We start from the raw sequence: 144,179 nt of genomic DNA, 5'->3' as shown, positions 1-144,179 counted from the left end.
ATACCCGAACTCCATCAAGGGATTTGTTTATTTTAAAATGACCATCACCTTCAACTTTCCCTACTTCGCATGTCTTTACACAGTTATTAAAGTTTACCATTGCGCGTTGTTCCTTAGCTTAATTAACAATTTTCATGGTAAATACTTTAGTTATTATTTTCACTGTCACACATGTACTGTCAGTTTGTTAATACGTACAACACTCCTTATACCGGTACCGTTCCTTTGTTCCTATCAGTTAGCTTTTACTTTTCCAAGCATGACTGATTCAGTCATTTATTTCGTATTCACGTTTACTCATCTCTTAGCATCTCCCTCCTCAAAAGAAATGATTTTGTTAAATACATTCCCCTATTCACGAATGACTACGGTAAGATCTTTCATTGTGCTCGTATGCGTATTCTAAATTGGTGCCTCGTTAAATAAAACATATCAAGGCTTGTCAATATGAAAACATCAACTGTTAACATGACAACATCAACATAACGGTTTCTACTTATCTAAACAAACATAAATGAATACAAATTAATTATTGTTGAGAACGTGCTGCTCATAACATTTCTTAATGAATTAATTATATCCAACTACTCTCCTGTTCCTTATTACTGTCCTTGGGCTTAACTCTTAATACAGTTCTCTTCTTTTTATTATGGATCTCCCAAAGTGAACTTATACTAACGTATCGATATTCCATCGTATAAAATCGTAACATCAATAACTCTTTTAGTAAGAACTACTTAAAAGTAATTCACTGTCCACAAATTCTATGTATAAAATAATTAAAAAATTCACAAACATTATTATAACATATTTCTGCATCATGCCTTCTCCTTTGCGGAATTAATGGCTAAATCTTCAGTTAGCTAAAGTATCTTTTTAACTCAATGTGGGGATACCCTTTGATCTTCTTGTTCTTGATTTCTTCATCCTCTAATAAGTAGCTTCCTTCATGTGGGATATTAATGTTTTTGTATGGCCCCTTATAAAAGTTGTTCCACTTTCGAAAGACTTGGAATGATTCTTCAATAGAATACTATCACCAACCTTATAAGTGACTACTAAGCCTAGTTTTTTATGAAATTGATGTTTACGAATACTTGTTTTATCTTGCAAGTTCAGGTATAACTTCTTTATAATTGCATAACGATCCTTTGGGTCATTTTGAATACATGGTAAATTACAAAGCAAATTATTACTATTCCACCTATTAAATAGAGCCTCATTGGGCGAATACCTAGTTGAAATATGTGGTAAGTCGTTATACATCTTTTCAAAATCTTCAATTAATTCGATCCACCTATGGTGTTGATTCGGTACATAAGCTCGTACAAATCTATGTACTTCTCGAAACACCCTTGCGATCGGGTTTCCTGCCGGATTAAAGCGTGCAATCAATACATGAGGAGTTCCATGTTCTTTCATTGCATCTTTCCACGCTTTACTCCGAAAATATGATGCATTGTCTGAGATTAGCATTCCCAGTTTTGCTATATTAACCAAATAGTCGTCGGTAATCTTTCTCAACATGGGCGTCACGTTGGTCGTTCGCAAAGCGTAAAGTTTCACATACTTTGAGAATAGGTAGTACATCGCGAATATATACTTAAAATTACCTTTGGTTGCGGGAAACGGTCCACACGTATCACACGAGACTATACTCAGTGGTTTTCCCAGTATAATGGAATGCAATACACCCTTGTTACAACAATTAAAAGGCTTTGCTTTTCGAAAAAAATTACACTTTCAGAGTGTCTCCTGAGCTCCTCTTAATAAATCCATATAAAAACATTGTTGTTGTAACATCATCTCGAATTTGTGAGCTCCAAAATGTCCCCACCTAGCATGCGTCAACCTTAGCAATGTCTCAAGGCATTGTGATGTAATGCGTACCTTCCGATCATCTTCCTCGGTCTTTCGATAAAATAGAACACCTGACTGTAACCGGTAATGGTCACTAACGTTACTCTAATTTCCTTCTTTTAATTTGCTTCTAATTTTTCTCCATTTAGCATCCAATTTTTGCATCTGTCCTATTCGTGAACTCATTTCCTCAAATTCTTTTCTATACGGAAGTGTTTCGAGTATCATTATTTTGAAGTCCGTTACTCTTTCTCCTTCCATCTCATCTAACTTTCCAGTCGGTGGCACTGACAAGGCGTCTGTGACGGCGTTATCCCTTTTCCTTGTATGCCTAACGGTTATATTATACTCCTGGGGCAACAATGCCCAACGTGTTAGTCGACCATGCAGATAATTCGTTTCCCATACACGAAATATCGAAACTTTTTAAGCGCCCAAATAATTGCAAGCACTTCCAGCTCAGTCGTGCTGTACGATCTCTCGCAGCCGCATAAGTTTCTGCTAGCAAATGCGATAAGTTTTATCATTTACACATCACTCTCAGCTTCAATTTGGAACAGTCTACCACCTAAGCCTGTTTCAGCTGCATCCGTCGCTACATAGAAGTCTTCATCGATTTGGGGATGATGTAATAACGAAGCATTTATCAAGGCATTTCGAATATCATCGAAAGCTTTACTACAAGCTTCCGTCCATTGCCACGGAACGTATTTCCGTAATAATTGTAACAGATAATTTTTATTTAACAGTTGCTGAGACAAAAACTTTCTAAAGAAAGAGGGAGGTCCAAAAATGACTTTAATTTTCTTTTATTTTGTTTATAATGACAATTTTTAACGCTATCCAACTTTTTAGGGCTCGGTATAATTCCTCCTGGCGTCACGATATGTCCGAAGAATTTTATCTGATTCCTACCAAATTTAGATTTTGTTAAATTGATCGTGACTCCATACTAAAGAAATTTACTAAACACTCCATCATTTCGCTCGACATGTTCGTTAAAGTTCTCAGTGGCGCTCAGTAGATCGTCTACATAATTATACAGTGACACGCTCTAGCAAATCGGGTCCGAGCACTGTATCCAAAGCGGTTATGAACACTCCTCTGCTGATATTGAGACCAGACGGCATTACCTTGAAGTGGTAACTCCGTCCCAGGAAAATAAATACCGTATATTTTCCCGATTCTTTTAGATTTTCGTTTGCCAGTAGGAACTTCGGAGGTCCAGGGAGCTTAAAAATTTGACCCCGTGAAATTTTTGCATCATTTTGCGACATTTTGTTAATGTTGCGAGCGTCAACCAGTAAGCCGAATATCGCCGTTCGGTTTAGTTACTGCTGACAATGGACTCGAATATTCAGAAGGCGAAGTTTCAATTATTCCGCAGTCTCTCAGCTACTTAATTTTTGTTTGGCCGACTTCCCTTTCGGTTCCTCGACTGCTCGTAGACCTCAAAACTACATGAATTTCGTTCCACCGTTTTGGATACGATTTATTTGTAACTCTATCTTTCTTCTGAAAAAGGTATAGGTCTATTGGACCCGGAAGGTGCACTTGGGTGGTTTGAATTTCCCCAGCTTAAAATAGCCATCGGACAATTTCCCCAAATCGATTGATTCTGTTGATTCATAGGAACGTAATTGTTACTACAACTATTATCATAGTATTGAGGGTTCAATGGTTTCTGCCCCCCCCCCCCAACCCCACACACACACACACTTACTTTCTCTTCCTCTTAGTGGTTACAGAATTAACCGGCTGGAAATTTCCTGTTCCTGGCACTTGATTGTTGGTTCCCACAACATTCGCTTTCGAATAACGATAATTTGAGTTCCTATTCTGATCGTTATTTTGGGAGTGACCAAACTGATCATTACCATTCTTCGAATTATAGCCAAATTCCCCAGAATGAATGTTAGACTGGTTGCCAATATTCCGCAGGTTGTTACCACCATTGTTCTTAACATGACATTGGTTGTTGTTACTATTCTGCCACTGTTTTGCATCATCCATTAGCATATCGATTGAATCGATCACTGAAAGGAACTGCTCGACGTCTGAGTCAGGAATATGAATTAATTTCTCTCGAATATTTAATGGCAGCCAACCTTTAAGTATTCGGATAACTTCTCTATTCGGAATTGGTTCTGTCCAGTAGCCCGTTTTATTCAAGTAGCATTCGAAATAATGCCTGAGAGCCCCCTTTTTCGAATTGTAAAATTCTGGCTGATACACCTCCTTACGCAGTTTTTCCTGTCTGCTCAGAGACCAATATTTATCCAGAAATAATTTCTCAGACTCAGAACACGAGCTACAGGTTTCGCTAGCTTCAGCGCCCAAAAACGGTGCCTCTCCTACGATCTTCTGACACTAAATTAGATTAGATTAGATTAGATTAATACTAGTTCCATGGATCTTGAATACGATATTTCGTAATGATGTGGAACGAGTCAAATTTTCCAATACATGACATAATTAAGTTAATTTAACAACATACTTAAGTTAATATAACAACTTTTTCATTTTTTGTGTATTTTTTAAATTTATATCTAAAAATTCCTCTATAGAGTAGAAGGAGTTGTCATTCAGAAGTTCTTTTAATTTCTTCTTAAATAGTTGTTGGTCATCTGTCAGACTTTTGATACTATTTGGTAAGTGACCAAAGACTTTAGTGCCAGTATAATTCACCCCTTTCTGTGCCAAAGTTAGATTTAATCTTGAATACTGTAGTTATGCGCACTGCTATTACTTTGGAATTGGGTTTGGTTGTTAATAACAAATTTCATAAGAGAGTATATATACTGAGAAGCTGCTGTGAATATCCCTAGATCCTTAAATAAATGTCTGCAGGATGATCTTGGGTGGACTCCAGCTATTATTCTGATTACACACTTTTGTGCAATAAATACTTTATTCCTCAGTGATGAATTACCCCAAAATATGACGCCATATGAAAGCAACGAGTGAAAAGAGGCGTAGTAAGCTAATTTAGTAAGATGTTTATCACCAAAATTTGCAATGACCCTTATTGCATAAGTAGCTGAACTCAAACGTTTCAGCAGATCATCAATGTGTTTCTTCCAATTTAATCTCTCGTCAATGGCCACACCTAAAAATTTGGAATAATCTACCTTAGCTATATGCTTCTGATTAAGGTCTATATTTATTAATGGCGTCATACCATTCACTGTACGGAACTGTATGTACTGTGTCTTATCAAAATTCAGTGAGAGTCGGTTTACAAGGAACCACTTAGTAATTTTCTGAAAGACAGTATTGACAATTTCATCAGTTATTTCTTGTTTGTCAGGTGTGATTACTATACTTGTATCATCAGCAAAGAGAACTAACTTTGCCTCTTCATGAATATAGAATGGCAACAAAGGACCCAAGACTGACCCTTGTGGAACCCCATTCTTGATAGTTCCCCAGTTTGAGGAATGTGCTGATCTTTGAATATTATGAGAACTACTGATTTCAACTTTCTGCACTCTTCCAGTTAGGTATGAATTAAACCATTTGGGCACTGTCCTACTCATGCCACAATACTTGAGCTTGTCTAGCAGAATTTCATGATTTACACAATCAAAAGCCTTTGAGAGATCACAAAAAATCCCAATGGGTGGTTTTCGGTTATTCAGATCATTCAAAATTTGATTGGTGAAAGCATATATGGCATTTTCTGTTGAAAAACCTTTCTGGAAACCAAACTGACATTTTGTTAGTACTTCATTGTTACAGATATGTGAAGCTACTCTTGAATACATTACTTTCTCAAAAATTTTGGATAATGCTGTTAGAAGGGAGATTGGACGGTAATTGTTGACATCAGATCCATCCCCCTTTTAATGCAAAGGTATAACAATAGCATATTTCAGTCTATCAGGGAAAATGCCCTGTTCCAAAGAGCTATTACACAGGTGGCTGAGAATCTTACTTATCTGTTGAGAACAAGCTTTTAGTATTTTGCTGGAAATGCCATCAATTCCATGTGAGTTTTTGCTTTTAAGCAAGTTTATTATTTTCCTAATTTCAGAGGGAGAAGTAGGTGAGATTTCAATTGTATCAAATTGCATAGGTATGGCCTCTTCCATTAACAGCCTAGCATCTTCTAATGAACACCTGGATCCTACTATATCCACAACATTTAGAAAATGATTATTAAAAATATTTTCAACTTCCGACTTTTTGTTCGTAAAGTTTTCATTTAATCTGATGGTAATACTGTCTTCCTGTGCTCTTGGTTGACCTGTTTCTAATTTAATAATATTCCAAATTGTTTTAATTTTATTATCAGAGTTGCTGATTTCAGACATGATACACATACTTCTGGATTTTTTTAATAACTTTTCTTAATATAACACAATAGTTTTTATAATGTTTGATAGTTTCTGGGTCACTACTCTTTCTTGCTGTCAGATACATTTCCCTTTTCCGCTAACAAGATATTTTTATACCATTTGTAAGCCATGGTTTGTTACAAGGTTTCTTACGAGTATATTTAACTATTTTCTTGGGGAAGCAGTTTTCAAATGCATTTACAAAAATGTCATGAAATAAATTATATTTTAAATTGGCATCAGATTCACGGTACACCTCATCCCAGTCTAACTGCTGTAGGCTTTCCCTGAAATTTGCACTTGTTAAATCGTTGACTGAACGTACTACTTTGGAGGACTGTTTAGTATTGCTGAATGGAGCTATGTCATATATTGTAACTAGCTGTGCACCATGATCAGTAAGACCATTTTCAACAGGCTGAGCATTTATCTGGTTAAACTTATCTTGGTCTATAAAGAAGTTATTTATCAGTGAGCTGCTATCCTTTACCACCCGAGTAGGAAAATAAGTAACGGGTGTCAAATTGAAAGAACCGAGTAATACTTCAAGGTCATTTTCCCTATTACACTCTTTCAGAGAATCTACATTGAAGTCCCCACAAATAATAATTTGCTTCCCCCTGTCTGACTATAAACTGTAACTTGTCGTATTCCGTCCAGCCACAAGGGAATACTCTTTTAAATGAATTGAGGGACACCCTTGGGTGGATATTATTCTTTTAATTTGAAAACGTGGGTAACTGTCGACTTTTAAAAATGCTATGTTCGACTTTCAATGATGAGATGCATACTTTCTTTATCCTTTCGTCATCTGATTGACTGTTAGCCTCCCACAGTTCATCTACACATGTATTATGCTGCATTTGCGGGCGTTTTATCTCGCAGTTAGATTTTACAGTATTGCACATTCGTTCACTTTCCTCTCTGAAATCGCCCACTGATTGTTGCTCGGAATACTGGGAGTTATTAGCTTAGTGCGTTCATCAACTATCTGGTCTTTAATTTGACGGAATTTGTCAATAAAAGTCTCTGTCAGGGAATTATTATTTATTGCCCGACCCTTAATTTAACTTTGCACACTTGCAATGGCCGAACGTAATTGTCCATTAATTTCTACTGTTTTCGTCTCTATCAAATGGTTCAAATGGCTCTGAGCACTGTGGGACTTAACAGCAGAGGTCTCCACTTCCCTAGAACTTAGAACTACTTAAACCTAAGTAGCCTTAAGGACATCACACACATCCATGCCCCAGGCAGGATTCGAACCTGCGGCCATAGCAGTCGTGCGGTTCCGGACTGAAGTGCCAGAACCGTTCGGCCACCACGGCCGGCTTGTCTCTATCCATTCGGATAAATCTTCCTCCAGTTTCTTAGCTTCATTGAACATATATGCGTCCACTTTGAAACGTGACTGTGTTTAAACTGACACACAATATTTTTAGCGCAACGCAATCCGACTTTCAAAAATCCCTACAAAAGAATGGCCCTGACTAACATTAACCTATACCTTTCACAAATCACTTACCTCACCAAAAATCTTCGTTACTCGAACTACTGCAATACAGCGAGCGAAACTACTGCCAGCTAAATAAGAGATTCAAAGTACTGAAGGCACTAACTACTAATAGGCACAGTTAGCAAATGAAAGATTTTGATAGAGAACAAACAATGTATTTACCTTACTAGTGTTCAAAAGTCATAATATATACAGCAGTTCGTGACATCCAGTCTTACAAATTTCAAAACTCCGCTATTTCTCTCAGCACATCCACCACTGCTGGCGACTCACCTCCAACTGCGCCACGCTACACGCTGTTACCATCCAGCTGCCCAACGCTACAATGGCAGACAACAATGCAAACTAGTCACAGGCTGCACACAGCACAGCCAGTGATTTTCATACAGAGCGCTAAGTGGCGTTACCAATATAAAAACCTAAACAGCCTACTTACATAGCCCCCATGCTCCCTACAAAAAATTACAAATTGTTTTGGGCAGTGGCCAATAATGGTTTGATAAAATTTTCCATAAGTAGAATAACAAAGATATCAAATGCACACACTTATTGATACAATGTTGGTCCAAAGCTAAAATTTTCTCACAGTCCATAAAGACAGTCCTGATCATTCATCACAGTAAAATTGCAGTGTTTTTCTCAATGATTGAGCAGTAAAAGAAAATGTACAAGGAAGTAGTGGATTTCCATGCTGTCTTGAAGAAGTAGTTCTTCCAACGGAGAGACAGTGCTGGCTCTCGACATGCAGACAGGTAATGGGCCACAACAGAGCAAACTCACAACAGAGTCATTCGAAGTTTTGAAGAATATTGGTAGGTAGGTCATCACAGAGTAGAACCACTGTAGTCCTGGTAGAGATTACGGTATTGGTGGGCCACCAGAGGTGCAGCCCCACTGTAGTCCTGGTAGAGATTGTGGTATTGGGGGGCCACCAGAAGTGCAGACCCACTGCAGTCCTTGTAGAAATAATGGTACTGGTGAGTCAGCAAAGGTGTAGACCCACTGTAGTCCTTGTAGAAATAATGGTATTGGTGGGTCATCAAAGATGCAGACCCACTGTAGTCCTTGTAGAGATGGCCAGCAGCTATCTGTTGTGACTGTACAGGTGCACAATTGCACATTGAAGAGTCTTGCGGATAATATAGCAAGTCCATAACCACCACTTGTGCACTCACAAAATTTTTGGAATTATCCTTAGAACATGCAGTGCTGTTATCCAGTCCCTTGCTGAATTATTAGCACACGTGCAAACACAAACAGTCCCTACTTCTTACATATTGTCCATATACTATGACCAACAGAAATGTGTGCAGTGAAATGTAACTCACAAGTTACTTAATTTGATGAACTGGTGTCAATTACAATTTTATAACATAAGAATACAATAACAAAGGTACATAATACATCATTAAAAACATAACAATATAGATAACATTTGTAGTACAGGTTTTACAAAAGAATCGAAGTAACATATACATCAGTGTTACAGGAATTATGACATAAGTAAATACATAAAAGACCAGATTAACTTTTGAAACATCACTTTACACATGAGCATTAAAACAAAATGGAATAAATAATGTCTAATCATATTTACAAGGTAAATAACATATTATTAATGCCAATTATATTTCAGGATAATAGTGAATGTAGCTTAGTATTAAAACAAGAAATAATTCTTGAAACTACATAGACACAGGAAGAAAACCAATACACAAGGGTACACAAACACATGGTGGGATAACACAAAAGGAAAGGAAGGGTTTGTTTTCAGTGTAACATTTGGTACTGCAGTCCAACCCAAAACTTCATTCCATAGATCGTTCCTCTTATTTCGACATTTGCTCCAGCCAAAAAAAAATACTTATCCAAGCATTCTTTCTGTATTCTGTTCACATCCTTTTTCAAAAATTGTTTTTCTCCACTGTACACTACTTTTTTTGGCCAAACCATTTTCTTATAGCTTCTCAATGCATTTCTTTCAATTCATCATAGTTAGTTTCTTATGTAGTCTATCCCCTCTTAAGCTAACTTAAATCTACTGAGCTCAGATATATATACCAAGGGACGAGGCAATGCAGCAGCACATAACAAATTAACACAAACAGTAATGACAAAAAAATGCAGATTTCCAAAGCAATTGCAATATTACAACTAATATAAGGCACTGTGCAGCAAACAAGAAAAATAGATCCGTAGTCAAACTGGCTTAACAGCGTAATACAAAGTCAAATTCTGTAACATTATGCCTGGCTAACAGCAGCAGCAAATGCAATAACTTATATCAAAACATGACAAAGCTCAAGCAGAAAGAATATTACAGTAAAAGCAACAATGCAGATAAGGGAAATGTCTATTCACATCGTAATGTCTATGTAATGAAAGTGGTGCACCACAACAACTTATTGTAAAAAAAATATTGCCATGTACTTGAAAAGAAAATTATGTATGCAGTTACTGTTACTAGTCCCTTCTTATTGTTCTTTCCTATCCAAGTGCTCCTATTTTGAAGAATTTTGGATCATAAAATTATTATTTAACAGATTTGTTGACAGAAAGTTTTCACATTAGCAAATTCATTTTATTTTATTTTATAAAACCAATATTGTAACACAGCTGGAAACCAAATAACAAATGAAATAAGCAACTATCTAAAGCAAAGCATAAAAATATCATTCAATAGTCATGTGGCATTTCATAAGTTAGTAGAAATTCTCTAAACTCTCGTAGAAAGACACTTGTCATAATCAGGTGTGCAGATGTTAGAATATTACCCATCAGTACATAAGCATTTCAATAAGTAGCACAAAGTACAATATTTTTCCAAGTACTGAGCGTGTCGTATTTGCAATGCCTTCTACAAAGGAATGTCAATAGCGAGGATAATGGCATCTTTTTTTTTCACCTTTGACTCTGAAAGGCACACACTAATGGCTTTTTCCCAGGCGACTATCGCACAGCTGGGTGTCCACCACGCATTACGTGAAGATCACTTAACTTTCCTACCGAAATATTTACGACAGCAGTTTGCACTACAGTGACAGTCTCATATAAAAAATTTCACAGGTCGAGAATTTGCGTTACAAACGTGTAGAAACAAATTCCTATAAATACAACAGTGTCCAAAAAATTTTCAGTGGCATTGTGATACATTCACACATGTACACACATTTCATTATTCTAAAGTACGATTCTTGGTTTCCAACATCCTTCTCCACAAATCAGAGTCCCTTACCACTACTCATTATTCCTTACCTTCTTATACATATACATATTCGTCGACACTTCTTCAATATTTCATCATAAGAAATACGTAGCATAATCAAATTCCTCATATACGGTAGCATCATATTATTGATCGTAAACATACCTCAACAGCATGATACATATCGTCATCGTAATAATATCATAACATCTCAGTCAATTCTCAAAATTGTCGTACCTCCCTCCAATAATTTCAAAACCTTAAAAGTCATAATATATATAGCAGTTCATGACATCCAGTCTTACAAATTTCTCAACTCCGCCATTTCTCTCCCCACATCCACCACTGCTGGCGGCTCACCTCCAACTGCGCCACGCTACACGCTGTTAACATCCAGCTGCCCAACACTACAATGGTAGACAACAACGCAAACTAGCCACAGACTGCACACAGCACAGCCAGTGATATTCATACTGAGCGCTATGTGGCGTTACCAATATAAAACCCTAAACAGCCTACCTACAACTTTACCTAACGAATTTTTCTGGAAATCAGACAAACGATCCGACAGTCCTTCTACCATTTCCGTGACATAAATATTACTATACGAAAGGGCCTTTACCTTTTCAGATACACTTCCGAATTGTTCTGAAAACGTATTGATCTTTTGGTAGATTTTATTGACATGATCAGTAACTTTAAAGCGTTCCTTTTCTCGTTTTGCTTATCTTCACTCTAGGTTGTAAAACTTATAATCAACCTTAGCCTGTCGTTCGGCTAGCTTGGCCTCCCAAGTTGCAGTGAAATTGGCGTATGGTTCAGCAAACTTAATTTCTAAAGCCTTTTGCTGATCAGCGAATTTAGCAGCTAAAAATTCTTTGCTGTTCGGTTAACTTTGCATCCATGCCAGCGAATCTATCCTCCAACGTCGCCTGTTGTTCAGCGAACTTAATGTCCATGTCAGAGAACTTAACATTTAAAGCCGCTTGCTGTTCAGCGAACTTAGTATTCAAGGTTTTCCGCTGTTCAACGAACTTGGTATCCAAAGTTGTTTGGTGTTCCGCGAACTTAACCTTTAAATCATCCAACATATTCAATTTTTCCAGTATGGCACAAAGGACATATACAGTTCCTGACCCCGTTGTTTTAACATTCGTCATGTGTTCATTGTCGACTTTATCCTTATTATGGAAAGTCTTATCATTAGCTGTCTTTCATTACTTTCGGGCCTGGACACAAATACGTTAGAAACATTAGTTTCATCTGACTCGGCAAATGATTCTGTGTTCAAAATGTTCAACAGATGGACAATCAGCTCGTAGACCATGGTTGCTGTTAATCTTGATGCTGCATCACAGACAGGAGAGCCTGCGACGGTGTACTCAACGACGAACTTGGGTGCATCAATGGTAAAACATCATTTTTTCGGGTGAATCCAAGTTCTGTTTACAGCATCATGATGGTCGCATCCGTGTTTTGCAACATCGCCGTGAAAGCACATTGGAAGCGTGTATTTGTCATCGCCATACTAGCGTATCACCCGGCGTGATAGTATGGGGTGCCATTGGTTGCACGTCTCGGTCACCTCTTGTTCGCACTGACGGCACTGTGAACAGTGGACGTTACATTTCACATGTGTTACGACCCGTGCCTCTACACTTCATTCGATCCCTGCGAAACCCTACATTTCAGCAGAATAATGCACGACCTCATGTTGCAGGTGCTGTACAGGACTTTCTGGATACTGAAAACTTTCGACTGCTGCCCTGGCCAACACAGTCTATAGATCTCTCACCAACTGAAAACATCTGGTCAATGGTGGCCGAGCAACGCCAGTTACTTCTCTTGGTGAACTGTGGTATCGTGTTGAAGCTGCATGGGCAGCTGTACCTGTACACGTCTTCCAAGCTCTGTTTGACTCAATGCCCAGGCGTATCAAGGCCGTTATTATGGCCAGTGGTAGTTGTTCTAGGTACTGATTTCTCAGGATCTATGCACCCCAAATTGCATGAAATTGTAATCACATGTCAGTTCTAGTATAATATATCTGTCCAATCAGTACCCATTCATCATCTGCATTTCTTCTTGGTGTAGCAATTTTAATGGCCAGTAGTGTAAAAGTCAGTAGGCTTAGATGAAATAATAATATGTGTACTGGAACAATGCATAAGGATTATACAAGGCCCCTTAAATATAGTAAATGAATCTTTCACATCAGGGACATTTGCAGAGCAGTTACAACAGGCAAGAGTTGTACCTTTGCTTAAGAAAGGTAATGCAGAAGACAGAAGATTACCAGCCCATTTCCCTGCTGACAGTATTCTCAAAAATAATAGAAGCAGTTATGAAAGACAGATTAATGAAATACATGAATAAATACAGTCTCATAAGTGAAACACAGTTCAGTTTCTGACGTGGCAAACTACGTAGTGAGCAATAGTAAAATTCACAAAAGCTGTACTTGATGCTCTCGATAAAGATGAGAGTGTCACAGGCAATTTTTTTTTCTATGGCTTTTGATACAGTCGACCACAAGAGTCTATTAAATAAATTAGAAGCATTAGGAATAAGAGGGGCAGTTCATGACTGATTTCGATAACATGGAGCAGATATGTTACAAAGAGTAGAGATAACACATACTTCAAATAGATCCAAACATTTAGTAAAACACATATCAGAAACAAAATACATTATTACCGGGGTTCCGCGAGGTGCCGGCCGGTGTGGCCAAGCGGTTAAAGGCGCTACAATCTGGAACCGCGTGACCGCTACGGTCGCAGGTTCGAATCCTGCCTCGGGCATGGATGTGTGTGGTGTCCTTAGGTTAGTTAGGTTTAACTAGTTCTAAGTTCTCGGGGACTGATGACCTTAGAAGTTAAGTCCCATAGTGCTCAGAGCCATCCGCGAGGTCACATAATAGGACCATTACTATTCCTGATATACGTCAATGACTTTCCCAATAGTGTTACTCATGAGACCGGTTTGCTAATCACTGTGCCACCTCGATCGGTTAGTGAAAGTGACTGTCGGGTTTAGATGCCCGACTGTACTGTATAGATAAAGTGAGAAAATTCACTTACCAAGCTTGCAAAGTCTAATCGAATGCAAAGTTACGAGGAGAAAACTGTCATTCGTCTTTTGTAACCAGTCCGAAACTTAACCAATGCAATTCCAAGACTTATAACAGGGTAGTAAATTACAATTATGGCTCCTGACGAACAGTTTCATACAAGTAAGCGATTAGCCTGCCAATTGCTTCTGGTAATGGTCTTGTAGTGAAGCAGAATAGTCACGTTAGCATTATCCCACCGACCGACCGAACTGCATTTACTTCACATTACTATGAGTTATTCGATATTTTTCATTTGAAGTTCTACAAAATGTTGCAAAATGTTAGTCCATCCACTCCTCTAGGCGAGTTGTGTCAGACTGGGGGCTGTCCTATTTAAAGATGGTAGCCAATAGTGCTACAGATAATGCATTAAAGTGATCGCCTTCAAATGTTATATCTTAATTAACAAAATTAGCAGCAAAATACTGGAAATATATTTCTGTAAGTACTCCACCTGCCATTGCTTAAAAAAAATATTAAAATGTGTGTGAAATCTTATGGGACTTAACTGCTAAGGTCATCAGTCCCTAAGCTTACACACTACTTAACCTAAATTATCCTAAGGATAAACACACACACCCATGCCCGAGGGAGGACTCGAACCTCCGCAGGGATCAGCCGCACAGTCCGTGACTGCAGCGCCTGAGACCACTCGGCTAATCCCGCACGGCCATTGCTTTTAAGTACGAGATTGCGCAGCAAGTGGAACTATTACTATGAGCAACACGACCCCATAATTTCTCGCGGTTGCTTCGAATTGCCTCCGCCAATCCATCTTCGTCCATTATCGTGGTAAGGGAAGCCTGGGGGGAAACACCCAAGCACTTTCCTTTTTTTTCCTTTTTTTTCGTTTTTTCCCACGGACTTATCTAGGACCATCTGCAGTTCGCACTGTGCCTTGAACTCAGGCATGCACAGTTCGTTTGAGAGCACCAAAGCTGCGCAACACAATCCTTATGAATGAATAACTACCTCAACTTGGCATCTGCAATGACGATGTGACCCCGTTCATCTTCGATACTGTAGAATACAACCTTTCTACTGTAAGCTTTATTGTTTACATAATTTGAGAGTAAGTGGTAAGGACAAAAACAAGAAAAATATCGCATGTGTGCTCTAAAACGCCTACCTTGTGACGCAGACTTAGTACCTTTAACGAAACAGAAATACTTCAGAGAATGTTGCTGATCTATCTTGTAATAATTGCAAAAAGCAAATTTGCTCACGAGGAGTAAGAAAGGAGAAATGAACAGAAACTAAAAGACGACAAGATCCGAAACGAAAAGAGAAGAGCAGAGAAGGAAACAGAAGAAAAAGAGGTATATAATTAATATAAAACTCACGTTCATAGGGCAGGAAGTTGTAATGTATAGTGGCTCAATTAGAGATAAACGACAAGCTAAAATGGTTTAAATTTCTACTTCTTATTTGTTCAGTAATGTTACCAGGAACGTAAAGCCAGTGCCCATTACTTGCACCACAGAAGTTCTTGGGTGAAGCGTCAGGAGAATACGAAAGTAATTTAGAATTTAAGTAAAAATATCAAATGCCATCGTGAGTGATGATGTAGGAATGGTAAATATGAGGATGGATAGATATTCAGAATTTTGAATACGTAGCAGATCAGGGACGAAAAAGACTATAACGATACCGGATGTACTGTCCACTACAGACTGTAAGATGTGTTGCAGAATACAGATATTGATGCAGATATAGTTCTAGATAACCAGGGTAGTACTGTGCTGGTGTATCTGTTATGTATTTCGTACAAGAATTTAAGGAAGATGTTACTTTTTCATGTCTTACAAATTCGCAAAAATTGTTATGTAACTAAATTCTGACAACAAAGCAGGCTGTTCTCACGATCACTTTCTCTTTATCCATCACTATTTACATTTTTTCAATGACGGTTATTAATTCTCCACGTGCACTGTCCATTGTCTCTAGTTACAGCAGTTGTTTGACAGGAATTTCCAACCTATTACTAATGGACCGTTAATTCATATATGAATCGGAAGATGAACAACGGATGTTATCCATAACAGCCACAAATAAGCTAAATATATAGAGATTATGCATCAAGTGCTCAGGCCCATGGCAAAATACTAAAAAATGAAATAAATAAATGAAGAATTAAATTCATCAATTATATTTCATAAGGCAGCAGAAGGTCAAGTAGGTAAAAAGACGAGGGCTAATAGAAATCCTTGGGTAACAGAAGAAATATTGAATTTAATTGATGAAAGGAGAAAATATAAAAATGCAGTAAATGAAGCAGGCAAAAAGGAATACAAACGTCTCAAAAATGAGATGGACAGGAAGTGCAAAATGGCTAAGCAGGGATGGCTAGAGGACAAATGTAAGGATGTAGAGGCTTGTCTCACTAGGGGTAAGATAGATACTGCCTACAGGAAAATTAAAGAGACCTTTGGAGAGAAGAGAACCACTTGTATGAACATCAAGAGCTCAGATGGCAACCCAGTTCTAAGCAAAGAAGGGAAGGCAGAAAGGTGGAAGGAGTATATAGAGGGTTTATACAAGGGCGATGTACTTGAGGACAATATTATGGAAATGGAAGAGGATGTAGATGAAGATGAAATGGGAGATAAGATACTGCGTGAAGAGTTTGACAGAGCACTGAAAGACCTGAGTCGAAACAAGGCCCCGGGAGTGGACAACATTCCATTAGAACTACTGATGGCCTTGGGAGAGCCAGTCATGACAAAACTCTACCATCTGGTGAGGAAGATGTATGAGACAGGCGAAATACCCTCAGACTTCAAGAAGAATATAATAATTCCAATCCCAAAGAAAGCAGGTGTTGACAGATGTGAAAATTACCGAACTATCAGTTTAATAAGTCACAGCTGCAAAATACTAACGCGAATTCTTTACAGACGAATGGAAAAACTGGTAGAAGCGGACCTCGGGGAAGATCAGTTTGGATTCCGTAGAAATATTGGAACACGTGAGGCAATACTAACCTTAAGACTTATCTTAGAAGAAAGATTAAGAAAAGGCAAACCTACGTTTCTAGCATTTGTAGACTTAGAGAAAGCTTTTTACAACGTTAACTGGAATACTCTCTTTCAAGTTCTGAAGGTGGCAGGGGTAAAATACAGGGAGCGAAAGGCTATTTACAATTTGTATAGAAACCAGATGGCAGTTATAAGAGTCGAGGGGCATGAAAGAGAAGCAGTGGTTGGGAAGGGAGTAAGACATGGTTGTAGGGTAAAAATCGTAGAGGGAGACCAAGAGATCAATACACTAAGCAGATTCAGAAGGATGTAGGTTGCGATAGGTACTGGGAGATGAAGACTTTATAAGCAACACCAAGCTTATTGTTGTGTCTGACCGTTATTCAGTTGGTTTCTAGCAATAGTATGAACCAGAAGGGCCAACACAATGCGCTTCCACTTTGCGAATGCACTGAAATCTTGTCTGTGTTCATCGGTTCTACGAAATAAACTTCAGCCCACAACACTAAGGACTCCTGCTGTTGGCAATCACTTCATTTACAGTATACTCCAAATTAACTTTTCTCCACTCTGATGTGTTACTGCGTGTATTACACGGTCGAACTACGTTTGGTTGTGTTGAAGTGACGTAAATTCACAATTCTGTTTTTTAATGACGCTTTAAGTAAGGCTAAGGTGCTGTTGCTATTTATGTAAGAAAATTCACTGCAAGGAAGTGGATTCAGTGACTTGAGAACTACGATAATGAGTCTTATCATCAAATCGGGAACTCTACTGCTTGTTATCAACTAGCAATAGTAATTCAGTAACAACAGGTTGCCTTTCCGGAAAATGTGTAGTCACTTGCTTCATAATTACAGAAAAATAATTTTAAGGTGAACGCCAACTATAATTCTGTGACTATAACTTTTCTCCCCATTTTTCATGTACAGAAAGAAACGAGTACATTTCACAGTGATGGAAAAGTGGCTAAATGGCAAGGAGACGGAGATATGGCCATCCCTATCTGTAAATGAGCTCAAAGCGGTGCATTTCGTTGACCTACTTTCATTTGAAACTAGTAAACCTACATATTGTTCTACAAAATACGTAACTGCTTTCCCTCCTACCTCAACGGGCAAGTTTTATTATTTATATTAATTCTCCGTGGCCATTATTGTGCCTGTGTGACTTCGCTTCATCTTACCTTCCGTCTTCAGTAGTATATCAGTGCAGGAAACCGTCACTTGCTCATGCTCTTACTGCTACAAGACTTTCGGTGACAAAGTAGTTTTCAGTTAATAAATATCTTCACTTCGCCTCTCGTTTGGAAACTTTCGTACGACACAGAACTGTGTGCTCCTATCACACATGTATTCTCCTAAATTATATGTAGAAAACTTTTCGTTAAGCTATAGACTGCATAAAAAGAAAAGTGTGAGAGATCTTTTTAAACACATCGCTGAGATTGACAATTTGTTCTCTGGTCACCAGTCACGTGGACAATACGATGATTGCAATATGGATAATGTCCTACCAAGACAGACGATGCACGAGTAAGTAGCAAACCTGTCGGAAATAGAAACGACCGAATCCCGTGTATTTAAATTGACAAACAAATATGAAACCGAACAAACCGTATGAGACTATGTCCAATAAGCACACTATTCTCACACAAAGACGGGTCAGTGCAGCAAAGTGGATTGTCAAAACACAGTTCGTTGTAAAAATGTGTATCTTGTAACGCATGACTCAGATGAAAGGTGTAAGAGGTCAACAGCCCCTTACGTGTTGAGAACAATATATCTTTGCCTGATGCAGGTCGCAGCAGGTACTATCGACAGTCGAGCGCCAGGTGCTCCAAAGTAGAAAGTGTTCACACTCCGAGCAAGTAAGTTGTTCACTACTAAACGATCAGGGCAGATTTCAGCAGGACGACCGACCGCATTTACAAGTGTTTAACGGCTGTGCGTTGTCACCCAACACCGTGGGCCTGACCTCCATCAAAAATGTAAATTGCATTAATTGTGTGATTTGTTGATGTGTTCAAGTGCTCATTTGTGTACCGTCATTACGCTACCACCGCGCCCGGCACGCACGATTTGGAGTGCACTGAGGACTGTGCCTTCAGTGCCACGTGAAGTATATTCGCGTGTGATGTCATTAATAGGCGACCTGTGATGAGTTAACCACTATTACTTTGTCAGACTAAGAGATTAACTGCCTCATTCGTGCTGTTTAAGCAAAAGATAAAGAACATTAACAACAAGTATGTACCGATTATTACTAACCTGACATCCTAATTGGCTTTGTGGGATTTGATACAAAACAACTCCCATGGAAATATTAATCGATCAGCCTTTATCAGTTGCTCACGGTCAAACTATTCTAAGCCTTTAGGCTATAATCCACTAGTTAATAACGGTGGGTTTAAGTAAGGCAGTTTTTCAAAGGAAATATAATGAGTTGGTTTTCAGTCCAGGAAGCCTTATTAGAAAAAGGTAATCTTACATTGGACAAACGTGATTCACGTAGGGCAACAAAACGTACAGTATTTTCCCTACTGCAAGAGAAGTAGTATAAAAGATGATGTTTTTGGTATATCAAGCTCACGTACAGTGTCAATTCTGAAGCAGTTACCACAGATCCTATTAATATTTAGAGGCAGTGAACTTTTATTTTTTTTAAATCATCGGTGTTCTGATTGGTTTGAGGTGGCCCGCCACGACCTATTCTCTTATGCCAAACACTTCACCTCAGAGTTGCACTTGTAATATATGCCCTTAGCTATTTTCTGGATGTATCCCAATCTCTGCCTTCCTATGCAGATTTTAGCATCTGAAACTCTCTCTAGAACCACTTAAGCTACTCCGTTATGTCTTAACAGACGTCCAATCATCCTGTCTCCTTTCCGTATCAGTGTTTCCAATATATTCAATTCCTCTCTGATTCTCTGGATAACCTTCTCATTCCTTACATCAGTCCACCTAATCTTCAACATTCTTCTGCAGCACACACCACATTACAGATGCTAGGATTCTCTTCTATTCTGGTTTTCCCACAGTCCATGTTTGCTTGCCATATAATGCTGTGCTCCAGTCGTACATTCTCTGAAATTTCTTTTTCAAATAATGGTCTATGATTGATACTAGTAGACTTCTCTTGGTCAGGAATGCCATCTCTGACAGTGCTAGTCATCTTAGTTCTGAAAGATAGCCTCATACAACTCTTCGAAAATCTATAATAATTCACATTCAAGTGTAAAAGCAAATCCGAATACTCTCGTAGGCTCAGAAAAATGAGGCCCACCCACGTCTTTAGAACTACAGAAGTTTTTTAGATATCCTTGCCTGACTGTGACCGATTGTTTGTGCTATTTCTTTGTTGAAATAGGGTTCTGATATATAAATCTGGGAAGTGATCAACTAGAGTCACATCATGTCTGTAGAAACCAAGAACAATTGGTTTTTGGCTGGGGCAGCCTTCAGCTAAAGGAAAAGCAGACAACAGCGTAACACTACTGTAGTGACGTGGAGACTGGAGCTTTTCGAGAGAAGATCCCAAGGGAATGGATTCAGGACACTTTTACATTCGTTCTTGTAGAAGGCAGATCTGCCTGTGGTACACTGCTTTATTCAGTCATGTGGCTGACAGATTCTGGGTGGTGAACAGTCGCTAACACGCTTTATTTCCTCAAGGGACTTCATATTTAGAGAGGTCTGAATGTGCTCCAGAATAGAAATCCAACGTTTCTGCTTGCATTATGGAACTGAGGATAGACAGAGAATGAGTTATTACTGTTTGTATTGTGTTTCATTAGTAAATCATGATGTTGAACACTGAACTGTTATGAACTTGGGAATATTTCGTGTACTGCGAGTACAAAACGGACCTAGTTTTCGCTTATCTGTAATAATTATTTGGTTTGATAGACGTACTACCATTCACACAACGCTCTCAACGTAATTTTACTTCATTTGACGAGGGTACTGAATACCACAGGACCACATCCCATTTATTTGAAATGTCCTTTCTTGAATAAATATTGTTCTACATAAATCTCTGTAGTCAACATATATTATAGACATTAGATAAGAACCCTTAAAACTAAATTATCTATTTAGCTTTTAATTCGTATATCTGTGTTCCTTGACAAGTCGCAATTAAAGCCAATGCACGAACTGTTCGCCTGCAGGATAATACATGGTGTTTCAAAAATGACCGGTATATTTGAAACGGCAATAAAACCTAAACGAGCAGCGATAGAAATACACCGTTTGTTGCAATATGCTTGGGACAACAGTACATTTTCAGGCAGACAAACTTTCGAAATTACAGTAGTTACAATTTTCAACAACAGATGGCGCTGCGGTCTGGGAAACTCTATAGTACGATATTTTCCACATATCCACCATGCGTAGCAATAATATGGCGTAGTCTCTGAATGAAATTACCCGAAACCTTTGACAACGTGTCTGGCGGAATGGCTTCACATGCAGATGAGATGTACTGCTTCAGCTGTTCAATTGTTTCTGGATTCTGGCGGTACACCTGGTCTTTCAAGTGTCCCCACAGAAAGAAGTCACAGGGGTTCATGTCTGGCGAATAGGGAGGCCAATCCACGCCGCCTCCTGTATGTTTCGGATAGCCCAAAGCATTCACACGATCATCGAAATATTCATTCAGGAAATTAAAGACGTCGGCCGTGCGATGTGGCCGGGCACCATCTTGCATAAACCACGAGGAGTTCGCAGTGTCGTGTAAGGCAGTTTGTACCGCCACAAATTCACGAAGAATGTCCAGATAGCGTGATGCAGTAATTGTTTCGGATCTGAAACATGGGCCAATGATTCCTTTGGAAGAAATGGCGGCCCAGACCAGTACTTTTTGAGGATGCAGGGACGATGGGACTGCAACATGGGGCTTTTCGGTTCCCCATATGCGCCAGTTCTGTTTATTGCCGAAGCCGTCCAGGTAAAAATAAGCTTAGTCAGTAAACCAAATGCTGCCCACATGCATATCGCCGTCATCAATCCTGTGCACTATATCGTTAGCGAATGTCTCTCGTGCAGCAATGGTAGCGGCTCTGAGGGGTTGCCGCGTTTCAATTTTGTATGGATAGAGGTGTAAACTCTGGCGCATGAGACGATATTTGGACGTTGGCGTCATTTGGACCGCAGCTGCAACACGGCGAATGGAAACCCGAGGCCGCTGTTGGATCACCTGCTGCACTAGCTGCGCATTGCCCTCTGTGGTTGCCGTACGCGGTCGCCCTACCTTTCCAGCACGTTCATCCGTCACGTTCCCAGTCCGTTGAAATTTTTCAAACAGATCCTTTATTGTATCGCTTTTCGGTCCTTTGGTTACATTAAACCTCCGTTGAAAACTTCGTCTTGTTGCAACAACACTGTGTTCTAGGCGGTGGAATTCCAACACCAGAAAAATCCTCTGTTCTAAGGAATAACCCATGTTGTCTACAGCACACTTGCACATTGTGAACAGCACACGCTTACAGCAGAAAGACGACGTACAGAATGGCGCACCCACAGACTGCGTTGTCTTCTATATCTTTCACATCACTTGCAGCGCCATCTGTTGTTGAAAATTGTAACTACTGTAATTTCGAAAGTTTGTCCGCCTGAAAATGTACTGTTGTCCCAAGCATTATTGCAACAAACGGTGTATTTCTATCGCTGCTCGTTTAGTTTTTATTGCCGTTTCAAATATACCGGTCATTTTTGAAACACCCTGTAGTTACAGGTTAATATCTGCAGTGAATTAGCTACAAGACCTGTAAGGAGGTACGCGTGGCTCGACTGTAAGATTATATGGAGCTATTCTTTGTGAACAGAGCTGTGTGTAGTCGTAGTACCTAAATTATGAAGAACTACAGTTAAAGACGCAACTGTTTTACTCATATGCGATGATGTGGAGAAGGTTAACTACTCGGCAATTACCGTTAGATACAGTCGCAGAGTCACCTCGACAAATTTCATTTGAGGCTGTACACCATTCAGTATAGAATCATGTTCAGCACTCTCTCTACAATTAAAAACCGTCATTTACTTATGAAATATAATTGAACAATTACCATTACATTGCTGTTAAACATAAGTTTACTTTAAATACTAATGTGCAAAAGCTGAAAGCTCTCGTAATTCTCGCTACAGTTTTCATAGTCTTGCCGCAACATGCGATACGCCTCTCGCAACACACGCGAACAGCAAGATGGCGTAATGTTCTTTACCGTACAGAAAGTGCGAAAGTTTTGTTTTTCTGTGTACAGAATCAGCTACATACCGTCCAAAGAACGTTAGTACACGAATAACGAACTAACAGCCCATTATACACCAAAACTGGATTCCACAACACTACCACAATCCCAAGTGTATACTGCTTATATACTAAGTTCACTTTTTAGTATTTCTTTAATGACAGCCGCTCACACAGTTGCAGATGACATGATGTACGCTGAAAAAAAACGGCAACAGCAAAAAACAGAAAATATGCCGCAAACAGTGAGAATAATACTTCAAAACATGCCATAACATACAACAAATAAGGTAGTATGAAAGTATCCATACAAAACTATATTTCAGAAACGAACAGTAAAAAAATACGTAACTATGCTATTTTCTGTATGCTTTAGATTTAAAAAACCCACTGATGATGGTGATATTTGTCGCCAAAACTATTTACAGAATTTAATAAGTAAACAGATAAGAAGGTGTTTTGCATCAAGGCGGACACAATTTTTGGTATTGTAGTTTTTGTTTGCAAACACAGTGCAAATGGAAGTGTTCCAAAATAAAATTATCGTAACATTTGACAGTTTAGAAGGGAAACCTAAGGAGTTAATGTCGTGTAACTAACTTGGCCAGGATTATAAGTACAGAAATATACGTGTTAGCTAAAATACTACGTAAGCACTCAAGAACACTAGCAAATTGACAATGTGAATTTAACTAATTCTGCCTACTCTTGCTGGAAGTGATAATGCATACTCAGATTAAATAGTCCGTGTTTTAAAATGTTCTCAAGCAGGAAATATGAAGATAATCCTTCATGTTGTACACTAGAAAAATATAATCGGTGATACTGTTTGACAATTTCTGTTTTTATTCCTGAATTACACTGGCCCACAGAAGGTTATGTACAATAAAAGCTTTTGACATACTTTGTAATCATATCTATAGTACCAATGCTCCCTAGGACCATCATAAACTGTACAACCTATATCAACATTTAAATAACAGTATTACCTCGTAAAAATGCACGGCACACACAACGGAAAAAATGTAATAATGTTGTGGCATTAATGGCTGGGAGGCCTCCACATTGGGAGACTTGAGTGTCAGTGATGATGAGGACAACACAACAGCCAATCCATTAGTGGAGAAAATCTCGACCGGGAATCGAACCCTGGCCTGATGTACGGTTGGTGAGCACGTTACCACTCAGCTAATTAGGCGGAAACACAGTATCATGAAGGAACGAAGTAAGAAGCAGTTCAAATTTAGGAAAGATGAAGGTGTTCAATTTTACGAAGGAAGAAGTTCTAGACTACAATGAGTCACTTAAACAGCAGGATGACATGCTATATTTATACACACTCAAGACACGACCAAAGACAGTGGTTGAGAGAGATGTGACGTTTGTGTGACGTTTGCAAAGATAATGGCAGATTTTATATCTCGAAAATAAATAAATTTAATTACCATTTATTAGATTACATATTACGTAAGGTACCATAACTGCGAGCTCTATGGTGATCAAAACAAAATACTTCCACTTCAAATACACACAGCTTACGTGCTCGTTGTAAAATGGAAGATCTCTATAAAAATTTTACAGTAAATAAGGTTTTCTTTTGCGCACGATTTTGCGCACGTTGCAAGCATGAAGAGGCTTTTCTGAAGTAAATACATAATAGGGCGTCAGATGACGACTATTCTAAAATGAGTTACACGTGGGCACATAGCCTCACTACCAACCCATCTTGTCATTTAATGTGGGTTAACTGTGTCTCACTGGGTAAGTTTACTGAGTCATAAACACAGGCTAAAGCATGCATGAAGTGGAGGAGTCCTATTACCATTATCCCACCGAAGGCCTGAACTGTGCTGACTGCCCTTCTTTATAAGAAACAAACATGTATATTATAAAAATTTGTTTCTTGTGAGTTATGAGATGTTTTGCATTTAAAATTCTAGAAACGTCGCATACTATTAGTCTATCCGCTCATCTAGACGAATTGTGTATGGGGCTATCGTACATAGAAATGGTAACCAATATTACCATAATTAATGCTGAAAAATGGCTGCCTTCATATTTTGCCTCTTAATTAACACGCAGAGTTAGCAAAAACGTATCCGACATTCTTCTGTAAGTTGTGCATTTCCCACATCTTGTAAGTATGAGATAGTCCAGCAAATTAAACTATTGTTATGAGACCATGTCCACAGAATTTCTGGCGTTGTTTAGCACTGTCTCCACCAATCCTTTAGTTTTCACCACTTTAATAAAGTAAGCCTGGTGGACAGTCCAAAGCGGTCTCCTAGTTTCTTTTATTTTTTTTCCTACGTACTGGTCTACGGCTAGATGTGGTTCACATTATGCCTTGAACTCGAGTACGTAATATTTTCGTGTGACCACAAAAGCCGTAGGGTAAAATTTGCGTGCATAAGCAGCACCTCCAGCTCGGCATCTGCAATAAGAAAGTGACTGGATTCATCTTTGATACTGAGGAACACATCTGTTTACTGCAAGGTCTTTTGTTTCTAGATTTTGGGAGAAGGTAACATGGACCAAAAGAAAATAAAAGTCCACTAAATATCAGTTGTAAAGTGCATGATTGACGAACTATGGGCACTTCACGGTAGCGTAGATGAACAAGTGTTTATACTTCTTAACTTATGTGTGTTTAGTACATACTTTTTCTTAATCATCTTGAAGGTGAAGCTCATTTGTCTGTGTTCGCTTTCACAACACGTATGTCTTTGGATTGGTTCCGCCTTTAGCAAAACACAGTTTTGTTCTTTAACCCAAACATGTTTCACTAAAGTTGCAGCATCATCAGTGGGCTATTGTTTTATGGCTGTTAAACATAAAGTATTTTCTTTATTGTTTGTATACATGTAAATATTTGTTTTTAAAATCGTAATTACAGATTTTTGAAGAAGCACATAAAACTATGTATGCATACGTTTTTAACACATGGTGTGGTTTTCCTGATGTATAATGTTTTAAATGGTGCCTGTTTCCTTTCACAGTTTGTCATCTGCAACCATATACAGCTTAATGTGTGTGTATGTGTGTGTGTGTGTGTGTGTGTGTGTGTGTGTGTGTGTGTGTGTGTGTGAGTGTGTTTATTTACATTATGTATTACTTATGGTTTCATTTTTCCTCATCTTCTTCAGTGTGAAGTTCTTTATATTGAGCTGTCACTGTTTAACTGTTTACTAGCTGTAAAAAGAAGATGATCGACAGTGGAACAGTTCAAGGTATAAAAACAAACAAGCGGACAGAACACAGAAATCTGGAATATTTGGGTGGAGGCAATTCGATGCAATCCAGTACAGTGCTATACTGTGCCTCCCGATCAGAAAAATAGTGAATCTCCGCTAGGTGTTGGCAGCTGTACTACATTTACAAGCAATTTTAGAACATTGAAGGAGAGGTTATGTCACGATTACATGGGTCAAGGTGATATAAAAAAAAATCGATTAGAATTACGAAGAATGACGGATAATACGTATAAATTGTGGATACATACACTTAAATGTGGGGAAATTGAGGAAGTACTTGCATGTCCTCTGGATGGCGCAGAACAATTCTTGTAAATGGGAACAAGTATGTGACAGCAAGAGGACTCTAGGAAAACGTCGTCATGGAAGCGAAGGGGTACAGGGAAACAGTCACTTTTTTCCGGCGAGGCAGCATTGTACTTTACGTCTATTGAGGTAACAGTGATACACGCGAGTTGACTACTGTATTTGACGCCTTTCAGGAAAATAGAGAACCATCTGCCTCTAAACTTACATGCAACTGCGTTAAAGGATAACAGAAAGTGGACGGGGTCATTGACTGAGAGAGGGCTGTAAAGAGGCACGATTTAAAGGCAGACTGATGATGCATTCTACAGAAAGAGATGGTGCTGCAGGTCGTTTGACCATTTTTTCCGCTGTTCTGTCAGGATGCATAAGTCGCGTTGTACAGTCTGCGTTCGACTCGTATACAACCATGTATACTGTATGTGACTTAGAGCACTGTCTACTTGAGACCGTTAACAGCAAACCTCTCGGTCATCAGAGGACTTCCATCTCATGTGTAATGAAAGTTGACCATCCTGTTTCGATACATTCCTCTAACCTAACGAAGATTTATGCGATTTACTCCATTCCCCTGTCGCATCTTGGGTATAGAGTCAAGACTTCAGTTTCGTAACTAAGATCGTTCTAAGTTAGCGGTAAATCTTTGTGTGACACTGCAATCTTCGTGTAAACATGTGCTCGACGGATATGCTGTTCACAGAGTTAGTGGCGGCATGACTTGTAATTTCACATGTCGGACGCCGCTGCTATACGTTTATCTGTTTCCTTGTAAGAGGTATTCTCTGTTACCAACGATCATTTTATATAAGACTGATGTGGGCATTGTATAACTTCTGAACCGCGATCGGATGTGAACAGTGGACGCTTTATATCTCTGGGAAGTTATATTGTCCATGTATCACACAGAGCCGATGTTTTAAGGAAGTAGTTTTTCGTTTTACAGTTTGTTACCTTAGTTTAGGGTAGAGAAACCTGCAAGAATGGTGTATGTCATGCGCTGGAAATATATTTCTTATATTCGAATATTAACAGCGCTGCATTCCACATGACTTATAGGTTGGAAACTCATGCTATCTGACGCTATAGCCTGTTTTAAGTGAAGAACTGTGTAGCGTTAGGAGTGTGTGTGTTTATGTTCTCTCTTACCAGTACCCTCCTGGTACTGATTCCAAACACTACAACAATACTTTAAAATTAATAGCGTAGTTGATTTACATAAATACTTCGAACTCCATCTGTCTGGAGCACCATCATGCTTAAGAAATCACTCGTTCCTTTTTCTTCTTAACCATCTGTATCACCTCAAAACACTTCCAAATCTGTTACTACACACATATAAGGAGTATTAACCTCCTCGACCTGGGTGCATCTGGAGGTATCTTGTGCACTTGGATGGGTGAAGACTCGGCAAGCTCCATTCATTTACGAGATGTGGAATATACGTTCTACTTCTTGTCAGCTGCAGAGTAAATCGGTAGTGTTGCTGCAGGACGGGTTGGTCAGACGCATTGCGAGGGGGTCTTTCAGTCTCTAATTTTATCCTAAGACTGAGAGAATGCTCTGTGACTCCCATCTGCACAGAGATAGATCTTAAATGTAGCACCATGCTTGAGGTGCTAGAAATAAGCAGAGTGCTCTCTGGTATACTTTGATGATGTATATCTTCGAGAATTCACAATGAATGGACATACCGCTCAGTCATCTATCTACATTCCAAATGATTCTCGCAAAGTAGATAAGGCATGGATTAGTGATGCTAGTGAAATTCGGAAACATGCTTTCACATCATTGGTCAGTGTAGAAATTACAATAAAATTGCTAAAACTGTTCGCACAATTAACCGTGATACTTATTATTACAGTACCTCGACGGTGTCTTTTCCATCCCATCTGCCCATTGGTACACTGTTCTTTACCATATAATGATTGACGAACATCGCTTGTTTGAGATGGGATAGAGTTTTGGTGGAGGGGCGACGCCTTTTGGGGATGGCTAGCACTGAAACAGTGATCACATGCCTGAGTGTAATATGAGGAATTAGTCGAAACAGAACGCAGAGCCATCAGCTATTCCGTCACTGTGACAGATGAGTTGAAATGTGTGAAAGGCTAAACAAAACTTGCAGGTCGCGTTAGGATCGCTAGGAGCAATGCATGCTGTGCTATTCTGGGAAGCATTGGAACCGATTTCTGAAGCGCTACCTGTGACTTCTGAATGAAATTGAGAACATTTTAGTAGCATCTGTGAGGGTGAGCCGCTATGCAAACATCTCTCTTGGCTCTGGACCGGCAGATACGCCTCAGTCATGCTGATTAGGTGAACACTTGGGGACTTGGCTTTCTTTACATAGACACGTGGCATCAGTACAACACTCTAAGAATTCCAACTGTAAACCCCAGAAATAGACGAGACTTTCACCTGCTGGCTGCAGGCGGCAACAGCCTGGGAGCAATGGTTCGTGCCTCTGTATTGGTCTCCCCGGCGGAGGCCCGTGTCCGGAGTCAGTGGCACTGGAACCTTTGTAGGGGGCAGTTCACTGATACATTGCAGTAGATGATAGTTCGAAAGCATTTTTAGGTGTACTGGGTGTTTGTGCAGTGCATTATTTTCGGCTATTTATGCGTTGTGAACATGTTTGCAGAGCTTTTTACATGCATTTTTCTGAAAATATATGAATTGTTTGTGTGTCTGTACATCATTGTACTGCATTGTTTCGGTAAATTACGAGTAGTTTTCAGGTCTGTGTGTAGTGTACTGCATTATTTGGACAGTTAGAATTAGTGAGTGTGTTGGCAGAGAGTTTTACATGCGTTATTTTGGTAATTTACGAGTGTTTTCGTGTGTGCACATTAGTGTACTGCATTATTCCGGTGATTTGCGAGTAGTTTGCAGGTCTGTAGGTCACGTATTGTGACCCCAAGCACATCAGAGCGACTGTTTTCTATCAGTGTAATAAATGAACTACGTGAAATCCGTCCCGAAATAAAAAGTTCCAAAATAAATATAGTACACTCCGTCCTCTCTTCAGCAGCCTAGAACACCAGACCTCATGGTGAGCATATTGGATGGAGACACTGCCTCAAATTGTTTCAATAAAGACTGCCTGAAAAATACTTGTGCCCATCCTATGCAGCAGCCCAGCAGTCGGAGTCCTTTCCCCACCAGTTCCTAGGAAGAGGTGGTGGTCAGATGACTTAGGTTGGTGGAGGTAGCCCAGGTGACCTCCTTTTCCTGCCATTTTCATAGGTTAATTGAGACAGCCCAAGTGACCTTTTTTCTCCACCAAAATTTGAGCTCCCAATCATTGTCTTGGGGGTGCAGGGTGGGGAGGAGAGGGGGTTAGGTTAGTGGAGGTAGCCCAATTGACCTACTTTCCCACCAAAATTTGAACTTCCAGCCATGACATTATTGCAACGGTGCCACATCTAACACCACAACATTGAATCCGCCATCTTGATTAAACTTTACAACAATGCTGAGTGGGGTAATGTCCTTGTGGTCCTACTACCGACATAAGACAGTGGTGCGTCAAGTGCAGGTGTAAACTTGAATGGAAGTGAGCGCTGACTGGGATGAGTCACACCCGATGTGTAATGGCAAAATATTAACACTTGGTGCGAGAGTGCACTGGCCGATGGGTCAAGGTTAGGAAAACAAAACATCAGCCATGTGAGGAGACAACTCAAATCAAGCCCTGTAGTCACCACAGCAGTGACAAAGACTTCGAAAATATTATTGTAATGTATTCAATTCAACATTGTGTATATTGTAAAACTATATAACATTTACGTACGAATTTTATATAAGGACACTTATATGCTGACATAATTTAGAGTATTTCTGAGCTATATGATAGTAAACAACATATATGGATGGTCTAGTGCTGGCTTAAGGAAAACGATGTGAGTGTTATTAGTTAAAAATGTACAGCACTGTGCTGATGTTAGATTAACAAAATGTATTGTTATGTGAAAGTGGACAACATTAAGCTGATATTAGATGAAAAATGTGTGTTGAGTACAGATGGATGGCACTGCACTGAACACTCATATGTAAAAATCAATAAGCATAGTGAATGTTTGAGAAGATTTATGGTCCTGGTACCGATGTTTATTGTTGAATAACAAGACTACAGAAAACTGAAAGGACAGCTATGAGCTGAAAATTATAAATCGTATTTTGTTACAAGACGAGGTTCATAATGTAATGTGTGCTTAGTTAAGGATTTTTTATGGAATTAAGATGCGAAAATGCATGTTAGGCATTAGGAAGCCCGTGGATTTGGGTAATTTGGATGCTATTTTAGGAACAGCAATTTCCCAGTCTTTTAAAAGGATTTCCATGAATGAAAGAGTAGGGTAACTGCTGAGAGACCGGAAACTTCAATTTTTTTCCAAATTTTGGTGAAAATGTTCTTATATCCAAAGTTGATAGTTGTCTTCGAGAACAGCCCAATTTTGGATATCAAAGCAGTTTTGCTAGTTGCTCGCCTTGATGCAGTTTGATATACATGAAGCAGCATATGGTACAAAAGTGGAATGAGGTACAGGGGACAGATGGTACAAGTATCTACCATTCCGGTGGGAGAGTCCGCAAATTGTACTCAACTTGCCTCTGATTGGTCGGCACGTTCGGGTGTTAGGCGCCAAAACACCTAACTTCTCTTATAATTATTCATATAATTGTTAATGTATTTAATCCAGTTTTTAGTATGACAAACATTCATGAATACCCTAGGAGTCTATCGTTTTTATTTATTACATTTCATTAGTTTTGAGAAAAATAAGAATAACAATATTGCAACCGAAGTACTTCGAACACTTTCGGGACGCACTGGCGCGCCTGGGAGACGAAGTACTTCACCTCTGATAGTCACTCTTTTTATGGCGGTCTGAAGAGTCGAGGTATCTTTGTTTCCGGCGTTCTAGATTGTCGGACACGTATCACATTATGTGTGTAACTTAAATGTGAATATGTAATAATCACTCTGATTCGGGTGTGCTTCAGAATCGCACATGCTGTCCTCCATACTTACTCTGTATAGTGCGTACAGGAGAGCCGGACATGTGTATCATAGTTCAGAGTTTGGATCGGAAAGTTACCATGCAATTAAGAAAGTTATGTCAAGTGTTGTAAAGGACGGTGTAAATGTGTGAGTATTTTAATACTAATCAAATAGGATACATTAATGAGAAGTGTCTCCTACCATCATTGTCAGTACTACAGATCTTAACATCTGTAGATACAGAGACGAAGCTGGGCAAATGACAACCTGGAAAAAGCACAATCACAGGTTCAAATTGACAGCGTAGCAGCGTCCGCCGAAGAAGATCCGATGACCGACGAGATGTCTTCTGCGCTGCGGATACAACTTTAGAAGACGACAGGTCGGTGGAAAGAATGGTCAGAGACTCTTATTCAATCCCTACAGATCTCTTCAGCTTCCAGATCTGACTACCAAAGGGACATATAATTTATAAAAGTCCGGAGATCGTGTGGCGAGGGAAGTTGCTGGACACCTTTCTGAGCACATTGAGTTAAACGGGCAGTGTGTGGGTAAGCATTACCCTGTTCGATCAACGCATCGCCTTCTTTTTACAAGAATCACAAAAGAACGGGTCTAACAACATTCTTCATATTCCGAGCGCTGGTTGGCGTCCTGTCCCGAGACACTGAAGGTGAACAAGAGTTGCAGCTTACTGGACCCCCTGGTGTGGAGCCCGTGTGTGTTGGACGAATGCATTCTGCGAGACAGTGCTCACCAGCTCTACGTCGCACGCACAAACGTCCACCACTTCCCTGCAGGCAGAATCTGCTTTCATGCCTGAAGACCACGGAGATCCATTCTAGCGTCGAAGTCATCCTATGACTGAACCAGTCGATCCGAGCACGTCGATGCTGTGGCGTGAATAGAAGACGGGCTAGAGATGTCTGTGTCAGGAGTCACATGCCAACTGACCGGTTCGCAACAGTTCCTGATGACACGGCTGAGCTCACAATCAATCTTGTCTGTGATGTGGTAGCTGTACGAGCTGACACTGCTGCCCTTACAACACATTGATCGGGACAGGCTTCTGTGCTACGTGGATGTCAAGAACCTGGTCTACAGGTGCGAGAATGTTCACACGAATTGTGATAACAGGATCGTTGCACAGCTGACACAGCACTTCCAACTGGTGAAAGGACCATTCCGTCACTCAGAAGGCCATAGTCGAAATGCATAGGAAGCACGAGTGAGCTCCATGGCATGGCTGCCTCCTTGGGTGGACACGTTTGTACCACACGGCCTGTCTTTGAGCGTTTCTTGTTAAAGGGTAGACACAGATGACGCTCTGGCAGACTCTTGCTAACGAACTCACTTCAGTCTATCAACTGCCAGATGTGGAATGTTAACAGAGGTAGAAGTAATCAATACTTTCCAATTAATGTTTATCTAATGCATTCTGGAGGAGGCAGACAACGTAACATATATTCCAAAGGGTTTTTCCGGGACAGTGTAACTGATACTAAAGGTTGGCATTACGTTATTTCAGGTTTGATATTCATTACACTAGTCTCTCTTCTTCATATGCTTAAACTTTTAGACGTATCAAATTAAAAAAATTCAGAAAACCTATATCAGAACATGAAATGAAATAATTTAATTTTAAACTCCTTCAAGAAATCAGATAATCAGTTGTCCCCAAGAAGGTCGCAAATGCAAAAAGAAATGGTACCAGCTTATAACACCTCATAGAATTTCGGTCGTATTAAATAATGTAAAAATATAATTACACATCAGTGTTTACATTACTTAGCTTTCGATGACAAACTGAAGTACTAAACAAATCTCAAAGCTTGATGCTATTTATCCCTGCAGACTGTATTTATTTACCTTCAAAATATAACCCTTATATTACGTATAGGTTTTAATAAAACTGTACTATTTAGATTTGGAAAGAAGCATTAGAAATATCCTGTTTTGCACTGAAGAGTTTTGCAATAATTAAGTTGCGTTCTTCCCTGTGGACCTATTAAGTTTGTCATATGCAATGGACTAGAAGAAGCGTAAATGAAATACAGGGTGAGTCAAAATGGATTTTATAGCTTTTGAATGATATTGAAATTTACTAACATAGCTTACAGGATCGGTAGACACGTTATTTTGTAGTAACCGACCTCAACTTTGATTCAGGTAGTGCATCGTAACCCATTTCGCTACCAGGAACAACAGCGAAGTACACGGTTAAAATGAATACTTCCACTTGTGTGGAGCGTGCTTGCTGTGTGTTTTGGTTCCATGAAACGAACTGTGCAACAACTGGTAGTGAAACTTCTTTATATAATTCTGAAACTGCTGAGTGAATTTTAACGTACGGTCACTTTGCTTGTCTTTATCATTTCAACACTGACCTACAGAATTTACCCTGACAAATACAGCTCAAACTTATTCTATTCATTTATGACCCACAATATACAAGAATAACGCAGTCTGACTATTTATTAACAAAGAGAATAGCCCTGAATTAGAAGAAATCCTAATAATAATCCATACATTTCATGGGTCACTTACGTCACAGAGAATCTTCATGACACGAACTACATCAGATACAGCTAGCATACAGCCACCTAAATAAAAATATTCTAACTACTGTAGGTTCTAACTACTAATAGGTATGTGGTTAGCAAAGGAAAGATTTTGTTACAGAGTAAACAATGTATTTAGCTGATTTTCAACCCTAATCTTTGGTCATATCACATGACCATCATCAGACCCATGGCAACCTTCGAAGATTGTCATGTGATATGACCAAAACCGGTCAGCTATGTTCTTGTAACATACGTGGTGTGATTAAGACCGAATTTTAAAAACAAAAATTTTTAAAAAATTTTAATCACTGCTCCAAAATTGTTATAAAAAGTTGATAAGAAAATTCTTCGTAAATCTGTGGCTTTGACAAAGTAATTCTAAGTTACCACAACGAGATTTTCCCTCTGCAGAGGAGTGTGCGCTGATATGAAACTTCGTGGCAGATTAAAACTGTGTGCCGGACCGAGACTCGAACTCGGGACCTTTGCCTTTCGCGGGTAAGTGCTCCACCAACTGACCTACCCAAGCACGACTCACGCCCCGTACCGAGTTCGAGTCTTGGTCCGGCACACAGTTTTAATCTGCCAGGAAGTTTCATATCAGCGCACACTCCGCTGCAGAGTGAAAATCTCATTCTGGAAACATCCCCCAGGCTGTGGCTAAGCCATGCCTCCACAATATCCTTTCTTCCAGGAGTGCTAGTTCTGCAAGATTCGCAGGAGAGCTTCTGCAAAGTTTGGAAGGTAGGAGACGAGGTACTGGCAGAAGTAAAGCTGTGAGGACGGGACATGAGTTGTGCTTGGGTAGCTCAGTTAGTCCACCGGCACGGTAGCTCAGCGTGTTCGCTCAGAGGGCTAGCTGCTGTCTGTAAAAAAAAAGAGTTAATGGATCAACAACGAACTGAAACGGGTGTCTTTCGACGTACGCCCAGACCAGATGCAACGAACGAAAACGAACAAAATGAGATAAAATAAAGAAATAATGGTTGATAGAGCACTTGTCCGCCAAAGGCAAGGTTCCGTGTTCAAGTCTCGGTCAGGCACACAGTTTTAATCTGCCAGGAAGTTTCAATTCTAGATTGTTTTCGTACATCTACACTTTTTACAAAAAAGTCACCTTGTACTTTAATCTTGCGTAAAGGAAGTGTGTGGCAAACGTTCATTTTATTGCATTTACTAAAAGCTGTTTCACTAATTACTGAAACAGGACGCCAGAGATAAGTACTGCCGTAAATTTTATGTTATTCCCTGTGATGTGAATTACAGGATACGCAATTTTGTTCTGTTTCATGTCATTTCCCTGGAGTAAGGTGTCTGTAAAATCTTCTAGTTTCACTTGTTTGATAGTCACAGCAGCTACGTCGTCATCTTCATACGTACGTTTTGTGGCTGCCTGCGGTATGAGTCAGTGTCTATTATCTCTTTCCTGTCACGTGTCATTACTGGGATCTGGAGGTGTAACTTGTACAATTGCGACTTGACGAGAGGGACCTGCCCTATTAGAATCATGCCAGTTCTGATTAAATTCAAGTCTGTCGTCATGACTATAGCGTCTGTCGTCTTGTCGGTAATTTCTGTAATTTCTTACTTGTCGGTTAAGTGGTGGAGAATTTCTACCGAAATTGTAATTGCGAGGTGGACCGTTGCGTCTGAAGTTATTTTGTCTCCCTTGATAATAGTTTTTCTGGTTCCCTTATTGTCTGTTTCTATGGTCGTCTCTGTCATACTCATTACTACGGAAAAATGATATTCCTCTGTAAATAATATTATTCTGCCGATGGTTGTCATACGGATGGTGTCTGTTTTGATCACGATTTACCGTTAAACAATAGCCTTGTCGTGTCTAGTTATTATCTCTGTCGTCACGGAATTGTGAGAAATAGGACCTGTAATCGTTGTTTTCCTGTTTTCGCATCATGCGATTGTCTGTATCAATCTCCAGCTCTTGCAACAGTCACTGAAAAGCTTAAATATCATCTTTACAACGTCCTGCTAAAATCGTATGTCTTAAATGTTCATGCAACTTAATTAGGCAAATGCTGATAAGTTCCGAGGGGCTGTACGGGTTTGACAAATACTGATTCTTCTCCAACATATCTTCAAAATACTTAACCAGGCCGGAAAATTCAGATTGTTCGAAGTGTTTCATCAATATGATGCTGTGTTTTACACGATCTTGAGAAGTCTGAGACCAATATACAGAAACGAAGGCGTGATAAAAATATCCTTCAGTATGACAGTCGCGAATTACAGTTCGTATCCTTACAGCTGGTTCATTTTCTAAGTAGCCACATATAAATTCTAATCAACGCTCTAATGACCAATTGTGTGAAAAACAATGAGCAAATTGATGAATCCAAGCTTGTGGATGTATGTCATTACCAGAATTCTTATATGTTTTAAATTTACGCTTAGTGATGAAGAGCTTATAGTCAAAATCACAATAATGGCGAGTTGCAGATCGGTCACTATTACGTCGTGTCAGCGGTTAAATCTCAAGGCACGCTGTACCTAGCCAACTCCCTTCAAAATCTCCGAAATATCCTGTGTTATTACTTGGTGACATTTCTGTATTTCTAAATCCTTCTTTCCGTGTCGGAACGCGAGTATCCTCTGAAATATGTAGTTCTTGCATCACGAGTGCCTACTGATATTGTACTTTCCGCATTTCTCTTTCGTGTTGCTTATTGTTTCCGACTCAGTTTGAATTTTCTAATTTCCTCGTACTCTTCTGTGTCAGTTAAGGCTACCGGTCACGTATCACTCAGATCATCATCTACCTTCGTAGATAAATTTGTTAACCGATCCGAAAGTTCGGCTACTTTTTCCGATAATGTGCTGATTTCCTCAGTGGGTTTTTCTGAACCAAATTCTAGAGTGTCCATTTGTGTCGAGATCGTACCGACAGTGTCCTTTAAGTTTTCCTGATTTTTTACAAGTTGCGTAACCGTATCAGTAGATGCAATTGAGTCGATTTTCGCCTGCAATGTGTCGTGATTTTCGTGAACTATAATCTGCAGTTCTTTTACGGCTGCTACACGAATCTGAAATGCGTTTTCGTGTTGCGAGAAAGTAGGCTGTAAAAGCTCACAAATTTTAGTTTTTACATCTTTACAAATTCGTTGACTATTCGATTCGATTTTAAGTGACTCAGCGATTAAACCTTCACGATTTTGTTCAAGAGTTTGTTCAATTACATCTAACTTTTGGAGTTGTTGCTGTGTTTGTTTTTCATTTTGTTCCACTGTGTCTAACTTTTGATCAAATTCTTTCATGAATTGCAATATCTATGCATTAGTGACTCAAACATGTTCCTTTGTGGTTTTAGCCAGTGCGTTTGCATCGGCAATATTCGTATTTATGAAAGCAGAGTGTGTGTATTGACTTAAGTGAGAAAAGTGCAATGACGCAAAACCTGAATCTACGGTATTTGCAGGATTTTGTTCTGTCATTTCGCTTACCTGAGGCGAACTGTTGCCGACCTATCGATCGACAATACTTCCCTGTTCACTGATTGTTTCAATGTCTGCACCTTTATTTACTGCCTGGTCCATGTCCCTATGCACTATTATCACATTTTTGTCTTGAACATTTGTCAACTCATTACCAGGTAGTGCTAACAAGCTACACTCGTCGTCGCTGTCACTTCTCACTTTACTTTGGAGCCTAATATTTCGTTTTTCACACGCAATGATTATCACAGTATTTCACACAATAACACAGAAAGAACATAATTTGAGAAGGAAAAATAGAATAGCACCTAAAACAGTAAATATCTAATTAGTTGCAAAAGCGACTGCGGGATACTTGGTGCAAATTCACATGCATGCACAACTGCTTTGTTCATTAAAATACAGTACAAGAGTAAGAAACTACAGATACAATGGAAATTCCATATACAATTACGCGCCAGCACTAAACAGTAACTAATTTATAATTATGCACTATGCAAACTACAAGGAAATCAGAAGATTCCAGTGGGGTATCTTTGGCTAGGGGTCGACAATTGAAACTTCTTTATATGGTTTTTTGACTTGAACTGAAATAACTGAGATGGTGAAACTTCTGTTTCTACATAAACTGCTGAGTGAAACTGATGTACTCTCACTTTGCTTGTCCATACCGTTTCAACACTGACCTACAGATTATCCCCTGACAAATACAACTCAAACTTATTCTATTCATTTATGGCCCACAATATACAAGGATAACGCAATCTGACTATTAATTAGCACAATAGAAGGGCTCTGAATAAAAAGAAATTCTAACAGTAACTCGTACATTTCATTAGCCACTTACCTCAAAGAATATCTTCATGACACGAACTACAGCAAATACTGCAAGCATACAGCCACCTAAATAAAAAGATTCTAACTACTGTAGGCTCTAACTACTAATAGGTGTGTGGTTAGCAAAGGAAAGCTTTTGTTGCAAAGCTAAAAATGTATTTAGCAGATTTTCACCTTAATCATGTGACAATCAGGTCTATAAATTATATAATCGTCTGTGGAATCCAGTTCCAAAAATTATATAATTGTCAACAATTCCATTACCCACGTTTTACAATCCATGTCCAACCAATATTAAATCTCCAAGACGGACTCGCTTCCAGACCGTCCGCTCGCGCTAACACTGCTTCTAAACTCCATCACTGCTATTAACTTCTAACTGCGAGTCTGACCAGCCACAGAGTCTCTTACAGAGGGCGCACAGAGCTGTCAGTGATATTAATGAAGTGTACAGCGCTGCAAACATACAAACGTATAAACGGGCTACTTATAGTCGGAGTAAATTTCACACCCGATACGCTAGAGAACCACCAAGCGGGCCTAAAATTTACTCTTGGCACGAGAGACGCACTGTTAGCGGGTTAGCTGTGGTGAAGAGCCAATCACATGGCCAACTCGCTCCCAAGACTTTCTTCGGGTTTTCATTAAAGAGCGTGTGTATGTTCCTCCTCCACCAAACAATTTAGCCGACGTGAAAAATCGAATCTACGCTGCCACTGTACAAGTTACGCCCGATTTTCTGCAGCGAGTTGATTACTGGTGGGACGTTTGTCGCATTACAAATGGGAGTCATCTCGAACCAAATTGACAATTAGAAACCTACAATTTCACATATCTACAAAATGAAAGATCTAGCAATTCTGTAAGTTATCTAAATAAATTGAATTATCATTTTAAAGTTTTAATGTTGTTTCTGAGTGAACCAGTCCAGAAACATAAGAAAAAATACAGCTGCTGAAGTTGACTCGAATGATAACTGGAATACAAGTGTGTATTTGATATTCGTCGGATTATTAGTACGTCACATGGAAGGCAATAAACTCTCCCAGTAACGAACGCAATATACTCTAAATACAAATACTTCGTAACAAGTTAGCACAGTGCAATTTACGAGTTGCCGTTGGTTGATACTCTTTCGCCCCGAAGGGCTTAATCCTGACCTTTGATCTCGTCTGAGCTAATTTTCCTCATCCTGCACCGTATTCAGTCCTCGACAAGCCGTTTAGTCTGTCCGCTCCTAAGCAGAGTCCCAGAGGATTTTCGCTTCAGTAGCAACACAACAGTACCAGCGTGTCAACGGGAGAAGCTTCACACGCTACTTGATGAAGTAGGTTCTGCGGCTTGACAGCACTAGCTAAAGCATTACCTCTAATGGAAGTCAAATACCATATCCGGTACAAGGGATTTTCATTTCGTAATGATGTGGTCGTTCAAAAATAAGTAAGCTGTAGGGTCATATGTCACCAGAAAAACGGAATAAAATCGTGCCACAATTGAGACAGAAGCCAGAAAGAGATCTCCCATTATATCCAAAAGTGCACAACGCAGACTGCAGGTCGCTTTTAAAGAACGTCATTTGGGACGTCATTCCTTCTAAAAAACACAGTTAAATAATGTCCGCTACATAAATTCTTCACATTTCTATGAGTTCAAGATGCGATGAGAACTACATGAAACGTTTGTTCTCGTTCCGAGAACATTGAAGTAATTTGCGAGAATGACGTACGGATGTATATGCTTTTGGTAATGTTTACCACTTTCTGTATTCTTCCTTTTACTGCATTTGTTCAATCAATAATGAGGAGGAAGAGATAAACAACATTAAAATCATACAGACGCCACCTTGTTATATATTAAAGGTAGCAATCTCGTCATATATTAGCGGTAGCTGGAAATGTATTTCATAGCTGTAAATGTACTTCTTATAGACCTTCTTACGTTAAAAAAAGATAGTCTATGAATGAAATACAAGAAGCAGAAACTGTGAAATTTTTTGAAATACAGATAAACCGTACTTTTGATTCGAGAACCAAAATGTATAAATTTATTAATTAAGGGGCTACTTTTTGCTGCAGTTGCTGTTCGCTCGAATACTTTCAAGTTGAACTGAGGATGATGAAACTGTTTAATTCAGTATATATCCATTCAGTAAAGAGTTTCGGAATAACTTTTTGAGAAAATAAGAATCATACCAGGAAGTAGTTCTAAACTGTTATGCAGAGGCATCTGTAAGAGTACTTATCATTGTTACAACTACTACAAAATACACCGAGGTGACAAAAATTATCGAATAACGATATGCTAATGTGCAGATGGTGGCAGTACGCGTACACAAGGTAAAAAGGACAGCACATTGACAGAGCTGTCATTAGTACACAGGTGATTCATGTGGAAAGGTTTCCGAAGTGATTGCGGCCGCAGGACGGGGATTAACACATTTTGAACGCGGAATGATAGTTGAAACTCGACACATGGGACACTCCATTTCGGAAATCGTTAGGGAATATTACCCTTCACCACGGACAACACAGTGGCTGACTGCCTTCGCTTAACGAGCGAGAGCAATGGTATTTGAATAGAGATGTCAGTGTTAACAAACAACACTGCGGGAATTACCGTAGAAATCAATATTGGACATACAACAAACGTATCCGTTAGGAAAGTGCGACGGAATCTGGCGTTAAAGGTTATGACAGCAGACGACCTATGCGAGTGCCTTTGCTAACAGAGCGACATAGCCTGCAATGCCTCCCCTGGGCTTGCGACCGTATTGGTTGAACCCTGGACGACTGCAACACCGTGACGTAATCATATGACTACCGATTTCCGCTGGTAAGGTTCGAATGTGGCGCAGATCCGACGAAGAGATGTACGTAAGTAGTCAACAAGGCGTTGTGCAAGCTGGTGATGACTCTATAATTATGTGGGCTGTGTTTACATGGAACGAAGTGGAGCCTTCTGTCTAAACTAATCTATCATTGATAGGAAATAGTAGCTTTCGGCTACTAGGAGAACTTTTTAAAGTCACTGGTGGACACTATGTTTACTTGTATGAATATCAAGAGCTCAGATGGCAACCCAGTTCTAAGCAAAGAAGGGAAGGCAGAAAGGTGGAAGGAGTATATAGAGGGTTTATACAAGGGCGATGTACTTGAGGACAATATTATGGAAATGGAAGAGGATGTAGATGAAGACGAAATGGGAGATAAGATACTGCGTGAAGAGTTTGACAGAGCACTGAAAGACCTGAGTCGAAACAAGGCCCCGGGAGTAGACAACATTCCATTTGAACTACTGATGGCCTCGGGAGAGCCAGTCATGACAAAACTCTACCATCTGGTGAGCACGATGTATGAGACAGGAGAAATACCCTCAGACTTCAAGAAGAATATAGTAATTCCAATCCCAAAGAAAGCAGGTGTTGACAGATGTGAAAATTACCGAACTATCAGTTTAATAAGTCACAACTGCAAAATACTAACGCGAATTCTTTACAGACGAATGGAAAAACTGGTAGAAGCCGACCTCGGGGAAGATCAGTTTGGATTCCGTAGAAATGTTGGAACACGTGAGGCAATACTGACCTTACGACTTATCTTAGAAGAAAGATTAAGAAAAGGCAAACCTACGTTTCTAGCTTTTGTAGACTTAGAGAAAGCTTTTGACAATGTTAACTGGAATACTCTCTTTCAAATTCTGAAGGTGGCAGGGGTAAAATACAGGGAGCGAAAGGCTATTTACAGTTTGTACAGAAACCAGATGGCAGTTATAAGAGTCGAGGGGCATGAAAGGGAAGCAGTGGTTGGGAAAGGAGTAAGACAGGGTTGTAGCCTCTCCCCGATGTTATTCAATCTGTATATTGAGCAAGCAGTAAAGGAAACAAAAGAAAAATTCGGAGTAGGTATTAAAATTCATGGAGAAGAAGTAAAAACTTTGAGGTTCGCCGATGACATTGTAATTCTGTCAGAGACAGCAAAGGACTTGGAAGAGCAGTTGAACGGAATGGACAGTGTCTTGAAAGGAGGATATAAGATGAACATCAACAAAAGCAAAACGAGGATAATGGAATGTAGTCAAATTAAGTCGGGTGATGCTGAGGGAATTAGATTAGGAAATGAGACACTTAAAGTAGTAAAGGAGTTTTGCTATTTAGGGAGTAAAATAACCGATGATGGTCGAAGTAGAGAGGATATAAAATGTAGACTGGCAATGGCAAAGAAAGCGTTTCTCAAGAAGAGGAATTTGTTAACATCGAGTATAGATTTAAGTGTCAGTAAGTCATTTCTGAAAGTATTTGTATGGAGTGTAGCCATGTATGGAAGTGAAACATGGACGATAACTAGTTTGGACAAGAAGAGAATAGAAGCTTTCGAAATGTGGTGCTACAGAAGAATGCTGAAGATAAAGTGGGTAGATCACGTAACTAATGAGGAGGTATTGAATAGGATTGGGGAGAAGAGAAGTTTGTGGCACAACTTGACTAGAAGAAGGGATCGGTTGGTAGGACATGTTTTGAGGCATCAAGGGATCACAAATTTAGCATTGGAGGGCAGTGTGGAGGGTAAAAATCGTAGAGGGAGACCAAGAGATGAATACACTAAGCAGATTCAGAAGGATGTAAGTTTCAGTAGATACTGGGAGATGAAGAAGCTTGCACAGGATAGAGTAGCATGGAGAGCTGCATCAAACCAGTCTCAGGACTGAAGACCACAACAACAACAACATGTTCTTCAAGGACTTTCTGGACCAGTCGAGTGAATGATTCGGCCACACAGCTCACCCGACATGGGTCCCATGGTAAATTTAAGGGCATTATTGAAAGATTAGTTGGTGCACAGAGTCTTGCACCACCAACACATCCGCAGTTATGTGCAGGCAGCATGGTCCTATATTCCGGCAAGAGACTTACAACGACTTTTTGTGTCCATAGCATGACGAATTGTTGTACTACATGCCAGGCAAGAGCAGGTCTGGCACGTTATTAGGAGGTATCCCATGACGTTTGTCACCTCACTGTACGTATACACGCTGAGGGCATTTTCTGGCTGCATTGTGTCACTTTTCCTCATGTATTTTATTTTACACGTCTAGGTCCGTAGGCCAGAACTGAGGTGCCAATCCCCTTGGTAGTGTCAGTGCATGAAACTACAACTTAAAAGTAATAACAGATATAATAAAATGTTTCTGAATCCTAGAAGTACATCAAGCCACAAGTTTATGTAAACGCAATCAACAGTATAAACATAGCAACCAGCTTAATTTTTGAAGGAACTCCTCAACATAAGAGAAGGAATGACCCATAAGAAAACTCTTCAATTTAGATGTGAAAGCGCGTGGATTACTGTTAAGATTTTAGAATTCTTGTGCTAGCTTCTTGAAAATGGATGCAGCAGAATACCTTAGGCCTTTGTGTATAAGAGTCAAGGAAGATAGTGAACCAAATGCATATTGGATTTCTGCCTAGTATTAACTGAATGAAAGCTACTAATTCTTGGTCAGCAGTGCACGAGCTTCAAGGAATGCGGACTTGTAATAAAGAGGACGATTTCTGATGAAAGGTGGCTACACTGAGTCACCGCGCCAGAGATTGAGCCAAAGATTATTATTCCGCCGCCTCCACTGGCAGTAGTAGTTCAGAGGATGTCAAGAGCATTCGTTGTTCTGTTGGGCGAGAGAAAAGACGATCTGAGTGTTGACTTAAATGTTGTACTGTTCGGTTGGTGTAATGTATAGATGAAAGAAGATGCAATTGTCAGAATATATTTGAGAAAGGAGATGAGCTTTTGATTTATGATGCTGGTGTAATGGAATACTTTCGTCAATATATAATGAGGTAAATAGTTATTAAAGTTTTCTTTCATAACAATCGCTCTTGCCCACAGGTACAGTCAACAAAGCATCTGGCTCGTGTTCATTTATTAGACTTGTAATTCTGGTTTCTATGTGCAATTATAGTATTTCTGGTTTTTCAGTTAGTTCATTGTAAATTGTGTTTAAAATATTTTGTCGTATTGAGAAAGAAACGAGCGAGATACATGTACGTTGAGTCACACTACCACACATAGAACAGTTACACTTGTGCTTTGTTGTTTCGTAGCTTTTATAGTTGCAGAGGGTTGCAGGGTTGTGTTAATGGAAATTCCTTGTCATCCTTTATTTTTATTTTATGCAGTGAGATTGCGTGCTAATAATAGTCAGGGCCAACCAGTTACGAGACTTCGTAACCGGTCACACAACTAGTAAAATTATTGCATATATTCATTAATATTAGTCTTTTCTTTTTAATTAAGCCCCCATGCACTGGGCGTGTGAGCACGTGTGATATAGGTAAGTGACGAGTGCATCAGGCAATTATCCAAAACCAAATGAAATTAATCCGCCAAGCGTCTTGACAGTCGCAGCTACCACACACCACAGTGCACTGGGTGCTACACAAGGGACTGAACCTTCGTGTCTAAAAAGTGCAGCTGCTGCATGCTCTTCAACCTGTTTACAGGCCAAAGTGCAAAGCATCTGCAAATGACATTGACATGGACAGTCGTCGATCACCCACTCCATGTGAGAAATATGATGATCACAGACGAACCTTGCTATCATATGCTAGTGAAGGCCAACCGATGTAATTCCTGGCGTTGGGATTCTGAGAAGCCCCACGTTAACATGGAAAGTATGCGCGAACATCCGACGGTAAACACATGATGTGGCCTGTTTCATAACAGTATGTTGTGAGTTTTTCTTCGCAGAGGCGTCAGTAATACTGGCTATCTGGACATGTTGGAAGGCAGCAGTTGCAGAGGTCGAAAAATTGCAACTTCGCATCATGCTGCAGCATGATGGTACTCCTCCTCGCAGGCATCGATCATTAGGAACGCCTTAAACGTCACGATTCCAGGTTGCTGGATTGACAGAAGAGGACCCATTCCGAGCCTCTAAGGTCTCCACACATAATCCCATCACATGTTTGTTTGTTTGGGCTTTGCGAGGTATGCAGTCTATCTGATACCGATGCGGAAGCTGCAGGAACTGAGAGCCCGCGTTGAAACAGCAATTGCACATATAAATGATGACATTCTATATCGGACATGGAAGGAACTAGAGTAATGCTTAGGCATACTGCGTGCTAGAGACCGTGCACACAATGAACTCTGTTAAACGGATGCTAAGATTTTAGATGAGTGTGAACATTATGTGGCAAATCGAAGCTTTCTACCGATTTCAGTTTCTGAAATACGTTTGATCAAAGTGGTAAAAATCGTTTGTGAGCTCGATGTGTAACGTTAGGGGCCTGACGACTGTGCCATCTTCTCAGTTTGTTTGCGTACCGCGAAGCGAGAGATTTGAAACATTAACAGTATGACTGCGTGTTCTGCAACTTTCCCCTTACGAACAAATGAACAGAGCTACTTCATTTTTAAATAGTTCCCTGCAATTTTTGTTCCGTAATACACGTACCCTGGTAAAGAAATGTTCAAAAACGTATCACAGAGCACTTATCAAGTAAACATAACTTTACTAAAATGGTAACATAAAACAGACTACTCTCCTGTGTTAGTGCACAATGCAGATGTTCGAGGCAACGTTACTCGTCCACTTACCGAAGTTAAGAGTAAACCGACTGAAGCAAAAGAAAGATGTACACCGTTGATTCAGTCAACAGCCTTCAGTCGATAATTGGTGTAAGTACAGTGTACATAAACACAGATAATGGCAGAAATTCTCCATGTAGTCGTTCGCCTATAGTGTGCTACGTGTACCTATATTATAAAAAAGAAAACATTATTTCTAATACTGTTCTGCTGTCTGTTCTGTCCTCCATGGACGGATAGCATTTCTACCTTCTCTTCGTCGGTGTACGTTATAATCTAAGAAAATTGTTGCGTTTTCAATTCTATAGTGTCAACTTCAGAAGTGTGTTCTCAGAACAAAAGAGCAAATCTATTTAATGTGTTATGTTTCTCGCAACGTCATGTTTACTGAGATGCTCTATAAGAAAAGGTGAATTGCTGTTCATATTCTCATAAAGAAGAATCTAACAATAAATTTATTGCTTAATTTCACCCTGATGGATAAACAATATTATCTTAATAATTTTTTTGTTTTTGAGGTTTAGGGAAAACTTTACCTGTGGAGGTTGTGCGTGCGTGTACGTATGCATTGTACGTGGACTGTGTGTGTGTGTGTGTGTGTGTGTGTGTGTGTATGTGTATGTATTATTTATTTCCTAATCTCTCCTCTCTAAGAGCTATTTACAATAACCATCCTTCGAGATAGAATTGCGAGCAAGGCGAGAGGTTTAACAGAAAAAACAATATTTTTCCGGTTTAAAGAAACGTGAGGAAATGTCTTTTTTCTCAAGATTCCTAAAAATATTTGCCATCGTACGTGTAGAATTGAACAAAGTATAATTTACTGTGAGTCTCTCATGAAAACAATGTGAACTAAAGCTAAAGAAAGTTATAGCAACTGTACCGACAGTTAAAGTTGAAACGTTCCCGACTTCTCTATGTCTCTTTTGTTAACGATAACCTTTCCTTCTACAATTAGCTATGAAAACTTCCCTTAGGATTTCTATCTCTTGCTTAATAATAACAAATGAATTCTTCCCTTTCAAGTTAATTCTCTTTCTCAAGCTTCGCATACAAATTTAAATGCTGCTTATTAAAAGTTATTTTCTGATTATTTCGACGAAACATAGAATGTGTCGTCGTCGTGGCCATCAGTCGTTACCTGCAATAACCGAAAACGATTCCTTACCTTTTTTACTGTTACTAGATTGCCATCTGACTGCTACACCGAACTGCGACATGAATATACTTACTCTGTTTTACTATACTCTGTTAGCTGCTGGTGGGCTGGCATAATAAGTGGCTGTATTTATAACGGAAGCTGACGTTATTCTTTAATAGCAAAGCTGACGTTATTCTTTAATAGCAAGGCTGTCGTTATTCTTTAATTAATTTGACTGAAGTTACGTAATTCATAGTTAAACATTTTCTTAACAACAATAAAATTTTGCGAAGTTTTACGTTGATGGTTTTTGAGATGGATTATAATTAGCAATGCAATATTGCTGGCAAAAATTAATTATATTCTGAATGAGATATAATTTTACAAACGTTCAAATGGGACTTACTTTTTACAATAATCTTACAACTACCAATGCGCAAACATACCTTCAGTAATCTAGAGTTTCTCAAAAAAGTAATTCAATAATATTAGTTCCTCTTATGATAATAGTTAGTTGATGTCTCTGTACATCCGTTTATAATCTCTTGTAAATCATAGCTAGTGGGTGGCAGGCACACCGCTCCTCTCAACCTCTCGCTTCAGACCTGCTACCGACTCGCTTCACATTTCGCTTACTACTGACTTCCTACCAGTGTTGCCAACTCTAAAAAACCTGTGTCGCTATATTCAATATCAAAATTCGCTAGAAAGTCGCTAAAACTGATTTTACTAGGGGTGCACTGCACTGAAAATTTCGTGCTGTGAATGGTGCAATAAGCCAGTGTGTGTGTGGGGGGGGGGGGGGGAATAATAAAATATTAATAAAAATTGTCTCATACGTAATTGCTATATTGTCTTAATTAAATGACGCATCGCTTGCAACAACATACATATAAAATATGCTAACATTTAATTAAACATGTTATCATAATTGACGCAACACATAAATTGCTGTTTCAATCACAGTAGTCAAATATACTAGAAAAATACAACTATATTTGTAACAAAAGAAAGCAAGAACTCAAATTAGGTTACAAAATATATACATACCGGTATGTAAACTATTCGTCGTCGTCAATCAGAAAATCGAATAACTCTTCTGTTTCATGCTCTGACAGAACTGTAGTTGATGTAGAGGGTTGAACGTCGCTCAAAAGATGATGTCGCAGTTCGACTGGTTTGGTCGCAAAAGAGTAACTTTTGCTCGTTCCAATAAGCTCCAATATGTCTGACGGTAAGTCAAAAGATGCACAATCTCTATTTTGTTTCTTCAGATGGTCTCTCAAAATGATCAAAGCATTAATTGTCTTTAACGATAATCTGCTACGTTGTTTAGATTTTATAATGTTCAGAGAACTTAATATTCTTTCCACTTCCGCGTTTCAATGCGGTAGTCATAGAACAATCATTGCTAGCTGTAAAATCAAAGAAAGAAGATTCTCCCTTGCGGCTTTTTTATACTGCAAAACCTCACTCCAAAATCGAATATTGTTAATAGTGTTATTCCACCTAATGAAGTTGATATTATGCCATTCTTGCAGCATATCGTCTAAGAAATCGCCACAAAAACCCAATTCTTTGGCTACATCCGCTACAGCACTATTTTTATTCACTTTTAGTGTTTCTTCAACATTCAGCATTGACTTTTTTCAGGATCGTAACGTTACTTGGCAGTCTTTGTTGAATTTATTTTATGAGTATCAGACTAAAGTGGATGCTTCTCTTCTTCAAATAAACTTTACTTTCTTCAGACAAACTAGACTCAGACAATTTCTGTTCAAACATAAAGCCAAGGTTCGGATTTGCGTACATACTTTCGCTTGGAACTGGTGTTGTCAACAAATCAACAGTTGGAAAAACTATGTTTTGTCCGAGTGACTACATGAGAAATACAAGTGTATCTAGTAATTTAGTGGGGTCATTGTCTTCGCCTTCAAAAGCTTTTATTGCTATTTGCACGTCTTTTAAAGCATGTTTAAGGTAAAACATGTAAAGATGATTTCAGTCGTCACAATACATCTTGTACAAAATATCGGCAATGTAACAATTGTCTTGTACCATGGCAAGTGAAAAATGTAGCTTTAGTTCTTCCCACTGCTCCAGAATTATTCGTATTGCTGGTTCAATTGAAAGCCAACGTGTTGCACAGACCTTCAAAATTTTTAGTGGCTGTTTTCCACAATTTATTGTCTCATAAACCTTTTTATACTCCTCTTGTCTTTTGGGTAAAATGGAGAACCAATTGTAGGTTTCCCGTACAAGATACTCTATATTTCTAGGTATGGTGTTCACTGAGGCGTGCTAAACTGCAAGCTGAAGAGAGTGACAAATGCAACGGATCTATACCAAATGCTTCAAACCATATTCTCTCTTGAGTTGTTCGAAAAGCCCATTGTTTATTCCACCGTTGCAGAAGCATTATCTGTGCCAATTCCTACCATATTAGCGACTGGAAGTTTGAGATCTTTCAAAGAATTCACAAGAACAGCAGCCAGATTTCTTACATCTGCAGTTTCTACTACAGCGAATTTGAGAAATGCTGATCTAATGGTTTGGTTGTTCACACTGTAGTACCGTATAACGATGCGTAGTATTTCAGATATTGATACATCTGTGGATTCATCTATTAGTACACTATATTTTTGGTTACCTATATCTTCAACCAATGATAGTGTAAAATATGGAACCAAAACTTCAGTTATAATGTTAGTGCTCTTTCTACGATGTAATTGCATGTTTTTAGCGCCCTCATCACCGGAAAACACCCTCTTGCACAGTATTCGTAAATGATCTACAGCTAAACTAAAACAATGTTCAGCAATAAATAAAGAAAGGGTGCCTTCCACTCTCCTTGCTATTCTAACAGTAGTTTTCGGAACAATTTTCACAGGTAATGTGGTTTGTGTTTTTTTTTTTTTTTTTTTGTAATCAAGTTTTGGTTTATGCTTAATAGTTTTCGAATGCTTTCTAATATCGCACAATTTAGCATAAAACTGTATTACACATAATTGACATCTTGCCTTGGATAAGTCTCCAACGAGTGGTTTCAGCCACCCATTGAATTCAGGTTCTGCTTCCCACGCATCCCGATATTTTTGAGCGCACAGCTTCTTCTTCAGCGGCAAATCCATTATGTAAGCCACCACAACATAAGTTTCACCAATTTTTAATCACTGAAAATACATTAAAACTCAGGCGAACTAGAGGTCATGAATCACTCTAGTCACTCGGTAACCCGATATCAGTCCTATTATTCATTGTTTAAAACATAATGATGTCTGAGATACCCATACCGAATTGTTCTTGCGTTACCACTGTGCATGTGCTAAGAATTTGACTGCGAGTTAACATTTCAAAAAAGTAGAGGTTGCTGGACTGAAATGTATTTTATTATACTTAATATTACGCTCTTTTTGTCAATTCGAAAAGTAAAGGGAGTTCAAAAGTTTAAGAATTATAGATCGATACGCTATCGATGATAACAGGTTAGTGGGTAATGAATACTGAATTGTTCTATTGTCAAGGTTTTCTTACTCTGTAGGCAATTCCCACATTCTGGTTTACTAAATGCTGAACAATGATACGTGGTCTGCTAAGAACTTAATTTAACTTAGTAAAGCTAGAGTAAAGTCACTGTAGTATCCATTCTATAATTAAAATCTTAGTTTTGTTAATGAAAATACTGGCCCAAAATAGTTTTTATTTGTACTTCAAAAATCGTCAGGACTCCAAAAGACACTAGATAAGTCGCTAAATAATTTTTGTCGCAAAAAATTTTTTTTGTCGCTAAGACGAAGTAGCTAAATAGGCAACGCTGCTTCCTACGAACGCTAAAGTGCGGTCTCTCCTGCCAACAATGTATTCTGGTGCAGACAATCCCTGCTACCATTACAAAATATATCAATGTGCGGCCTTTCCCGCTCATTCTTTAAAATGTATCCGTACGCGGTCCCTCCCGCCCTTTTTAAAATTATATCAATGTGCGGTCTCTCTTGCCATCAATACTTTGGTGCAGACATTCCCTGGTACCACAGTTATTTCCTACATGACAAATATTAATTATTCCTGCTTAATCCTATTAATTAAATATAAACATCTTTCACAAATTGTGGTTTGACAATAGACAATAGAAATGTACACGTCTTACAAAGTGACTGATTCAAATCTATATCTGTCCCAGTGTCCGCTTCCCATAGTGCCCGTCCAAGTCCTCAGCTCGTGGTCGTGCGGTAGCGTTCTCGCTTCCCGCGCCCGGGTTCCCGGATTCGATTCCCGGCGGGGTCAGGGATTTTCTCTGCCTCGTGATAACTGGGTGTTGTGTGATGTCCTTAGGTTAATTAGGTTTAAGTAGTTCTAAGTTCTAGGGGACTGATGACAATAGATGTTAAGTTCCATAGTGCTCAGAGCCATTTTTTTGCCCTTCCAATTATGCGACCCCCACACAGACAGACTTATTAACTTTTTTCATCAGGTTGTCTCTGCTTTGGCATGAGATAAATTAGTGCAGTTCCTGTGTTTGGTAGTGTCTGTATAGGGCGAAGCATGCAAGGGTAATTGCAGTTGGTAAATTAATAAGAGACTAGCACAGATGAACACAGTATTATACGAAAGAACTGGTCGTCCTTTAGAACGTAATATCGTCAAACATGAGTGGAGTGCACAGACAAGCAAATGATGATCGTGTAAGACACTAGTCCCTCCATATTTCGCCAAGACTGCGCGCTGCCTAAAAGTTAATTTGTCAGAAACTGAAATATCAGAAATATTTATGCACCTGTATTCTTATATAATCTTCTCATGAACTGTTCGTGGGTTGAAATAAATCAAACTTTCCTATCGTCACATGAACTAGTCAAAAGGAGTTTTTTCTTAATTTATGTTAGTGCCTAGTACTCTCAAAAGTATATATTAGTGGCAAGATATTTCTGTCTTTGTGTCGATTATGTGAATGTTCATTTATCATAAAGAGCAACATTGTTATTGACTTTTGCTGAATGTTTTTCGTGAAAATAAGATCTGGAAACTCGTATTTGATATAGAACACAACAGTTTATTCGGCAAAGAAACAAATTACGAATGTCCAACGGTTTCCGAAATTATTAGTGGTTGAGTTTCATTACACCAAGTGATTTTTTTTTATTTGGTAAACGTTTATTCCAACATGGCTACAAATACTTTTCTTTTCTGTAATTATAAAATATTATAAGATATTTTTTAAATAACAACAACATAGGTCTTACTACGACTGCCGTCAATTATGACTTCGTCTCCTGGTCTCTACGAACGAAAAATTCTTCCATTCAACACGACAAATGATAAAATACTTCTTATTACGGTACTCCCGTTAGCAAGAGAATAGAATGGCTTTCGGATATCTAAAAACACTGATTAGAGGTTGTCGCTGTGATTTGAACTATCTGATGGAGAATGCCGAGATAAATTTCATCGCGAGTTTGTGATATCAGTGTTGTGTACTAGACACGAACCTCAGAAGTTGTTTTCCTTTATCCCTTCTGTAACTCTTCATTTACAGATTACCGCTTGATAACCCTGTGATTCAAATCAGACGACAGCATAACAGCTTTCAATCTGTATTAAAAGAGAATGTGTTGCTTGTGCTGGAAGAAGTGCTTTGAGAGATCACCACTATGCTACCAGGTCCGTCAAACTGCAAAGATTAATTATTATAAAGTTCTCATGTAATTCTATATGTCACGACTTTTTCCAAAATGTATGTGTAGGAAATACTATTGCTACACCCCTCTTGCTAGTAAACGAAAGAATTCCATTGATCTACTCTTACTCTTTACCATTCGCTTGGACAGACTGACAACGAATTAGAAACATGCAATGCTGCAAGAGTCAGCACAGCTGATGCAGCCATACGTATGTCCACATTATGGAGAGCTCCAGCAACGTAACGTAACTTTCAATGGAACCTCAACCAATGAATAAAGGAAACGAAGCGCCTTCCACCCGGCGTAACAATGTAACGTTGTAACAAGAATACGTATAAAAGACTGAATTAAAATAGAAATTTCTTTCATACAAAATCCTGCATTTGGTGCGGAAATCTGACTCCACGTTACAGTGCCATGTGAATTTGCATGTGAATGGCGCTCGCCTGAAATATATGCTTCTGTCCCACGTCCTCTACAAGGAGCCGAAATCAGCACACTGCAGCTGGAACATTTCACTTGACGTCCACATTACGGTTTTATCTGTGGCACAAGTTCCTGCTAGATTCTTACAATACTTGCTGTAGTAGGTTTTTACTGCACAGTATAAACACAGGAATAAAGCGTGTATTTTTAGGATAACGTAGCTGCTTAGTAAAGCAAATCCTTGCGATCCTAGAATTTTTTTTTAATGCATTACTCCGTTAATGCTTCACGTTACTGCTTGAATAGTTTGGACAGAATATTTTGAAAATGTGCAGTCAATCACGAATATGTCATCTGAAGCATCATTTTACCATTAAACTAAATACCAGTGCTTCTGTAGATAGTACACACTAAAATGAACTCTGACTATGCCTGTAGAAAATTTTGTTAGTGAAGAAATTACTTCCCTATGGTTGGATGTTCAGAATTCACAGACTGTTGGTACAGCTGATTCTTCTGATTTTTCAGTACTGGACTCGGACACAAATCCCCGTACTTCTTTTAGTAACGGACGACATTCTCAATTACGGCTTGTTTTCCAATGATTGATATGTTGGAACCAGAGTTTACATGGTTCTACAGTTAAGTATATAGACTGAAAATTATGGTGATCATTATACTGGGCTCACATGCATAGAAAGGTATAATGGGCTCCATAAGACGCATTGATGTGAATGACGGGAGATCACGAGAAAAAGATTTTGGTGTATTTCAGATTTCCCAGAGCCTTAAATGCACGGATGATATTTAGCAAGATTAATAACATTGTCCACGTAAAGTACGTCTCCAAAGTAAGTTTATTATAACAAAATGCTGTGAAAACCTAAAGTAGGAAATGCGAAAGAAATATTGAGCTGCTGCTTTCAACTTGCTGGCGCCAACATCCGACAAACTGAATATTTGCTTTTGCAGTTTTTTCACTAATTATTAGGAGGATATTCATACTATAATGCTAAATTTTTCACGAGGAAGGATATTGTTAGTTGATCTTAGCTCAATATATTAATAACAGTAGGACTACAGTTAAGATGGGGACTCATAGATGCACTCCATATCCTAGCCAGAAATATTCCATGAAGTGATCCGGCATATTTCCAGCTGATGAGCGAACTCCAAAACCTGTGTTCCTAATCCATGCCTCTGAGAACCAGTGTGCCACAATGTGAGGAAACAAAGATCAGCTTTTTTTTTTTAGCAGAAGCTTTCTGATCCATCTGACGAGTACCGTGTACTGCTTGCTCCAATGACTCTCTATAGAAGGAGATATTGTAGGAGACATTGTTTCTTCCACAAGCTGATTTTCAGAGACCTGAGGGTGTTATGGGAACAATGTACTATTTGCTGAGTAGTGAAAATTGTTCTCCTCTGCCTCTGTAATGCAGCACAGCAGGCCAAATACTCCACTTGCGTCTGCTCGGGTGTCGTTTCAGAAAGTTGCATCTGTCGTTGTTCATTACTTCTCTGGTTGCGGACAAAACCTCACGTTATTCATAGTGTATTCTATCAGAATGATGACATTATTACGCTTTCTGAGAATATAAAGTAGCTGTGAAGAAAACATATTCCAGAGCCCAGTTGTGTTTAAAAATGTCACACAGTCTTTGTTGTGTAGGTGGCCCGGTGGTCCCGGTCACCTACGATGGACTGGAAGCCGAGCGGTGACCTCTCCAGTTGTCAGGATGCTAGGAAATGACTGTGAACGCGTCAGAAACGCCAAAGAAACGTTATTAATTCATGACACCTTTATTCCTGCCGAGTACAATGTGGCCTACGTAACAAAGGCTGGCTGAGCTTGGTGATATCAACGACCTTCCCCGAGTTGTCGTTGACTCGAAGTGATGACACCAGCTCCGAGCTGCACCAGTCTTGCTAGCGCAGCGCCGCATGCTGTGACGTAGTGGAGGAATGAATGCCCTTACTTTGGCCGTGCGTGGCTGACGGCGCCTGGCTGGCTGGCCGGCTCGACTGCGGATAGCAAGCCACTGTGCGTAGGAGGCTCCGGGTTGGAGTCCCAGTGCTGTCGGCCTGAAAAGCGTTCTCGTAGTGCGGAGTGTACTCTATCCCACCCTGTCTTTTTCCCTGTTCCTCCTGGTGGCTCGTCTGCGATGGACAGGCGGAACGGGCTGCAATCCCCCAGCGTCATCAGCTCACCTGGATGTGACGGCGGATGCACAGGGTCTAGGCCCCGAACAATCTCGATGACGGCCCACTGGTGTGGTCAGCATTGGCGGCGAGCGAGTCTGCCACGATGTCTGCTAATCCTGGGTTGATGATTGACAGCGGCAGCAGAGAGGACCAGAGCTGGTACTGTCCCCTCACGTCTGCTGCTGGATGGGCCGCCCTTACAGCAACATCTCCTTAATAAAGATTAACATGTTGGTCACCGAGCTGAGTGCTAAGCAGCATCCCAGTACACATATAACTGCAAGTCTAACTGCGAGTGCCTTGTTGCTATCAAAGCTGGCGTATTTAAAGGAAGCACGAGCGACGTCCTGACGTCATGTTCATTTGTAATGAACACATTTGTTCCACTTATACTGCTGATTTATCTGTCGTACTCGCCCCTTAGGTGTTCTTGTTACAGAGTTACATGTTGTTACGGCAGACTTACGCGAAGTTTTGAAATGTAGTACAGCTGACGCTATACTCTGTCTTACACCATATGAAAGTCTCTGTCTAGCACAAACCTGCGTGATGAAACATTCCGATACATGTGCAATCCTCTTACCTCTTGGCTAACCTACTGCCTCTGGCTCTCGGAATAGGCAACTAAACTTTGACAATATTCCATATTTCCAACAATTTACTATTCCATGACACTACACATCCCCCTCCTTTAAGAAAATTCGTCCCGAATTTTACAATTCAGGACTTACTGGTTGTGCACGCCATACTTCCTTATACTCTACCGGTATCTTACAATTACTCCTTCAACACTGTCAAACTTTTCTTATCCACTAATAATCTATTTACACTTAATACCGATTCCAATCTTATCATTGGTTATCTATTTATATTACGTTCAACTACTCCCGATCCATCCCATAGGTATTTGATGTTCCGTTGTTATTTAAGAACGAGAAATCTTTTTCCGTATACAAAAGTAAGTTGCACACTAGAACTAAGATTATGCTAGTCGTTGACACACCAAATATAATTGTGTTTTGCTTACGTTTCTCCCGATATTGCTGCCTGTGCTGCAGTAGTCGATTAACTGAGATCTTCTCTTTTACTGAGATAATGAGGCTATCTAAAGATTGTAGCAATGTGGGATCCAAGGACTCGTTAATAAATGTAAGGTTCTGGCGAGGGAATATGTGTGGCGGTTCCTCTGGATGATACAAGATAAGCTGTGTCACGTTAATCATTGTTGTATCTGTGAAAGTAGCTGGTAGGTGAAATTGCTTCCCCACAATTACACATCCAGTGCCATTAATCACTAAGCCACTGCCCTGCAATTCAAGCTTTGACATGTCTGTCAATCTGCCATTTCTGTAACAAGTGGCCACTACGGTCTCTAGTTCGAACACAGAGTAAATCCAATGTTCCCCAACTTTCTGAAATTTCGGTCTCGGAAGTAACACCCTCTTTTCACATTCTAAAGTTCTCACATTCCCCAAGAACAACTGCGTCTCACACGAATAACTGTGGGTTGCCACCTCCTTTGCTGGACAAATAAAAACACTTCCCCTGAAATAGTCTGTCAAATCTTCCGTAGACATTACCACATGAGCACTCCTCCGTCTTGACACTAACAACACTTCCCGAGTTTGCACTTGCACCCACTTCCCAAGTGCACCCCATCTAATTGGATATGGACGTACTGTATAACACTGGTACCACGAATTGATACCCATCATTGGTATTTGCACTTCTACGTGTATACTCGCCTGATCCGTAATTACTCTCATTTTAGACATGTGATAGAATAACGGTAAGTTCCGCTTCGCCGGAGACAAGACATGACGCACTCCTTCCGAGAATTCTTTCTGCGCTTTCAGCAAAGCCTTGAGCGTCTGATCTGGAACTAACGAAGTGGCACTCAATTGCCCATGCACTGGGTGATGCATAGCTTCATATAACGCTTCCAATTCAACATGCGGATCATCCACCATATCTGCTAATACCCTCAATAAAGCTGCTACTTGTATTTTCCCGTCTATTCGGCTCAATCTCGCCTGTATAGCTTCTATATTCCCATTAAACACTTTCGTGGTATTTGCTGCATATCTTTCCAGGTCTGACGTCAACTGCCGCACTGTTCTAGTGACATTCAATAGCCCCTGCTCCATGTTACCTATACATGTCGTGTGCCAATCCACTTTCGACTTTGTCTCCTACGTCTACTCCTGCACCTCCCCCACCGTACTATTTAAGCTCCTTATATCTCCCTCGTCCGCGGTTCCAAACACTGTTTTCAGCAATTTTCCCCCTGCATCCAACCACCCTCGTTTCCTGCGAACGAGCGTTTGCGGGACCACTTCCGTTACTTGTACCATTCCTGATACTCGTTCCATATGCCCTGAAACAACCCCTCCTTCTCCGTGGCCGCCTGTAGAGCCGTAAACCTATCTTGTAGTGCCTGTACATAATTCCTCACTCCCCATATAATATACGTGAACACAACTGTCCACCTGTGGCTTGACAATACCACATCTACTTGTCTTGCAAACAAAATTCCCTTATCTAGTGGTTGCACCTGCACCACCTCTCCTCTGCAACAGTGTAGCAGTACCAGACTGATGAAAAGTTTCCCGGGCCACATCCTGGCATGGCACCTGAAGGGAAAGGAAGCAATGTCAATCACTCCCTTCCTTACCACGTCTAAAACACACAAATGACAAGTAAAAACTACGCATACCCTATTACCTAATAACAATAAATACGACATGTTCCTCCCCAAGGACACTTAATCTACTTATCCCTAGACCTAAGTGCGTAAGAAACGTTGCTCTGCTGATCTTTTAGCTTCGGTAACCTCACACCCTTTGTTACTGCTGGAGGAATCTGCGATAACGGATCCACTGCGCCCTTAAACGGCTTAATCCTACTCACATGAACTACTGACGACTTGTTTGGTAACTGCATTTTTACATTCACTGTAGACACTATTTCATTTACCTGATACGGTCCAGAATATTTCGTCAAAAACTTCTTCGTTTTACCCTTCGGAACATAAGGATTAGCCAACAATACTCATTGACCAATTGTGTATTGTGGCAGCTTACCTGTTCTTTGCCCAATGGTCTCTTGTTTCTCCAAAGCTTTAGTATTAGCACACCATAACCTTTGCCAAATCTCTCTCAATTTCTTGGCGAAATTCTTCACTGACTCATCCTGTGAACCCACCTGAGGTTTGAGCACATCAAACGGTCATGGCATTTTCCAACCATAAATTACCTCATACGGAGAGAGCCCCGTTCCTGTATGAACTTTCGCGTTTTATGAGCTTGTCAACAGATTTAAATACACGTCCCAATCCGTGTGTTCTGGATTTATGTAATAACTAATCATCTTAACTAACGTCCTATGAACCTGTTCTGTTCGTCCATTCGACTGAGGATGAAATGGGCTTGTCCACAATTTCTTAACTTTCAATAAACGGCATAACAGCTTCATCAGCTCTGATATAAAGTTACTACCCTGATCTGTAATTATAGTATCAGGCACACCATACTTCAGCAACCAGTTATGTACTAAGGCTTTTGCAACAGTGCTTGCATTCTGATCTGAAATAGCTACCATTACCAGGTATCGGAAAAAATCATGTAATATTGTTAATACATATCGATTACCCGCTTTGGTCTTGTTAAATGTCCCGATTACGTCTAATCCGATGAATGCGAATGGACGATCCGCTTCAGGTAGTCTCTGTAACTGAATTTTCTGATGACTTAAATATGCTCTCTGCGCACACGGTATACAATTTTGCACATACTGCTCTACATCATTGCTACGTTTCTTCCACCAAAATCTTTCAGCTACCCGCCTATTAGTCGTTCTTTTACCACCATGACCCGACAATACATAGTCGTGCGCTTGTTTCAACACTTCTTCCCCCAGCGACTCCGGTACTACGACGCGTAGTCCGCACTTCATCTTCCTGCAAAGCAACCCATCCTGCATTTCAAACTGTGGTTGCGTTCGGAACAATTGACACTCTCTGTTAGTGCCTTGCGCCTTTATCCACTCCTTCTCACTTATACCCACAACTTGTACAGCTGCTATTTTTCTACTAAGCGCATCTCCATTCGTATGTTTTACCCCTGGTTTGTGAATTACCTGGTAGTCAAATTCACTTAGTTTCAGTGCCCATCTCGTTAAACGACTCGAAGGATTTTTCAACCCCAACAACCACTTCAAAGCTGCGTGACCTGTAATCACCTTGAACTTACGCCCATACAAATAACAGCGAAAATGCGAGATAGCGTAAATCACTGCTAACATTTCTTTCTCTGTAGTTGAATAGTTCATCTCTGCCTTATTCAGTTGCCTGGAAGCATAAGCCACTGGATGTTACTGGCCATCAATCCTCTGAGAAGGAATACGACCTACAGCAATATTACTAGCATCACAAGATAGTATGAACTCTTGTTCGAAATCAGGAAGTATCAACACTGGGTCTGATGTTAGTATCTGTTTGAGCTTCTCCAATGCCGCCTGAAACTGTGCTGTCCATTCAAGCTTAACACCTTTCTTTAACAATCTCGTTAATGGATGTGCAATTTCCGCGAACCCCTTTACATATCGTCTGTAGTAATTACATAAGCCGACATATTGCTGAACTTGTTTAGTGGTCTGTGGTACTGGAAAACCACGCACAGCCGACGTTAGACGAGGATCCGTTCTTACCCCATCTTGACTGGTAATATGCCCAAGATAAGTCACTTGCGTCTGAGCAAACTGACATTTCTCGACATTAAACGTAAGATTTGCCGCTCTTAGCCTACAAAATACTTCATTCAGTCGTTCCACATGCTCTTCTATATTACGCGAGAAAGTAACAATATCATCAAGGTATACCATAGCAATCTTCGATTTCAGTCCCCGAAGCACATCATCTAACAGACGCTGGAAAGTAGCACGAGCGTTTTTCAACCCAAATGGCATTCTGCGATACTGAAAGTTACCAAAGCTTGTTGTAAAGGCCGTCTTCGGTCTATCCTCGGGACTTCCTTCTATCTGATGGTACCCACTCTTTGGATCTAGTGTCGAAAAATATTCACACCCACCTAGGTTATCCAATGTTTCCGTGATGTTCGGTATTGGATACGCATCTGTTACAGTTCGTGCGTTCAAAAAACGATAGTCACAACAAAACCTATTCTTTTCAGTACCGTCCAGTGATTTCTAAGGAACTACCACTATGTTGGCAGACCACGGGCTTTCACTGTTCTCTATAATACCGTCCCTTAGCTGTTGATTGATAAATTCTTCCACTAGTGGTTGTAGGTGTTTCGCTATCCTGTATGGTTTTCTATAGGTTTTCTATAGACCGGCGGACTATCGCCAGTCGGTATACGGTTCTGTGTAATAGGAGTTGTTGGTAATGGACCTTCTGAATTAAACAAATCTAAATACTGTAATAACAAAGGTTCCTTAGCTCTCCGATAACCATTCTCCAAATGACGAATCTTATCACGTAGTACAGATGCCTTGATGGTTTGCTTGACATTATAATCACCTTGCGATTCCCCTATATCCTCATCGTCGAGTATTTCCAAACTTGCTACCACTAAACCCTTTGGGACATCCACCTCATCTGCCCCAAAATTATATACACTGACCGTATTCATCAGTTCCCCATTTATATCCCTTGCGCACGCAACGCTCCTCCTAATAAAACAATGCATTTCATCCAATGCTTCATTGCTCTGCAGAGGCTCCACCACACATAGTCTCTGCTGTGGTACATCGGTACCTACTGACGACGAACTAACTTCCCTGTACCCGAAGGCACTTCGACATGCGTAATCATCTTTAATGCCCTTGTATTCGGTTCAATTGGTGACATCTTAGAAACGGATGCACCTCGCGACGTAGAAACATTTACAGCTGTTGTACCCATTGAAAACAAGTTTCCACTAAGTTCAACTGTACGCTGTGAAAGACTAATTTTAGCATGGTGTTTATCGAGGAAGTGCAGTCCGAGAATCACAGAATACCCTTGTCCCACAGTTGGCAACACTTCCATTTGCTCTCCGAACTCTACAATTCCAATCTTAAAAACGAGCTGTGCTGTACCCAATGACTGCCACTCATTATTCCGTACCCCACGTAATCTATACCTAGGAGAACCTAGTCTTCTCCTACCCACGAGGTCTAGACTAGCAACAGATACATGTGCCCCTGTATCAATCAAAAACTTACATCTGTTATTCCTTACAACACCCATCAAGCAGAAATCCGTCTCTGTACTAGTTTTCACAGTACTTCTGCTTACCAGGAATGTCTTCCGACGGACGAAACACTCCCGTTCCCTTTAACGGTTTTCCCTGTTTATTCCCGTTACCATTCTCCATACTACGACACTCATTCACCTTGTGACCGTAGCGTTTACAAGCATAGCACTGCGGCTGTCTGCGCGGAGCTTTCACGTGACCTTTCCTCCCACAACGGTAACAATTCCTCTCCGACGCAAAGATGCGTTTATGATTGCGAACCCTTGTTGCAATATCTGCCTCCTGCAGATGCGTTGCAATATGCAGTGCTGCAGCTAAATCCCCAAGATTCTCCATCCTAACCCTTCGAGAAAATTCTGCAGGAATTCCCCTGAGGAATACATCGAGGGCTCTGTTTTCTGCCTCTCGTAGTAATACACTATCCATCAGGATTACTCGATGATTCATAGGTCTGCGAATTAGTTTTCTGTATCCTATCTGAAATAGACTCCACTGTCTCATTGTCCTTCTGTGTCAAATTAGCTAACTTCTCCTTAAAAAATATTGCACTATTCTGCTTATGATCTCTTTGTCGTAACCCATCTGCCAATTCTTCAAACGTGCTCGCCTTACTAAGCGTCTCATGGTACATCACAAACGTCTCGGCTTCCCCTGCAAGTCGCAAATTTGCCATACGTAACGTAGTTACGTCCGACCAATTGCTCATTGTAGGTGTTGCCAAAACATTGTTAATGAATGCTGTGACATCCTCTGTTTTTTTACCTGAGAAAGACGTGATCAGGTTAGCTACTGAAGGATATATTTCAAGGTTGGACATTGCTACTGACTTGCACTCACTTGGACCCGTTTGCGACTCTTGCGCCCAACGCAAAGGCTCCATTTGCGTCATTAATTCTACATGACATAACTTATGCTGCGCATTCTCTTCTAACAATTTTGAGGCTTGCTCCATCAGAGCAGCTATACTCACTTTAGTACTAACGGATCTTCTTTCCAGCGTGATTTGTGCAAATTACCAACAAATTACTCTATATTGAATTTACTCATCAGAACAATAACTACACTAGCTACTCAATTCCTTTGTCACAGTTGAGCACTATACACAAGAAGACAAACAAGACTCACAATGCACAACTAAACAAAATTAATCGTTCTGTCTGGTTATTGCCCAGTGACACGCTCTACAATTGTGCGCTGTGTGACCAAACCGTCTACAAATTGAACATTCTACTGGTACAAACTTCGTGCATGGCTCCCCATGCCCCGTTAAATTCAACACAGTACATCTGACTGGTACCAAGTACGTTTCCAAACTGTTTCCCTTAAACTCAGATAAATTTCCTGTTTCCGCAGGTCTCACAAAGTGCACTCCCAACAAAGAACGTGCATCCATAGTTATTAACAAAAATCGCTTTATGTACTTTCCACAAGGCTGTGTAGAGTCGAAAGTTCTGACCGCAACTCTGTGGTGTCATCCCTGCAGTGGCGGTGTCGACGACTCAAGATACCAGTCCTGCAGTGGCGGTGTCGACGACTCAAGATACCAGCCATGCAGTGGCGGTGTCGACGACTCAAGATACCAGATCTGCAGGCCAGTGCTGTAGTGGGTAGTTCGAACACTTCTGATACCAAATCCGTAAGCAGGGGCGCTAGGACTTCTGACATCAAATCAGTAGGCACCTCAGTGGTCCCGGTCACCTACAATGGACTGGAAGCCGAGCGGCGACCTCTCCAGTTGTCAGGATGCTAGGAAATGACTGTGGACGCGTCAGAAATGCCAAAGAAACATTATTAATTCATGACACCTTTATTCCTGCCGAGTACAATGTGGGCCGCGTAACACAGGCTGGCTGAGCTTGGTGATATCAACGACCTTCTCCGAGTTCTCGCTGACTCCGAGTGATGACACCAGCTCCAGGCTGCACCATCTTGCTAGTGCAGCGCCGCGTGCTGTGACGTAGCGGAGGAATGCCCTTACTTCGGCCGTGTGTGGCTGGCGGCGCCCGGCTGGCTGGCCGGCTCGGCGGTGGACAGCAGGCCACGGTGCGTAGGAGGCTCCGGGTTGGAGTCCCAGCGCTGTCGGCCTGAGAAGCGTTCTCGTAGTGTGGAGTTTACTCTATCCCACCCCATCTCCTTCCCTGCTCCTCCTGGGGGCTCACCCACTGTGGACGGGCGGAATGGGCTGCAATCCCCCAGCGTTGTCGGCTCACCCGGTTGTGACTGCGGATGCACAGGGACTAGGTCCCACACAATCTCGACGACGGCTCACTGATGTGGTCAGCATTGGCGGCAAGCGAGTCTGCCGTAATGCCTGCTAATCCTGGGTCGATGATTGACAACAGCAGCAGAGAGGACCAGAGCTGGTACTGTCCCCTCACGTCTGCTGCTGGATGGGCCACCCTTACTGCAACATCTCCTTAATAAAGATTAACATGTCGATCACCGAGCTGAGCGCTACGCAGTGTCCCAGTACACATCTAACTGCAAGTCTAACTGCGAGTGCCTTGTTGCTATCGAAGCTGGCGTATTTAAAGGAAGCACGAGCGACGTCCTGATGTCATGCTCGTTTGTAATGAACGCATTCGTTCAACTTATACTGCTGATTTATCTGTCGTACTCGCCCCTTAGGTGTTCTTGTGACAGAGTTACGTGTTGTTACAGCAGACTTACGCGAAGTTGTGAAATACAGTACAGCTTACGCTATATCTCTGTCTTACTCTCTACGAAAGTCTCCCTCTAACACAAACCCGCGTGCTAAGCAATTCTCTTCTCGCCTGTTGTGTGTAACCAGGCCATTGTACCTGCGTGACGACACATTCCGATATATGTGCAATCCTCTTACCTCTTGGCCAACCTACTGCCTCTGGCTCTTGGCATAGGCAACGAAACTTTGACAATATTCCACGTTTCCAACCCTTTACTATTCCGCTACACTGCAGTTGTAAGAGTGTCGCGCGCTAATATACTGAAGACATTCTTAAGATCATAAATAATAATTATTAAAAAACTCTTCAAATGGCTCTGAGCACTATGGGACTTAACATCTGAGGTCATCAGTCCCCAAGAACTTAAAAATACTTTAACCTAACTAACCTAATGACATCACACACATCCATGCCCAATACAGGATTCGAACCTGCGACTGTAGCAGCCGCGCGGTTCCAGACTGAAGCGCCTAGAACCGCTCGGCCACCGCGGCCAGATAATAATTATTAAAAAGGAAATGGTTACGACGAAAGTAGAAACTCGGAAGTCAGAAAAATAATCTGGTGTGTGTTGAGTATGTTGTACGCAGCGAAATAATGCTGAAATGGCAAATACCATGAAATCTCGTGCAATATTTCCTACCAATGGAGCTAGAAATTCATGAAACGGAAAACAACAAAGAAATTCAACAGTAAACGAAGTGGTGAAGACTCAGTTACAGCAGAATTCTTTAAATTGTCAGAACCAAAGGTTGTAAGTGACGTACATTTGCTTTTTGAGAATGTTTGGAAAAGGGAAAAATTCTGGAACAGAAAATAGTGTTAATCCATCTGTTACATAACGAAGGAGACAAACAAAATGTTAAAACATACAGGTTAGTGTTAGTTCTCCCAGTGGTGCGCAAAACTTTATCAAACTTTTCCTGAACCGAGTTGAAGAAACTTTATCCTGCTTAGAAAAGATTTTCAATTTTAAACCAATAAATTGCCACAGAATGTTAACGAGCAGAGCTTAAACAGTATCGTCTGTTGATTTCAAAATGGGTTTGATTCGTGGGACAGGGGAATAAAAGATAATGTCATTAGAGAATTTGCTGTTAAGGCATAATTAACAAACGTAATTTCTGAATGTGTAACAAGTACTTTATCCTAGGTGGGATTTATGGCAGAAATATCTCAGCCATCTGGAATAAAAATTGGCATTAGAAAAGAGGATGGAATATAAACTTTGCAATTTAATAGCGTGTTTAGAAGTAATTTTGAGCATCTGGAATATGGAGCTAAGAAAATAACAAAATTGAACTAATATTTCTGGCAAGGAAACCAATTGCAGTTAAGGTAAATGAGGTTGACTTCCGGGATATTTAGCAGATGCAACTACTCAGCTAAATCATCTTGGAAAACAGTGGATGGAACTAGCCTCCAAACTCCATCTTCAAAAAACAAAATTTGTGACAGCTACACATATGCACCGTAGAACGTAGAAAGCCTAAAGATGTAAACATAAACTGGAGAAAGCCCGTTGAAGTGTCTTACATCACAGTAGGTCAAATCCTAGGGAATGTGCGGAATAATCTGATGGAGCGAATTAGTAAATTTAATTACCTTTAAGAACTATAAACGTAATGGACTACAGGGTCAGTAACCACAAGGTTTACGAAAATACAGAGAGAATTTCAGAACTAATGGCAAAGTGCAAATTTATATCTTTTGAAAACCTCCACGGAATAATTGATACCGGGCTATCGAAACAAATATTACGGCATTCCAGGAAGGAGAAGTCAACCATAGATTGAACTACTTAAATAACGAGATAAATAGAATGAAAAACCATCAAAGACAAAGATATATCAGGCAGAATACATCTGAATAATAAAATACTATCTTTTAATGCTTTCAAGATAGACAAGAAAGATATCTGGTACAAAGTAGAACAAAGGAAAAGACAAAGAGATAAGATGAAGAAATACTAGAAAAATAGAAAATAGCAATGTGAGAAAAAAATGAAGCTGTTAGGTGTCCCAGAGGGTCTATACGAAGATAAAAAAAATAATAGACTCAACTATCTCACCTAAGACGTACAGTTATTTTTACTCCACAGTCACTAAGTGAATGAACTGAAACATGTACATTCCGTATAAAGAACCATTTGAAACTGATATCTTATAACAAGATGTTGGTATAATAATATATGAGGTGACTCAGTTTGTTTTCTTATAACCGTAATCCTCGTCACCTGAGCTTAGGCAAATCGTGTACTAAATGATATTGTAGGAACCGCTTGGTGACAAAACGAAGTCGCACAGTGGACTTTGGCGTTTATTCTGTGAAGAATGTTATTTGCATTGTGTTTATTCTTTGGTTTTATTCTAGCGCTAAGCCACTTCTTTTTATATATCTTGTCTTTGGTATTTTTCCTTTGTTCAATGACATCCAAAAATATGCGTTTTTGAACGCATTACTCTCTCTAGAAAATAATATGAATTAACCTCAGTGGCTTTAGTAGTGACCCCAAACACTAAACATAAAGAAAATTACGACGTACAAACAAGAGACATCAGCGACTTCATAAAGTTCACGGAGGAATGAAGAGATACAGCTGGTAAACTTTCAAGAACAGATACTTGAACAACCTGAAGCACTGAAGTTAGCATTGAAGAGAGCTATTATTCCAACGTCAAACACGCGTGAGGCCGTACAAACCAAAAGCCCGACGGAAACCACGCAGCACGTAAAAATTCGAACACCGCAGTTCCTGCCGGACAAATTGCAGCTATGGCTTGCAATGCTTGAGGTGACGTTTGCCCAAAGCAAGATACACGATAAGCAGACGAAGTTCGCGATAACGATGAATGCGCTGGACGCTAGAGCAGCTACCGCATCAGAGGATTTCTCACAAAGCTGTCAGTGGATCTTCATTCTGGCAGAGTTGTCAGAGGCGATATTGGGTGCAGACTTTCTTTGTGACATGCTCATTACAGTAGATCTCGCTACTGCACAGATTAAACGAAATCAAGAGACAAATGGGATCACGGAACGTGACACTTACCCCGCTGGCAAGCATAACTGTGACGCGGTGTCACAAACCGTAAATTATAACACGGTCGCAGAAAAATCCGCAGTAACTCACAAAACTGTACACCTCATATACACCACTCTCGGTCAGCGAATACATCAACGACCGCGCGGGTTATCACCCGATCGGTTCGTGGCAGCAAAACTAGCATTCGAGGCATTACTGGCATCAGGTGTCATACGTAGATGAGACAGCCAGTGCACGCCATTCATTCATTTGGTAAAGAAAGAAGATGGGTCGTGGAAACCATGTGGCGATTACAGGAAGTTAAACGCACGTACTATACCAGATCGTTACCCAGTGCCTAATATTCGCGATTTCACAAATCAATTAGCTGCGACAACGATCTTTAGCATTATTGATTGTAAAAAAGCTTATCACCAGATACCGATCGCAGAAGAACACATTCCGAAAACAGCAGTTACAACACCTTTCGGTTTATTCGAATATGTCCGAATGCCTTTTCGGTTAGAGATCGCATCTCAAACATGGCAACGATTTATTGATTAAGTGTTGCGCGGGTAGAAAGGATGCTTCGTGTATCTTGATGAAATATTAATCTCATCAACGACGGCAGAAGCACACGAGAAGCAACTGCCCGCAGTGTTCGCCCGCATAAACCAGCACAGAAAATAGTCAAAAACGCAAAATGCAAACTGCGGAAACGGCTTGTGACGTTTCTAGGATATGAAGTTTCTGCGGAGGACATACGCCCGCGAGAGGGCAAGATAGCAGTAATCGACAACATGAACCGCCCCGAAACTTACCATCAACTCAGAAAACTTTTAGGCGCGGTAAATTTCTATAGACAGCATTTGCCGCGAGCTGCACTAGTATATGCGCCCTTGACACACGCTCTCACAGGTAAAAATGCAAGCGCGAAACGACCGTTGCAATGGAACGTGGACATGGAGAGATCGCTTAAACACATAAAGGCCGACTTTCGAAAAGCAGTACTCATTACTCAATCAGTACCAAAAGCACCTCTGTCAGTAGTAGTCGATGCCAGCCAAAACGCACTGGGAACCGCACTGCACCAGAAAGTAAACGTCAAACGGCAGCCTTTGGGTTTTTTTCACGAAAACTTACAGACCCACAAAGGAAATGGACCGCATACGACAGAGAACTATCAGCGATATATGAAGCTATCCGGTACTTTCGCCCATATGTGGAAGCAAGAGCATTTACTGTACACACCGACCATAAACCAATAACCTTTGCATTCAGTAAGTCGCAGGATAACTTTTCTCCACGTCAATTTCGCCACTTAGAATACATCAGTGAATTTACTACAGATATCAAGCATATCAACGGAGCCGAAAGCAGTCACCGATTTCCTGTCGTGGGTCCATCATTTCACAAACCACAGACTACGATAAATTAGCCGCAGCACAAGCTAATGGCGCACAATTCCAACAGTACCTACAGGACGTAACAAACAGACTTAATCCAGTCGGCGGCGCGAATGTGAAAATATGGTGCGTCATAGCTACGAACAAACCCAGGCCTTCCATCCCAAGACAGCTACGGAAAGAGGTTTTACACAGACTCAGTCATCCGGGTAGCAGAGCAACTATCAAACTACTCACGGAACGTTTTGTCTGGCAGAGTATAAGGAAAGATTGCCGCGATTGGGTAACAACATGCACGCTGTGCCAAAGGAACAAGATTGAACGGCATGTACACAAAGTAGTCAGAGATTTTGCCCCGTTAACAAAGAGGATCTCCCACGTTCATTTGGACATTGTTGGCCCTCTACCACCTTCGGAAGGCTACAAGCATTTGTTGACATCGGTGGACCGGTATACATCATGGGCAGAAGTTTCTCCACTATCGAAGATTTCAGCAGAGACGGTAGCTCGAGTATTTTTGGCTTCTCGGGCCTCCTGTTTTGGATGTCCACTATTCGTGACAACTGATCGAGGACGACAATTTGAATCCACTTTGTTCCAACAATCAGCCAGGCTCTGTAGATTCAGTCATCACTGCACCACCGCATTTCACCCAGCGAGCAATGGCATGTTTGAGCGGTGGCACAGGACATCAAATACAGCACTGATATGCCATTAACAGCTGGACTTCAGCGTAGCCAGTGGAGCTGCTAGATCTCCGAACAGCCTGAATATCAGACCTAGGTGCATCCATGGCTGAACTGGTTTATGGAGAGAACCTCAGGCTGCCAGCAGAATTTTTCGTTGAACCGACGGAAGTGACAGCGGATGACATGCCTTACGTCTTCGAGCAAGTCCGCAACCACATGGCACAGCTACGACCGACACCTGGTTCTCGACATGGCACCAACACTCCAAACATTCACAAGCAGCTTAGCGATTGCCCTTATGTGTGGCTGAGGACAGAAGCTGTACGAACACCTCTTCAGCCGCCATATACTGGCCCGTATGAAGCACTCACGAGAGACGAACATACGCTCCAGATAAATCATGGCGGGAAGCGACGAACAGTTTCCATTGAGAGAATTAAACCGGCGCACATGTGGCCACCAGCTGACGCAGAAAATCAAGACACCCGTGAAAAACCGCCGCCTACACAGTATGACGAAGAGGTGTTGATCACAGAGGGCAACACGCCAAGCCAGAAGCAGGAAACCACACCGGAAGATCAACCGTTCTCAGAGAAGCGCTCTAGGGCGGGCAGAATTTAAAATACAAGTATCCTTATGCGCCCTGAGCGCTGATGTGTAGGAATCACCTAGTGACACAATGAAATTGCACAGTGGACTTCGGCGTTCATTCTGTGAAGAAGGTTATTTACGATGTGTTTATTCTTTGGTTCAGTTCTAGTGCTATGCCACTTCTTTTTCTATATCTTGGCTTTGGTATTGTTCCTTTGTTCAACGACATCCAAAAATAAAGATATGTTCATGAACGCTTTACTCTCTCTCGAAAGTAACTATTTATTAGTCTCAGTGGCATTAATATCTTATTTACTTCATATTTAACAAATCCCAAGAATCAAGATAGGAACTGTGGGAATTACGAATTATCGCCTCACTGTAGGTCACAACCCTACCACCAGGTTCTTGCTGTGTAACTTTCACAGCACCAAACATTGTTGTAAGACAGTTTATGTAATTTTAATCACACTACCCTTACAATATTTTGGGAGCAAAATAACTGATGATCGATGAAGTAGAGATGACATAAAATGTAGACTGGCAATGGCAGGGAAAACGTTTCTGAAAAAGAGAAATTTGTTAACATCGGGTATAGATTTAAGTGTCAGGAAGTCGTTTGTGAAAGTATTTGTATGGAGTGTATGTAACCTCCCCTTCACTTATCGACCTTAATGACAGTGAAAAATTAAACAGCGTGTACCTAATGGAAATTTGGGAAAATCAATCGTCACTGAAGTTAATCTTTCGGTAAAGAGGGAGTGAAGGGTTACATCAGAATGAAAGGAAAAATGCAAATGAAACTGGAGGAAATTAATTTTGAAAAGGGGTAAGGTTAATAAAGAAAGTAAATGTGCGGCCGTTACGTTAACAATTAACTAGCGGTATTTAGATATTTGAGATTTGGGGGATATTACGGTCGCCAGTCCTAAGGACAATTACTATAGTAACTGAAAAAGAAAGGTTATTACACATATATTAGCACTAGAAGCGTGGCAACTGAAGGTTGACACGTGTAGTGTGAAAACTGAAAGTTTGTCAGAAGTAATAAATTTCGCTACACTCTGACTTAATTTAGCAAAAGAATTAATAAAACCGGAAAATCGAAAATTAATTTAGTGACTGAAGTTAATAGTGAGCTTTCATTCTGAAGCACATCGAAATTCAGTAAAATACAATTAGTCTTGGACTACCTCAACAATCATTTCAAAAGCTACTTGAATCTACGCAATTTAGAAATAAGAGATTTAACTTTGAACTTGAATTAAATGATTCTGAACAACTAACAATAGTAAAATTTAGTACATACCAAGCTGAGCTGTAGTCACAGATAAGCTAAAATATGGTAACAAAACTCGCACTCATAATTTGTGCTTGTGTAATCCAAATATTGTAGCCAGATATGAATACCTTAACTGAACTTTGAAATTAAAGCAGTGAAATCGAATGATGCTGGCGTTTGAATTTCAATGACACTCGGGTTCATTCCGGAAAAGGAAGGGACCCTTCTTGGTAATGCAATTGGGACAATGAGCAACAAAGGTTCATGCTACGTTGCTGTAATTTAGTTATGAAAATGGAACAGTTTGAAAAACTGGGGTCTGCCATACATTTCTAAGACTTTACGTGCTTCCAGTCTTCCTTGTTGGTTGATTGAAGGTTTGAAGCCGTCGATCGAGGAGGTGGCGACAGTCACTCATTGTCGGCCATCGCTGTTGCAGAAGCTGGATGTTGGCATGCCTTCTTCTCGACACGGTCACCTGGCGAAACGGGCTCTTGATGTGCGCCAGCTAATGCTTCCTGTCCGCGACACCATGTCAGAAACTATCATAGCAAGTCGAGCGCAATTACATGCTGCCCAACCCCGAAAGCGCGGTAACTCGTGGGAGCGTCACACAATACATCTGTTCCACTGCACCACCCCAGCCAGACTCTCCCTCTGCCCGCGCTCCACGCGACAGGGTTAACACTACCAAAGATCCTAAACACTTTGGTTCTCCACACGACCTATCGATGTATTCGTTCGACAGCATAGTTTTTCCTAGGCCAGACCCAGCGTATAAATACAAATAATATTCACAAAACAAACCACCATAATTGCATAAATATAAATATACAAACAGTAAAACAATTACAATATATAAAGACACAGAAATGTCATATCTTCAGGTAACAAAATAAGGAAAAAAAATTATAGTGCAGCAGATGGAAATAAGAAGATATGCATTTCCGGCGTTACATGTAGCCATGTATGGAAGTGAAACATGGGCGATAAATAGTTTGGACAAGAAGAGAATAGAAGCTTTCGAAACGTGGTGCTACAGAAGAATGCTGAAGCTCAGATGGGTAGATCACATAACTAATGACGAGGTATTGAATAGAATTGGGGAGAAGAGGAGTTTGTGGCACAACTTGACAAGAAGAAGTGACCGGTTGGTAGGACATGTTCAGAGGCATCAAGGGATCACAAATTTTGCATTTGAGGGTAGCGTGGAGGGAAAAATCGTAGAGGGAGGCCAAGAGATGAATACACTAAGCAGATTCAGAAGAATGTAGGTTGCAGTAAGTACTGGGAGATGAAGAAGCTTGCACAGGATAGGGTAGCATGAAGAGCTGCATCAAACCAGTCTCAAGACTGAAGACCGCAACAACAAACAACCCTTACGAAGATAGCCTTTACATTTGTATATAAAAAAATTGTACTATAAATGAAATTTCTCTCATACAGTATTGACTGAACCATACAGTTCACGAAGGCCACAGGGCTATGTAGCTTTCTCTGTGTCGCTAGATAACTGGTGAAACATAAAGACTGTGATGAAATGAGAGTTCAGAATTTCGGCGTGTGAAAATTGACACGGAATTGTATTGGTTATCATATGCTGCAGAGCAGTTTAAATGGATACCAAAATTCACAATAGTTTTACGATGGAGTGCGTACCTACTGCATCTGAAGAATCATTATTTCTTCTGCCTTCGTGACTTTGGATTGCGTTTTCTGAGTCAGCACAATTCCTTTTCCTGCAGCTTTGTTTGGTGGATGTGGCCATGTGAGCATTCCTTATTTCGTCAATGTCTGGTATATAAATGAGCAGTGCGCATCTTGTTTCTGGTGTGACTAAGATTAGGATTCCATTCACGAAAACCTCTGGTCTTTTTAGTGGCCCTTGTCACTAAATTTAATTTTGGGTTCTCACCTTTAGCTTTGTGTTGGTTTTGCTAGTAGCCGTAAGTTGCCTTGTCTTGTTATTATGGATCAACGTTCCTTGCGTTCAGAACGTGCCTCTTATTCTTGAGACAGTCGTAAAGGGACTCGCATTTTGCCTAGTTTCAACTTCTCTGTTACTTGATTAAGCACCGAGATTGAATTTTTAAAACTGTTTGTGTGTATTATTTTTAATGTTCATATGTTCAAATTCCTATAAGTTTATTTGTATTTAGAACACTCGGAAACTGACTTTTTAAAATTGTATGTGCATTGGATTTTGAATGTTCAGGTGTTGAAACTCTGAAACGTTCTTATCTCTAATTTTTTGTTTAGCTCAAAGTACTTGTCAGTTTTGTCAGTGTAACGGGCACAGTTTCACTTTCTTGAATTTTACTATACCAAGGTTAAAGAGAGGTATGCAACTTGTGATTATTTCCGTTGTATGATTTTAATTTGCATTCCATACGTTTTTTAGTCTGCTATAAATCAAGCAATTGTGTGATGTACAGACTGAGCTCAAGCCGGTAACGTTGAGTTGCCAAGTGCATCCCTTATTAGCAATAATTAATTCTGTTAGAAAACGCCTTTATTCTCAGCTCTTTTCTGAAGTATTACATTACATTAATATTCTCAGTGATCACACAAGTTAAAATATTGTTCGACTTAAATTTAAAAACTTTCTTTAAATGTTTGTCAGCTGATGGTTCTTGTAAAATATTACCCTAAATAATTGTCAGTAGACTTTTGTTGGCATCTAGAGCAAGGTTTTAAGTGTTTGTCAGATTTTATTATTTAGATCTGTTTAAAAACTTAAAATATTAAATGTAAGTTCTAAATTTAAGTATTAAATATTTGTGTTTTTTATGCCCAGCGCCTTACATTTCCTAATTCAGGCTCCCTGCCATTTGACAGGGATCTGATGTGAAGAGCGTATGCTTGATCGCTAAAATTCCACAGCGTGCTTAACAACTCACTTCATTCTTACACATTTTATGTTAATCATGTAATGTATAACCACGCTCAACTTGACAATGTTATTATGTGCATACATAACACACACACACACACACACACACACACACACACACACACACACACGCACACACACACACACACTCACACACAAAGGCGCGCGCACGCGCGAGGGCTCACAAGCATACGCTCACACACACATACACACCAAAATTTTTACTTGGTAATTGATTAGAAACTATTCTTAGTTATAATACATTTAATATCAAGACTTTCCTATGATTATAGTAATTCACGCAGCCATTAAGATCACTTCTTCTTCGAAGAAATACTTCCTGCTCTAAATCCTACGTGATTCTGACGGTAGGTAAGTATTAAGGGGAGTGAGATGAGGTATCCATATCACTACACCTCTACCTTCATTGGGCACTTCAGTTGTGTTTTCTAGATAGCTTCCCCTAAATATAGACTGCAGTACCAACAAAATGTTCACTGTAGGTATTCTAAACCAGTTCATGTATTGCTACTTGGTAAAACATGGAAATTACTTTCTGTAAAATAATTCTCTCAAGATACGTTATACAAATCTGTGAAGTCTTGTAGTTTCAGCGTCTGACACAACTCTGTTCACATTTATAGCTATAAATTTATACACTCCTGGAAATTGAAATAAGAACACCCTGAATTCATTGTCCCAGGAAGGGGAAACTTTATTGACACATTCCTGGGGTCAGATACATCACATGATCACACTGACAGAACCACAGGCACATAGACACAGGCAACAGAGCATGCACAATGTCGGCACTAGTACAGTGTATATCCACCTTTCGCAGCAATGCAGGCTGCTATTCTCCCATGGAGACGATCGTAGAGATGCTGGATGTAGTCCTGTGGAACGGCTTGCCATGCCATTTCCACCTGGCGCCTCAGTTGGACCAGCGTTCGTGCTGGACGTGCAGACCGCGTGAGACGACGCTTCATCCAGTCCCAAACATGCTCAATGGGGGACAGATCCGGAGATCTTGCTGGCCAGGGTAGTTGACTAGAGCACGTTGGGTGGCACGGGATACATGCGGACGTGCATTGTCCTGTTGGAACGGCAAGTTCCCTTGCCGGTCTAGGAATGGTAGAACGATGGGTTCGATGACGGTTTGGATGTACCGTGCACTATTCAGTGTCCCCTCGACGATCACCAGTGGTGTACGGTCAGTGTAGGAGATAGCTCCCCACACCATGATGCCGGGTGTTGGCCCTGTGTGCCTCGGTCGTATGCAGTCCTGATTGTGGCGCTCACCTGCACGGCGCCAAACACGCATACGACCATCATTGGCACCAAGGCAGAAGCGACTCTCATCGCTGAAGACGACACGTCTCCATTCGTCCCTCCATTCACGCCTGTCGCGACACCACTGGAGGCGGGCTGCACGATGTTGGGGCGTGAGCGGAAGACGGCCTAACGGTGTGCGGGACCGTAGCCCAGCTTCATGGAGACGGTTGCGAATGGTCCTCGCCGATACCCCAGGAGCAACAGTGTCCCTAATTTCCTGGGAAGTGGCGGTGCGGTCCCCTACGGCACTGCGTAGGATCCTACGGTCTTGGCGTGCATCCGTGCGTCGCTGCGGTCCGGTCCCAGGTCGACGGGCACGTGCACCTTCCGCCGACCACTGGCGACAACATCGATGTACTGTGGAGACCTCACGCCCCACGTGTTGAGCAATTCGGCGGAACGTCCACCCGGCCTCCCGCATGCCCACTATACGCCCTCGCTCAAAGTCCGTCAACTGCACATACGGTTCACGTCCACGCTGTCGCGGCATGCTACCAGTGTTAAAGACTGCGATGGAGCTCCGTATGCCACGGCAAACTGGCTGACACTGACGGCGGCGGTGCACAAATGCTGCGCAGCTAGCGCCATTCGGCGGCCAACACCGCGGTTCCTGGTGTGTCCGCTGTGCCGTGCGTGTGATCATTGCTTGTACAGCCCTCTCGCAGTGTCCGGAGCAAGTATGGTGGGTCTGACACACCGGTGTCAATGTGTTCTTTTTTCCATATCCAGGAGTGTATTTCTGCAGCTTAATTTCTTTATTTATTCACCAAAACCGTCAGTATAGCTACGGTATTCCCCAAGATTTCGCTATTTACGTTCTCATTTTTTCCTCGCTGAAGTTTGTCTGCAAATGTCTTGCTTTTTTTTATTTGTCTTAGTATTTCCTCGCCCATTTCTTAGGTATTCCAATCTTCATTGTTCTTATTCATTATTTTTATCATTTTGATAATACGTATTTAACGATTTAAAATAATAAAATAGTTCATTCTTCTTTTTCTAGCGAGCCTGCCGCTGTGGCAGAGCGGTTATGGACGCTTCAACCCGGAACCACGCAGCTGCTACGGTCGCAGTAGCGAATCCTGCCTCGGGAATGGAAGTGTGTGATGTCCTTAGGTTAGTTAGGTTTAAGCAGTTTTAAATCTAGTCTACTGATGACCTCAGATGTCAAGTCCCATAGTGCTCAGAGCCATTTGAACCATCATTTTCTAGCGATCTTTTTCTGTTTTTCAGGACATTATACATATATATTTTATTCGGAAATTCTTTGGCTTTTCAGGAGGCTAAACATTTCAACTACTTGGAAGACCTATGACCTGATTCAGTAATAAGGTTTAGATTTATTATTATGCCTACATTGTTGTCTACTCAACCTCAGCTCTAGGTCATCATCGTCCTCATTTTTCTCTTGTCTATGATGATTAATTATTGTGTAATTGTCTGCTTTGTCAATTTCGAATTTTCCTTGTGTCTGTTTTCTGAGGCGTCTGTTTACTGATGGCAAGTCTTCCTTAAAATCTGTATTCCACGGTCTACGTTAATTGTGTACTATTAACCAGTTTTTTGCATCACTTGTGCTTTTCCAAACTGTCTAGACGCGTTCTGTTACATGAACTCCGACGTCAAGTACTAAATTAAGATACCTTACAGCCATAAACTAGCATATGTGATAGTCACATTAATAATTTAAACATCAGACAGAATGAATTTATCTTACAATCTGTTATGGCGTAATATAAAATTTTCATGTAAACCGCATTCATGTGGAAGCAAAGTTGTAGACACACTCTCTCAGACTGTGTTTTTCAAACGCTGTGATGGTTTTCATTTAGCCCCGAAAATCAAGATGAATTTTAAAGTTGCTACCTCCCTAATCTGTTCCTTTTAAATTAAGTTATAACCACGGGTTAGTTCAGTCTGTGCTTTGATCACAGTAGTTGTAACGCCATTCGATGCGAAATTGTTAGTTTGACGTCTGACAGTAACTCATGCCGCCAATAAGCTACGTTAAACGCTAATAGTCTTGAATCCCAACACATTATAAAATGTTTGTATGTATGCGTGTATGTAGCATATCTCATTTGAAACCACCAGACCAATTTGAAAGACCGAGCGAGGTGGCGCAGTGGATAGCACACTGGACTCGCACTGGGGATGACGACGGTTCAATGCCGCGTCCGGCCATCCGGATTTGGGTTTTCCCTGATTGCCCTAAATCGCTCCAGGCAAATGCCGTGATGGTTCCTTTGAAATGGCACGGACGACTTCCTTCCCCTTCCTTCCCTAATGCGATGAGACCGATGACCTCGCTGTTTGGTCTCTTCCCCCAAACAACCCAACCCAACCAATTTCAACCGAACTTGGTACACATATAGCTTGCTGTTAGACAACAAGATCCACCCATCTCTCATAGTCCATGAGATATGTTGACACAAACAATGAGATGAGTGAAAAACTGCCACATCACGCATGACGTTTAAATTTATTAGCTCTGTGCTACAATCTGTATTTGAAAAAAAATTCGCGAACCGCAAATGCCACAAAACGCACCTACCAAATTATGTCATACTATCACATATAGCTCATAACATATGACATATAAAGAAATGTGTACAAACTGCCGCTTTATGCACAGCGTTTAAATTTATTACTTCTTTTCTACTATTCCAATCGCAACGCTTTTCCAGATATTATCCACATACATTATTTGATCGAAAATATCCTCACACATCTGGCTGAAAATGTATTACAAGTTTGTGGCGCCCTCCATCGGTAATGCTGGAATTCAGTATGGGGTCGGCTTATCCTTAGTCTTGATGACAGCTTCCACTCTCACAGACATACGTTCAGTCATGTGTTAGAAGGTTTCTTGGAGAATGGCAGCCCACTCTTCACGGAGTGCTGCACTGAGGAGAGGTATCGGTGTCGGTCGGTGACGGCTAGCACGAAGTCGGCGTTCCAAAACATCCCAAAAGAGTTCTATAGGATTCACGTCAGGACTCTATGCAGGCGAGTCCACTACAGGGATGTTATCGTCGTGTAGCCACTCCACCACAGGCCGGGCATTATGAACCGGTGTTCGATCATGTTGGAAGATGGAGTCGCCATCCCCGAATTGCTCTTCAACAGTGGGATGCCATAAGGTGCTTAAAACAGCAATTAGGCCTGTGCTGTGATAGTGCCACGCAAAACAACAAGGGGTGCAAGCCCCCTCCATGAGAAACACGACCACACTATAACATCACCGCCACCGAATTTTATTGTTGGCACTACACACGCTGGCAGGTAACGTTCACCGGGCATTCCCCGTAAACACACCCTGCCATCGGATCGCCACATTATGTACCGTGATTCATCAGTCCTAAGAACGTTTTTCCACTGTTCAATCTTCCAATGTTTACGCTCCTTACACCAAGCAAGGCGTCTTTTGGCATTTACCAGCGTGATGTGTGGCCTACGAGCAGCCGCTCGACCATGAAATCCAAGTTTCCTCACCTACCGCTTAACTGTCATAGTACCTGCAGTGGATCGTGAAGCAGTTGGGAATTCTTGTGTGAATGTCTGGATAAATGTCTGCCTATTACACATTACGATCCTCTTCAACTGTTGGCGGTCTCTGTCAGTCAACAGACGAGATCGGCCTGTACGCTTTTGAGCCGTACGTGTCCCTTTACGTTTGCACATCCCTATCACATCTGAACAGTGGACATAGGTATATTTAGGAGAGTGGACATCTCACATACAGAGGTATGGCACAAGTGACACAGAATTGCCCGACCACGTTCGAAGTCCGTGAGTTCCGCGGAGCGCCCCATTCTGCTCTCTCGCGATGTCTAATGACTACTGAGATCGCTGATACAGCGTACCTGGCAGTAGGTCGCAGCACAATGCACCTAATATGAAAAACTTATGTTTTAGGGGTGGGGGGGTCTGGATACTTTTGGTCACATACACTCCTGGAAATGTAAAAAAGAACACATTGACACCGGTCTGTCAGACCCACCATACTTGCTCCGGACACTGCGAGAGGGCTGTACAAGCAATGATCACACGCACGGCACAGCGGACACACCAGGAACCGCGGTGTTGGCCGTCGAATGGCGCTAGCTGCGCAGCATTTGTGCACCGCCGCCGTCAGTGTCAGCCAGTTTGCCGTGGCATACGGAGCTCCATCGCAGTCTTTAACACTGGTAGCCTGCAGCGACAGCGTGGACGTGAACCGTATGTGCACTTGACGGACTTTGAGCGAGGGCGTATAGTGGGCATGCGGGAGGCCGGGTGGACGTACCGCCGAATTGCTCAACACGTGGGGCGTGAGGTCTCCACAGTACATCGATGTTGTCGCCAGTGGTCGGCGGAAAGTGCACGTGCCCGTCGACCTGGGACCGGACCGCAGCGACGCACGGATGCACGCCAAGACCGTAGGATCCTACGCAGTGCCGTAGGGGACCGCACCGCCACTTCCCAGGAAATTAGGGACACTGTTGCTCCTGGGGTATCGGCGAGGACCATTCGCAACCGTCTCCATGAAGCTGGGCTACGGTCCCGCACACCGTTAGGCCGTCTTCCGCTCACGCCCCAACATCGTGCAGCCCGCCTCCAGTGGTGTCGCGACAGGCGTGAATGGAGGGACGAATGGAGACGTGTCGTCTTCAGCGATGAGAGTCGCTTCTGCCTTGGTGCCAATGATGGTCGTATGCGTGTTTGGCGCCGTGCAGGTGAGCGCCACAATCAGGACTGCATACGACCGAGGCACACAGGGCCAACACCCGGCGTCATGGTGTGGGGAGCGATCTCCTACACTGGCCGTACACCACTGGTGATCGTCGAGGGGACACTGAATAGTGCACGGTACATCCAAACCGTCATCGAACCCATCGTTCTACCATTCCTAGACCGGCAAGGGAACTTGCTGTTCCAACAGGACAATGCACGTCCGCATGTATCCCGTGCCACCCAACGTGCTCCAGAAGGTGTAAGTCAACTACCCTGGCCGGCAAGGTCTCCGGATCTGTCCCCCATTGAGCATGTTTGGGACTGGATGAAGCGTCGTCTCACGCGTCTGCACGTCCAGCACGAACGCTGGTCCAACTGAGGCGCCAGGTGGAAATGGCATGGCAAGCCGTTCCACAGGACTACATCCAGCATCTCTACGATTGTCTCCATGGGAGAATAGTAGCCTGCATTGCTGCGAAAGGTGGATATACACTGTACTAGTGCCGACATTGTGCATGGTGTGTTGCCTGTGTCTATGTGCCTGTGGTTCTGTCAGTGTGATCATGTGATGTGTCTGACCCCAGGAATGTGTCAGTAAAGTTTCCCCTTCCTGGGACAATGAATTCATGGTGTTCTTATTTCAATTTCCAGGAGTGTATGTACCTACAAAATGATATCATTGTATGACACATAGATCAGGAGCTTTGACGTCATAAAATCTGTATTGTGCTGGAAAATGCCAGTTCATGTATAAAGTTTTAATACAATTTTTCTTTACCAGTAAGGAACTTCTTGTTGGAGTAACTTAAGGAAATCCATGACGCCTGACCACATTTGTGACAGCTGTAGCTGCGAACCGCTAACGGCTTCAGGCTGAGATAATAGCCATCTACAGAGTTATGGATTTGTGTTCCCGTAGAGACGTTTACAAAATCGCTTTATAAACATGCGAAGCAGCTGAGACTGTACTCTACAAACACAGTTCATATTTTGTTTTCGTTTCTGATAGTATTTTATAAAAACAATTTAAACTGCAGAACAAAGTGATACGACTCGTTCCTGTATTATGTACGATAGCACTATGTTAACACCACTTGCGTTCTAGCGAAACGCAGAAATAATGTAGACCTAGCACGTTTATATCCATATACCTGAATATTCGGGAGCGGGAAATAGAAACACGTAACTCTATCTTATGCTTTTAGCAAAGCGGGAACGTATGTTTATAACTCGAGATATTAGCTCAGCAGCCTCTATCTTATGCTTTTAGCAAAGCGGGAACGTATGTTTATAACTCGTGATATTAGCTCAGCAGCAACCGCTATCGGTTGCAGTTGGCTCTCAAAGGAAATCGGAATCCCTTAGTTTCACAAACTGGCCGCTAGCGATTATTCAAATAGTATCTGGACTGGAGTACTTAGCTGAAGGTTATCAAATTATCAGAAGATTAACATAGAGGCCCTACTCGAATTTATCTCGTGTGAAGTTGAACAGCCGTCGGCTGACGAACGAAGGGACAATGTCGTGTAAATCAGATATCTACGTACACGCGTTACTTAATATTGGCTCTTGTTATGTGCAAACGAGATCCCAATTTACGTTGGTCAAGGGACCTGTAGATGGTGAAATGGAACACCGAAACTGGTTGCGTAAAATAAATTAAATACAAAAAAGACGGATGCATGTGTCTTATGTTCCATGTCTTACAAAACGTCTATTATCGATTCATTTTTCATAGTTAGCGAATATACGAATATCATTTTTGCACACTGCATTAACATATTTCTCTGGCTGCCGAAGTTCCTACACGCCAGTAACATGTGATCCACAGTGTTATTAGCTCCAGCGCATGGACGTATGGCGTCATTGTTTATTGTGAAAAAGTTGGAAGTAAGTGTTAAGTTTTCCACGTCTCCCTAACGCCGCTGAAAAATTAGAAGAGATCGATAACATAATCTCAAGTTTTTGATTTACCATTGTATAATATTCTTTTGTAATGTATTCTTTTGCAATATGTAGCCATTCTTTCAGCCATTCTTCCAGAGTTGCTTTTCGTGATACTTGTTTCACGAAGGTTGTGGCGGGCTTGATATAGGTAACTCCCTCTTGTGATCACTATGTATTTTTTGCCAGTTTATCTGTAAGTTTATTTATGTGTCTGCCCCTGGAGCTTTAATCCATTGCATAGGTTATAACTCAGTTTTTCTTTTGCAACATTTTTATTTTTTATTTCCTCATTTGGTCTATTGTGATGGTTTGCGTTCCTGTGTTCCATGTTATTTCAATGCCGGTGTACGCTACTGCCGTTCTTTGTAAGCCTTATAACGTGTATAGCTTTTCGAGAGCCTTTAAAATGGCAAGGAACTGTGAATGATTGGGCATTTATCTCCCAGTTTATATTTCATGACGTATGTTTGTTTTTGCTGACGGAAGTTGCTGTGAATGATCCTATTCCTGTGTGTTCGTCTTCTTATTCATTTTCAGTCTCGTCTGTGAATGAATCTATTTCTATCATTAAAAGCGACAATATCAGCCCTATGAGGCCAGTTTTTATGAGAAACAATATTTTCCAATGTTAGCTTAGTAGTTTCAGTCTTTATTTCATTGCACTCCTTCACTATTTTCTTTATTTGTTTATTGTTAGTCCCCACAGAATACACAGCCCTTCTTTTAACGTCGTTCCATAGGCTTTGGCAATCTCTATGTTAAATAATCGATGTACGCGTTTGCTCTTCTTCTGTATGTACTGTCTTGTTACGGCGCTATCCCGTACTGGAGGTATATATGATAAAATGGGTAATCCTACTTCACTGTTGATGATTCCTTGAGCCTCGGAACTGAGTCCCCAATGAAATCTGACTCAATTTGATAACGCGTGTGTTAGATTTCTACATTTGTCTGTCACGTGCTGTATATGGTCACTGAATCTCAACTTATCGTCATTAGTTACTCCAGGTTACTCTTACGTTGATACCAGGTCTCAAAGTTGCGGGTAGTAAAAGGACCACGTCCATAGCGGATTCTCAACAACAAACCTTATTTGCCGGGCATCGAAACAACCAACACTGGTAATAGCACAGAGACACAGTGATATTGCAACTTATTAGTTGTTCAAATAATACAAAAAGTCAAAATTTCAGTAAAATCTTTCAAAGCAACAAGGGTAACGTGTAAGAATATATACTTTAATTTGAAACAACTGGCACTTATTTCCTTCAACATAATATTCTTTTTAAACTAGGATCTTCCTCTTTAGCTTATGACAAAACTTAGTTGCAAAACTCTTTTCATTAAAAAAAGACAAGAATTTTTAAGAAAAGAACTTACAGATATTCTGCTTCTTCAGTGCAAACACTTCAGACAAAATTATTTGACCCAAGCTTAACAAGCTGGTGGGTCCGAAGGGGTTGAAATTCTTTGAATACTTTAAGACACAAGAAACATGATTTACAAGCTACAGTTTTAAAATCAGAAAAAAATTTCTCATAGGTAGAATACATGCATTAATGAGGATACTGCTCACACTTAGCACCCTTTCGCCGTCGTACACCCACTTAGTTGGTCTGGTCACGCGGCAACGCGTGAGGAGCGGCTAAGCCGGCTTAGAGAATAAGTTCCTTCTATAACACACCAAACAAACCACAGTCAGTATCACGATAACTATGAAGCGAGCCAACCCTTTGCATGAAAGATGTTAAATCAGATATTAACGTACAGCCTTGGAAACAGCCAATAAACTCGAAGATCTCAAAGCAAATTGCAATACTTTAAATCACCTAAGACATTTTCATTGCAACGTTAACCAGCAGATGATTTGAGTAGAAAGCTTACTGAAGTATTCTAGCAGTACGCAAAGCAGTAAGAGCACAGCTCGTTATACCTTTAAAATAAAATTACACCTTAATAATTACAACTAAAATGGCGTTGCAGAATTTGAGCTGCTTGAGCACACAGTTGCGCAGAGGTAACCATTTCGTAATCAAGTACTGCAAGTATTCTGGTTGACTCACACCTAAGGCTACACACGCTGCTATTCAATACAACAAACTTTAAACAACATAACAGATTTTATTACATCGCACTTATTGAACTTGCCAGGCATTGGAATTTAAATAATCAGAAATTACTCCAGCAAAATATCCAGGACGCAAGTTTGTACAATTTACACAGCTTTCGTAAGTTAGACAAAGTAAATTACGCAATAGACACAGTTAGTACTTGTAAACACGACGGCACCTACAGTGCGAGGAGCTTTCACGTACAAACGCGACAGCACATTGGAGGTGCCGCAGCTCAACGCGAAAGTCGTGTAAGGCCAACCAACAATTCATAGTACAAGAACGATCCTGGATGGAACAACAGCTTACCCACCACAATTAACACAGCTAAATGTATGATGAGAAGCAGACGGTTGTGTTTAGGCCTCAGCAAGGCTACACTCTCCTTCAGCCATAGTGCGGCCTGAGGTACACTATTAGCGTGAAGTCTGACGGCACATCGTCCACTCACGAGCGTTTCTTCCGTATACGGCCAACAAACTCTGGGCTGGCATAGCCCACCACCCACCACAGCACGACCAGTACTGCCACGACGATGACTGACAGGGTCACTGCCCTCCTTCCGTAACCAGCGTAACTTCACCGCGTCTCGTTGCTGCGCCGACTCTCCTTAAATCGTTCCGCGCGCCTAAATAGGCTATCGCGACCAATCGCAACGCGGCAAAGCACGGGAAAGAGAAAGTGCCAACAAACTAATCGTTCCAGAGATAAGTTACGGCTCAGTTACTTTAATCCATAGACATACTCATAGTAACCAGACCGCTCACTGGCGCTGCTGTAGCTCTCCCATACTGAAACTGCCATTTGCAGGGCAACACTTTGTTTGTGCTTGGTAGTAAAACGTTGCATATACGACGACCAATGGCTTAACAAATGCAGACATCGTTCGTAAGGATTCTGTATAACTATTGTTACACAAAAAAAGTGAAATTGAAGTGTCTAGTTCAAGTTGCATTGGAGACTAAAATAATTCAAGTGTAAGTACGCCGAAGGAAAAACAAGACAAAATTGTGGAAAAGAACGTACATAAAATTATGTCATACAAAATAAATTAAGGACTGAAAAATTAACGCAAGAAACAGCAGGAGAGTATGTGCCGAAATTTAATAACTTAGTGAGTGATAAAGTGATCTCACAATCTGGTACTTAGTAAGGTTTATGCAATTATCTTGAATCGTTAAGCTAACGCGTTTTCGCTCCTACATGTAAAATACGAACCCTACATGCTCTGATAGATATTTGTTACTTCCTGACTTTTGGTAGAGATGTAATACAGAAAACTAGGCGACTAATTCGTTGAAGACAGAATTGCTTACTCAGTAGGAACAGTGAAGTACACATCCTTTTATTTTGTTCGTCGGTTTCCTTTCGGTGTCTCACATACCCTTTAAATCGTAGGCCTGTATTCAAATTCGCCCATGCAAATGGTGGCATTCACCTAGGGAACAGTTGCCTCATTTCTCCATTGGTAGGGGCTTGCTTTGATAAGTCAACATGTTCTGTTTATTGCTCAAGAAGATGCTGACTTTTGTTTTACTCCTTTTTCTTATTTTTAGTAGGACTTCCGTCTTTGTACATTGAAGCAAATTTTGCTGTTTTGAGCTCGTTCTTCTTTTTTTTTTTTCATTTTCCACTTAGCTGCAGAGGTGCTGCATTCTTTATTCAGTATTACCAGATTTTCAGTAAAGGCTATCGTTTGTGTTTGTGTTACGTGATTTAAAAAGTTGAGCAATACGATGTTGGAGAAAACTGGCCACAAACTGATACCTTGGGGAAACTTTCTGTTACTTTTCAGGCTCTCTTGACATTGGCGACTGACGAAAATGCCAAACGATAACCAGAATAACGTTTAACTAAAGTGTATATTTTCTCAGGACACCGAAACTCGTGTTGAGCTCTTAGAGTACTAGGACAACAAGGGGCTCATTGTATGTCCACGATTATAATTTCACATTAGCAGAACTCATTTTATTCTTTAAAATAACCCACAACAAGAACTGACTTTCAAATGACAGTGCAACAAAACAACACAATAATAAAATCAGGAGAAATAAAGAGTGAACATACACTATGTGATCAAAAGTATCCGCACACACCTGGCTGAAAATGACTTTCAATTTCGTGGTGCCCTCCATCGGTAATGATGGAATTCAATATGGTGTTGGCCCGCCCTTAGTCTTGATAACAGCTTCCACTCTCGCAGGCATACGATCAGTCAGGTGCTGGAACATTTCTCGGGGAATCGCAGCCCACTCTTCACGGAGTGCTGCACTAAGGAGAGGTATCGACGTCGGTCGGTGAGGCCTGGCACGAAGTCGGCGTTCCAAAACATCCGAAACGTGATCTATAAGATTCAGGCTAGGATTCTCTGTTGGCCAGTCAATTACAGGGATGTTATTGTCGTGTAACCACTCCGCCACAGGCCGTGCATTATGAACAGGTGCCCCATCGTGTTGAAAGGTGCAATCGCCATCCCCGAATTACTCTTCAACAGTTGGAATCAAGAAGGTGCTTAAAACATGAATTAGGTCAATTAGGCCTGTGCTGTGACAGTGCCACGCAAACCAACAAGGGGTGCAAGCCCCCTCCATGAAACACACGACCACACCATAACACCACCGCCTCCGAATTTTACTGTTGGTACTACACACGCTGGCAAATGACGTTCACCGGGCATTCGCCATACCCACAACCTGCCATCGGATCGCCACATTGTGATTCGTCACTCCACACAACATTATTCCGCTGTTCAGTCATCCAATGTTTACGCTCCTTACACCAAGCGAGTCGTCGTTTAGCATTTACCGGCGTGATGCGTCGTTTACGAGCAGCCGCTCAACCATGAAATCCAAGTTTTTTCACCTCCCACCTAACTGTCATAATACTTGCAGTGTATCCTGATGCAGTTTGGAATTCTTGTATGATAATCTGGACAGATGTCTGCCTATTACATATTACGACCCACTTTAACCGTCGGCGGTGTCTGCCTGTCATAAAACGAGATCGACCTGTACGCCTTTGTGCCGTACGCGGCCCTTCACTCTTCCACTACGCTATCACATCGGAAACAGTGGACCTAGGGATGTTTCGGAGTGTGGATAGACGTATGACACAAGTGACACCCAATCACCTGATCATGGCCGAAGTCCGTGAGTTCCGCGGATCCCCACCCCATTCTGCTCTCTCGTGATGTCTAATGACTACTGAGGTCGCTGATATGGAGGACCTGGCAGTACAATGCACCTAAACTGAAAAACGTATGCTTTTGGGGGTGTCCGGATACTTTTAAACACAAAGTGTAGACCTTAGGCTGTGCGAAAGACAGTCTTGCACGAAACTTTCGCTAGCGCGTAGCACTACACAACACACACACACAATGAAAACTTTCCTCCGTACACTTCCTCGCTGTCTCCCCCCCCCCTCCCCCCCCAATGCCCTTCTTAGAGTCACTAATTCTTCTCGTTAGGTGACAGTAGGTCGAGTACTGATTATCTGGTGGTTGGCTCTGATATGGTGGAGCGGCAGATGTGCTTGCCATGTCCGTGATGTTTACAACTAGTTCATGATCTGTGGTGGTTAGAGGAAAGCTGCCTTAACTCTGTCAACTTTTATAGACTTCGACGCATATTTTGTCGTGCCTACTAACTGCAATCATACAGTGCTTTCAAGAGATAGTATTCAAACAGTCTGCTCTGGGCAGTTGTGATCAGCAGCCGTAAACCGAAACGGGCAATCCACCCGGGAAAGAATTCGGTCGCGACACTTTCAGCGGATACATCAGCTATAGGGAATACTTCAAGTCAGCATGTGAGACAGTAAGTGTATCCTTCCGACGACCGTGAGAGATTTGGGGGTGGGGGGTGTTCTCATGAGATCTATATGGACGTAGTGTAATCAAAGATTCAGAGAGATTAAGCTTCCCAGCGGTGGAATCACATCATGACATGTCTGCTAATTTTATTGCATCGACAGGCTACCCATTGCCGTACAGGTTGCTTACAATCCCTGTCAATAGGCGGCCATACGTACGTTCGCGTCACTATCTTGTTGCGTTTCTAGTCCCAGGGTGCGTCATGTGCAGCCAGGCGATTGCCTGTTGGAGGAATCCCGCAGTCACGAATGGCAATGGTCTGTTATCGGCAGCGTCACAATATAGCTGGACAGCCGACGCTTGCGTCAGCAAATCACGAAATTCATCGTCAGATTGTTGCGCCGCCGTGCAATCTTTAGAGTCAGTCGCTTCAGAAATAGGTTCTATGCGCAATAGCGCATAGCTGGCACGTTCAGTTCGCCTTCAACAAGGACGATGTTGGTAGTAAATTGACCCATGAAATCAAGATATCAAAGGTCTCGTGGTAAAGCTTCCTCTGGACGCCTTAGGAATGCGTGTAGGGGGTTGTGACCCGTTACCAAATACAAACTGCTATCTCTTCAACATGTGTCGGATTTTTCTGACAGATGGATTGGTAGCGTACAGCTCACGGTTGTTTGATGACCAATTTTGCTGCGAAGGTGAACAATTTTTCTGAAGAAGGCTAGTGGTTTCCAGTGTCCATCCACACGTTGTCGTAGTGCAGTACCGACTATGGAGGCATATGCTTGAACTATCAGTGCAAATCTTGCCTGAGTTACTGGAGGCGCCAAGAGTTCTGCTTAAGCGATGGCAGTCTTCGAAAATGCCGTTTCAGGTTCTGGATTCCACTGAAGTTTATACTTTGATCTTGATTTCCCTTGTATTAATTTGTTCAGTGACCAGCAGGGAGGATGTGGCCAACAAAACGTTTAACAAAGTTCGTAACACCGAGGAAGCATCGTAGTACATTAATCGTTGTAGGTCGTGGAAAACCAAGTATTGCGCCTACCTTCTCTTTTGATGGCCGCATTCTTTTACCACTAATAGTATAGGCCAAAAATTTCACATTTGCTGCACCAAAGACGCATTTCGATAGATTAACAATGAGGCCAAGCAAACCTACACGGGTGATGAATTGTCGTAGATGTGACAGATGCTCAACTTCTGAGCATAACATGACCAAAGCAATGTCTATAAATACATATCAAGAATTCAAGTCGCATGTAACCTCGTCCGTAAATCCTTCGAACATCTAAAAGCGTTACTTAGCCCGATAGGCATGCAGGTGAACTCGAAAAGGCGTGCATACGTGTGTGTTTGGAACGTTGTCTCGTGCCACAGGAATCTGGAAAAAAGCTCTAACGAGGTCTAGCGTAGAAGATATGTGTATATATATATATACATATGACGTATATGTATATACATATATGACGGTAGTTCCCGAAAGAACAGTTACCGTTGATGACCATGCAGCTTTGCTGGAAATGAAATGATAATTAAATGGACATTCTAGCTGCAAACTGGCGTTTATATATTTCATTAGGGACATGTTGAAAATGTGTGCCCCGACCGGAACTGGAACCCGGGATCTCCTGCTTACATGGCGGATGCTCTATCCGTCTGAGCCACCGAGAGCGGAGAGGATAGTGCGCCTGCAGGGACTTACCCCTGACACGTTCCCCGTGAGACCCACATTCACAACATGTCCACACCACTACATTCGTAGTGCGCCTAATACATGTAGTGATGTGGACATGTTGTGAATGTGGGTCTCACGGGGAGCGTGTCAGGGGTAAGTCCCTGCAGGCGCACTACTGTCTGTTCCCTCTGTGGCTCATACGGATAGACGTCGGCACGGTAACTCAGCGTGCTCGGTCAGAGGGTTAGAAACCCTCTGTAACAAAAAAAACCTGAGTGAACGGATCAACAAAGAACCTGAACCGGTGTCATCGGACGTCCGCCACGAACAAATTTCAACGAACAATACAGAACAAAATGACATAAAAAAAAGATAGAGCGTTTGCCATGTAAGCAGGAGATCGCGGGTTCGAGTCCCAGTCGGGCTACACATTTTCAACATGTCCTCAATGAAGTATATCAACACCTCTTTGAAGCTAAGATGTACAGTTAATTATCATTTCATTCGTAGAAAATATGCTTTTACCTCAGATACTGGACTTGAAATCCACGAAGTGTGGTGTTGCATGATTTTCTGGAATCGTTCTCACTTTTATCTGCAGTTAGTCTCCACAACGACGCCACCCATCGTTCTTTTTCGGCACCACGTTGAAGGGAGATGCTCAACTACTACTTAACGTGCGGCAAATCCACTGTGCGAACATGGATGCGAATTCCTGTTTATCCACTTTTTCGTTCTGTGGCGTTAAGCGACGTGATCGACCATGAAGAGGTGGTCTAGGCAAGGTCAACATATAGCGCACTATGGAGTGCCGCATGGGAGCTAATGTGGGAGCTTGGCACGTAATCTTACGAGGTGGTAGACGCGTGGATGCGTAGACTGTAACTTCTTCACCCGTGTCAACAAAGAACTGCGATTCCATACCTATGTCTGTGATAAACTGTCAACTACAGTCGTTCGGAGTGTCAGTGTCCGTCATCACTGAGCCCCTGTTGTTCACAAGGAGGCTTGCACTTCTGTACCTCTAACACACATCGACGGTGGTACCACCACACTTTCTTAGCCGAACATGAGCGATTGCATTTCTCCGCAAGCGATAGCGGCTGACTTGTTCTGAGTTCGCAGTGCAGCGACTTGTGATTTGATCTTATGGCGCAGCGAAGTTCCTGTCTGTCTGCGCGTGTGGGTTAACTACTGCAGCACACACAGACGGATACGTTTCAGACATTATATCGTCGGTTTGCACCAGTGCATCTAAATCGCCAGCACACGCAGTTAAATCTTTTCCGTGTCAGGCGGTAGGCGTGAGAGCTAGATGATTCCCAGAAAGGCGTCGCTATCTGCGTTGCTTGCCAACTTATGTAATCTGCGCAGCAGCTGTGCTAGCGTGTGGTTGCCTAATTCTTCGGTACGAAAAAGTTTTTCCTGTCTCCTCGCGTCAGACTGAGAAAGTTTCTTGACTATGGCGTTCTTAATCGCCGGATATCGGTCCACGTTCGGCGGGAACGACGTAATATCCACCACTTCCAATGCTATTTCGTCGGTGAAAGCTTTGACAACATATTTTATGATCCGTGGTGACTTGCACTGGGACGAATTGGCTTTCCAACTGCACAAACCATAGCACGTAATTATGCTGTCATAACGGTGGTGGTTTTACTGGGACGCTGTTTATCATCGCACCAGCAAGTGCGTCTGCCGCTGACATAGAAGCGTGATCTACCATCTTAGTAAAAACGCAGACTCAGTAGGCTACAAATTCGCGGCGCGGCTGGCGTGGAGCGCAGAACCTGTGGGACGCGGTTGACGCGGGTATACTTTGTGCGACGAAGCATGGTACAGAGCAGAAACGTGTCGAATTTAAAGCCTGTGACCGTCGCATTTCATGTAGCAGTCTCCAACTGTTACGGGTCGGCAAAACCCACTTTATTGGCTTTAAAATAACCCGTAACACAAAATGACATAAAAGTGCCAGATCGGACACAGGAACAGAGTAATATTATCAGGAAAAACCAAGAGTGAACATAGATCGTAGGGTGAGCCAAAGATATCTTGCAAGCAACCTTCACTTCCGCGTAGCACAATACCATACACACACACTGCACAGTAGTTTGCTTACGCTTCAGCCTATTGGCCATGCACCCTACTGTTTTCTACAACCTTCGTTACAACCTCTAAAGCGTCTGCAGTATTTTTCTGCCTAGTAAACGCATTGTGGTTGTTTTTTAATAAGTCCTTTGAAGAAATGAAGTGCGTGATTACATTCATTGGCAGTTTTTTCGGCTCCCTTTCCTGTGTATTCATAAGGCAGTCTGAGCGATATTTAATGATAACTGTAGGGTTCACCGTGACAGATTTCACTATTGGTATTATTGTGGCTTTCTGCCACTTTCACGGAAACAATACATATTTCAATAAAATGACGTACTACGGAAGAAGACTGAAAATCCGAAGGAGTCTTTTGCTATTAACACGTTTTCACCAGGGCTCTTATTTGGATTTATTATACAGCCGAGTCACGTGAATATAACCACATGTCAAAAACTTGAATAATCACCGTCTACAGCGCGAACCGCTGAGAGTCAGTGAGGTTCAGCAAGGCCGCGACATTGATGTGGATTCATACCGACTCGAGTGCAGTGGCCAACTGCGCTCCGTTTCTCATTTGAGATTCCTTGGTGCGAACAGCCCGATCGAGGTGCGACTGTGTTTAAATCCGAGAACTTTGGTGCTCTTCTAAGGACGCATGTTTACTGATAGCTGTGTGAACTGACCAGCTGGTACATGCCACCGTGCCTAGGGAAAACAAACTGCAGGTAGGAGTGTACATGCTCCCCAAGGATAGATGAATACTTTGGTTGACCCACTGTGTCTTCCAGAACGACGTGATCACCCAGGTAATACCAGTTAAGCATTCCCCAGGCCATGGCTCTCCCTTCTCTGACCTATAAGCTTCCGACGACTATTGCAGGATGCTTGCTTTCAGACATATCACGCCGATGGAGTACAATAGGTGATTCATCTGAAAAGGTCACCTGTCGCCGCTCAGTGGACTTTTAGCTTGCGGTGTTAGCTCAGATTCTAGGCTTCGTAGCCGCTGAAGTAGTCAGCATGGCTGCATAAATCGGGCGCCAGCTGTAGACGCACATATGCAACAAGATCGCTAAACGGTCGTTGAGGAGACACGGTTGGTAGCCGCTTGGTTCTTCTTGGTGGTAAGCTGCTCAAGAGTTACACATCGCCGCAGCCTGGTCTGATTAAAGGAAGACATCGGAGCAATACTGAGGGGGGGGGGGGGGCTGCTACCGGTAGGTTCTCATAACACGCAAGTGTTACAGAGATGATTCGGCAACTAAAATACAAGTCTCTGGGGGAATGCGACGTTCTTTTCGAGGTACAATAACGGGAAAACTTAGAGAACCGGCGTTCGAAGCTGACCGCAGAACGATTACACTGCCGCCAACATGCACTGCGCAGACGGACCACGGAAATACGAGTAATTAGGGCTGTTTCGGAGGGATATAGACAGATGTTTACCCTGTGTAGGTTTGTGAATGGAACAGGAAAGGAATTGACTAGTAGTGGTACAGGGTATCGTCCGCCACGCACCACGCGGTGGCTGCGGTGTATTGATGTAGATGTAGCTGTCATCTTGGCCCGGGACCCACCACAATGCCTCAGCTTATGGACAGCACCATTTTGCCATGAAAAGTATACTTTAACCACGGCGGCACGCGAGCAGTTTACAAATTAGTCGTTTCGCAAATGCTGCCACATTTGGCTCGAAAGCGAATGATCATGTCCTTTGGGATGTCCCGCAGTATGACAATGACTGAACTGTTTTCCGCGTTTCTCGGAGACCCTTTTGTGCCCTTCACTGCTAGTGCTGCCATGCGCCGTCTGTGACTGTGCGGTGTATTTTCATTGTTTCAAAAATTTCTTGTCCTCTAAATTATCTCTCATCTGTTGTTTCTATGGCTCACTTATCTGTCTTCGTAACTTCTGTTCCTTTGTCTTTTCGTGCAAAATAATCAACCATGACAGTGAATGTATTTTCTAAATATTATCGGATTTCTTCAAAGTTGCCACCACAGTTGTGTTTCTAATTTTTTCAGATGGTAAACAATAGACTAGGTTGCAATAGTTAGATTTAGAAGTTGCAGTACAATATTCCTTACGTGACTGTCATTTTACGTTTTGTATAACCTTACTATACTTCTTCCATTCGATGAGGAATTGTTTTCTCGGCGTGCCCTAAGCTCATCATCGTTTTCCTTCATTTTATGAATTAGCCTTGCTGCATATGTTTGTTTCATCTGTTTCGTCAACTCATGTGTCTACCAATAAACTGATATGTGCTGCGTGTTTCGCTGAACATCGTGTTTAAAAGTTTTACTACAGTCTGTATTGTTTCGTATTCACCTACAGTTTTTTTCCATTTCTGTTTCTCTTTCAACTATTGGCCGATCTTTTCTTCCGTTTCTATTGCGTTCATTGTAAAGCTTTTTTAAAATATGTGGTTACATAAATACGAGTATGTCTAGTTTACTTATAAATTAACTTGTTAAAAGTTTGTTGTAGTAAAAGCTTGAGATTTCCATTGTGTAAATATGCATTTTTGTATTTTCTTTGACCAGTTATGTGTTCTGTGGAAACATGTGTTCTCCACGGCTAAATAGAGTGCAAACTATGGAGGCCAAATAAAGCAAAACAAAAGCAAAAGTAACGTGTTGTTATTTCCACCAGCACAGCATTCTCGACTGATTACTAGTTCAACATAAATAGCGAGTATTCCTCTTTTGGTGAATACTGCTGCGGCGTGTTTCCTTTCGATACCTGCTCTGAATGTTCTGTAATTACTCGTTACTCCAGATATTTCGCATTTAGCAACCCGTGAGATGTACAGAGGTCTCTTTACTTATTACATCGACTTCGTACAGCTAGCGATCAACTTTTCTAACGAAAATACAGATGTGCCCACCTACGATAAAGGAATACCGCGTAATATCTGTTCCGCATATTACATCACTTACAAATCTTAGGTAGTCATCGATGATGGTGTGAGATACGTTCCCAATGAAGACCGCTTTGTCTTGGGAGACAACTTTGTCCGGCATGACAGATGAGCTGTGCTGTGTTGCAGTAGCCTATGTCAGCTGCCAGTATGCAGTCGCAGAAACTTCACCTTGAAACTTTTACATCTTTTCTTAAATTTCTGAATTCTGAATGTTCTTAAACTGCTGAGTGAAACTGAACCTACCGTCACTTTGCTTGTTTTTATCATTACAACACTGACCTACAGAATTTTCCCTGACAAATACGACAAACTTATCCTATTCATTTATGGCCCACAACATGCAAAGGCAATGCAGTCTCGCTGCAAATAATTAACACAAAGAATGGCCCTGAATTAGAAGAAATCCTAACAATAACGTACAGTTTTTATCAGTCACTTACCTCACAGAAAATTTCATGAGACGAACTACAGCAGATGCAGCAAGCAGCAACTACATCCAGCTAAATAACATCATTGTAACTACTGTAGGCTCTAACTACAAATAGGCATTTGGTTAGCAAAGGAAAGAATTTGTTGCAGAGTAAACAATGTATTTAGCAGATTTTACGTTAATCATGTGACATCCAGTTCCAAAAATTATATAATCATCAATAATTCCATTATCCAAACATTAGCAGATACATCAATCATAATTTTACAATCCATTTTCCTCTAACACTGATATCCATGAAGGACACACGACCAAATCGTCCGCTCGCGCTAACACATCCAACTTCCATCACTGATATTAACTCTCAACAGCGAGTCTGACCAGCCACAGAGTCTAATAGCGAGGGCACAGATCGCTGTCAGTGATATTAATGCAGTCTATAGTGCTGTCAACAAACAAACATATAAACAGGCTACTTATACAGCCACCTGCACCTCTGAAAAAAATTTTACTGTTTTGGGCAGTGGCCAATAAGAATTTGTTAAATTTTTTTGTATTAACAATAACAAATAGATCAGATGCACACAATTACTAGTATACTGTTGGTCAATAAAGCAAAAATTCTCTTCAAAGTCCATAATGACGGTCCTAATCATTCATCAGAAGAGAAGTCTATCACAGTTTTATGCACAAAGGACGAGCAACCCAAAAAAAAAAAAAAAAAAAAAATGCAGATGTAAGTAGTGGAACACCATACAGTCTTGAAGAAGTAGTGTTGTCCTCCTCATGGAAACACAGTGCTTACTCTTGATTTGAAGACATGAACGTTGGTAATGGGCCACAACAAAGCAGACCCACCGCAGAGTCAGTCATAGTCTTGAGAAATATTAGCAGAACTGGTGGGTCACCACAGACCAGACCCACAGTATTCCTTGTAGAGATTATGGTGGTAATGGGCCACCAAAGGTGCAAACCCACTGCAATCCTTGTAGAGATGGCCAGCTACCATCCGTTGCGACTGTGTAGGTGCACAACCACAACTGAAGAGTCTTGAGGATAACGTAGCAAGTCTATGAATTTCCAATTGAGCACTCACTAATTATTTGTAGTATCCTTAGAACCAGCAATGCTGTTAACCAGTCCCTTGCTGAATTATCAACACTCGTGCAAACACTAACACAGTCATGTAAACTCAGATATTTTATACATATTGTATGATCAACAGACTAATGTGTGCAGTAAAATGAATCAGTACTATTTACCTAACTTAGAGAACTGATGTCTACACAATTACAATTTTACAGCATAAGAGTACAATTACAAAGGCAAACAAAACATCATTACAGTAAATAAAATGACAATACAAACAATATTTGTAGTAATACAAGCTTACAAAAGGATACAACTAAGCATATATACGAGTATTGCAGGTATTATGTAGTAAGTAAATAAATGAAAGATAAGAATATCCTTAGAAACAACAACTTGACACATGAGCGTCAAAAGAAAACATAACAGAATAAATAATGTCTGAACATCTTCCTAAAGTAAAGAATGTGGTATACAATCAGATTTAATTTGAGGATAACAGTATTCCTCATCGTAGTGAATGCAGATTAGTACTAGAAGAAAAATATTCTACCAAATTTATATCAAGTAAACACACAGAGACAGGAAGAACACCGACACACAAGGGTACACATAAACGTAGTGGAATAACACAAAACGAATGGACAGGACCTGTTTTCAGTGTAACTGTGGTACTGAAATACTTGTGGTGAGCATTTCATACCATTGTTTCATTTTTCTCCTTTCCGTAATATTCTTCATGCACATACGTCCTTACCTTTTAGCCAGAACTACTTCATTTCCAACCGAAAGTTTATTTACCTCTCTTACTTCAACATTAGTTCCCCCCCCCCAAAATGCTATGTAAGCATGCTATCTATATTTGTACTTTCAACAAGTGCTTATGCTTCCATATCTTTCTTACCTCATAATTCGTTTCCAAGAAACCCCTACCTTAACCTGTCGTCACTATAGCTTACGTACATCTGTTCATTTCCTCTTTCAAAATAATGATTTGTCATTATACTATACCCTATGTCCAGAACTGTTTCTTATAGCTCCTCGGTGGATTTCTTCCCAACTCATCACAACTCATTTTCTTATATAGCATACCCCCTTTAAACAAACTTAAATCTACTGAGCTCAGATACATAACCAAGGTAATTGGGCAATGCAGCACCACAAAACAATTAAAACAAACAACAATAACAAAAATGCAAATTGGCTAAGGAAGCAGTAGCATATCTAAATTAGCTAAGTAAATGCAACATTGAAAGTAGTATAAGGCAATATTCAACAAATAAGAAAAAAATCAGTTGCAAAACTGCCTTAGCACAGTAATACAACATAAACTTCAGTGGGACAATGCCTGAAAAATAGCAGCAGCAAATTCAATAACTTACACCTAAACATGAAAATGCACATGCAAAAAAATATTACAATAATGACAGCAATGCAGATAAGGGAAATATACATATAAACGTACAATAACACATGTGCATCTGTGATCAACAAAACTCCATGAGAAATACAATGTTTCTATGTCACGTCTTAACACTAAAGTGATGCACCACAACAACTTATTCTACCAAAAATAAATTACCAAATCCTTGAAAGGAAAATTATGTATGCAATTCCTGTTACTAGTCCCTTCCCTTTCTTATTGTTCTTTCCTTTCTAAGTGCGCTTTTCTTTGAGAATGTGTATCATACAATTGTTATTTAATGGATCTGTTGACAGAAAATGTTCACATTAGCATACTTCTTAAATTTTATTTTATAAAACCAATTCTGCAGGGCAGCTGGAAACTAGATATCAAATAAAATAGGCAAATATCTACAAAGCAAAGCATAAAAACCTCATTCAATGACCTCGTGGCACTTCATAAGTCAGTAAAATTCTCTCAAATCTCTTAGACACTTGTCATATTCAGGTGTGTAGACGAAAGAATTTTTCTCATCAATTCATAAGCATTTCAATAAATAATACGAAGTATGAATTCCAAAGTGTAATCGTATGTTTCCAAGTAATAGTGTGTCGTGTTTGTGGTGCATTCTGCAAAGAAATGTCAATAGCGAGGTCAACAGCCTCTCTTTTCTACAGCTGTGCGAGTGCTTGTGTGAGTGCTGTGAGCATAAAAGCGGCTAAAGCGACTGCATTAAGGTGGACAGGCAACAAAACAATGGGATTCTTCAGGTGGCTAGCGCGCAGCCGGGAGCACCAGAGCATTACGTCAAGGTTACATATACTCTTTACCAAAATATTTACCACAACAAAAAAATTAAAATTTTCATAGGTTGAATAATTACAGGAGAAGTGTTTAGAAACGAAATTACATGAACAACAGTGTCCAAAACTTTCCGTCGGCTTTCTGGTATTCACATTCACATACATACTCACTTTTCATAACACTTAACGTACGATTCTTGGTTTCCAACATTCTTTTCCACAAACCAGGGTCCCTAACCCCTACTCATTATTCATTGCCTTATTACACACGTACACATTCGTCGATAATTCTTCTATATCTCATCATAATAACCATGTAGCATCATCATATTCCTCATATTACACATTGTCATTGTAGTACTATCATAACAAATTAATAAAACCACAAAACTGATGTACTATCCGCAAACAATCTGAAAATCTTTAAAAAAAAAAATCCTCTCTGCTCGTTTCAATACTGTCATCTACCTATAACGTACTTCAAAAATCATGATCCCATACAAAATACACCACTCAAATCTCTCACAGTATCACAATCGTTCTGAAAATGTATGTGAGCAGTTCAGAAAATGCAGACAAAGTACAATTTCGTATGTGTGAAGTAATCCAACTGCGTAATTAACTAGACATGTGTCAGAGACGTAGTAAAATTATGCCTTTATCTCTGCTAAATGAGCAGATAGCTGTGTAATTCTGTGTTGGAGAAATATGGTACCAATGTGTAAAACTGTACAAGTAAATACCATATTAGCTAGGGCTCCTTGCATTTGCCACATGCATGGTACACAAAGTAGGCGTACCCTCATAAGGTACAATGTTATTTTACCTCAAATGTTACAGTTTAAAACTGCAGAATGAAATTTATCACGGTAAACCTTCTCTGTATCATTGTAGTTCAAAAATACTTCTATTAATGTTCCAAATACAAAAAGTATCACTCACATGCTTGTCATGTAGCGCTAAACTATAGTTCTCGCTGTAAGATGATTTCTGTCATTGCATAACAGTAAAATGTGCCAAGTGTCGCTCGCAGTTATCGTCGTTCATAAACAAAGTTCTCAAAAAATCTATGTACTTACCTTTGCCATGTACAAAAGTAAAGTGCTATGCATACAGATGTAATTATTACGTTCATTGCAGTGAGCTTGAAAGTACTATACTGTAACATATTGTTGTGTTACGAAAATAACAGTCTCTTTGTTGTTATTCCACAAAAGTCATTACCAAAGCATGTTTCACTTTTCAGAAGAACGTAGAAAAACTGTGTAGGCAGATACAGCGTAAAAACGATAATGAAATTTGTGTCACTTGTTAGTAGTGTCGTTATATAATCGTGCATTTGTCGAACGGACCAAATCCTGTGTCACCTGTGGCCTCTCAGAAAGTACTTTATATAAAAAAATGTTTTTTCAGGTAAACAAAATGGTGCAGTAAAACCTCGTTAGCAGTATATGTTCCAAGAATATGGACCTTATAGTCGTGACGTAATCGAATAACTAAAAAGCAACGACTAAGTCAGATAGCAAGGTTTTTTTCTCAGTAAACGATTTACATGAGAAATGTGGTGTAATCCTTTACTTTTCTTAGTATGCCGAGTAAGGATTTGTGACTCAGATGTATATTCTTATGTGACAATGAATGGGCTTTAATGAGAAACTTTTGGCCAGTATGTACTTTACATGCATTAGTCTTACCCTGTAGTTTACTGTTTTTGTCTGCAGCAGAATTTATATTTTTAATAGCCAAATCAATTATGTCTTTATGTCGAAGTTTACGTGTATACGGAAAAGGTACAAGCTCTCTGATTCGGTTCTATGGTTCCTTATTTTTCAGTACAAGAATAGGTAGTAAAGCAGTCGACTCATGACGCATTCCATGCAGTACGTTTTGAAATAAGTGTAAGTGTCTGTCCCAATACTAATGTTTCCTGTGACAATAAAATCTGCAAAGCTTATTAATTTCTTTCATAATCCGTTCAGACGGGTTACAATGTGGAAAGCCCAATGAAATAAAAACAGGCTTGATATTACTATTCCAAAGCATGTGTGACCAAACAGCAGATCTGAAATGTGGTCCTTTATCTGAAATGACTTTGGTAACGTGTCCTACTTTACGTAAGATGCTGGGCGTTAGAGTTCATGGTGGTCAAGGTTCCTTCCGTTCGAGCTACGTAAGACAACCGTGTGTGAGGCCACAGTTCGACTCCAGTTCAAACTTATTAATTAATTTAGTTGTATATGATATTTGAGAGGTAATATAATTAAAAAAGCACGTGTATTTGCATGAATTTTAATGAATATCATGTCATTTGAGTACTTGCTATTTTTAATTAAATTTAGTTATTAGAACAGGCATAGTTACAGCTACCGACAAGTAAATTAGGAAACACATAGTTCCTTGAAAATGTATGCCTTTCTTGGTGTGCGATATCCCTTATACATGCAAAGTGGTAAGGTACCCGGAACTACTTTGCACCTCGACGCTTCGAACTGCAGACACAGAGGCAGGGCGCATTCGGCAGTTAACATGAGTAGTGGTGAGACGTTGCTCATGTAGTAAGAAGGAATGTTGTATGTACAAATTTTTGAATAACACTACAATTATATTACAAAAACGAAGGTTTGAGCGAGAGTCGAACGGTCTATTTATACACGTTCGCATTACGAAGCTCCAAAGCTAACCACTTGCCCGACAAGAAGTCTAAAGTCTTGTACCTATGCAGCGATACATCAGTTACATAACAGACGCGTAAAACTTCTCATTTGATATTCTCGGAATTGCCAGAGTAGTGCACTATGTTACTTCCATAATTTGTTGTTTTAATGGCGTACTGAAGGTGTACAAAGTTTGAAGCACATCCGTGATCCTAGAGTCGTCGACTACCGTTGTTAGTTGTTGTTTGAAAGCGTTAGGAGCACCATGTGCTTGTGTTGCTGAGGCTAAACTGTAGGAGAACCATTTCGCTCCGGGAAGCGGAAGAGAAAACAACATCGGCGTGCTAAAGTACACTTCTGGAAATGGAAAAAAGAACACATTGACACCCGTGTGTCAGACCCACCATACTTGCTCCGGACACTGCGAGAGGGCTGTACAAGCAATGATCACACGCACGGCACAGCGGACACACCAGGAACCGCGGTGTTGGCCGTCGAATGGCGCTAGCTGCGCAGCATTTGTGCACCGCCGCCGTCAGTGTCAGCCAGTTTGCCGTGGCATACGGAGCTCCATCGCAGTCTTTAACACTGGTAGCATGCCGCGACAGCGTGGACGTGAACCGTATGTGCAGTTGACGGACTTTGAGCGAGGGCGTATAGTGGGCATGCGGGAGGCCGGGTGGACGTACCGCCGAATTGCTCAACACGTGGGGCGTGAGGTCTCCACAGTACATCGATGTTGTCGCCAGTGGTCGGCGGAAGGTGCACGTGCCCGTCGACCTGGGACCGGACCGCAGCGACGCACGGATGCACGCCAAGACCGTAGGATCCTACGCAGTGCCGTAGGGGACCGCACCGCCACTTCCCAGCAAATTAGGGACACTGTTGCTCCTGGGGTATCGGCGAGGACCATTCGCAACCGTCTCCATAAAGCTGGGCTACGGTCCCGCACACCGTTAGGCCGTCTTCCGCTCACGCCCCAACATCGTGCAGCCCGCCTCCAGTGGTGTCGCGACAGGCGTGAATGGAGGGACGAATGGAGACGTGTCGTCTTCAGCGATGAGAGTCGCTTCTGCCTTGGTGCCAATGATGGTCGTATGCGTGTTTGGCGCCATGCAGGTGAGCGCCACAATCAGGACTGCATACGACTGAGGCACACAGGGCCAACACCCGGCGTCATGGTGTGAGGAGCGATCTCCTACACTGGCCGTACACCACTGGTGATCGTCGAGGGGAAACTGAATAGTGCACGGTACATCCAAACCGTCATCGAACCCATCGTTCTACCATTCCTAGACCGGCAAGGGAACTTGCTGTTCCAACAGGAAAATGCACGTCCGCATGTATCCCGTGCTCTAGAAGGTGTAAGTCAACTACCCTGGCCAGCAAGATCTCCGGATCTGTCCCCCATTGAGCATGTTTGGGACTGGATGAAGCGTCGTCTCACGCGGTCTGCACGTCCAGCACGAACGCTGGTCCAGCTGAGGCGCCAGGTGGAAATGGCATGGCAAGCCGTTCCACAGGACTACATCCAGCATCTCTACGATCGTCTCCATGGGAGAATAGCAGCCTGCATTGCTGCGAAAGGTGGATATACACTGTACTAGTGCCGACATTGTGCATGCTCTGTTGCCTGTGTCTATGTGCCTGTGGTTCTGTCAGTGTGATCATGTGATGTATCTGACCCCAGGAATGTGTCAATAAAGTTTCCCCTTCCTGGGACAATGAATTCACGGTGTTCTTATTTCAATTTCCAGGAGTGTATAAACAGACTCCAACCGACTAGTGCTAGCGGTTGGTGCTCCTTCCAATATTTCTTCTATTTGCTAAGCCACTTCCGAATCGTTAAAAATCTGATTTCGATGTGATCACCACCACGGACGGTGGCGATTCCAGCCCGCCTGCGCCACAAACTTCACAAAACCAGGGCACAGGGTGGCAATGGACACCGAAGCACTTCATGGACCCATCAGTGAAGTGATCAACAACGCAATTATAGAGGCCCACAGCGCACACACGTACACGTTCCACCTGTCGATGAAACTACAGCAATAGACCTGCAGCCCTTGCAGACACGTCAAGAGGATCTCGCAGAAGAGGAAGAAGATGAAGACTAACGAGACCAAATGTGGAAAGTGCCACGTATCGACGCCACTCAGGAAAGCACCACCACTCACCAAACACGTAAGTTGCACTGATAATTTATAAGCAACTTCCAATAATGCGCGTTTCACCTTATTTGTCAAAAGTAGAGACTGAAACATAGGCAAGCTCCACCGTATGGCACTAGGCAATCTCACTAGGCGGGACAGCGAGTCATTATTCAAACGTTTCACCAATATTTAGAGAGAAACTGTGTGAAAACTGAGACTGCGTCAGGACTAAACGCCAGGGCCTAAGATCAAAACTTTTCGTTAAAGAAAGCGAATTTGGAGTTTCGAAGTTCTTCACTACTAAACAAGGTATCATCAGTGTTGCTGGAAAATCCCTAATTGACGACGAATTAATAACAGTAATGACGTGTTGCTGCGATGTTAATGCCTTCAGGAGAGTTAGTAAAATTGTAATTTTGGGCGGACAAGTGGTAACAAGCTGTCTCCAGTTTCTGTTGTGACTATCAGATCACAATGGCTCCCCAGTTTGTTTATATTCGTGGAGGTCGCTGTCCAGCGAACGTGTATTTACCCTCCGTCTTACAGTGCAATAACTGTTTGCGATGTGGATAAACCAGAAGTAACACAAGATGTGCTTACTGTGCAGAGGTAACCAGAAGTGATGCCTGTGGGAGGACCAACCAACCTGCATTCATAGTTCTGGTGGTCACAGTGGCCTACCTTGAAACTGTCCCATGTTTCTTAAACAGAAGAAAAATAACTAAAATATGTTTGTCAGTAATATTAATTCCAAGAAGCAGCAGCTGTGTTTCATAAGAGGCCTTTTGCGTCTGCAGTTACCTCTCCTCAAAACATTGCGAGACGTGGTAAAAAATTCCCAACAGTGCCGACTAAGCTGCGGATCAATCAGCACTACTACTTAATATCAGCAGCAATCAACATTTGTCATCAGGATAGTGCCGCAGAGGTAAGGAACGTTGGCTCCAGTTGATTCACCACCAATACGCCCCCCCCCCCCCCCCCCCCGAATACAGCAAGCCCAACTATCCCAACTGCAACACGTAAATTCTGGCGATCCTACAGGACCCCAACAAAGCATTGTCCCGCGGGACCAATAGTATCAACTATAACTTTGCCTTCCTGTTACTCCAGTGGGTCCCAAACCCTACCCACCACAATTTCACAGACTCAGCCAACAGAGTCATGTAGGGAACGAACCTTTTAAGAACATTTTAGGTATGATTATGGCAGTGGTGATGGTACATCGCACCAACAGGCCACTATTGGGCACACTCCATTAATACAAAAGGATTAGATCTGGATACCAATCCAAAATATATAGACACCTCTCCTTACACACCACAAAGCCCTATAATATCATCAAATGAAATGCAAGATAGCCTTCGACATTTTCTGCTCATAACTGATGTAGACATTTGTGCCACCACCAAAACATAGTTAAAACAGAACGAACCGTTCGCACCCCTGGGTTACTCCGTCATGAGAGAAGGTAGATAATATGGCTATAGTGGTCCAGCGTTGTTTGTAAAACAAGAATTCATTTTTGTTAGTACTGGCCCTCAGTATGACCCATTCCAAATGGTGAGTAACCGCCTGCGGATCAAGGATCTCAATCTGATCTCAGCATACAAAGCACCTAACGAGAGACTTCCCAAATAGCAGTTAATAACGATCATCGCCTCCCTCAAAAAACCTCTTCTGGTACCTGGTGACTTCAACAGACACCATGCACTGTGGGGTTGCTGAAATGCCAACGCAATGAGAAACAGCTTGTGGATACTAGATTCGGAAAAACTTACAGTACTTAAAGATGGCTCTCCCACATGAATAGTCCGAGCAAACGAAGCGTCGATGGTGGTGGACTTCAGCAAAGCGTCCCTTGCACTGTCTACTAAAACAGTATGGCAAGTGGTACCGGACACTTCAGGATCGAATCTTCTGCCAGTAATAAATGCACAACCCAGGGAGACTGTCAAACACGCAATCAGACGGAAATGAAAATCGATTATCGAAAATGCAAATCCTGAATGATACTGTGAGCTTTTGGTATCGCTAATCACAGAAACAGCGCAAGTCGTAACGTCTTAAAAAGGACATAAGCGAACTACTCACAGGCCATCATCTTGTTAGTGGGATTCAGAATATGAGGCAGTCCTCAAGGAACGAAGAAGGCATTAAGAAAATAAAGTCTCTCCAATGAAATAAACTTTCTTGCCCTTAAGAAAGCACAAGCTGCAGCCAAGAAAATATTCAAGCACAGGAAAAGAAAATCGTGAAACAATTCCTTCACTGCACACTACAAAGAAACTCAATTAGGATTTGGAATGTAATACCGCACAATAAAGCCGGTATGACAATGACCATCCAAAGAACTTTTAGGATCGTCCGTATGTATGATACATTCACCTGATGTAATATACAAGAAAAATAGGGCATAATATGGAGAGAACAACAGTCTAATTGCACAACACTTTTCTCTGGATGAACTCCAGACTGGCTCTCCCAGCGGAAAATTTACAATAATGTATGGACACAAACGATCAAGATCGGCTCGCTGAAGACATATCCTATCGTCCGCATCCACAAATCGGGAACAAGATGTTTTAAACCCGAGTCATGCTGGCCGTTGACCTTACTATTGTGTTCGACGAGGACAATTAAAAGGAGTTTCAAGCGGAACTTAGAATGGTAGTGTGACTACAGGAAGCCATTGCAGGAAAAGCAATCTGGATTTAGAAAAGGAAAAGAGACAGCAGAAATCCTTTTACGGTTCGTTATTGATAGGCAGCTAAATATCTCTCGGAATAATTATATGGTAGCTGTGTTCATAGGCTAAAGCATACAACAATGTCGGCTTGTCAATCTTAGGAAATAAAACTGAAGAAACTGAAGACTGCAAAGCGTTGAAAGCTTTTTAAGAAATAGGAAGACATTTCACAACACGGAACTACACAGGGACCTAGAGAAACTAGCAGAAGTCTCCCACAGGGATCAAAAAAATGGTTCAAATGGTTCTGAGCACTATGGGACTTAACATCTTAGGTCATCAGTCCCCTAGAACTTAGAACTACTTAAACCTAACTAACCTAAGGACATCACACACATCCATGCCCGAGGCACTATTCGAACCTGCGACCGTAGCAGTCGCACGGTTCCGGACTGAGCGCCTAGAACCGCGAGACCACCGCGGCCGGCTCTCCCACAGGGATCAACCTAGAGCCCCCTTATTATTCAATCTCCATAATGCAGACATTCATGACGTCTTTGATAGTGACATCCAAATATTACAATACGTAGACGATGTATGTACTTATTCCAGAGACAGTGCTCTTAAGTCCCGTCGTCTGAAAATGCACTCCGTCTTCCTACTCACGTGCATTAGTGGTGCTCAGAAAGTGCCCTCGAAGTCTGTAAGCCTACCCTTATGATCCTTACATGTCATGTGACTCCACTTCCCCAGACAATACAACTGGGACAAAGTACTTTTCCAGATGCGAAGACAACTCAGTATCTTGGCATTGTTACCGATAATACAGAGGTCCGAGCGAGAAGTCGAGATAGCTGTTGGGAAACTGTGAAGTGTCTAAGGCGCCAGTGAAACATTATTATAGTTCAGATATTTATTCAGAAATTTTACAAGTCGTCGTTTCTCTACAGCAGCCACAGTTGTTGCTAACTGCCGCTCGGGGAAACCGAGCGATCTAGGAGCCTTGCACTGTTCGCGCGGCTCCACCGTTGGAGGTTCAAGTCCTCCCTCGGGCATGGGTGTGTGTGTTGTACTTCGCGTAAATTAGTTTAAGTTAGATTAAGTTGTGTGTGATCTTAGGGACCGATGACCTTAGCAGTTGGGTCCCATAGGAACTCACAGACATTTGAAATTTCTTTTTCTTTTTTTTTACTAATTCAGCTGTGTGTTTACTTTCACCTGACACCCAGTGAGTCAGCTCAGCGTTTGCGATCCCATGTGGTGGTGTCAGCGACCCCAGCGGCGCGACGGCCGCCGGCGAGCGGGACAGTAGGTATGTGGACCCAAAGACGCCTTGTTGTTGGCTTCCGCACTGAAGTCCGGTATTAGCAGCACTCTGCGATCTTGTGTTGTTGGCAGCTAGTCAGTCTCTTCATTAGTTGATGGTAGGTGCTAGCAGCAAGAAGTTCATCGGGTTAAGGCTATAATCTTGAGTACATCTTCGACCAGTTCTTAGATTGTGTTGAAGTATGTAGAACACATAGTATCGTGATAGTGGAATCGAGTGCTACGACTGTGAATGCCATAGAGCCCAAAGATCAACTCATGAGGAAAACTGGCGTAATTAAAGGTCCAAATGGCTCTGAGTACTATGGGACTTAACATCTGATGCCATCAGTCCCCTATAACGCAGAACTACGTAAACCTACCTTACCTGGGGACATCACACACATCCATGCCTGAGGCAGGATTCGAAACTGCGACCGTAGCGGTCGCGCCGCTCCAGACTGAAGCGCCTAGAACCGCTCGGCCACACCGGCCGGGGTATTTAAAGGGGACTAGCGTGAGGCTATGACGCAAAGCTTGGTTTGTAATGACCGAATATATCCCCCTTATTCTGCTACATTCACTTAACAGGATGTTAGCTGTTGTGTCGGTCCGTAGCCATGTGTTCCTATGAAATAGATACAGTTTCTTGCAGCATTCTTTACGAGCTAATGAAGATGCTTGGCCCGCTTCCTTTGGTTTCCGGTCTTCTTTCTGCTGAATGCTTATTACTTACTCAAAAGACAATGGTCCATCTGACCCACTTGCGACATAATGGTTCGCTTCCTGCTTCTGTCTCTGTATCTGGCGTGACTGGAATTTGCCTGAGGCAATGTGAGTGTTATTAAAACTCTTTATAATTTATATCCCTTACTATTCTGTGCCGTAAACCCGCCATGTTAGCTGACAGCGCTAATGTGCTGCTTCCTGGACTCGGGTAGGCGCTCTGGCCCCGCATCGAATCTCCCTGGGGGATTCCCGACGTTGGGCGGTGTGCCAGCCAGTCTGGCTGTAGTTATTAGGCATTTTTCTCCATCCCGCTTGGTGAGTACTTGGATGGTCCCCACATTTCAACTCAATTACATTACTCGCATATCTGAACATGTTCTCACTACTCCATGGATTACACTAGACACAGACAGGTGGGGTGCACTAAATCTGTCCCGGGGGGTTCAGGGTGTCGGCAGGAAGGGCAGCCAGCCACTCCTTCAAACTAACCTTGACAAATCAGATCCTAGCCATGCCGACCCTGCGAAACCGAGGGATAAGGCTCTAGCATAACAAAGACAGAAAGACTATTCTGTGCCATAACTATAACATCGACTCCTTAAATCCGACATATTATCAGATGTGAAAAAGCCTGCAATCACAACAGAGCTACATGGAGTAAAGTTGGGCTTTAATCAGCGAACAACAATGTCATTATACTGGTCCCTAGTAATGACACTTCTCCAAGAAATTCCTGCTGCGACTCTATTTCGACTAATATGACAAAAAAAAGTGTGGGTGTAAGCGATATTGGTTTAATAAAAACTTCTGTAAGTAGGCTGTTTATGTTTTCTTATCGGCAACGTTACGTAGCGCTCGGTATGAAAATCACTGGTTGTGCTGTGTGCAGTCTGTAGCTAGTTTGCATTGTTGTCTGCCATTGTAGTGCTGGGCATTTGGATGTGAACAGCGCGTAGCGTTGCGCAGTTGGAGGTGATCCGCCAGCAGTGGTGGATGTGGGGAGAGAGATGGCGGAGTTTTGGAATTTGTAATACTGGGTATTATGAACTGCTATGTATATTATGATTCTTTTTTAGGGATTTTTGAAAGTCAGATTAGGGATTTTTGAAAGTCAGATTGTGTTGCGCTAAAATATTGTGTGTCAGTTTAAGCACAGTCATGTATAATTTGTTCTAAGGGGACGTTTCAGCTGTAATACACAATTCTAGTTCTTGTAAACTGTTCTCCTGTTCTGCTTATTTAGATGGTACTTACAGACCTGCACAAATATTCAAATCTCTATCTGCAGCTTTCGAAACAATTCTCACAGGACATACGAAGAACGTTTTATTGTTGATTAATGTGGGCTGAACTGCAAATATTTCAAATGTGTACCAATGGTGATTTATTATTTTTTATTGTGTTACCAGTAGGAAGTTTATAGTATACTACCACTGCATTCCATTTTCATCTTGTTGTCTAGTTTTCTAATATTCTGATGGTAAATCTTGTTTTATGTCGAATCAGTTCTGTTAATCCTATGTTACAGGGTACGACTTAAAATAATGTGTAGCATGAATTTCCGAAATCAGTCATATTACAAAATTTCCTGTATTTGGATAGACGTTCCGAAAGGCAATAAACTAACAAAAATGCTGTACGAGGTGCTCAGGCTAATTCTCAGCTGGTCATATGCTCGATGTTTTCTACTGCGATAGGTTGTTTTCATTGCTTTACGTTTATTGAAGCAAGATGTGTGAGATTATGTAAGTGTGGTCCTATCACTGCACCAGTAGACCTGCCCTCATAATTCGTCGGAGGTACTGTTTTGTATTTTAACACTTTATTTGACTTACCACTACGTCATTTATTATTTCTTTTCAAGGTCTCCTTATCAGTTCGTGTTCATTGCCTGGGCACATGCTCCAGTTAGCTGGATATAGACGTGTGCTGATTCAATATCGTAATAGATATACGAATTTCTCTTAACACATTGTTCGTAAAGAATCCCTTGATTAACTTGTTACAGCTACGCGTGACAGGACCAGGTCTTAATTACTATTTTCCTTTAATTCTTCTTGTGGACATCTGATGGTGGCCTACGAAGGCGAAACGCGTCATTAATATTCTTTCAAGCATGGCTCTACTATTCAAACATAATATTTATACTGTTGCTGCACCTGTTGGCCAGATGGACTGGGCGGTTTAGAAACAACAAGTGTTCCGATGTGGACAAACTGTAAGTAGAGAACTACCAGCGTCTCGGTCTGCGATTGCATTTGAACGTAATAAACCACTGGATCTGAATACCATGGAGAGCACCTACGTTTTCATCGACGCAGCTGCTGGCGGCACGGCTTGTCCACAACCGAACCCGGGGCAAGGGATTGGCTGGCGTCTGCGGCCGACGGAAAAATAAACAAGAGGCTTGTCGAGGATGCCAATTATACCGGTGGCGCTGTGCTCTATTGATTACGTGGGGCGGTGTGTAGAAACCAGGTCAGCGGTGACGGTCTCGGAGCGGAGAAAGAGACGTCTTGGTCCGCGCGGCCGTCGTCGTATTTATTGGCCAATTAGAGAGCCGCGTGCTGGCAGTGACAGGAGGCGGGGATTTGCGAGCCCCCCCCCCCCCCTTCCTCGCTGCCTTACCCGCGCTGTGGGCCAGGCAGCGGCGGTCGCAGCCAGCACCACCTGTCTGATCGGAGGTCGGCCGCACCAGGCACAGAGTCTCTCTGAGTTAATGAAAGGAGTGTATCACACAGAGTGCTGTCAAGAGCACACTTACGAACTCGAGCAACGTCACAGAAATACCTTGCGCAGCCATCCGACTGTACTCACGCACTGACACACACACACACACACACACACACACACACACACACATTGATCAAAACATCAAATACCTGTCAAAAAGGGCCGTATTGAGGCAGGTGCTTTGGGAGTGGCTAAATGTTACAATCGAACTTTTTTCTCTATAATTTTAACGTTCATCACGTCAGCATTGTGGCATTTAGTAATTTATTGGCAAAAAGTTGGCAAATATTTGTATGTGTCATTAAACTCATATTTTATTGCTAGTCCACCGTATAATGAGTACAACGTCAACAGGACGCGCTCAGCTGGCAGGTTGTGATTTTCTAAGATGTCCGTGGCGGGAAAGTGTGCGCAAGATGGAAGAAGAAAAGGAAGACTGGTTGAGTTGGTGGCGGCAAAAGTATTTTTGTACGATACAAGAGACTATGATTATAAAAACGTTATGGAAAAGGTAACGCCGGCCGGAGTGGCCATGCGGTTCTAGGCGCTACAGTCTGGAACCAAGCGACCGCTACGGTCGCAGGTTCGAATCCTGCCTCGGGCATGAATGTGTGTGACGTCCTTAGGTTAGTTAGGTTTAATTAGTTCTAAGTTTTAGGCGACTGATGACCTCAGAACTTAAGCCGTATAGTGCTCAGAGCCATTTGAACCATTTATTTTGAAAAGGTAGCAACAAGGAAGGAAATTGACGCAAGAGTTTATCAAACAGGTCTTTTCTTTGTTTATAAACAAATACGCAGTTGCACGATATAGTACTAGATGAATGTTATAGTGTACAATACAACTGAGCTTAAATAATGATGTGTTTGTACAAACTAGTGGTGCAACTATAGTACAATTAAAGCTACAAATATGCTGCTTTCACATTTCTTCTGCAGTACCTATTGTAAGTCTATAGACTTTAAAAAGACTCATCATTCTTGAGCGAGTCTATCAAAGGCATTTTTCCACCGCGCGACGGTCCCTGCATATTTGTTTATTGAAAATCTTCCAAGGCCGCTGATTTGTGGAAAGGAATTATCAGATACGTATGTAACTTAAAGCCACCAACATCTATCAGCACATGCGGTACGTCCAAGTTTGCGCACGGCAATGGTTTAGGAGGCAGAACATATTTTCCTTGTATGTATGCAGAATACAGAATTTTCAAACGTTGTGCCGCCATAGTCCCTGCCATAGCTGCCCATCTCGCTAACCACGGAGGTGTAGTCGTGATCAACAACTGAAAACAAACTTTGGACCAAAAATAATTTGAGCAACTGTTTTTAGGACCCTTTAGTTTAGCATGCTTGCCATCTCTGATGCCAGTGCAGTTAGGCAAGTGCCTCCGTACTATCAGTCCCATCTCGTTTTCTTCCACATTTCCTCTGCTGGTTAACGTACAGTTGTATAGTTCTTGACACACATTTTTAACTAAGCTGTAGACATCTGTCCTTCCTATGTGGAATTAAAAAGTGATTGTGTGGTGTGAATTACCACTGGCCAAATACCTGGAACAAAATGTACTATCTGTTAGTAATAAATGCATCATATGAAATACAATAATTTGCATTTGGTTTCACCGTCAGGTGAGACTGTTCAAACGAACCGAAAAAATCTACGAGACTCTTACAGCAAAAACCTAAAATTCATAATGGGAGGCTCACGTTCAGCCAAGAAATATCAGAACTGGCCATGGGCAAGGAAGTCAGAGTTTCTTCTTGACACATTGTTGCCACGTTTTACATCATCAGAAGTTGAAGAGTCAGCTGAACCCTTTCCCGACGATGGGGAAAAAGAGGAAGAAGCATGATCGAATCCGTAATGTCAGCTCATCCAGCGAAAAATCAAAAACGAAAAGAAATAAACTAACATGTAACTGCAGTCACAAATTATGAACACATCAAAGAGAGTGACAGGTGGGAGAAGCGGGAGCTCGACCGTATGCAACTTATTTTTGGGTTATGCTCACTCTTTCAAGACATTCCGATTTCGAACACTAATTCATTTAAAATGGAGCCGGTACAGTATTTGGAGAGATTGAACTTGCGATGTTACACTACGAAACACCACCGTATATATCCCCCGCAGTCCTAGGATCACCAAATTCAGTGGTGTCGCAATATAGTGCTTACAGTATGTCATAAAATGTAGTAACTATTGGTACTTTTATAACCAGGGGAATCTTCAAATGACTTTTCTAGTGCCAAAGAAATGTAGGAGAAGGCGAAAGTTTGTTTCAGTGTAGACGAATGACAATTGACCTGTTTCCAGAAGGAGATTTTCATTCTGCGGCGGAATGAGCGCTGATATGAAACTTCGTGGCAGATTTGAACTGTGTACCGGACCGAGACTCGAACTTGGGACTTTTGCCTTTCGCGAGCAAGTGTTCTACCATTTGAGCCACCAAAGCACGGCTGACGACCTGTCGTCACAGCTCACCCGATGGAGAGCACTTCCCCGCGAAAGGCGAAGGTTCTGAGTTCGAATCTCGGTCCTGCGCACAGTTTTAATTTGCCAGGAAGTTTCAATTGACCTGTAGCTCACAACTGTTTGTACATAGGCTTCACAATACTTCTCAATTTTTACATTATTTATATAGTTCCATTGTTACGATTAAGACTATTTTTGAAAATATACGGGAACAGTTAATAATATAATACTTGGTTCTCACCATAAATAAGGTTCTACCAAGCAGTTTTAGAAGAATCAATTAACATTATAAATAATGTACTTGCCTCAAAAAAATCAACATATCTTTCCTCTGAACCTATGGGCATCCACTAGTTCGTTTCAGTTTCTGAGATTTCAGTTCAATGAATTGTGTAACATTTTCAATGGTTCGCGAAGCATTCGAAAATAAATGAAGAAAGGGTCTTCGCAAGACAACAGTTCCTTTTCCCGTCATATTTTCCTTTAGTGTTAATGTAATATTTCCACTTTCTACCTTTTCTCGAAGTGAGTGCAAATAAAGGCAACAGTTCATCGTCATGATAACTGTTGCTCACACTTAATGGACGGCAACTGACTAGCTAGCAACGAGCGCCATTCGATAACTGGATCGCTGATCCTGCTTGCAGTCCGTTTCATCGCAGCCGACAAATGCGGTCAACAGGGCGTTGTGAGAGCAAGGGGAGCCTGCTCTCAGTTTGACACATTCATTTGCCGGTATTACACTATCATATTTCTATGTACAATTTGATGTGTCAGATATTTATGTCATAGAAATTTGGTGGTGTAATGCTGAACTTCGTCAAATCTCGCTTGTCGTCAAATAAATGTTATCAAATCTAGGGCCTCGCCGTAGATTTCATCATATAAACCGTTCGTCTTCTATTCACTGCAGTGTGAAATGTAACCGCTTGGAGCGGTGGCGTAGCTACAGCTATTTGACGTCTCTGTAGTGTGTTTTTAAACATGAAGTTTAAGTTGGCGTGTTCCTTCGCTTCTTTTTTTATGTATAAACTTTCTTCGTGTAGGGTGGTTTGTGTGCGAAGGGCACATTGCACGCTATTGTGTGCTGATAGGCAGGTGGAATATGCTGCAGACGACTTCATGTCCACAACCACCGCTACAGCCATCCACCTATATATCTGGAAACCGCCAGTAGCTTTTCAGCAAGCCGGAATAGAGGAAGTGGTCACACTCTAAAATAAAAAATTCTACCTTAGCTTTCTATTCTGCTTTGTCTATTTTTTGAATCTGGATGCCACAAGTTAAAAAGCCTTTGATCTGTTTCATATTTTTATTAGTTTTGCAGTTGTTGGAACATTAATTCCATTTAATGGAATTGTTCAGCATAAACATAGTTCTTATTGCCCAAATAGTGTAAGAAGCATTTGTTTACCTTCACAGATTCACTCTTCAGTCCTTTATAAATCGCTTGATACGTTTCTGGAATTATTTTGGTTAATGTGCAACGTCATATTCGAGTGCTGTGTTGTGAACAATCAATAAATCGCAGTCTCTGTTTCTCTGTTTTCTGCATGTATAAAATTTCTCAAGAGACTTTTCTGTTGATGAACACGAGAGACCAAATTTACTGAGCAAATACTAAGATAATTCTCAACTATTTGTAAGTAATCTACACACATCAAAAAAAGTTTTGCATCGATCCGGTTCGAGAGTTCCGGAACCTGTACAGGAAATTGGAATAGAGAGAAACATAAAAATCATTTCCGCCGTTTTTGTTGCTCATGAAAACCACACATTGCATGTCGTACCACCATACACATAGACCGTCAGAGGAGGTGGTCCAGATTGCTGTATGCACCAGTACCTCTAATAACCAGTAGCACGTCCTCTTGTATTGATACAAGCTTGTATTCATCGTGGCATACTATCCACAAGTTCATCAAGACACTGTTGGTCCAAATTGTCCCACTCCTCAACGGCGATCCGACACAGATCCCTCAGAGTAGTCGGTGGGTCACGTCGTCCATGAACAGCACCTTTCAGTCTATCCCAGGCATGTTCGATAGAGTTCATGTCTGGAGAACATGCTGGCCATTCTAGTCGAGTGATGTCGTTATCCTCAAGGAAGTCATTCACAAGATGGGCACGATGGGGGTGCAAATTTTCATCCATGAAGACAAATACCTCGCCAATATGCTGCCGATATGGTTGCAGTATCGGTCGGAGGATGGCATTCACGTATCGTACAGCCCTTACGGCACCTTTCATGACCACCAGCGGCGTACGTCGTCCCTACATAACGTCACCCCAAAACAGCAGGAAACCTCCACCTTGTTGCACTCGCTGGACAGTGTGTCTAAGGCGTTCAGCCTGACCGAGTTGCATCCAAACACGTCTCCGACGATTGTCTGGTTGAAGGCATATGCGACACTCATCGGTAAAGAAAACGTGATGCCAGTCCTGAGCGGTCCATTCGTCATGTTGTTGGGCCCATCTGTACCGCGCTGCATGGTGTCGTAGTTGCAAATATGGACATCGCCATGGACGTCGGGAGTGGTTCAAATGGTTCAAACGGCTCTAAGCACTATGGGAATTAACATCTGTGGTCATCAGACCCCTGAACGACTTAGACCTAACTAACATAGGGACATCACAAACATCCATGCCCGAGGCAGGATTCAACCTGCGACCGTAGCAGCAGTGAGGTTCCGGCCTGAAGTACCTAGAACCACTCGGCCACTGCAGCCGGCACGTCGGGAGTGAAGTTGCGCATCATGTAGCCTATTGCGCACAGTTTGAGTCGTAACACGACATCCTGTGGCTGCGCGAAAATCATTATTCAAATGGTGGCGTTGCTTTCACGGTTCCTCCTAGCCATAATCCGTACGTAGTGGTCACCTACTGCAGAAGTAGCACTTGGGCGGCCTGAGCGAGGCACGTTATCGACAGTTCCTGTCTCTCTGTACCTCCTCCATGGCCGAACAACAATGCTTTTGTTCACACCGAATTACCTGGACACTTTCCTTGTTGACAGCCCTTCCTGGCACAAAGTAACAATGCAGACGCGGACGAACGGAGGTAATAACCGTCTAGGTATGGTTTAACTACAGACAACACGAGCCCGTATACCTCCTTCTTGGTGGAATGACTGGAACTGATTGGTTGTCTGACTCCATCCGTATAATAGGCGCTGCTCATACATGGTTGCTTACCTCTTTGGGCGGGTTTAGTGAGATCTCTGCACAGTCAAAGGTACTGTGTCTGTAATACAATATCCAGAGTTATAACACTGCAACAGCATTTATGTAGCCTGTATAATCAAATACCAAGTTTTGGCTTATTACGTACTATGCCCCAACAGAACAAATAGTCCTGTCACAGAAAAGCCACGTATAACACTTCCGTCCGCTACTGCTATACCATAACCTTTAAGTAGGAGGCATGTCGTGAAATAAAACTATGTAATTAAAGCAATTATGGTATAAAGCAACAGAGCAGTGTTACCCTCTGAGAGGAATTTTGTTATGTTGACCGTGTTGTACCTAACGGGGGTGGCTTATCGGAAATGAAAGTCAGAATTACGTAAATATTTGGACAGTACAAGCAATATTTTACCTAGCTACACTGTTTAATGAGTAAAGAAAACGGTAGCCAGCCTAATTAGGCAAAATAATGATTAACATTCTTCTTAAAGGAATTAGATATGAGTAACTTCGACAGACAAACACGACCTATACTTTGCCACATGCGAGTGCAATGAAGTCTGACACCTGCATATGTTCACGGTTAAGATGGGAAGCTGACAGAGCACGACTATTTGCATAAATATAACAGATAACGGAACACAACATTACTTTCAGGACTTATTCAACCGAATAAGTTTTATAACATTACTATTAATATTCACTGCAGAATCATAAATTGGACACAGGTTAAGTATTATTTTTCAAACACTTTCCTAGTTGACATAAAATTATAAATGTAGTTCACTGCAAACTTATGAACTGGTCACAGGTTAAGTGTCCCTCAGTTATTTACTTTACTATTTAAAAATGAAAGTTAATTGGAAATCACTAGCAGGTTACTTCACACTGTCTTTTGAATAAAGAAATTATTGTTCTCATAAACAGTGGTATTTCTATTTGTTATCTAGCATTAGCACAATAGACAAACTGTGGATCCTGTTATACTATTAATATGCACTTCCAATACACAAGAGAGACGAACACTTAGCAAATATGAATACATAACAATCCACTATTCCAGTTTTCCACTTTTACTGCAGTGAGACACAATGTAGACAAATTTACAAGAAAGTGACTCACCTTTTTAAATTTACTACAGGCAGCACTATGATCTCTAACTAAGCAAAACTTTATAAGCCTCAGTTTTAGGACCTTTTAATGTTTTAAAAAACTGCAGATTGTCTTTATTACCACAGTCTTCTACGTTCAAGTAAACTATTAAATAGGTGACTTTAAAACTTCACAAAACTACGTTTACTACCTCCCACAATTTCACTAAATCCACAGTAAATCTCAATATTCACTTCTTACCTAAGATTAAGGCTTTCCACAAACTAGGACATTCGGTAATCATAGTTCAAATGGAGAGGAACCTGAGAGGTGTTGTGATAAGGAAAAAAATCAAGGTAGGTACATAAATTCAGTTAAAAGTTACCTTATAATTGTGCACAATAAAACAAACAATAAGCTGATACTTCACTGTACATTATTATACTGTTCCGTTATAATGATTGCGCAATGTGGTGGCAGCTGCATATTAGTAGGTTGATTTGCAGGCAGAATTGCTGGACTCTGTCCTTTCTTGGTGGCGATGACGGATATCAATTCCAGAATCGTTTCAGCTATTTATCCATCCATCCGAGGCATTGAAAAATGGTAGAAAAAAAAACCTCGCTCGGAACCAGCACAATATACAACTTTTACATGGCAGTGCACAGTTTGGTAGCTCATCCCCGACTGACTCTTGGTTCCACCTTTTCTACCTAGGCCAACCACAATTTGCGCGCGCTACACAGTTCCCTTCCCGAGGGGAACCACTACACCTTATATATACTAAAGAACTAAGAACCTTAAGTAAGGATCAGCAGTTTACATAATAGCAAACAAACATTTAAAATTAAACAGAACATTTGCTCATATTAGTATTTCTACAAAAAGTTGTTCACCCAAATTCCAAATGTATACAGAAAGTTTGGTCTCCCTCCAATTGAGACAAAGAATTTAAATGACACATATGCCACACTGCATGCAATCAAATTACTACATCAATGTTTGTACAAAGAAAGGAGTATACAATTATGTGTTATATATTCAATCAAACACATTTACAGTTACCGAGCGAGGTGGCGCAGTGGTTAGACACTGGACTCGCATTCGGGAGGACGACGGTTCAATCCCGGGTCCGGCCATCCTGATTTAGGTTTTCCGTGATTTCCCTAAATCACTCCAGGCAAATGCCGGGATGGTTCCTCTGAAAGGGCACGGCCGACTTCCTTCCCCATCCTTCCCTAATCCGATGAGACCGATGACCACGCTGTCTGGTCTCCTTCCCCAAACAACCAACCAACCAACATTTACAGAAGCTCAACGATGTAACATTAAATGAAGCAAAAGCAAAATAAATCCGTAGAGCATTAGAGCTATGGTGTTACAGAGTCAACGTCTATCTTCACGAGTTCTGGGAACTCTGGTCATGCAAAACCTTTTTTTGATGTGTGTATATACAAGACTTGATGTCCTCCACTTGCAGCTCTCATATAAAATTTTACTGAATGCTTTTCTTATCTCGAGGATCTACCAATGGCTTCATCTAAGTATGTCTCCTTTTTTCTGCTGCTTTTTTCAAAATACACACATAATGCAGTTGTGGTACTAGCAACTGAAGCGCATAATAACAAGTTATTGCCCCATATTGAGATTTGATGAAAAACATGATGACAGTGTAATGCCCCTTTTAACCGCCTCGTCGAAGATCTTTGTCGAAGTAATTTGACGACTATTTGGCCACATTTCTTTGTCAAACAAGTATGATAGTGTAATACCAGCGTTACTCTTATCACATAGCCCCCGAGATCTTGTGTGTGGCGTGTTGTTGAGTTTTTCGTCCATTCATGGTTATGTTGCCGTCATACACAACACAACATTTCACGTTGTTCTCAACTTAAAATTAAGGTATGTAATTCGAGTCCTAAGTGTTCGTAGTGAAGCTAGTTCTGTTGTATTTGATATGATCAAAGTACAGCAGACTGTCAGCTATCCGGCTCATGACTATCCAGACTCCATACTATCCGACATACTGAACCCTTATAAGATTGGCATACTTAATTAATATCAAAATAACACTTCACTGTATTAAAATGAGGATTAACTTACTGTATATACTTTACTTGTCCAAAGTTTTAGTAAGCAGTCACTGCCTACAATGCTGTGTGGCCTTTCAGAATGTTTTGAACACATTTTGTGCTTACAACACATCTGAAGTCACAGTAACAGTACAGAATAAATTATTGGAGAGACTGTTCAAAAAAAGGGTACATAGAAGCGCTCAAAAACAACAATGAACACACAAAGAGAGAAGCTCTCCTGAAAATCCTATGTTCTATGTCTCTTCAGCTGAAAATCAGACAGCAAAAGTGCATGCATTGTTAAACTGTTATTTTGTGTGGTCGTTTGCATTTTAATTTATGAGTCCAAAATGAATGACAACGGGAAAATTTTTAGTGATACTGGAAGCGAATCAACTGAGTTTTAACGTAAATATGGTGTTTTTAATGCCACTGCTTGAGTCGGAAGAGAGAATTTATAAATCTGCAGCCTATACGGTTCTTTTGTTGTCCAGCTTGACCTTCTGCCATTAGGCTGGACAGTCGCGAGTATACTATATGTTCAGTTTCCAACACTCAACGTAAGTGATTTTTATTTTCCTTTTGTATGGCCCAGTCTGTAGTGCACCGCTGTATGAGGCGTTTCGAGTTTGGTGGTGCTGTGAGTGGTGCTGAGTAGTAGACCAAACTTCGTTTCTGCTCATTTTGTTGGTGTGGGTTGGCTGCATCAGGGTCAGGTATGCAGACGTATTGTTCTCCCTTGAATGACAGGTCATTAACCTATTGTTCTGATAAAAAGATTCTTCCTTTTCATTGACAGGTCCTTAATCTATTGTTCCTGTGCCCCCTCCCCCCTCAGGAAAAATCAAACCCACCCTCTCCCTAGTACAGGTACGCTTTCAGGTCTGAGTTATTGAAATACCCCTACTACTTAATTAAATTGATAAATTAATTAACCTCAGCTATCTAGTAGACACCCTTCCACCCTCCGTCCTGGAAGTTGGCATAAAAAAAGACTCAGTTGATCAGAGGGATTTCGATTACAGTGTTTGGAATACAGTTTATTTATTTAAAGAATTTTTCAGGAAATCGATCCATCCTCCACATCACTCCATCACCCCATCTCCCCCCCTCTCACCCTCACCTCCTCTACATGGAAACTGGCGTCTGTGTAGTAGAGAGGAAGGATTTCATGAAGGGAAATTCAAGGGTATACTGTTTATTTATGAAAAACGTTAGTATGCAGGTGTTGGATCTCTCTTGCTCATATTATCTACTGTTAGGAAAGATGTAGGTCTTGCAAGAAGTAATTAAACTGATCACCATTCCTTTTATTCCGATCGCAGAAGGAATACCAGCATGAAACATACATCACACATTATTACACTGTTACAAATCTTTCGATTGCGAAACACGCACCGCCTGCCATCCCCTGTCCACTGAACCGCAAAATACACCACCGCACACATTGCCAGGTGTTGGGCCTGCACGGCCATCAGCTGCTGAAGCACGCGCAAGTATCAGTTCAGGTCCTGCAAGGATGATGTGGCGGCATCACTTTCATACTTGACACCTGAGAAATACCTGTCGAAACATGTTCGTCTAAGCACTGTTGCTAGTGCATTGATGGATAGCCTTTGTACTTGCGGTCCAGCGAGATGTATGCATAGCAGATCACCCTCAGCAGGAAGTTTGCATAGTGGCTCACCCTCAAAGGCGCAGCTAAAACGCTGTCAGTGTTACGTCACAGGTCGATGTAAAATAGAGCCAAATCTCCCCTCTGAACACGCTATAGAATGCTGTTGCAATGATTTCCAGAATAGCACATGGTGTATTCTCCTTAGTGATCCTAACAGGACATGCGAAACACTTCTGGCTCCGTGCGTGTTTACCCAGCCTTCACACAACTGCCAGTACAGTGCAGGCCTAATTGCCAAGCAAGGGATGTCTGTATAGCTACTCACCCACGCAGGCGCAGCTGAAAGGCTGTCAGGGTTAAATGGGTGTCAGTGTTATATGGTTTAAATACACTCCTGGAAATGGAAAAAAGAACACAATGACACCGGTGTGTCAGACCCACCATACTTGCTCCGGACACTGCGAGAGGGCTGTACAAGTAATGATCACACGCACGGCACAGCGGACACACCAGGAACCGCGGTGTTGGCCGTCGAATGGCGCTAGCTGCGCAGCATTTGTGCACTGCCGCTGTCAGTGTCAGCCAGTTTGCCGTGGCATACGGAGCTCCATCGCAGTCTTTAACACTGGTAGCATGCCGCGACAGCGTGGACGTGAACCGTATGTGCAGTTGACGGACTTTGAGCGAGGGCGTATAGTGGGCATGCGGGAGGCCGGGTGGACGTACCGCCGAATTGCTCAACACGTGGGGCGTGAGGTCTCCACAGTACATCGATGTTGTCGCCAGTGGTCGGCGGAAGGTCCACCGCACCGCCACTTCCCAGCAAATTAGGGACACTGTTGCTCCTGGGGTATCGGCGAGGACCATTCGCAACCGTCTCCATGAAGCTGGGCTACGGTCCCGCACTCCGTTAGGCCGTCTTTCGCTCACGCCCCAACATCGTGCAGCCCGCCTCCAGTGGTGTCGCGACAGGCGTGAATGGAGGGACGAATGGAGACGTGTCGTCTTCAGCGATGTGAGTCGCTTCTGACTTGGTGCCAATGATGGTCGTATGCGTGTTTGGCGCCGTGCAGGTGAGCGCCACAATCAGGACTGCATACGACCGAGGCACACAGGGCCAACACCCGGCATCATGGTGTGGGGAGCGATCTCCTACACTGGCCGTACACCACTGTTGATCGTCGAGGGGACACTGAATAGTGCACGGTACATCCAAACCGTCATCGAACCCATCGTTCTACCATTCCTAGACCGGCAAGGGAACTTGCTGTTCCAACAGGACAATGCACGTCCGCATGTATCCCGTGCCACCCAACGTGCTCTAGAAGGTGTAACTCAACTACCCTGGTCAGCAAGATCTCCGGATCTGTCCCCCATTGAGCATGTTTGGGACTGGATGAAGCGTCGTCTCACGCGGTCTGCACGTCCAGCACGAACGCTGGTCCAACTGAGGCGCCAGGTGGAAATGGCATGGCAAGCCGTTCCACAGCACTACATCCAGCATCTCTACGATCGTCTCCATGGGAGAATAGCAGCCTGCATTGCTGCGAAAGGTGGATATACACTGTACTAGTGCCGACATTGTGCATGCTCTGTTGCCTATGTGCCTGTGGTTCTGTCAGTGTGATCATGTGATGTATCTGACCCCAGGAATGTGTCAATAAAGTTTCCCCTTCCTGGGACAATGAATTCACGGTGTTCTTATTTCAATTTCCAGGAGTGTAGTTCTAAGTTCCAGGGCACTGATGACCTTACCAGTTAAGTCCCATAGTGCTCAGAGCCATTTGTTATATGGGTGTCTCGTGTCTATGTAAATAACAGCCAATTCCCCCCTCTGGATGTGCTATAGAATTATTCTACAATGCTGTCAGAAACAGTTAACAAAAATAGTCCATAATAACGCCTAATCCATTATTCCTGATGCTTAGAACGGCAGAGTCCGTACATCACTTATCAGCCCCTCAGGAAAATCGTAGTGTCGCAGAAATATTTAACGGTCGCTTTTGTTGCTTTCGTGTTGCCTCAGCTTGCCTGCATGGAAATTCTTGTCCTAACAGGAGCTGTTTACGAAAATAGCCCAGAATAACAGTGATTTCATTCTTCCTGATGGTCCTAACGAGGCAACCCGTCTGTCATGTGTTCCCGGAAATCACGACGTCCTGTAGAATCAGTAAACGTTCTTACTGCTATGTAAAGGCTTCTACATCCAAGCATTAAGGATGTCTTGTGAATGAATGGAGAATTCTGATTGGCTCTGTACTACTATCCGAACTGTAAGATGTTATTGTCAATGTTCGTGTAGCACAAGATTTGTTGTCAGTATCAATGGTAAATGCTGCTGTAAATGCAGAATACTCCATTCCACTAACACGCGATGATGTTCTCTGATATGAAAGGCTGAAAATAAGAAAGTGCAATACCATTCAGGCCACCTTAATGGAGCTTTGCTATTTTCAGTAAATGGAAATGTACTTTTCTTGGGCGCCTTGACCACAAGAACTTTAGTTTTCTGAGGGCCTGACGTTATTAGAATATTATGTTTCACGTACCTTTCGTCGTCTGCAGACGCCCAGTGCCGTTCTGCAACACCAAGCTGAAATGCTGTGTGAAGTGCACCACAATCTTGACGTTTACGTGAAAGGCTGTGATCGTTGTGCGAGTAATGTCAATTTCTTTTCAACTGTGAGTTTAAGCTGTCTAGCTTGTTTATGTTTACCGTATTAAACATGAAATGTAGCAAATGTCGCGCACATTAAAATCCGACCCGCTTCATTATTCTGGTAATGAGAAGAGACGCTGCGCTTTCTGTGAGGTTCGCATTGAAATCTTGTTATAGAACTGAATAAAATTCTTTGAAAGCTATTTTCTATTTACATCTGAATTATAATTATTTTTTATGTAATGAATCGTGTGAGACCTGATCCGTGGTGACTGATCCAAGCTAACACAAAAACTGTTTCTGCGATGAAATATTAATTCACTTTCAATTGAAACACTTAAGCAGAAAATTCTCGACGAGTGACTTCCTATTTGAAAGCTATTTTGTATTTACATCTTGTTATGATGACGACGACCGACTGAGTCGTCGCCACAGTTGACTGATGGCCAGTGCTAAACAGAAACTTACAAATCACAGCAGGTTTGTAAGTTGAAATGGTTCAAATGGCTCTGAGCACTATGGGACTTAACGTCTATGGTCATCAGTCCCCTAGAACTTAGAACTACTTAAACCTAACTAACCTAAGGACAGCACACAACACCCAGTCATCACGAGGCAGAGAAAATTCCTGGCCCCGCCGGGAATCGAACCTGGGAGGTTTGTAAGTAACGTCGATAAGGTGTTGGCTGCATGGTCTGGATCTGCACCAACTAAAATAATTAGAAGTCGTTGGTAAGAAATAATATATATTGTACTTAACTGGTTCTACAGGATTCCTCTTGACTGCAATCATATAATTACGGGGGCATTTCGAAAAGTAAAGATACAATGGCTCGCAGTCCTTAAATAGAACATTTATTTAGAAAACGTCAGTTACATCTTATTAACTGGATTATTTGTTATTTTTCGTCATTATCACCCCGATTATCCAAACATTTGTTAAGTCGGTGCACAAGCTTTTGTATACTACGGTCATAGAAGGTTGCCGCCTGTTGTCGGAACCACATTTCAACTTCATCTTTGATCTCTTCATCGTCGTGGAATGATTTTCCACCAAGATGTGACTTCGGGTAACGGAAGACATGGAGGTCGGTGGGCCCAAGGTCCGGGCGGTATGGCGGATGGTCCAATACATCTCATTCGAATTGTTTGAGAAGTGCTTTGGTTTCGAGCGCTGTGTGAGGCCGAGCGTTGTCATGAAGCAAGCGGACTTCACTTGTCAGCATTCCCCTGCGTTTGTTTTGAATTGCCCTTCGAAGACGTTTCAAAGTCTGGAAATATGCAGCAGTATTAATTGTCGTTCCAGAAGGCATAAATTCCAACAGAAGAATGCCTTGTCTATCCCAAAAAAACTGATGCCATGATTTTCTTCGCTGAAATCCAAATTTTGCATTTCTTAGCTTTTGGTGAGTTCGAATGGCGCCATGGCATTGATTGTTGCTTGGATTGAGGTGAATAGTGATAAACCCACGTTTCGTCACCTATCACAGTAAGGTCAAGGAACTCATCACCTGCTTCAGCATAGCGTGTCCTCACAGTCGAGTGCAAAGCCCATCCTTTTCTTTTTGTGCTCTTCCGTTAACAGTTTTGCAACCTAGCGCGCACACAATTTCCTGTACCCTAACTCGACAGTCACAATGACATAAAGTGTTGCTTCAAGGTCTCTCGGGCATGCAGACCTTCATGCCCGAGAGAACTTCAAGCATTTCAGTCGCCGGGAAATTCTACGAACACTAATAAATAGTTGTCATTGACACGTCCGATATGATTTGATGCAATTCTTTCAATGTGAGATGTCTAACCGCACGAATTGCTTCCTCCGTTCTCCGAAGAAGGACATCAAAGATCACGGATGGCCGACCTGTTCTCTGTTCGTCATGAACATCGGTCCTACCTTCAGAGAAATGACGACACCACTTCCGCCGGCTTCGGTGGCCGAGCGGTTCTAGGCACTTTAGTCCGGAACCGGGCGGCTACTACGGTCACAGGTTCGAATCCTGCCTCGGGCATGGATGTGTGTGATATCCTTAGATTAGTTAGGTTTAAGTAGTTCTAAGTCTAGGGGACTGATGACCTCGGATGTTAAGTCCCATAGTGCTTGGAGCCATTTGAACACCATTTCCTTACATTTTGTCGATTCATAATGTTCCTATAAGCACAAACAATTTCTTTGTGAATATCCGCTGGTCGCTGATCTTTTGCATGAAGGAAACATACGACGGAGCGCACTTCGCTTTGGCGGGATTCTGAATCTGCGCAGCCATTTTAAACACGACGTACTCCAACCAGAAGCAACGTTCAACTGCCGAACGACCTCGAGGAGAAAGCTAACGGTTCAAGGTTAACACCAGTGTTGCCAACTTGCTCACCAAAACTCTTCTGTTCCTCTGTTGTATGGCGTATCTTTACTTTTCGAAATACCCTCGTATAAACATATAGCTATTGAGGCCTCGCTTAGGCCGTACATTACTAAGCGCTTAGTTTGAGGTTGCTTCCTATCAGCTGAAGGCTACGCTATTTTACTGCTTGGCGTCCTGAGCAAGAGTGGACGAGAGTTCGCTAGAATCCTGATACAAGCCACGGAGTGGTGCCAGCGGCGCTGGTCCCGACTCGCGGGTCCAACGATACTAATACGGGCCGCGGTCGATAACTGCAACCTCTAACAAGTGTGGTATCGAACATTGATACCACATTCCTGTCCCGCAAATCTGCGAACGACCGTTGAATTTGGGTTACGAGTGCCGGGTGGAGGACCCCATGCTGACGTAGTCAAGAAGGTGGGGAGCCTGACAGCAGGCGAGGCATGCCCACTCGCACCCTGTCATTCGGACCGAGGGGAGATGTGAAACTCCTGGAAACCCACTCCAGGGTGCTCGTCAACATGAGTTGTCTGTGCTTCTACAGCTATGGGAGGAACCGAAGGGTCGACCTCCATCGGGTCGGGGCACCTGACCGGCAACAAAGACTGGAAACCAGTAAGTGCAGACTGTTCTACGGCAGTGGACGGCGTTTTAGCCGGAATTTCACTGTGCCCTATCACAGTAGAAGGCACAAGGTCCATGTGGTCATCCGGTCGCCGCAGCGAAGCTGGCACTACGGGTGACTCCGGAGCGAGACATGGCGTCCGCGCTGGCGCGTCGTCGCGTGGCAAAGGAGAAGCTACGAGCGCTGGCACCCAGGGGCGAGGAGAGCAAGGAAGAGGTCCCCACAATGGAAACATAGGGCAAGCGGCAAAGACCCCACGACTAAAGAGGCACATCTGATTCTTATGCCGGCGCACTTCACCAGATGGACCTGATATGACAAACATAGCGCGGCCAAGATTGCGAAGAATGCGCCTTTTCAACCATCGGCGATTGCAGCGGAAATGACGGAAATAGACAATAGCATCTGGAAACAATTTTTGGGTCTACCGTGGCAAAGAAACGCGGTACGGAGGATACATCAAATTCATCAGAGTTCTGTGAGGACGACCATGCAACAATTCAGCCGGTGAAGCACCGTCGCCTAGCTGCGATCGGGACGAAGATAAAAACAACAAAAGAGCGTCCTCGCGACAATGAGAGTCGCGCAATTTACACATTTGCTACTTAAACGTCGGAACGAATCTTTCAGCGGCTCCGTTCGATTGAAGGTAGAACGGTGATGAAGTTAAATGCTTAATACCATTAGCTTCACAATAGATTTCGAACTCTGCAGACACAAATTTAAGTCCATTGTCGGTGACAATGACTTGTGGCAATCCTATACAAAATATAGAAAACAAGGCTTTGATGGTAGCAGACGATGTCGTTGAGGACATGCGAATAACAAATGGAAAACCACTGAAAGAATCAACAAGGGTTAACCATGGTGCATCCCAAAAAGGACCAGCGAAATCTAAATGTCAAAGTTGCCTTAGCCAAGAGAAAAATTTATGCGGTGGTGCGGATTAGTTCTCTGCACACACAGAACAAGAAGAAGAAATCTTGGTTATGTCAGCATCAATACCAAACCAGGTACAGTGACAGCGAGCTAACTGTTTTGTCCGTACGATACCCCAATGACCTTGGTCAAGAAGTTGTAGCATAGCTGACTACAAAGAATGGGGAACTATAACACGAGACTGATCGTTACCCGTGCGGAGCAAGATGACACCACGTTGGACAAAAAGTCGTTGTCTGTGCACAAAAAAGGACGAATCAACGGATCTTCAATCCGATTTTTAGACAAAGGCCATTGCGTAGTGACATAACACAAAACAACACTTAATACTGGGTCGTTAGCTGTTGCTGTGGCTATACGACGAAAGTCAACAGGAAAACTTTCTACATCATCATTTTGCTCATCAGTGAACATACAAGCCTGTTCGTAAGATTCGAACAGGAGGTGTTAAGCTACTGGCAATGGGATAACGCGTCGGCGTTATTATGCTTTGCAGTAGGCCCATACAAAATATCGTAACGGTACTGCGACAAAAACAGTGACCAACGAGTAAATTTTTGAGCCGTACGCGGAGGCACGGGCTTTGACGGGTGAAAAAAGACGTCAAAGGCTTATGGTCGGTGAGAATTGTAAACTTGCGACCATATTAGAAGTCGTGGAATTTCGTAACTCCAAAAATCAAAGAGAGAGCTTCCTTCTCCATCTGCGAGTAGATACGCTGCGTAGAGGAGAGTCGCTTCGATGCAAATGCGATCGGGCGATCGCGCAAACCAATTTTGTGAGCAACAACAGCTCCGATCCCGAAATCGGAAGCGTCTAGCATGAGGACAAGAGATTTTGTAGGATCGAAGAGCGTAAGACATGTACGAGATAACAAAAGAGATTTATGTTGCTGAAAGGCACGTTCGCATTCAGGCGACCAAATGAACGGACTGCCCTTTCGACACAGTCCATGTAACGTCGCTACTAGAGATGATGCGTGAGGCAAAAACTTGTGATAATAATTGAGCTTTCCGAGAACGGACTGTAATTCTTTAACTGTCTTGGATGCTGGTAGCTCTGATATTGCTCTTGAATTATCCGGACTTGGATGGATGCCTTGAGAGCTGATTACGTGTCCCAAGTAGGATAACTGTTCAGAAAAAATGCAAACTTGTCCTTATTGAGTTTAAGTCCACTGTCATGTAGCACTTCAAATAACTGTCTCAAATTATGCAAATTTTCATGCAGATTAGGACCGGAAACTACAGTGTCATCGAGATAATTACACACCGAAGGAATCGACGCACGAAGTGTCGGTAAGTACTGCTGAAGTAGTGCCGTTCCAGAGGCACATCCGAACGGAAGTTTCTTAAATTTGTGGAGAGCTAAATGCGTATTCACGACGAGAATCTTCTAGGATTCGTCATCCACAGGAATTTTAAGATATGCGTCTTGCAAATGTAACTCAGAGATATATGTGCCTGGACACAATTTGTCAAACAAGTCTTCTGGACGTCGCAAAGGAAACGTTGCCACAACAATTGAGGATTGACATTGGCTTTAAAATCCACGCACAGTCGCAATTTGCCTGAGGGTTTCGTTAAGATAACAAGTGGTGAAGCCCATAGTGATGGTATCACTGGTTCAATCACTCATTGTTTCTCAAGTTCATGCATTGTTTTAGCAACTTCTTCTCGAAGTACGTGAGGCACTGTGTGAGCACGGAAAAATTTAGGCCGTGCATTGTCCTTCAATTCAATATGCACCTGAAAACTTTTCGCGCAACCTAAAACTGGCGAAAAAATGTCAGCAAACTCTGGACATCGTTCCGGAACATTGTTGGTGGGAACACGTTTCGTAACGGCTAGTACCTCATCGCGCACAGTTAAGGAGAATACATCATATAACTCAAGACCAAAAATATTTACTGATAAGGGCGAACACAGTACTTGAAAAGAAACCACATGAATTGGTCCACGGTACGTCGCTGGCAAAGTGCACAGTCCTAAAACCTGGATACTTTGACCACTGTATCCGGCCACTGTGGCCGAGCCGTTCTAGGCGCTTCAGTCTCGAACTGCGCGACCGCTACAGTTACAGGCTCGAATCCTGCCTCGGGCATCGATGTGTGTGAAGTCCTAAGATTAGCTAGGTTTAAGTAGTTCTAAGTTCTAGGAGACTGATGACCTCAGATGTTAAGTCCCATGGTGCTCAGAGCCATTTGAACCATTTTGACTACTGTAGGTAGCTAACGTAATATTTTCATAACGCAGTGGAGGTGAACCAAGTAATTTTTAAGTTTTACAATTAATAAGTGAAACAGACGCTCCAGTGTGCAACTGAAAAGGACTCGTATGATTCTGAATGTTCAAGTATACAAAAAATTTGTTCTGCTGTAGGCGAAAAATGTCATTCTGAGAAGCAATGTTCACTGGAAAATGTTGACGGGCAGATCGTGCGTGGTAGGGCTTCTTACGTCGGCGTGCGCTGGCGTCAGAAGCAAAATTGTCACACTTGGGCAATATCACAGGTACTGGAGGTGAATTTAAAACATTTATTTCCATTGCTTGTGGCCCGTTGTGATAGGAAGTCTTATTTCGGATACCGTTCCGGCGGAAGCTACTTCGTCCGGAAACGTGATACGGATCGTCAGATATTTGTCTTTTGAGGCACACTGCCTGGACATGTCCCTTCTTGTTGGAAAAATGGTACACGGCATTGCGCGATGGGCAGTTCTGGCGCAAATGCTTTGAATTACATTCCGGGTATGAGCGCAAAGCAGGCGGCTTCTGTTGTCGCGTAACAGGTGCCTGTGTCCTGGAAGTGAATTGGGCAGGCGTGCGCCGATCCGGTACAGCATCATGTATGTGTGATGCGCGCGGAGCTGGCTTGCTAACCTGACAGACAGCGGGAGGCGATTCAAAAGAATTTTCAGCAAAGTCCAAAGTGTCCTGTCTGTCCAAAATGTCCCACATTTGTTCTAAAGTGGGGTTGGATAATTGAAGAATTTGCTCCCTAATGCGTGTGTCTGACACGTTTTGCGCAATAGCGTCCCGTACCATTACGTCAGAATATGTTATGCCACAAGAACATGAAACTTTACAGTCGCGTGTGAGGCGTTGCAAAGTGGCTACCCACTCACAGTAATTCTGCTGACGTGCACGTTTTTTGCGGAAAAATTTGTACCACTGAGCGACAGCATTCCACTTTCCTTGTAATAACCAGTTGATATCTGGACAAGGTCTTCGAAACTGATCTGGAGAACTTCTCGGGAAGAGATTGAGGGGAATGCGGTACGATGCCACGCCAACACAAGATAAAAGCGCATGCAGCCGTGTTTTACCTTGGATGTCAAATGCAGCAAAGTGGTGTGAAAACTGCACGTGCCCCTCTTGCCAGCTTTCCACGCTGGCGTCGAATGTACGAAACGGCGAGGCTGTGGCCCACTATATAGCCGGCTACTGTGCAGCCGGTACTTGTGGCACTGCTTCTTGTGGTCCCTGGACGAGCTCTCCCAAGGCGTGCAGTAGTGCATTGGACTGCTGATTCTGTAATTGTAACAGTTCTGCCAGTACATTTTGTTCCTCTGGATCTACCATCACAAAGAAATCAAATAATCACAAATTTGAGTAGGAAAAAATGTCAGGCTCTCGTCAGTCACCCCATGCGGAGAGGATGGGTGAAGCAGCCGGGTATATAGCCCACAAACACATGCAAATAGCTCTGCTTTCACTGCTCCGCTTTGTAAAAAATCTGTACCTTTAACCTCGTCGCCAATAGTTATGATGACGACGAACGAGTCGTCGCCAATGTTGACTGGTGGCCATTGCTAACCAAAAACATATCAATCACAGCAGGTTTGTCAGTAACGTCGATAAGGTGCTGCTGCATGGTCTGGATCTGCAACGACTCAAATAATTAGAAATCGCTGGTGAAAAATAATATATATTGTACTTAACTGGTTGTACACGCTTCTTCTGGATTGCATACATATAATTATAAATAGATAGCTATTGAGGCCTCATTTAGGTCATACGTTACTAAGCGCCTTGTTAGAGGTTGCTTCCTGTCAGCTGAAGGCTATGCTACTTTACTACATGACGTCCCGAGCAAGAGTGGACGAGAGCTCGCTAGAAACTTGATACAAGCCACGGAGCGGCGCTAGCGGCGCAGGACGCGACTCGCGGGTCCAACGATACTAATACGGACCGCGGTCGATAAGTGCAAGCCATAACCAGTGTGTATCTAACGCTGACACCACACATCTGAATTACAATTACTTTTCATGTAGTAAAACGTGTGAGGCCTGATCCGTGCTCACTGGTTCAGGCTAACAAAAAAACTGTTTCTCCAAAGGAAATATTAATTCACTTTCAAGAGAAACACTTAAGCAGATAATTCTCAGCGAGTCAGTTCCTAATTTTAAGCCGTGTGACGTAATGAAGAACTTAAAATTATGTTCTCGCCCGTAATGTCGTCTTTGAAACGAAATCAGCTCATTATATGAAAACTGCAAATTATTCAGCAATAATTATGGGATGCTTTTCCCTTCGCTATTCATAGGAGAACACAAGCTTACACATTTATAGAATTAATTATTATTATCATACGAATGCTTTTTCTTACAGTATTAATAACAAACACATACCATTATCATTACGAATTGTCAATGACATCCTTCTACAGTTAAGTACAAAACGAAAAGTAGCTAGTTTTTTCCCTTACTTCCTCTTTAGAGGACTGTCTATTCATTTTTATCTTTGTTCACAGATTATCCTCAAAATACATAGTTTTCGTTTTAATAGTAATTTCCATTGCTCCTTTTCTATATCATTTTCCAATATTAGTTTTCGTATTAATAGTAATCTCCATTGCTCCTTTTCTATATCATTTTACAATATTTCACTGCAATAATCTCTACACGTCGTCTTTATGGCCTTTATCAATATTTTCGTTATTACGATTGTTTTTATATCGTCGCACTAGTTTCGTAAATTTTCATAATAACGTCATGGGGATGGCGCATTGCCCTCCCAAAATCTGGTATTATTTGTTGCTTAGCAAACTACAAACACTACCTACATTTTAGATCTAGAGTCTATTTCTCTCTTAATTAGACATTAGTATTTTACAGGGATAACTGTACAAAGTAATAAGTGTTATCCATCTAGTTACTTCGATTATATTCCCTACTCCCCCGTTTGATTTGCGTGCAGTCTGTTACGGAGACAACAAAGCCTACTGGTTAACAAAAAATAAAGGCCCCCCTATTGAGGTTTAGCCGGAATTGGGGAAACCCGGTAAAACCACCCCAGGGCCTCACACTACGCACAAAACAAGCGTCTAATTTGCTTTAATACAAAGACAAGTAATGTAATTTCCCATGAATTTAGTTGTCACAACAAGTAATATATAATATGAGAATATCCTATTATAGAAACGTTTCACATTTACAATACAGACAGAACATAGTTAGTTTGCCATCATAGAAATGGAAATTATGGAAACAATGTAAGTATTTATTTTTAATGACGAACAATTTGTCTCTTTCGTTAGTGATGACTTTCGCGTCGTTCCGCGGCGAGATGAAGACGGCGTGCGGCTGTGACGTTGGGACAGCAGTCGCCCACGCGCTCTGCATTTGAAGTAAGTCGCACACTCATAATAATTCACACTTATACACCCTACATTTGGAAAGAGGTTTCATTAGCAGATTTTATATTGTGTCCCCTTCGGGTAGTTAAGGTTCGTGTATGTTTCTGAACTTATTAAATTCGTCCAGTTCTTTTCGTCTACATGTAAATTAATTATTTAAAAGTGTAGCAATCTTTCCCCTTATTGTAGACAGTACAATTTAAGTAACTGGGTACTTTCAGCATACACGCACTGAGCTTGGTGTCCATGTATGTTTCCTGTACGTATTTCTCCAGTCCGTGTTGACACACAACGGATGTGGTTTACTACACCGTCACTGACGTCTATGACAACGTGCACTGATTTGTATCACTGATCCAGATCCACCACACCAGATAATGCAATTGTTTCTTCCGAAAATTGTCTTATACGGTGACCACAACATTTAATATAGTTATACGACAATGTTCGTTTTACAGATCGCTACTGCGTCGTTTGAAACAGCAACAGCACTTTTATAAAATACACTAGTCCCTAGACAGGAGTATTTCAGAAAATGAAACTGTAATCATTTAATAATGACAAAATCAAGTGAAGTTTGTTAATTGGCAGCCCAACGTTACACATAATAAACAATCTTCGTAGTGTTTCGGAAAAGCATCAGCTAAATCGCCTTGTGGACGAGTCAACATTTCAGGTATACAATGTTGTTTCCCCGATTAGTTACTGATTTAGCCCTTGTTCATTTTTTGTTTTGCCATTTGTTCATGATGTGTAGGGCATTAGTCCAATTACAACCAGCAACCAGTCGCTAACTGAACGGTCGCGGTCTCGAAACATTATTTCAATTTCTTACAAGTTCCGAAGATGGGATTCTACGTAAGTTTGGAATAGTAACACGTAATCCAGATTGGTAACAAGTTCCCCCCTGTGATGCATGCCATATTTATTCACCCAAAGTGCACTTATTCACACTTACATTCAAGATATATTTACAAAGAACATAAAATAGTAATTGCAAAAAACAATCTCTTTAACTGAAATTGCTAAATTAAAAGAAATAAATTTGACCTTCAAATGAACTTAGGTTTTTTTTAATTAACTATCTTAACTACACTCCTGGAAATGGAAAAAAGAACACATTGACACCGGTGTGTCAGACCCACCATACTTGCTCCGGACACTGCGAGAGGGCTGTACAAGCAATGATCACACGCACGGCACAGCGGACACACCAGGAACCGCGGTGTTGGACGTCGAATGGCGCTAGCTGCGCAGCATTTGTGCACCGCCGCCGTCAGTGTCAGCCAGTTTGCCGTGGCATACGGAGCTCCATCGCAATCTTTAACACTGGTAGCATGCCGCGACAGCGTGGACGTGAACCGAATGTGCAGTTGACGGACTTTGAGCGAGGGCGTATAGTGGGCGTGCGGGAGGCCGGGTGGACGTACCGCCGAATTGCTCAACACGTGGGGCGTGAGGTCTCCACAGTACATCGATGTTGTGGCCAGTGGTCGGCGGAAGGTGCACGTGCCCGTCGACCTGGGACCGGACCGTAGCGACGCACGGATGCACGCCAAGACCGTAGGATCCTACGCAGTGCCGTAGGGGACCGCACCGCCACCTCCCAGCAAATTAGGGACACTGTTGCTCCTGGGGTATCGGCGAGGACCATTCGCAACCGTCTCCATGAAGCTGGGCTATGGTCCCGCACACCGTTAGGCCGTCTTCCGCTCACGCCCCAACATCGTGCAGCCCGCCTCCAGTGGTGTCGCGACAGGCGTGAATGGAGGGACGAATGGAGACGTATCGTCTTCAGCGATGAGAGTCGCTTCTGCCTTGGTGCCAATGATGGTCGTATGCGTGTTTGGCGCCGTGCAGGTGAGTCCCCCAATCAGGATTGCATACGACCGAGGCACACAGGGCCAACACCCGGCATCATGGTGTGGGGAGCAATCTCCTACACTGGCCGTACACCACTGGTGATCGTCGAGGGGACACTGAATAGTGCACGGTACATCCAAACCGTCATCGAACCCATCGTTCTACCATTCCTAGACCGGCAAGGGAACTTGCTGTTCCAGCAGGACAATGCACGTCCGCATGTATCCCGTGCCACCCAACGTGCTCTAGAAGGTGTAAGTCAACTACCCTGGCCAGCAAGGTCTCCGGATCTGTCCCCCATTGAGCATGTTTGGGACTGGATGAAGCGTCGTCTCACGCGGTCTGCACGTCCAGCACGAACGCTGGTCCAACTGAGGCGCCAGGTGGAAATGGCATGGCAAGCTGTTCCACAGGACTACATCCAGCATCTCTACGATCGTCTCCATGGGAGAATAGCAGCCTGCATTGCTGCGAAAGGTGGATATACACTGTACTAGTGCCGACGTTGTGCATGCTCTGTTGCCTGTGTCTATCTGCCTGTGGTTCTGTCAGTGTGATCATGTGATGTATCTGACCCCAGGAATGTGTCAATAAAGTTTCCCCTTCCTGGGACAATGAATTCACGGTGTAATTATTTCAATTTCCAGGAGTGTATATTTACCAGAACGAGCCAAGTCTACAATCGCGTACCTGTCTCGTAAAATATCTAAATCCAGGATACATGGGTTTGGGAGGTGCTTTACAACCAGGAACTAGCATTTCATGACTTCATTTCCCACTGTTACCTCCACCTGTACCTGAAACTTTATACTTTCATTTTTCCCTTCTATCGCGCTGTGGATTCGACAATTCTACACCGGAAGACGTGGGAATATCTTCACCGCAGCAATATATCCATACAGTTCCTCACTCATGACCGACATCGATGCACCAGTATCGATAATCACATTTACCGGTACATTGCTAATCGTCGCCTGAATCGCGGCTTGTACACACTCTTTACTTTTGATGAATTGCCTCTCGGGTTTCCTTGAGAGTTCGTCTCGTATATCCATGCCATCGTTGTATTGTATCGTTGTTGTCTGTGCCCTAATTCTGCCCCCACTTAACTTCCTGTCGACCAAGCATGGGGATCTTATGCTGGTCGCTGAGCATTTAATGTCCGAGTGGAGTCCTGTTGTTGCTCCGTCACGTGCTCTAATATATGTACATTTTGATTTGGCGCCGTTATGAAGTTTGGCGCATTCCCGACGAAGTACTCGGTACATTCATAATGTTGACTGGCACACTTTCTACCATCATTATGGTGCTTCCTAGTATAATCTAGTTTGTCGCCTTGAAAATACCGTTTATTACCGTTTACACTTTGAGCCTATGTACTATGAAAATTTCTACCCTTGTAATTCCCATTTTTATAGCTATTTCCATTATTCGGTGACCCATTCTTCCGTGGGCTTCCAAAACCTTTATTACTCTTGCCATTATTGTTGTTGGAGGCACTATTCGTTTCTCCTGCTGCTTGTCTAGCGTCTTCCTGAATTAAATCCAGGGAATCAATCACTGACATGAATGCTTCAAGGTCAGTATCCGGTACATTGATTAATTTTTCCCGGATAGCAAAAGGCAACTTTGCCTTTACGATTCACAAGACGTCTCGTGTAGAGATCGATTCGGTCCAGTACCTATCGAAATATTTACGTAATAAACCTTTCTTGACGGTGTACAGCTCTGGATTATAGACCTGTTTTTTTAGTCTTTCTTGAGTACTCGAGGACCAGAATGTATTAAGAAATTGCTTCTCGAATTCCTCAAAGGTTTCGCACATTTCTGCAGCCTCCATAGCTCAGAGAGCCTCATCTCCTGTAATGTACGATAGTACTAATTGTATCTCTTGTCGTTCTGACCAGTAGCTCGGCATTACGTTTCTATAGTTTTTTACAAAGACGACCGGATGTGTCCTTTTCTTATCTTCATTAAAGGTTGAGAATAGTTGGTGTTTTAACATCGACTCATCTAAATTCATGCGCGCAAGCGTAGACGCAATCTCGCTCACCGCTGCTGCATTACCATCTCCTTCGTTTGTTTCGCAAAAATTGCAATTTTCTGCGGGGTAGGATTATCATTGCCCTGCACGTTAACGATCGGTGCATTCCCGTATAGCGTCTTGTTTTCAGGCTACTCGCTGGAGCAACTGTTCTCTCAGCTACACCTCACTTCAGTTCGTGGTAATTTCTCGACATCTACTTTTTGCAATGCGGAGGCCACTTCGTCTATCACTGCTTTTATGGTACTGGTCTGCACATTTTCGAGCTTAACGCTCGACGCGCTGTCTCCCTATCTTCGCGCTCTTTGTCCTGTTTATGCACTACGGATAATACTTTTTTAATTAAACATTATTCGTATTCTTCCTCTATTAATTTTAGTTTCCTCAGAAATTCACGAATGAGGTTTTCCACGGAATTCATTTGTGTTTGAGGTTTACTAAAAGTTCCGGTTTCCGATAACCTGTTTTCCGTCTTTTACAACTATATTCTCGATACGCCCATCAACTCCCAAGAAGGGACTTGCTCATCGGGTTTCCTACTTGTGCACTGGATATCCGATTCCTGATTGATAGTCTGAGCATCATTTTGCTGTGGTTCATGTTCCACACTATGCTCCGTCTCCTCCACGTTTTCACTTTCTAACATTACTACCTTCTTCGGTCGACTCATAGTTGATGTTAAACTAGATGAATTCTCTTACATACAATGAAATCACAGATATCGTCACACGGTATATATTCACTTCCTCCTTCAGTCTTTAACCACTGGGTTCCTTTCCGAAAGGTTACAAACAGTTAAAAATGGAAAAATGTCACTTAAGGTGCTACTCAAACTGCTGTGAGCATACGCAAACCAGTGCACACTAGTGCAATTTACGTGTAAATGTTACTTGACGTATGTTACAGTTAATCCTAATTTTCATAAGTTTCATGCACTAGAGGAAGTTATTAGTCACTGTATCAGCAAAGTGGTGCACTGAGACAAATGTCCTTACCTTGTAAATGTTTCTGCCACTGGTCAACCTATGGTCCAAGCTCAGAACTTTTTTTTTTCTCCAAATTAAACGTCTCTGTTGTCCTTCAGTTCTCTCATACAATAGAGTTCATTCTCGTTCAATTCATGGAAAAGAATCATGTGCAGTATTAAATATTCTTCATACATATACAGATACATATACAAGTTATACAGTTTAATCACTAAGTATTCTTAAGTTCACTTAAGTTTTCTATATTCGTTATACATTCTTGGCACTCTATAAAAAGAATTTGGCCCCACGTTATGGGTGCCAATTGTACTACCATCCGAACTGTATGGTGTTATTGTCAATGTTCCTGCAGCAGAAGAAATAATTAAGATGATTTATTTTCAGTATCAATGGTAAATTCAGTTGTAAATGCAGAATACTCAGTTCTACTAACACGTAATGATGTTCTCTGATATGAAAGGTTGCAAATTAGAAAATGCAGCTCCATTAAAGCCACCTTAATGAAGCTTCCAATTGAAACGTCCCCTTAGAAAAATTGCACAAGACTGAGCTTAAACTGACACACAATATTTTTTTAGCGCAACGCAATCTGACTTTCAGATATCCCTACAAAGGAATGGCCCTGACTAACATTAACCTGTACCTTTCACAAATCACTTACCAAAAATCTTCGTTACTCGAACTACTGCAGTACAGCGAGCGCCACTACTGCCAGCTAAATAAAAGATTTAAACTACGGAAGGCACTAACTACTAGTAGGCATAGTTATCAAATGAAAGATTTTAATAGAGAACAAACATTGTATTTACCTTAATAGTGTTTAAAAGTCATAATATATACAGCAGTTCATTACATCCATTTTTACAAATTTCAAAACTCCGCCATTTCTCTCCCCACATCCATCACTGCTGGCGGCTCACCTCCAACTGCGCAACGCTACGCGCTGTTCACATCCAGCTGCCGCTGCCCAACACTACAATGGCAGACAACAATGCAAACTAGCCACAGACTGCACACAGCACAGCCAGTGATTTTCATATAGAGCGCTACGTAACGTTGCCACTAAGAAAACATAAACAGCCGACTTACACAATAAGCAGAAAGGTACTTTCCCTGACGCCCTGGCCCCAAGTACTTTAGTTTTCTGAGGTCATGCAGTTATTAGAATATTATTTTTCACGTACCTTTCGGCGATTGCAGACGCGCAGTGCCGCTCTGCAACACGAACCTGAAACATAGTGTTAAAGTGCACCAAAATCTTGACGGTTACGTCAGAGGCTTTGATTCTTGTGCGAGTAATGTTAATTTATTTTCAACTGCGAGTTTACGCAGTCTAGCATGTTTGATTTAACTTATTAGACTTGAAATGTAGCAAAGCTAAATGTCGCCCATCTGTAAATTCCACCAGCTTCATTGTTCTGTTAATGAGAAGAGACTCTTGGCTTTATGTAAGGTTCTCAATGAAATCTAGTTATAGAACTGATTAAAATTCTTTGAAAGCTATTTTCTATATACATTTGAATTACAATTATTTTTTATGTAGTGAATCGTGTGAGACCTGATCCGTGCTGACTGGTTCAGGCTAACACAAAAACTGTTTCTGCAATGAAATATTAATTCACTTTCAAGAGAAACACTTAAGCAGATAATTCTCAGCGAGTGAGTTCCTATTTTTAAGCCATGTGGCGTAATGAAGAAACAAAATTAGGTCAGTATATGAAAACTGCAAGTTATTCAGTAATAATTATAGGATGCCTTTCCCTACACCACTGAAAGGAAAACAAAAGTTTACACATTTATAGAATTAATTATTATTATCATAAGAATGATTTTTCTTACAGTATTAATAACAAACACATACTATTCTCATTACGAATCGTCAATGACATCCTTCTACAATTAAGTACAAAACGAAGAGTAGTTAGTTATTTGTCTTACTTCCTCGTTAGAGGACAGTCTATTTTTATCTTTGTTCACCAATTATCCCTGAAATACATAGTTTTCGTAGTAATAGTAATTTTCATTGTTTTTTCTATATCATTTTGCAATAATTCACTGCAATAATCACAACACATCGTCTTTATGGCTTTTATCAACATTTTCGTTATCACCATTGTTTTTATATCGTCGCTCTAGCTTCATAAATTTTCACAAAAGCGTCATAGGGATGGCACAGCTCTTTCTGAATTTACCTACCAAAACGCTGCTGCTGGCAGTGCGGGAGCACTGTCCGCCATTTTTTTTCTGCAGACGATACTTTTAGAAGCTGTTTTGCACAGATTGCCATATAGCACTGACAGTTGAAACCTGTGAAAGTGGTCTACAGATCGTCAAATACGGAAAGACACTTGCTCAGTTACACTGCTCTGCCACAGAAGCCGGAAGCTTGGATATTACAGCGTGAAACCGATCTCCAACCCGGCAATGTATAACCGCGTACTGTGTCGATGTAGTAAACGTACAGTTAGTAACCTCTGCCATACAAAATCGCCCTTTTTGCGTCATGCATATACACTCCTGGAAATTGAAGTAAGAACACCGTGAATTCATTGTCCCAGGAAGGGGAAACTTTATTGACACATTCCTGGGGTCAGATACATCACATGATCACACTGACAGAACCACAGGCACATAGACACAGGCAGCAGAGCATGCACAATGTCGGCACTAGTAAAGTGTATATCCACCTTTCGCAGCAATGCAGGCTGCTATTCTCCCATGGAGACGATAGTAGAGATGCTGGATGGAGTCCTGTGGAACGGCTTGCCATGCCATTTCCACCTGGCGCCTCAGTTGGACCAGCGTTCGTGCTGGACATGCAGACCGCGTGAGACGACACTTCATCCAGTCCCAAACATGCTCAATGGGGGACAGATCCGGAGATCTTGCTGGCCAGGGTAGTTGACTTACACCTTCTAGAGCACGTTGGGTGGCACGGGATACATGCGGACGTGCATTGTCCTGCTGGAACAGCAAGTTCCCTTGCCGGTCTAGGAATGGTAGAACGATGGGTTCGATGACGGTTTGGATGTACCGTGCACTATTCAGTGTCCCCTCGACGATCACCAGTGGTCTACGGCCAGTGTAGGAGATCGCTCCCCACACCATGATGCCGGGTGTTGGCCCTGTGTGCCTCGGTCGTATGCAGTCCTGATTGTGGCGCTCACCTGCACGGCGCCAAACACGCATACGACCATCATTGGCACCAAGGCAGAAGCGACTCTCATCGCTGAAGACGACACGTCTCCATTCGTCCCTCCATTCACGCCTGTCGCGACACCACTGGAGGCGGGCTGCACGATGTTGGGGCGTGAGCGGAAGACGGCCTAACGGTGTGCGGGACCGTAGCCCAGCTTCATGGAGACGGTTGCGAATGGTCCTCGCCGATACCCCAGGAGCAACAGTGTCCCTAATTTGCTGGGAAGTGGCGGTGCGGTCCCCTATGGCACTGCGTAGGATCCTACGGTCTTGGCGTGCATCCGTGCGTCGCTGCGGTCCGGTCCCAGGTCGACGGGCACGTGCACCTTTCGCCGACCACTGGCGACAACATCGATGTACTGTGAAGATCTCACGCCCCACGTGTTGAGCAATTCGGCGGTACGTCCACCCGGCCTCCCGCATGCCCACTATACGCCCTCGCTCAAAGTCCGTCAACTGCACATACGGTTCACGTCCACGCTGTCGCGGCATGCTACCAGTGTTAAAGACTGCGATGGAGCTCCGTATGCCACGGCAAACTGGCTGACACTGACGGCGGCGGTGCACAAATGCTGCGCAGCTAGCGCCATTCGACGGCCAACACCGCGGTTCCTGGTGTGTCCGCTGTGCCGTGCGTGTGATCATTGCTTGTACAGCCCTCTCGCAGTGTTCGGAGCAAGTATGGTGGGTCTGACACATCGGTGTCAATGTGTTCTTTTTTCCATTTCCAGGAGTGTAGCTATTGACCGCCAGACCCTCTCCAAGCTGTTGTACAATGTTGGGCTCGTTTCCTCTCAGTACAAAGGCGTTACTGTTTCTGGTCCTGACCTGCTTGCTTGCTTGCTTTCTACACCTATCTCTAGACCCTGGGATTACAAGAACCCATGTAATTTCACATCGTTTGCCAGAATATATTTACACGATACTTCTCGATATCAAGCACATAGCAACATCGCTTGCATAGCAGTATAGCTCACGCAAAATAATTCCAAAACTATAGACTGAAAATAATGTTTCTAAAAACCCGAAACTTTAGGGAGGTGGAGCTTGCTGCAAACTAGAAACTTAACTTGCTCTAACTAGAAACTTATCCCGTCTGTGAATACCTTCATGTGTACACTCGAAAAAATAGATGAAACTGATATTTCCATTCTTGAATACCAATGTCGGTGATGTAACAGATTTAAAATCATCCATATAAGTCACAAAGTCAACTAACGTGTTTCTCATGTCTAGAGAACCAGCAAATGTGTCATCCACTCGTATTTCACATGCAAGATGCACACACACCAATCGATGTTCTCTCATCTAAATAAAGGCGCGAAATGTGCAGAAGCAATAAACGAGACAATTTGCTTGGGATGGACTAATGGCCTAGGTCAAATACTCGTCCATGTTGAATCTCCTCAAGTTTCCACGCGATCACGACAGCAATCCAACACATACTAAGTATTAGTTCGCTATTCGGCGGTCTGGAGGACGACATGGTTAAGCCAACGGCATTTCTGCATTCCAACAGGCCTACTACGCATCCTATCAAAAAACAGTGGATTTATGTTAAGTGTTTGCAGCTGTATTACATTTACAAGCAGTTTCACAAAACGGAACGAGAGATTATGCCAGTATCGCACTGGTAGAACTGACATAAAGCAGATATAATTACGAAAAATGACGGGAAATACGTATAAATACAGGGAATATACATCTATATGCGGGGAAATTGAGGAAGTACTTGCGTGTCTTCTGGTTAGCGCAGAACAATTTGTGGATGGGAAAAAATATGCGACAGTAAGAGAAATCCGAGAAAACGTCGACATTGAAGCGATGGGAACCAGGGAAGCAGTCACTTTTTTCTGTCAAGGCATCATTTAACTGTATGTCTACTGAGGTAATAGAGATACACGCAAGTTGACTACTGTATTTGACGCTTTTCAGGAAAACAGAAAACCATCTGCCTCTAAACTTACATGCATTAAATGCATGTGTCTTAAAGGATAACAGTGGACGGAGTGATCAACTGAGATGGAGCTGTAACGAGGTGAGCGTTAATGAAAGACTGGTGATGCATTCTAGAGAGGGAGGGAGATGTTGCAGCAGGTCATTTGACCATTTTTTTCGCTGTTCTGTCAGGATGCATCAGCTGCGTGACATAGCTCGTATTTGACTTGTATACAACCACGTGTTCTGTATATGACCGTTTACTTGTGATCGTTAACAGCAAACCTCTTGGCCATCAGAGGACTTCCATCTCATGCGTGA

The sequence above is a fragment of the Schistocerca cancellata genome, chromosome 3, assembly GCF_023864275.1.
Source record: "Schistocerca cancellata isolate TAMUIC-IGC-003103 chromosome 3, iqSchCanc2.1, whole genome shotgun sequence".
In the NCBI taxonomy this organism is placed as follows: domain Eukaryota; kingdom Metazoa; phylum Arthropoda; class Insecta; order Orthoptera; family Acrididae; genus Schistocerca; species Schistocerca cancellata.
The sequence above is the reverse complement of the archived record's forward strand: the minus strand, read 5'-3'. Positions refer to the sequence as shown.